The sequence below is a fragment of the Notothenia rossii genome, assembly GCF_949606895.1.
Source record: "Notothenia rossii genome assembly, chromosome: 9".
Taxonomy (NCBI): Eukaryota; Metazoa; Chordata; class Actinopteri; order Perciformes; family Nototheniidae; genus Notothenia; species Notothenia rossii.
In genome coordinates, this window is record NC_136907.1 from 80,418,528 (window position 1) to 80,562,706 (window position 144,179).

Genomic DNA, 144,179 nt, shown 5'->3' on the forward strand with positions numbered 1-144,179 from the left:
GGACGATTCATTTTCAAATATATAAGCAACCTGTCCAATCCAAAGGATCCAGAGTCCCCTTAATCTTCCAAATCGTCCCAAAATTCATCAAAATCAGCCAAAAGAGAGTACAATCATGGCCACTTTCTGGTTAACACTGACATTGTTGATCCTGAAAATGTCAGAAATGGATTCAGCATCCTCAATTACCCCCAAACTGTCCAAATCGGCCAAGTCCATGATGTAACTATTGTCCACATCCAGTAGGCTATAATGCTAATTAACTCAACTTTGGCTAATGGTGCTAATGGCCCAAGAGCTGCAGGTTAGCATCCGGCAGTTTCTATGTACTGGGGACCCTAGTATAGATTGATATCATTACACTTTGGGGTACTCTATAACCTCTGCAAAGCTTATAGTTTATCAGAAACAGTTTGGATTTTAAAAAGTAAGATGTTTTACGCAAATAAAGGAAATGTAAACGTCCTTTTCCTGAGTTCTGTTAGGGTCAGGGAGGAAAAGAGAGACAATCATTTAAAACCAAACTGGTTTTTTTTCAGGTTTCTAACAAATCCCAAAAGAAAACCTGAACGTTCCCAGAGTTATCCATACATTCAGATTCAGAAAGCTTTATTGTCCATTAAATGTACATATAATGGACATGTTGCCACACACAGTACAACAGTTAAGGTTTTATTTATTTAGTGCAATGTGTTATTTTCCCTCCTCTCTCACCCTGCTGTGCACACCAGAGTAATCTAACCCTCAGAGCGCTCACAAAGAACAGCCTACTGTGCCACACATCACCTACTGTTTAACTACCTGGTCACGTGCCAGTACAACAAGATTAAAACCACTGGAGTCATTGTACAAACAAACGCTCAAAATACTGTTCTTTCGCATCACTGCCCAATACTCCAAAAATACAACTTGCTAAGCTGGGGAAGCTCATTAAACATTAAACATGCACATGCTTGCCTTTTTTACAAGATGGTCAACGGCCTTACCTCACCTCCTCTTAGACAGCTTATACACACAACTGCAACTAGGGTAACAAGAGGTGCAGCGAGAGGAGATTGCATTATTCCACTCAGAAAAAGTTCTTTCAGTCAGTCTTCATTTTGTGTTAAAGCTGCTCAGCGATGGAACTCAATCCCACCTCCAATCAGAGACCAGACCACATTCAGGTTATTCAAATCAAAGCTCAAAATATGGTTAGTGAGGAATCAGCTCTGACCCGATCTTCTGCTCCTAGCAACCCACTGCCTGTGTTTTAACATGTTCTTTTGTTTTGTTTCATTTGTTTTGTTTTAATGGTCTGTATTTTAAATTGTTTTATTTAAGTATCCCAGTAATGTCTGTTGCATGTTTTTAATGTATTGTATTTACTTGTTTAAAATGAAATGTGTTTTAGGTTGACTTTTAAAATCAGTCCAGGGACTACAAATGAAAAATAGCCTCTTGGCTCACTGGCACAGTTACAGAAATGATCATTAATGTCCCTGTTAAATACATGAATGAATAAAAATAAATAAATAAAAATGACAGCTCCTCATGGGATCATTTACGTGATCAAAGTGATACTAATTACAAACATGAGCAGAAACACGCAGGTGACGTGTAATGCACGTGTACATTTTCAACTGAGGCATAACATTGTTGAAATTCCACTTATTTTGCAGGTGGTTCATAATGTTTTGTAAAAAGATAGTTCATTAAATGTGAACATTTTCAGAATGTTTGCACTAAAACAAAGGGAAACATGTTGTTGTTATTTACAGGTTATTATGCTGTGATTTCTCTGTCCAGCCTTTAAATCTGCTTCATCTTTTACGGCAGGGGTGGGGAACTTTTTTCGTCTCAAGGGCCATTTCAATTTTTACAATATCCTCCGAGGGTTAACGAGGGTTAACAGGTTAACGACTTCTGCTTAAAAATACTAAAATCACAGCCCATTCATTTCACCTTTCTTTCATGCTGTGTAAAGAAAAAGCAACCTTTTAATCCAGATGCACCACCATGCATTGATATGCACGGTGTGGCATGACCACCAAAACAAAAAAGATATGGACACAAGATGTGTGCAAATGTATTTAGTTTCCTATCCATGTGAACATGATTTGAGTGGTGGGGGTCCTAACCTCCTCTAGGGGGGTCCGGGGGCATGCTTCCCCCGGGAATTTATTTTTAAATGTTGAAGTTAAAAGCATCAATCTGGTGCACTTTGAGAGCAACATTAGGAGATCTATGGATATATCTCTAAACATCCATATGAAACAGAACTGGAAGCAGATTTCTTTTTCTTTATGGATATTTTACAAATCACTCCCCTCTCAAACTGTATTCTTGTTTATTAATAACAACTTTTTTTTACTGTCATATAGTATTTCATACCTGTTTACTTTATTCTGTTATTTTTTTATAACTATAATGATCATATAAAGATGTGCCTTTACCTCACTGGTTGGAGAAAAAGCTTCTTATATTCGTTAGCATAGCTAGCTAACCAGATGCTAATAACAAGTTATTGACTGTATGATCAGTATGACAGATGAACAGATCGCCACTGGGCTTTCAACTAAAGACACAGCCACGCAGAAACTGCGGCATGTGTATGGCTCCTTATGGGTACTGCAATTTCTGGAAGTGCCAGAGTGGGGTTCTGGTGCTCTCCGTCAGAACTGCACCCCTATTAGACGAGACGGACGAGACATATACCTCGTGATGACACGTTAGGCTCGTGATGTGTTCAAGGACCCTGACCTTCGCTAGGAAAAACAGGCACTCACTTGTTTCATTCTTTTGCGGTCTAGATTTTGTGTGTTTATAAATTACCTCGAGTGCCGTACCAAATTGTCTCGCGGGCCGTATGCGGCCTGGGGGCCGGAGGTTCCCCACCCCTGTTTTACGGCCATCAAACATTGAACTAGTCCAGCCAACATTAGCTTTACTGTTAGTTTTAATTCATTGTAAAATTGGATTTATATTGATAACTGTACTGTAATTTATATTTCATACATCTGTATTTTGATCTGTTTGAATTGTTAGTAGATAGGCTTTATGAGGTGTTTTAATGTGTGTTGATGTATTGTGTAGGAACTGCAGATGGAAATGAGCTTTTAATCTGACATCTCTTCTCTTTTTGAGATGAATTTGTATGTATGATTCTTGTTCAATAAAGATATATAACCATAACAATCAACTGTAGAGGTTTCTCAAGACTCAAATCCCCCTCCTCGACTCCTCGGTCCTCCGGTAGTGACCCGGAAATGAATTTCAGCGCGCCATGTTTTCTAGGACATCTCATTTCTCTAAATGAACTTCGAGGACCGAGGATCGAGCGTCGAGGAGGCTCTCTGGAGGAGCTCTAACCGAGGAGACACTGATGGTTCCTCCGCGGATGCATTTCCGGGAACGGTGGAGGCGTGACGCACGGCCGGACTTATCTCAGCCAATCACAGCTCTGCATGCATTCCCTGGATATTATTTTATTAACTGCTTTCATCGTGACGCGAAGTTTCCAGAGAGAACAGCTGAGAGGTCCGTGCAGAAAGCAGAGCAGTGTGTATAATATATATCACTCAGTGTAACAGACCTACTCTCTGTATATCCAGTCTCTGATTGTGTTACGTTATTATGAGAGTGCTCTCATACTTTAAATTATATATATTATTTATATAAATATATTTGTGTGTGTGTGTGTCCGCATCTGAAGCCTTTATTGTCTCATTATACCGCACTGTGAATGAATCAAAGTAAATATATACGCAGTGGCGTTTTCTCCTGGAGGCCAAGGGAAGCCAGGCTTCCCCTGTTTTTTCGGATTGTAGTTATAATTTTAATAAATAAATAAAAACACTTCGTTTAGTTTCGGAAATTCTTTGTTGTGTGTTGCTGCCGGCCCGTCTCTCCCCCTAAAGTACTCATTGAGTACTTTACAAACAGTGAAACAGCGCCCCTCTAGATGTTATGGTGAAACAGTAGATTGCACTCTCTGTTGCGAGAGGAGGCAAGCCGAAATTTGCTTCCCTTGGTGAAAAAAAATGGGGGGATTGACCAATCAGATGAGGCTCACGTCATACCCCTGCCAACCTGTGATTGGTCAGGGCCATGCCAAGGGAAGCCAGAGGCGGCTGGCTTCCCTTGCCTCACAATCCAATCAAATCGCATCAATTTAGTGGTGCAGTGACGCGTCCCAAAAAGCGTAAGTAAGCTGCGCTCGGTTTCCCTCGACAAAATAGCAATGGGATTTCTCCATAGGATTTTGGAAAATAGCTCGAAAAAAGGTCAGTGGAAAACGAACCTGTTAGGTAAATGCACGTTTTGTTCAGTCGGATAATATCCACATGTCTACTCTACTTTTATAATTTTCGAATCATAAATCTAATCGATAGAAGATAGATAGCGTCACTGCACCACTCTCACTGCCGTTAGAAAGTAGCAAGCAACTGAAGCAAGTGCAATTATGGAGGGTGGAGATTTGGAGGATTTAATCAAAAATAATTGTACTAAACTTCCGCTGCAGCAGCAACAACAAATACAATCTGATGACAGGCCAATGCCCAAACTGGAGCTGTGTACAGCGAGGAACAAAGGAGCGAACCGGATGTAAAACGTTAAAGGTCTCCTGATTTAGTTTGTGAATGAATGCTTATTAGAGTTTCGGCTGGAGAGTGCGTGCGGACCTGTCGGTCAGATAACAGGCGTATGTAAGTCCTGCATCTGTATGATACAAATGTGTGTAAAATGATACCGTGCGCTGTAATCACTCATCTGGTTACGTTATTACATTGACCACCACACACCCCCCCCCCCCAAAAGAAAGGACGTATTATTGGCTTCCCCTAATTTTTTCCCCACGCCACGCTACTGTATATACGTGGTCATGAACACATCTGTCCATCAGACAGAGGGCTGCTGTGCCTCCTGTCATCCTTAATGGACGTCTCTTTAAAATGACCGCTCAGAGGAGAGGAGTTCTCATTTCTCTAACCGCCTGCTGCTTCCCCTCCTCTCTCCTCGCTTCCCCTCCTCAGTCCTCCGCTCGCATCTTCTGTGGGCGGGACTAAGTCTCGAGGATAGGAGTCGAGGAGGGGAGATTTAAGAATTGAGAAGCCTCTTGTGTCTCAATGTGTCCCCCGAACTAAAATGTGTTTAGCTCTAAAACCTGACTCTCCCTCGGGTGACATGTTTGAGTCGCTGCCGTCCTGCGAGCAAAGGTCATCAGAGTCACCCAGAGGTGGGAAGTAGCGGAGTACAAATACTTTGTTACTGTACTTAAGTACATGTTTCTGGTATCAGTACTTTACTCCACTACTTGTTTTACTTTGACTTTTTACTTTCTACTTCTTACATTTTGAACACAAATACCTGTACTTTCTACTTCTTACATGTTGAACACAAATACCTGTACTTTCTACTTCTTACATGTTGAACTCAAATACCTGTACTTTCTATTTCTTACATGTTGAACTCAAATACCTGTACTTTCTACTTCTTACATGTTGAACTCAAATACCTGTACTTTCTACTTCTTACATGTTGAACTCAAATACCTGTACTTTCTACTTCTTACATGTTGAACTCAAATACCTGTACTTTCTACTTCTTACATGTTGAACTCAAATACCTGTACTTTCTACTTCTTACATGTTGAACTCAAATACCTGTACTTTCTATTTCTTACATGTTGAACTCAAATACCTGTACTTTCTACTTCTTACATGTTGAACACAAATACCTGTACTTTCTACTTCTCACATGTTGAACTCAAATACCTGTACTTTCTACTTCTCTCATTTTCCAAACAGGCTGGTTCCTTTAGTCTGAATGTGTGTTTGGTGGCGTGATCATTATTATTTAGAGTCATTGCGTGCCTATTGATTTGAACACGATCCGTGTATCCATCATTTCCTGGTCTTCTCTAAAGAAGAGGGACCAATGGAAACGTTGTCACGTTGCCGTTGGTCACCATGGAAACATTCATTAGCTAACAATGACATTATTGTTCTATTAATATAAAGGGAGGTCAGGTACTCTTTAAAACAGCTGCTAGTTATGGGTACTTTTTACTGAAGTACATTTCAAAGCCTCTTTACTTTCACTTGAGTAAAGAAGTTTAGTCAGTACTTCTACTTTCACCAGAGTATTTTTAAACTAGAGTATCTGTACATCTACTTGAGTAAAGGAAGTGTGTACTTTTGTCATCTCTCCTGCGAGCCACGGCTGACCTCAGGTTTCCCGTCAGTTTCATCACAAAGTAAGGAAAAGGTGTTGCTAGGTGTGAAAGATTCAGGTGTGAAACGGATCACCGCTGGCTGTGGAAACCAGGACACTTATTAAGGTTAACTATTCATCTCCTCGTCTCCTTTTGTTCCTCGGCCTCGTTCCTCCTGCTCGGTTTACCTTTGTGTCCTCTCTGTGTTTTGATTTTTCTGAATAAAAGCTTTCCCCCGGGGCACATAAAGGACACGGCTCTGGTTCCAGGGGCGATGCTGCCATGGGGGGGGACAACAAGCGTTTTGGAAAAGGACCGAGGGGGGGGTGAGTTTTATTATGATGGAGGGCCAAGAACTGGCAACCGGAACAATGGTTTTCTGAATGTGTTTTTGGTTGTTAGCCTGAAATCAGGTCTGTGGTTAACACAAGCTGAAGAGATTTTAACGTTGATTTTACCACATAAAATACGCTGACGACTAAACGGCATCATGCCCAACATTAGCCACCTTTAGCTTAGCGGTGGTGACGTGAAGTCATGTGACCGTGCTGTAGTTCCTTTATAGCCCAACATTAGCCTCCTTTAGCTTAGCGGTGGTGACGTGAAGTCATGTGACCGTGCTGTAGTTCCTTTATAGCTCAACATTAGCCTCCTTTAGCTTAGCGGTGGTGACGTGAAGTCATGTGACCGTGCTGTAGTTCCTTTATAGCCCAACATTAGCCTCCTTTAGCTTAGCGGTGGTGACGTGAAGTCATGTGACCGTGCTGTAGTTCCTTTATAGCCCAACATTAGCCACCTTTAGCTTAGCGGTGGTGACGTGAAGTCATGTGACCGTGCTGTAGTTCCTTTATAGCCCAACATTAGCCTCCTTTAGCTTAGCGGTGGTGACGTGAAGTCATGTGACCGTGCTGTAGTTCCTTTATAGCCCAACATTAGCAACCTTTAGCTTAGCGGTGGTGACATGAAGTCACGCTTTACAACATCAGGAGGATACGTCCCCAGCTGACCCAGACATCAGCGCAGATTCTGGTCCAGGCTCTCGTCATCTCACGCCTAGACTACTGCAACTCCCTCCTGGCTGGTCTAACTGCATGTGCCATCCGACCTCTGCAGCTCATCCAGAATGCAGCGGCTCGTCTGGTCTTCAACCTTCCCAAATTCTCCCACACCACACCGCTCCTCCGCTCCCTTCACTGGCTTCCAGTAACTGCTAGAATCCACTTCAAGACACTGGTACTTGCGTACCATGCTGTGAATGGATCTGGCCCTTCCTACATCCAGGACATGGTTAAACCGTACACCCCAGCACGTGCACTCCGCTCTGCATCAGCCAAACAGCTCGCTGCACCCGCACTGCGAGGGGGACCCAAGTTCCCGTCAGCAAAAACACGTGGGTTTGCTATCCTGGCTCCAAAATGGTGGAATGAGCTCCCCATTGAAATCAGGACAGCAGAAAGCTTACACATCTTCTTCAGACTGAAAACTCATCTCTTTGGACTCCACTTCCAGAGATAGAATTACTAACAAAGCACTTATATACTAATAAAGGGCTGGCTTTCTAAATGCCAGTTGAGTAGCACTTGAAATGTTTGGCTCTATGAAACCTGATGTACTTATATGATTCTGTTTTCTTAAAGGTTGTATCTTCCTGGTCGAATGCACTTATTGTAAGTCGCTTTGGATAAAAGCGTCAGCTAAATGCAATGTAATGTAATGTGACCGTGCTGTAGTTCCTTTATAGCCCAACATTAGCCTCCTTTAGCTTAGCGGTGGTGACATGAAGTCATGTGACCGTGCTGCAGTTCCTTTATAGCCCAACATTAGCCACCTTTAGTTTAGCGGTGGTGACGTGAAGTCATGTGACCGTGCTGTAGTTCCTTTATAGCCCAACATTAGCCACCTTTAGCTTAGCGGTGGTGACGTGAAGTCATGTGACCATGCTGTAGTTCCTTTATAGCCCAAGCCAGCTTTTTACTTCAGAAATCATAAAGTGGTGTTCATATGTGGTGATTATCTTGCTGAACTCAATGTGTAAGTATCATAAACGTTTGTTGACACAGATACAAAAATTTAGATTTTTATTGAGGCGTCGAATGTCTGTTGTTTTATGGTATGACATATCACCCTAAATTATATATTCGGTTAGGAACTACAAAACCAATGAATTATTTCTTATGATTTTTGTCTTCTTATTTCAGTTTCAGGTAGTTTGGTGGACATTCGTTGTGTAAAAAAAAAAAAGTTTTGGACTCTTTGATCCCTTGCATAGGTGAGGGGGTGGAGGTTTGTTTGTGTGTGTGCGCGTGTGTGCGTGTGCGTGTGCGTGTGCGTGCGCGTGTGTGTGTGTGTGCGCGTGTGTGTGTGTTGACGGCTGCAGACTGTGGACTCTCAGTAAACAAAGGCAGTTAGTCATTATCACAGAAACGCAACGAACCATCGTCGATGTCCGCAGCGTCTCTTCTTCACTCGTAAGTACAGAAACACTCGTCTCTTCTTCTGCGTCTCGTTGGCGGTGTGAGGTCGTCGTCTCGACTCCGCAACCTCCGTCGTTGTTGTTGTTCAGGTGGTGGGTTGGGGGGGGTCAAAGGTCGCAGAGGGTCAAACAGGGACCCGTTCCTGCTCTCTGTGTGTGGAGGCCTCAGCTGACAGGGATCAATATCACAGGAGTGTTTGACTGACGATAGTTTGTTTTTAATATTTACCAAATTGAATGCAGTAATAGAAATAAACAGCTTTTATTGTGATCGTATGGAATTAAAAAGGTCCTTCTTATCCTTTTTGGGGTTTTTACGCTTTTGGTTCTCAAGAGAACAAGAGAACAAAAATAAATAAATCTATTACTACCCGACATATTAATAATATTTGATGCCATTGTTTGTTTTTCCCTTTGTTCTGACAGCTTGCTGCTCCAGATAGAGAGAAGAGCAAAGAGGAGATAGTCTGTGTGAAATACTTTGAATTGTGGGTAAGGGTAGATAGCCCCCATTGTTCTGTGACCTGTCAATCATCAGACCGGGGGTCATATTTCATTATGTGTTCATTTCTATCTGAAATTGTACCCATGGATGTATAAAGAAGAGTTCTACCGTAAAGTTATTCTCCGTGGGGACTTCGGGCAACACTCTTGATTCTGATTGGCCAGAAGACTCGAAAAAACATCAGCAAAGATGTTTTATTGAGAACATGATCACTACGTGTCAGAAGTTTTAAAAACAGTTTATGGTCTCCGGTACTTCCAGTCCAACGCCTACTGCATGCACAGCGTTAGAACATCGGGCCTTCAAAATAAAAGTTTAACTTCCACCAGTTGAGAACCACTGTTCTATAAGTCTTAGTGCATGTAAATGGTCTGTAGACTAAAATCCCTGTGTTCCCTCCAGAGGGAGTCTCTCTCCCACTGATATACACCTGAACATCACCAGGAGAGGACTCTTTAAAGTAGAGACACTATATACTGATATACACCTGAGCATGAGCAGGAGAGGACTCTTTAAAGTAGAGACACTATATACTGATATACACCTGAACATGAGCAGGAGAGGACTCTTTAAAGTAGAGACACTATATACTGATATACACCTGAACATCAGCAGGAGAGGACTCTTTAAAGTAGAGACACTACATACTGATATACACCTGAACATCAGCAGGAGAGGACTCTTTAAAGTAGAGACAGTACATACTGATATACACCTGAACATCAGCAGGAGAGGACTCTTTAAAGTAGAGACACTACATACTGATATACACCTGAACATCAGCAGGAGAGGACTCTTTAAAGTAGAGACACTACATACTAATATACACCTGAACATCAGCAGGAGAGGACTCTTTAAAGTAGAGACACTACATACTGATATACACCTGAACATCAGCAGGAGAGGACTCTTTAAAGTAGAGACACTACATACTGATATACACCTGAACATCAGCAGGAGAGGACTCTTTAAAGTAGAGACAATACATACTGATATACACCTGAACATCAGCAGGAGAGGACTCTTTAAAGTAGAGACAGTACATACTGATATAAACCTGAACATCAGCAGGAGAGGACTCTTTAAAGTAGAGACACTACATACTGATATACACCTGAACATTAGCAGGAGAGGACTCTTTAAAGTAGAGACACTACATACTAATATACACCTGAACATCAGCAGGAGAGGACTCTTTAAAGTAGAGACACTACATACTGATATACACCTGAACATCAGCAGGAGAGGACTCTTTAAAGTAGAGACAGTACATACTGATATAAACCTGAACATCAGCAGGAGAGGACTCTTTAAAGTAGAGACACTACATACTGATATACACCTGAACATCAGCAGGAGAGGACTCTTTAAAGTAGAGACACTACATACTGGTATACACCTGAACATCAGCAGGAGAGGACTCTTTAAAGTAGAGACACTACATACTGGTATACACCTGAACATCAGCAGGAGAGGACTCTTTAAAGTAGAGACACTACATACTGATATACACCTGAACATCAGCAGGAGAGGACTCTTTAAAGTAGAGACACTACATACTGATATACACCTGAACATCAGCAGGAGAGGACTCTTTAAAGTAGAGACACTACATACTGATATACACCTGAACATCAGCAGGAGAGGACTCTTTAAAGTAGAGACACTACATACTGATATACACCTGAACATCAGCAGGAGAGGACTCTTTAAAGTAGAGACACTACATACTGATATACACCTGAACATCAGCAGGAGAGGACTCTTTAAAGTAGAGACACTACATACTGATATACACCTGAACATCAGCAGAGGAGGACTCTTTAAAGTAGAGACACTACATACTGATATACACCTGAACATCAGCAGGAGAGGACTCTTTAAAGTAGAGACACTACATACTGATATACACCTGAACATCAGCAGGAGAGGACTCTTTAAAGTAGAGACACTACATACTGATATACACCTGAACATCAGCAGGAGAGGACTCTTTAAAGTAGAGACACTACATACTGATATACACCTGAACATCAGCAGGAGAGGACTCTTTAAAGTAGAGACACTACATACTGATATACACCTGAACATCAGCAGGAGAGGACTCTTTAAAGTAGAAACTCTACATACTGATATACACCTGAACATGAGCAGGAGAGGACTCTTTAAAGTAGAAACACTACATACTGATATACACCTGAACATCAGCAGGAGAGGACTCTTTAAAGTAGAGACACTACATATTGATATACACCTGAACATTAGCAGGAGAGGACTCTTTAAAGTAGAGACACTACATACTGATATACACCTGAACATCAGCAGGAGAGGACTCTTTAAAGTAGAGACACTACATACTGATATACACCTGAACATCAGCAGGAGAGGACTCTTTAAAGTAGAGACACTACGTACTGATATACACCTGAACATCAGCAGGAGAGGACTCTTTAAAGTAGAGACACTACATACTGATATACACCTGAACATCAGCAGGAGAGGACTCTTTAAAGTAGAGACACTACATACTGATATACACCTGAACATCAGCAGGAGAGGACTCTTTAAAGTAGAGACACTACATACTGGTATACACCTGAACATCAGCAGGAGAGGACTCTTTAAAGTAGAGACACTACATACTGATATACACCTGAACATCAGCAGGAGAGGACTCTTTAAAGTAGAGACACTACATACTGATATACACCTGAACATCAGCAGGAGAGGACTCTTTAAAGTAGAGACACTACATACTGATATACACCTGAACATCAGCAGGAGAGGACTCTTTAAAGTAGAGACACTACATACTGATATACACCTGAACATCAGCAGGGGAGGACTCTTTAAAGTAGAGACACTACATACTGATATACACCTGAACATCAGCAGGAGAGGACTCTTTAAAGTAGAGACACTACATACTGATATACACCTGAACATGAGCAGGAGAGGACTCTTTAAAGTAGAGACACTACATACTGATATACACCTGAACATCAGCAGGAGAGGACTCTTTAAAGTAGAGACACTATACTGATATACACCTGAACATGAGCAGGAGAGGACTCTTTAAAGTAGAGACACTACATACTGATATACACCTGAACATAAGCAGGAGAGAACTCTTTAAAGTAGAGACACTACATACTGAGTGGTAGTCCTGATCATTGCGATCAAAAGACACCAAAACTAAACTACTTCAATACACAAAGCCGATAAGAGAGGCTGTAAAAGTATAATTTTAAAGTAATAGTTATCCAAATAAATTATTGTAAATATTACACTATACCTGTTTTCTCTGTTATGTGCTGCAGGTTTTTCAGAGGTCATGTCCCGCCTCCTCCTCTGTGTGTCCGTCATCGCCGCCCTGTGGTCGGCGTCGGCTCTCAGTCTGTCAGGTGAGTTTTATTATCATAAACAGTCCAATAATATATACGTTATTAACATTCTCAGGGATAACTGAATTAATGTTGTCAAAAAAAGGTCTTAAAAGTTACTAATTTACAAATGAGTAAATGTACTTAGTTACTTTACACCACTTCCAAAAACAAGAAACCGTACTAATCAGGCTTTCGTCCAAACCACAGCACTGACACTGCTCTTTTAAAGGTCTTCAATGACATCCACTTTAACACAGACGGTGGCAGAACTTCAGTGTTAGTATTATTAGATCTCAGCGCTGCGTTAGACACTGTTGACCACAACATATTACTAGACCGACTAGAAAACTGGGTGGGACTTTCTGAAACAGTTCTACATTGGTTTGAATCCTACTTAAAGGACAGAAACAACTTTGTTTCTATAGGTAAATACACATCCAAGATGACAAATATGACATGTGGGGTACCTCAAGGCTCCATCTTGGGGCCTCTTCTCTTTAACGTCTACATGCTACCACTGGCTCAGATAATGAAAAACAACAAAATAAGTTACCATAGCTATGCGGATGACATACACATTTACGTAACCATTTCACCAGGAGACTATGCTCCAATTCAAACACTGAGTAAGTGCATTGAACAAATCAATGACTGGATGTGTCACAACTTTCTCCAATTAAACAAAGACAAAACTGAGGTAATGGTTTTTGGAGCCAAGGCAGAACGTATAAAAGTTAGCGCTGAGCTTCAGTCTGCAATGTTCAAAACAACAGAGAGAGCCAGAAATCTAGGTGTAGTCATGGACTCTGACCTGAGTTTCAACAGTCACATTAAAACAGTTACTAAATCAGCCTACTATCACCTAAAAAACATGTCTAGGATTAAAAGACTGATGTCACAGCAGGATCTGGAAAAACGTGTCCATGCTTTTATCTTCAGTGACTGGACTACTGCAATGGTGTCTTCACAGGTCTCACTAAAAGATCTATTAGAAAGCTGCAGCTGATTCAGAACGCTGCTGCTCGAGTCCTCACTGACACTAAGAGAGTGGATCACATCACTCCTGTTCTGAAGTCTTTACTCTGGTTCCTCACTGACACTAAGAAAGTGGATCACATCACTCCTGTTCTGAAGTCTTTACTCTGGTTCCTCTCTAACACTAAGAAAGTGGATCACATCACTCCTGTTCTGAAGTCTTTACTCTGGTTCCTCTCTGACACTAAGAAAGTGGATCACATCACTCCTGTTCTGAAGTCTTTACTCTGGTTCCTCACTAACACTAAGAAAGTGAATCACATCACTCCTGTTCTGAAGTCTTTACTCTGGTTCCTCACTGACACTAAGAAAGTGGATCACTCCTGTTCTGAAGTCTTTACTCTGGTTCCTCACTAACACTAAGAAAGTGGATCACATCACTCCTGTTCTGAAGTCTTTACTCTGGTTCCTCACTAACACTAAGAAAGTGAATCACATCACTCCTGTTCTGAAGTCTTTACTCTGGTTCCTCACTGACACTAAGAAAGTGGATCACATCACTCCTGTTCTGAAGTCTTTACTCTGGTTCCTCACTGACACTAAGAAAGTGGATCACTCCTGTTCTGAAGTCTTTACTCTGGTTCCTCACTGACACTAAGAAAGTGGATCACATCACTCCTGTTCTGAAGTCTTTACTCTGGTTCCTCACTGACACTAAGAAAGTGGATCACATCACTCCTGTTCTGAAGTCTTTACTCTAGCTTCCTGTGTGTCAAAGAATAGATTTCAAAATACTGCTGCTGTTTATAAAGCACTGAATGGTTTAGGACCAAAATAGATTTCTGACCTCCTGCTAAATGATGAACCATCCAGATCTCTCAGGTCTTCAGGGACTGGTCAGCTTTCTGTCCCCAGAGTCAGAACTAAACATGGAGAAGTTCAGTTATTCTGCTCCAAATATCTGGAACAAACTCCCAGAAACCTGCAGGTCTGCTGCAACTCTGACTACTTTTAAATCCAGGCTGAAGACTTTTCTTTTTGCCGCTGCTTTTAATTGAACTATTCATATCTTAGACTGCACTGTAACTTTTATCCATGTATTTTTTCTTTTAATGTTTCTTTTATTATCTTTGCTTTTTAATGACTGTTTTTAAATGACTTTTTTTGAATGTCTTTCATTTTTGAATTGCCTTGTGTTGAAAGGTGCTTTATAAATATACACTTGCCTAGCCTTGCCTTACTACCCCCGGTTCTCAGGTAATAATTACAAATAACTTTATAATTGATAAAGGTTGAGGATCTCATTATTTGACCCTAAGGGCTATGCTGTGTATGAGGCCCTAAAGCAACTGCTCCATTAAATGCACACATTGATGCCACCAAATTACACAATCAAAATAGAAAGTACTACAAAGAAACTGGAATTAATTTACATCTTAAATTATTAATATACACAAAAAAAGGTTTGCAAATATCCAACCTACAAATTGCTTTTTTAAATCAACACTTGCTGAAGATCATTTGTGTGGACATCCCAGTTCATTTGTAGGGCTTACTGTAAACGATTTAATCCTCACCAAACTCTGTGTTATTGTGACCGATCATATCTCAGCTTTATGCAGACACATACATTTAGCATGGTGTAAACGGGCTCCGTGTTACAGGAGGGGTTTGGAGGCGTTATGTATGATCTCTTCGTCCCTCAGTGTTCTCGGAGCCCCGCGGCGCCCACATGCTGCTCAGATCCCGCCGGGCGAACTCCTTCATGGAGGAACTGAAGCCGGCCTCCATGGAGCGCGAGTGTGTGGAGGAGAGGTGTGACTTTGAAGAGGCTCGAGAGATTTTCCAGACCAGGGAAGCTACGGTAAGATGCTCCAAATGAATCTTAAAGGTCCCTTATTACACTCTGTTTCATCAAAATAGTATAGGTCTCAGATATATACGGAACATGTCTCTGAAGTGTTTGGCTCCAAACACCAAACAGATCATGCCTCATACCCCTCTGTTTCAGCCCTGTTTCCAAAGTGCTGATTCTGTGTCTGTTACTTTAAATGCTAATGAGCTGCTGCTGGCCACGCCCCTCTGAGAGATTTGGTTACAAAGAAGTCAATGGTGCTCTAGGAGGAGATTCAGGTGATAAGGGGGGGGTACCTTGGTTGCTGATTGGCTAATGGTTACACAAGACAACACATCGTTATGACATCACAAAGTATCCAAAATCTGATCAGCTCATTTTCAGACAGGTTTTTATAGAAATGGATCAAAAAGAGAGAGAATCTTTGTTCCTGAAACTTTCAGAGTCTCTTTCCACAGAGGGGACACATGTTGATGTAGAAGAGACATGAGGAAGAGGGGACACATGTTGATGTAGAAGAGACATGAAGAAGAGGGGACACATGTTGATGTAGAAGAGACATGAAGAAGAGGGGACACATGTTGATGTAGAAGAGACATGGAGAAGAGAGGACACATGTTGATGTAGAAGAGACATGGAGAAGAGAGGACACATGTTGATGTAGAAGAGACATGGAGAAGAGAGGACACATGTTGATGTAGAAGAGACATGAAGAAGAGGGGACACATGTTGATGTAGAAGAGACATGAGGAAGAGGGGACACATGTTGATGTAGAAGAGACATGAAGAAGAGAGGACGCATGTTGATGTAGAAGAGACATGGAGAAGAGAGGACACATGTTGATGTAGAAGAGACATGGAGAAGAGAGGACACATGTTGATGTAGAAGAGACATGAAGAAGAGGGGACACATGTTGATGTAGAAGAGACATGAGGAAGAGGGGACACATGTTGATGTAGAGGAGACATGAAGAAGAGGGGACACATGTTGATGTAGAAGAGACATGAAGAAGAGGGGACACATGTTGATGTAGAAGAGACATGGAGAAGAGAGGACACATGTTGATGTAGAAGAGACATGGAGAAGAGAGGACACATGTTGATGTAGAAGAGACATGGAGAAGAGAGGACACATGTTGATGTAGAAGAGACATGAAGAAGAGGGGACACATGTTGATGTAGAAGAGACATGAGGAAGAGGGGACACATGTTGATGTAGAAGAGACATGAAGAAGAGAGGACGCATGTTGATGTAGAAGAGACATGGAGAAGAGAGGACACATGTTGATGTAGAAGAGACATGGAGAAGAGAGGACACATGTTGATGTAGAAGAGACATTAAGAAGAGGGGACACATGTTGATGTAGAAGAGACATGGAGAAGAGGGGACACATGTTGATGTAGAAGAGACATGAAGAAGAGGGGACACATGTTGATGTAGAAGAGACATGGAGAAGAGAGGACACTTGTTGATGTAGAAGAGACATTAAGAAGAGGGGACACATGTTGATGTAGAAGAGACATGGAGAAGAGGGGACACATGTTGATGTAGAAGAGACATGAAGAAGAGGGGACACATGTTGATGTAGAAGAGACATGGAGAAGAGAGGACACATGTTGATGTAGAAGAGACATGAAGAAGGGGGGACACATGTTGATATAGAAGAGACATGAAGAAGAGGGGACACATGTTGATGTAGGAGACACATGAGGAAGAGGGGACACATGTTGATGTAGAAGAGACATGAAGAAGAGGGGACACATGTTGATGTAGAAGAGACATGAAGAAGAGAGGACACATGTTGATGTAGAAGAGACATGGAGAAGAGAGGACACATGTTGATGAAGAAGAGACATGAAGAAGAGGGGACACATGTTGATGTAGAAGAGACATGAAGAAGAGGGGACACATGTTGATGTAGAAGAGACATGAAGAAGAGGGGACACATGTTGATGTAGAAGAGACATGGAGAAGAGGGGACACATGTTGATGTAGAAGAGACATGAAGAAGAGGGGACACATGTTGATGTAGAAGAGACATGGAGAAGAGGGGACACATGTTGATGTAGAAGAGACATGAAGAAGAGGGGACACGTGTTGATGTAGAAGAGACATGAAGAAGAGGGGACACGTGTTGATGTAGAAGAGACATGAAGAAGAGGGGACACATGTTGATGTAGAAGAGACATGAAGAAGAGGGGACACGTGTTGATGTAGAAGAGACATGAAGAAGAGGGGACACGTGTTGATGTAGAAGAGACATGAAGAAGAGGGGACACGTGTTGATGTAGAAGAGACATGGAGAAGAGGGGACACATGTTGATGTAGAAGAGACATGGAGAAGAGGGGACACATGTTGATGTAGAAGAGACATGAAGAAGAGGGGACACATGTTGATGTAGAAGAGACATGAAGAAGGGGGGACACATGTTGATGTAGAAGAGACATGGAGAAGATAGCCTAAGGGGCGAGACATCTCTAAGCGGTTGACCAATCACAACAGAGACGACCAGCTAACCAATCGTGGATCCTGAGGGGGTCGTATCCTGAATGTGTGATATTGGGCTTTATAAATAAACTTTGATTGATTGATGATTGATCAGTGTGATTAAACAGCTCCTTTACATGTCTTGCCTTAATCTGAGACTTTCTATTTATGTGTTCACAGCTGGAGTTCTGGACAGTGTACTCAGGTAAGAGCCTTTGAACCTGTTTAAACAAGTCTATAATTAGCGGGATTTTTTTTTTTTATATTTAGCTCTTATTAAAGGATATGTAGAAGAAGTAATGTTATGATATGTACAGTTAGCATTGGCTTGGCTACTCTTAAGTTAAGTTCAAACTATGTAATACGTAGTGAAGTGAACAGAAAAAACGTATATGGCTAAACACGTGTTTTGTGTTTTTTAGTCAGAGTTTCTCCTTTGTCTCTGAGCGGCCTGCTGCACGGCATTGTGGGAAATGTATTGACGTGTGTGTGTTTTTAGATGGGAACCAGTGCGAGTCCCACATGTGTGTGAATGGAGTGTGTGTGGACCAGTACCAGGACTACGCCTGCCGCTGTGAGCCCGGATACGAGGGCAAATACTGCAACCAGCGTGAGTCATGGTCTGAAAACATACACCTACAATTAACCTGCAGCTTAACTTCAACCCACCTCTAATTAGACTCACCTGCAATTAGCCTGTAACTCACCTGCAATTAGCCTGTAACTCACCTGCAATTAGCCTGTAACTCACCTGCAATTAGCCTGTAACTCACCTGCAATTAGCCTGTAACTCACCTGCAATTAGCCTGTAACTCACCTGCAATTAGCCTGTAACTCACCTGCAATTAGCCTGTAACTCACATGCAATTAGACTCACCTGCAATTAGCCTGTAACTCACCTGCAATTAGCCTGTAACTCACCTGCAATTAGCCTGTAACTCACCTGCAATTAGACTCACCTGCAATTAGCCTGTAACTCACCTGCAATTAGACTCACCTGCAATTAGCCTGTAACTCACCTGCAATTAGACTCACCTGCAATTAGCCTGTAACTCACCTGCAATTAGCCTGTAACTCACCTGCAATTAGCCTGTAACTCACCTGCAATTAGCCTGTAACTCACCCACAACTCATCAAATCCCTTTACAAAGACACAGAAATAAAAAATATATCAAAATATGATGAATACTGCATTCAAAGTGCAGAGCTGTGCAGATTTGGAACGAGGTCATGTGAAGCAGAAATGGTCAACATGTGCAGGACTTACAGTATTCAAAAAGACAAGATGTTGTTCCCATGATGTGCATGTGAGTGTGTGTACTGAGGTGTGTACTGAGGTGTGTACTGAGGTGTGTACTGAGGTGTGTACTGAGGTGTGTGTACTGAGGTGTGTACTGAGGTGTGTGTACTGAGGTGTGTACTGAGGTCTGTGTACTGAGGTGTGTGTACTGAGGTGTGTACTGAGGTGTGTACTGAGGTATGTGTACTGAGGTGTGTACTGAGGTGTGTACTGAGGTGTGTGTACTGAGGTGTGTACTGAGGTGTGTACTGAGGTGTGTGTACTGAGGTGTGTGTACTGAGGTGTGTGTACTGAGGTCTGTGTACTGAGGTCTGTGTACTGAGGTGTGTGTACTGAGGTGTGTGTACTGAGGTGTGTACTGAGGTATGTGTACTGAGGTGTGTACTGAGGTGTGTACTGAGGTGTGTGTACTGAGGTGTGTACTGAGGTGTGTACTGAGGTGTGTACTGAGGTATGTGTACTGAGGTGTGTGTACTGAGGTGTGTGTACTGAGGTGTGTACTGAGGTATGTGTACTGAGGTGTGTGTACTGAGGTGTGTGTACTGGTGTGTGTACTGAGGTGTGTACTGAGGTGTGTACTGAGGTGTGTGTACTGAGGTGTGTACTGAGGTGTGTACTGAGGTCTGTGTACTGAGGTGTGTGTACTGAGGTGTGTACTGCGGTGTGTGTACTGAGGTGTGTACTGAGGTGTGTGTACTGAGGTGTGTACTGAGGTGTGTACTGAGGTGTGTACTGCGGTGTGTGTACTGAGGTGTGCACTGAGGTGTGTACTGAGGTGTGTGTACTGAGGTGTGTGTACTGAGGTGTGTACTGAGGTGTGTACTGAGGTGTGTGTACTGAGGTGTGTGTACTGGTGTGTGTACTGAGGTGTGTGTACTGAGGTGTGTGTACTGAGGTGTGTACTGAGGTGTGTGTACTGAGGTGTGTGTACTGAGGTGTGTGTACTGAGGTGTGTACTGAGGTGTGTACTGAGGTGTGTGTACTGAGGTGTGTGTACTGAGGTGTGTGTACTGAGGTGTGTGTACTGAGGTGTGTACTGAGGTGTGTACTGAGGTGTGTGTACTGAGGTGTGTGTACTGAGGTGTGTGTACTGAGGTGTGCACTGAGGTGTGTACTGAGGTGTGTGTACTGAGGTGTGTGTACTGAGGTGTGTGTACTGAGGTGTGTGTACTGAGGTGTGTGTACTGAGGTGTGTACTGAGGTGTGTGTACTGAGGTGTGTGTACTGAGGTGTGTGTACTGAGGTGTGTACTGAGGTGTGTGTACTGAGGTGTGTTTCCGTGCAGCTCAGACGGCCACTAACTGCTCCGTGGATAACGGCAAATGTGATCACTTGTGTTCGGAGAGCCAAGACAACCTGAGAAGGAGCTGCAGCTGCGTGAGCGGATACAAACTGCACGACGACTCCAAGAAGTGCAGCCCAATCGGTGAGGAGGACTGATCGTACATTTACACACCTGTTAGAAAAATGTCACTGCTTGAGCTTGAATCTCAGGATCCATGTATCTGTGATGCTCTCCAGAATGGAAGGAGTCATCACATACAGAGCATCAACTAGTTCCTGAACAGTGTCCTTCACATGCTGATATCCAAGAGAGGGAGTTCCTCAGTCACAAGATGGAGGAATAGAAAGCAGTATTCAATGTTTACTTCAGATTAGCTCCACGTCAGAAATGATCATGCTTGTCATATGTCTCTCTCCATAGAGGCTGAATCATCATGTTAATCACATAGCTATCATATGCCTCAAACAGTCCTGATGCTCTTCTAGGTAATCACACATCCTGTCATGTTCACAGCTACAGTTGGGATACCTTTGTTAGCATGTGGCTCTCGTGTTGGAAGAGGACATTCAGGATCTTCCCAACAACACCATGCTCTCACCTTCACTCAGGTGTATCGTCTTTAATCCCCTCTCTCTGAGCAGGTCCCTCCTCCTGCGGTCAGCTGCTGATCAGCAGGTCGTCGTACACCAAGCCGATGGACGGCCTGCTGCCCTGGATGGTGGGGGGGGAGGTGGGGAAGAAGGGGGAGAGTCCCTGGCAGGTAACTCACTTCACCTGTGGTTACTGCTCAACTGCTGACTGGTTGCTGGGCAACTCACCTGCAAGTCACCTGCAGCCCAGCTTCAAATGACCCGCAATGAACCTTCAACCAAACTGCAACTCACCTTCGAATAACCTGCAACTCACCTTTAATTAACTGCAACTCACCTTCACCTCATCTTTAATTAACCTTCACCTCATCTTTAATCAACCTGCAACTCACTTTCAATTAACCTGCAACTCACCTGTAAACAGGGGCGGATCTAGACAAATATTAATGGGGTGGCCAGAGGGTGGCAGGAGATGTTGAGGGGTGGCATCCCCTGGCAGAAGTATATGCTGATTCAATCGCAGTCCTATCAATCAATGTTAACTTGGAAAGCCACAATATGAATATTTTAATTCAATAACATTTGGTGACTTTATTGTGGCACATCAGTGAAGCCTTACATATAAATATATAAGGTGGCAGACATCATTTAATGAATTTTAACTGAACAATAACTGAATGAGTTGGTCTCACTCTTAGACCAGCAGAGGAACCAAATGTATGCAGACTGCTGCAATAAGTACATTAACTGTCTCATCGATGTTTGTCTGAATGAATATGATAATATTAACAATCACATTATTCCTATCAGCTGTCAATCACTGTTATGATTCACATATTCATTCATTATTGAATAAACTCTATTTTCTGGAGGAGTTAATGATGAATGTTCCTCAAGATGCTTGCTCACCCTCCTTCAAATTTGAAAGACAAGTAATTATATCATATATCAAAACTCAAAAGATTCAAAGGAAAAGTTCAGCGCTTTACTACGACTTTACTGCAAACAGTTACAACCTGGACTTTACATCAGAAAGAACAAACATTAAAGAAGTGACTAACTGCATCAGTTCGGGTTAAACAACATGTGTTCAGCTAAAACATATACATCGCTGCAGTTATGATCCAGTGGAGAGTCCTTACCTACTGGCCTAGTTCAATCAGAGAGGTTACTTTCTGTTGACTGGGCAGGGTAGTTTACACACCGTCTGATTTGACTTTCTCAGGACTTAAAACGGTTTTTTGGGGGCAGACCCCCACAAAGAAAAATATATATAGGGTCATCATCTGAACAGTTGTTTACGCTCATTGAGTCCTCCGTGAGCAGAGCATCAAGTTGGCTATAACAGCTGAATGTGGCGATTACCATGTTGTTCAGCAGAACGCCTCACACACTGATTAAGATCTAAAGCTTTAGTTCGTTTTGATTCCATGCTGAGTGCAGCCACACTGACAGGCTCTGCTCTGTCACTGCAGACCGTACCTCATTCCTTCAGTACTTGGGGGGCCCGAATGCTTCTCGTTTTGCGCCGTCCCCCGTTCAAACCATCTTCCCAGTTTCTTTAAAAGGTTTTTAAATGTGAGTTTGTTACAGCAGTGTGTGTGTGTGTGTGTGTTCAGGTGCTGCTGATGAACACTAGGGGGAAATTCGTCTGCGGGGGCGTCCTGATCGCTGAGAGTTGGGTGCTGACGGCGGCACATTGCCTCGACAAAACCATGCGCTTCACAGTGAGACTCGGTGAGAGGATCTAAACGTTATTACTGAATGTGCCTCAGCAGGTATCTGAAGACACCTGCAGGACACACCTGTACACATGCAGGAAACACCTGTACACATGGAGGGCACACCTGTACACCTGCAGGGCACACCTGTACACATGGAGGGCACGCCTGTACACATGCAGGAAACACCTGTACACATGCAGGGCACACCTGTACACATGCAGGACACACCTGTACACATGCAGGAAACACCTGTACACATGCAGGGCACACCTGTACACATGCAGGACACACCTGTACACATGGAGGGCACACCTGTACACATGCAGGAAACACCTGTACACATGCAGGGCACACCTGTACACATGCAGGACACACCTGTACACATGGAGGGCACACCTGTACACATGCAGGGCACACCTGTACACATGGAGGACACACCTGTACACATGGAGGACACACCTGTACACATGGAGGGCACACCTGTACACATGGAGGACACACCTGTACACATGCAGGGCACACCTGTACACATGCAGGACACACCTGTACACATGCAGGACACACCTGTACACATGGAGGACACACCTGTACACATGGAGGGCACACCTGTACACATGCAGGACACACCTGTACACATGGAGGGCACACCTGTACACATGCAGGACACACCTGTACACATGCAGGACACACCTGTACACATGGAGGGCACACCTGTACACATGGAGGACACACCTGTACACATGCAGGGCACACCTGTACACATGCAGGACACACCTGTACACATGGAGGACACACCTGTACACATGCAGGACACACCTGTACACATGGAGGACACACCTGTACACATGCAGGGCACACCTGTACACATGCAGGACATACCTGTACACATGCAGGACACACCTGTACACATGCAGGGCACACCTGTACACATGGAGGGCACACCTGTACACATGCAGGACACACCTGTACACGTGCAGGACACACCTGTACAGGTGCAGGGCACACCTGTACACATGGAGGGCACACCTGTACACATTCAGGGCACACCTGTACACATGCAGGGCACACCTGTACACATTCAGGGCACACCTGTACACATGCAGGACACACCTGTACACGTGCAGGACACACCTGTACAAGCGAGAGGTTTAAGGGAATCACCTTTGGGGCTTGCATCTAGAGAAAACAGGGTTTTTACAGATCCTTTAAAAACCAACTATCTGAGTTTAGCAAGACCAGATTTAACCTTCCAGTGAAAGTAAAAGTAAAATACTGCTGCAACTCACCTTTAATGAACCTGTAACTCCTCCCCTCAGGAGACTACGAGCGCCACAGGTTCGAGGGCACCGAGGTGAACGTGAAGGTGTTGGAGTCCTTCAAACACCTGAACTACAACACCCGCACGTACGACAACGACATCGCCCTTCTGCGCCTCGAAACACCCGCTCCTTTCTCAGATTACATCCTCCCCGCCTGCCTTCCTTCCAGCGAGCAGGCCGAGCGAGTGCTCCACCTGAACGGCACCCCGACCGTAGTGAGCGGCTGGGGGAAGGAGGAGATGAACAGCAGCACCTTCAGCTCCGCGCTCAACGTCATCAATATCCCGTTGGTGGAGCGAGACCTGTGCGTCCGTCACATGACCAATACGATCACGGAGAACGTGCTGTGTGCGGGGGTCCTGGGCCAGAGGCAGGACGCCTGTGAGGGGGACAGCGGGGGTCCCATGGTGACGCTGTACCGGGACACGTGGTTCCTGCTGGGCCTCGTGTCCTGGGGAGAGGGCTGCGGAAGCCTGGACAAACTGGGCATCTACACCAAGGTGTCCAATTATAACCAGTGGATCCAGGGCATCAGGGACGAGTGGGATCGAGTACACTGAGACCCCCAAGCAACAACAACAACGTCCGAGAGCACCCCCAATAACAACAACAACGTCTGAGATGACCCTCAAACCATCAGCAGGTTAAACAAACAGCAATGTAACACAAAGCCATGTAACACACGTTATAAATAAAGCTCCGGCTTCTTTCTTCACCCCAACAATTTCCTGGTGTGTTTTTCTATTGGTGCACGTAACACGAGTTTCCTGTCTCCAAACGTCCATTTGACTCCTTTGTTTACTCAGTTTGAGACCCCCCAACAACAACAACGACGAGATGACCCTCAACCCATCAGTAGGGTAAACAAACAGCGATGTATCACACTTTATAAATGAACTGATTCTGTCTGAAGACGCTTCGGCTTCTTTCTTCTCCACAACAATGTCCTGGTGTCCCCCCTTCCCCCCGTAGTGTTTTCTATTGGTGTTAGTGCATGTAAATGGTCTGCAAAGGCTAAAATCCCTGAGTGTCCTGCCTGAAAAATGTCCATTCAACTTCTTTGTTTACTTCAGGAACATAGTGACATCACTATGTAACACTCACGCTCCTCTTGGCCAGCGCTCCAACACATTGTACGTGACTTTCCTCCTACTGCCTGTGCTGCAGCACCCCTTTTCACCCTCTGTCTGAAACCAGAGCCCAGTCTGCTCTGATTGGTTAGCTGGCCGGCTCTGTTGTGGTCAACCTGCTTAGAGTTGTCCCGCCCCTTAGCCTATCACGTACAATGTGTTGTAGCGGTAGCCAATAGGAGCGCAAGTGTTACAAAGTGATGTCACTACTTCCGGAAGTAAAGAAAAGAGTTCAATGGAGGCGTGTCGGGCGCTGGGAGAAACCCCCTCTGAAGGGATTTTAGCCTTTGAGACCATTTACATGCACTAACATAGAACACACTGCAGGAGAGAGGAAAAGAGCCCCGTTAACTTTGAATGAATCTGAAACTCACAGACGAAGCTGGTCACATCACTTTATTTAAGGACATAGATACAGCCACACACACACACACACACACACACACACACACACACACACACACACACACACACACACACACACACACACACACACACACACACACACACACACACACACACACACACACACACACACACACACACACACACACACACACACACACACACACACACACACACACACACACACACACACACACACACACACACACACACACACACACACACACACAGGTTGATTCCTAATATTTATCTTTTGATCCAAACATCTTTAATCAGAGCTTTAGATGAAATTACTTCTACGATCTGATATTAGTCTCCGAAGCTCTGTGAATATCCTGCAGTGCTAATACTGTCGCTACTTTAATGCTAAAAGGCCACGACTTCACTTTAGAATAATGTGTCTTAACCTGAGCTAACTTCTGACTTATTCACTAAGCACAGTTTAACACATATGATCCTAAGATGTGCAAAATGTGAATTAAATTATTGCAAAACAACGAAATACAGAAGAAGAAAATCACAAGTATAGATACATTTCTAAAAATAATGCACAACTTTGAAAAAGTTGAGGGATGCAAAATAACCAAAAAGTAATGCAAAACGTAAACAAAGAAGTATAAAAGCAACAAGAACAGATGTGAAACAACAAAATACAGAAGCAAAACAAACACAAAGAGAAGTTATATTTCTTATAAGAGATGCAAAACAACCAAAAGGCAGTGGCGAGCCGTCAGGGCCTGAGATATTCGACAAAATAATATTTAAAAACATTAAAAATATATATATATAATTTGTTTTTATATATTTCTTTATATGTATTTTTGGTTTTATTTTTCATTAGTTTTACCAAAGTAACTTGATTTAATTGTATTTAAAATAACATTTCCAAATAAATAAATCCTTTGAATCTGCCTATTCAGTTCCTGTTTGAATGTGAAGGGTTAAGTGAAAGAAGCTCGTCTCTGCGAGGTGAAGACAGCAGCTGCTGGACGTCCTGCTGTGAATTCACAGAGGGCCCAGCTGTAGTAACTGAACGAGAGAGTAATGCCAGATGACAGTACAATTGATCAATCATATGTTCCCTCTAAATGGGTGGGTGTTATTATCGCGGACTTTATGACAAGGTCCGCACGAAACTTTTCTTGTTTCCATAGCAACAACAACTTCCTGTCAACAGCGTTAACTCGCCTTCAAAATAAAAGCATGCCAAATTACACTTAAGACATACACTTCAACGAAAGTAACAAACACAATGCAATATCCTTTTCAATTTCAAAGAACACAAATAGGGTTATTTACAGGTGTTGTTTTGTTTGGTAGAGGGTCGCTGCCATTGATGCGTTTTGCACCCCGGGCCGTTGTTTTGATATTCCACTGAAGTATACGCTGTGACGTAATAACTCGAGGGAAGGGGGGGGACCAGAGGGCCTAGGTATAAAGTCACGGCTCGCCACTGCCAAAAGGTAATGCAACATGTAAACAAACAAACAGATGCAAAACAACCACCAGAAGAAGCTCAAAAAGACGTCTAGAAAATGATGCAAAACTACCAAGAAGTAATCCTAATGTAAACAAATATAAAAACAAGAAAAACATTGCAAAGCAACAAAAAACCGAAGCAAAACAACAACAGGAAGTCTCTGAAGGTTTCTCATTCCTCTAATTTCCCCTCCTCAGCTCCTCGAACCCTCGGTTCCCCTCCTTGATTTCAACTAAGACACAAGGATAGGAGTCGAGGAGGGGAATTAGAGAAATGAGAAACCTTCAGAGACTTCCTGTTGTTGTTTTGCTTCTCTGAGTGGCTCTTGCTGTTGTTTGTTATGTATTGTGCTGCAGCTGATCAATAACTCGTCAACAGTACTGATCACACTGATATACATCCTGCCGGAGTTGGTGTGTGTGCTTCCAGAAGGCGGTAAATACAAATGTTAAAATATGAGGAGGAAAAAATAATGTGTAAGTGTCTCCACCTAGAGGTAGAAGGTGGAACTTCACCCATACTGTTTTAGAGGTACGGCAACTTTTAGGTTTATACAAAAAAGAAATCCTTAAAGAAACTTTTCAGGATGTTTTAACTATAGTAAAATAACGAGGAAACACCTATCTTGACTAATAAGCTGCACTTCTTAATGATTAAAGCCTTTTGCTGCTTTTTGATATTGAAAAAATAAACCTATAGTTGATTAGAATAACAATTAGCCCTTATTAAAAAAAGAGAAAGCTCTTATCACAGGTGTGAGGTCTACCTGTTTGACTAATATCACTCAAACTGTAGAGTAAACTACTTTAAATAACAGGTATAATGTGTATTAATGTTTTGCACAGCCCTAACGTCATAGTCTCTATTTTTATTTATTTATTTCACTCTGGTTTTATTTATTTTATTGTTTGCATAATTCTCTTTTTTTGCTTTTTTTGTTGGTGTGATTGAACTGCAAAACTCTGGACCTTTGTAGCTGCTTTAAATTAAATAAACTGCTTAGACCTTTCCGTCTGTTTTAACATCACATTTGACGACGTGTATTCAGGCCATTGTTGGTAAAAAATGTAATCAAAAATCACAGCATTAGTTAGATTAAAGTTTAAATGTACAGAAAAAAGTAACTCAAGAACTTTCGTACATTAAGAAGGTTCATTTTTGGAAAATCTCTGAAATAAAATTGCCTATTTTTCAAAATAGAACTAAAACAATTTGGAGATTAAACTCAAATATTTTAAGAGATACTGAAATCATAAATTATGGGGGAAATGTGGAAACTCTCTGAGGTTACAGTCTGAAAATTAACAAGAAAAAAAACTCATAAAGTTACAAAATAAAACTTAAATGTTAGTTTTAGTTTTCTGCCTGATAACCAAGTCACTTCATTTTACAAATTTAGATAAAAACTCAGGATTTAATTTGACTTTAATCTAAGAAAATTCAGATTTTTTTCCAGAATGTTAATCTATTTATCCAGCTCTTAATAAAAACATTTTTTTTAAATTTACAATGGCCCAAATACACCATCGTAAAAACCAGAGATTTAATCAGTCAGATTCACAACCGGAGACACAGACAGGAAGTCTCTGTCTCTTTGTTTGTCTGTCAGTCAGTCAATCCGTCTCTCCACCTGTCTGTCTTTCTGTCTCTCTTTCTGTACTCGTCTCATTTTCAGCACATGCTCGTATCTCTGCAGCTGAGACAGGAAGCCGGGGTTCGGATCGATCTCATAACGAGCCGTCTTCACTTTCTGAGGAAAACAGAGACAATGAAATGATCAATAAATGTTCTAAGAGTTCAAGAGTCCTCTCCTGCTGATGTTCAGGTGTATATCAGCATGTAGTGTATCTACTTTAAAGAGTCCTCTCCTGCTGATGTTCAGGTGTATATCAGTATGCAGTGTCTCTACTTTAAAGAGTCCTCTCCTGCTGATGTTCAGGTGTATATCAGTACGTAGTGTCTCTACTTTAAAGAGTCCTCTCCTGCTGATGTTCAGGTGTATATCAGTATGCAGTGTCTCTACTTTAAAGAGTCCTCTCCTGCTGATGTTCAGGTGTATATCAGTATGTAGTGTCTCTACTTTAAAGAGTCCTCTCCTGCTGATGTTCAGGTGTATATCAGTATGCAGTGTCTCTACTTTAAAGAGTCCTCTCCTGCTGATGTTCAGGTGTATATCAGTATGTAGTGTCTCTACTTTAAAGAGTCCTCTCCTGCTGATGTTCAGGTGTATATCAGTATGTAGTGTCTCTACTTTAAAGAGTCCTCTCCTGCTGATGTTCAGGTGTATATCAGTATGTAGTGTCTCTACTTTAAAGAGTCCTCTCCTGCTGATGTTCAGGTGTATATCAGTATGTAGTGTCTCTACTTTAAAGAGTGCTCTCCTGCTGATGTTCAGGTGTATATCAGTATGTAGTGTCTACTTTAAAGAGTCCTCTCCTGCTGATGTTCAGGTGTATATCAGTGTGTAGTGTCTCTACTTTAAAGAGTCCTCTCCTGCTGATGTTCAGGTGTATATCAGTATGTAGTGTCTCTACTTTAAAGAGTCCTCTCCTGCTGATGTTCAGGTGTATATCAGTATGTAGTGTCTCTACTTTAAAGAGTCCTCTCCTGCTGATGTTCAGGTGTATATCAGCATGTAGTGTCTCTACTTTAAAGAGTCCTCTCCTGCTGATGTTCAGGTGTATATCAGTATATAGTGTCTCTACTTTAAAGAGTCCTCTCCTGCTGATGTTCAGGTGTATATCAGTATGTAGTGTCTCTACTTTAAAGAGTCCTCTCCTCTGATGTTCAGGTGTATATCAGTATGTAGTGTCTCTACTTTAAAGAGTCCTCTCCTCTGATGTTCAGGTGTATATCAGTATGTAGTGTCTCTACTTTAAAGAGTTCTCTCCTGCTGATGTTAAGGTGTATATCAGTGTGTAGTGTCTCTACTTTAAAGAGTCCTCTCCTCTGATGTTCAGGTGTATATCAGTATGTAGTGTCTCTACTTTAAAGAGTTCTCTCCTCTGATGTTCAGGTGTATATCAGTATGTAGTGTCTCTACTTTAAAGAGTCCTCTCCTCTGATGTTCAGGTGTATATCAGTATGTAGTGTCTCTACTTTAAAGAGTTCTCTCCTGCTGATGTTCAGCTGTATATCAGTATGTAGTGTCTCTACTTTAAAGAGTCCTCTCCTGCTGATGTTCAGGTGTATATCAGTGTGTAGTGTCTCTACTTTAAAGAGTCCTCTCCTGCTGATGTTCAGCTGTATATCAGTATGTAGTGTCTCTACTTTAAAGAGTCCTCTCCTCTGATGTTCAGGTGTATATCAGTGTGTAGTGTCTCTACTCAAAGCAGAATTAGAGATAGACAAAGCACTTTAAATGAAATGTGCAGCGTCACAGTGTTCAGAGGGCACCCCCGAAACATGAGCGTCAGTGTCTGCTGACTCAGCGTTTCTTCTGCTCTGTCTCTGGTATCCATCTCGACCTCTGTTTTCACTTTACTGCAGGTTTATTTTTAAATGACTTCTATAGCAAGGTTGTCAAAGGTAGGAGATAATAATGAAGTTTGGTTTTAAGACCTCTATTTTTTATGATAATGCAATCATGATAAATCAGTTTTAGTTAATGTGAGGTGTCAAAAATCTAATGGGATTTTTTTTTTTATTGGATTTTGGATTCAAAACTAACGTTGGGCTATAAAGGAACTACAGCACGGTCACATGACTTCACCACCGCTAAGCTAACGGCCCCTACACACGGCGGCGTGCGTTGTCGCTTGCCGGCGGGGGGGGGGGGCTTAAATGCGACCAACAACCAATCACATGAATTTCCTGCCCCAGACACACAAGCACGCGGTTTGATTGGCTAGAGCTTGCTCTGGCATATGATTCGATTGGCTGACTTCTCCGTCAAGGCGTCAAAAGTAGAACATTGCTCTACTTTTGCAGCGAGCACCGCGAGAGAAGCTACGCTTTGCTCCCACAATGCAGTTCGGCGAATCGTGACGTCACCCCATTCAAAGTGAATGGGCGGAAGCGTTGAAGCGGCAACGCACGCCGCCGTGTGTAGGGGCCGTAAAGGTGGCAGCTTGAAAAGTACTATCCCTTCTAAAATCCTGTCCTCTGATTGGCTGGTGTCAGATGTTCCTCACCAGTTTAGCCTCGAACAGCTTCATCTCTCGGTGCTTCATCAGGTAAGCGATGCAGATGGTGGCCGAGCGGCTGCGTCCGTTCTTGCAGTAAACGAGGCTCCGCCCCCCCCGCAGCGCCTCCTGCTGGATGGAGTCTGCGCTGCGGTCGAAGTGAGAGAGCAGGTCCTCGTTCGGGTCGTCGTACACTGGGATCCTCAGCCTGGTGACATAGTGGAGTACAAATACTTTGTTACTTCACTTAAGCACCGTATTGACCCGATATATAAGACGACCTCTTTTTTCAACACTCATTTTTGGAAGAATACCTTTTTTATTCCGGATCGAGGAATGCTTTTCTTTGACATTTTTAAGGCGGTCTTTTTGGGCTCGCCATCTTCTAACGTTATTCTCAGTAACACCATATCTTTTTGCTGCTCGTTAGTTGTTTGATGACTTCGTTGATCACATTATCTTAACATTGGCATCTTAACTTTGCCTCTCTTATTTATTAACTTGCTACTCCTGATCCACTTTGTCGAAGTTGGTTTCTGTGTCTCTCCATCTCTCTCTCTCCTGTTGATGTCACTGTACTTTAAGACGATGTCTCGCTTTTGGGGAACACTCGTTTAGCGCGATCTGACGTTGTGACAGTGTAATTACGTCGAAAAGACAACACCTCTTTTTCAGATTATTTTCTAGGGAAAAAAAAAACGTCTTATATTCGGGTCAATACGGTACATTTTTCTGGTATCAGTACTTTACTCCACTACTTATTTTTCTGACGACTTTTTACTTCTTACATGTTGAACTCAAATACCTGTACTTTCTACTTCTTACATGTTGAACACAAATACCTGTACTTTCTACTTCTTACATGTTGAACTCAAATACCTGTACTTTCTACTTCTTACATGTTGAACACAAATACCTGTACTTTCTACTTCTTACATGTTGAACTCAAATACCTGTACTTTCTACTTCTCACATGTTGAACTCAAATACCTGTACTTTCTACTTCTTACATGTTGAACTCAAATACCTGTACTTTCTACTTCTTACATGTTGAACTCAAATACCTGTACTTTCTACTTCTTACATGTTGAACACAAATACCTGTACTTTCTACTTCTTACATGTTGAACTCAAATACCTGTACTTTCTACTTCTTACATGTTGAACTCAAATACCTGTACTTTCTACTTCTTACATGTTGAACTCAAATACCTGTACTTTCTATTTCTTACATGTTGAACCCAAATACCTGTACTTTCTACTTCTTACATGTTGAACTCAAATACATGTACTTTCTACTTCTTACATGTTGAACCCAAATACCTGTACTTTCTACTTCTCACATGTTGAACTCAAATACCTGTACTTTCTACTTCTTACATGTTGAACTCAAATACCTGTACTTTCTACTTCTCACATGTTGAACACAACTACCTGTACTTTCTACTTCTCACATGTTGAACACAAATACCTGTACTTTCTACTTCTTACATGTTGAACAGAAATACCTGTACTTTCTACTTCTTACATGTTGAATACAAATACCTGTACTTTCTACTTCTTACATGTTGAACACAAATACCTGTACTTTCTACTTCTCACATGTTGAACTCAAATACCTGTACTTTCTACTTCTTACATGTTGAACACAAATACCTGTACTTTCTACTTTTCACATGTTGAACTCAAATACCTGTACTTTCTACTTCTTACATGTTGAACACAAATACCTGTACTTTCTACTTCTTACATGTTGAACACAAATACCTGTACTTTCTACTTCTTACATGTTGAACACAAATACCTGTACTTTCTACTTCTTACATGTTGAATACAAATACCTGTACTTTCTACTTCTTACATGTTGAACTCAAATACCTGTACTTTCTACTTCTCACATGTTGAACACAAATACCTGTACTTTCTACTTCTCACATGTTGAACTCAAATACCTGTACTTTCTACTTCTTACATGTTGAACACAAATACCTGTACTTTCTACTTCTCACATGTTGAACTCAAATACCTGTACTTTCTACTTCTTACATGTTGAACACAAATACCTGTACTTTCTACTTCTTACATGTTGAACACAAATACCTGTACTTTCTACTTCTTACATGTTGAACTCAAATACCTGTACTTTCTACTTCTTACATGTTGAACACAAATACCTGTACTTTCTACTTCTCACATGTTGAACTCAAATACCTGTACTTTCTACTTCTTACATGTTGAACACAAATACCTGTACTTTCTACTTCTTACATGTTGAACTCAAATACCTGTACTTTCTACTTCTTACATGTTGAACACAAATACCTGTACTTTCTACTTCTTACATGTTGAACACAAATACCTGTACTTTCTACTTCTCACATGTTGAACTCAAATACCTGTACTTTCTACTTCTTACATGTTGAACACAAATACCTGTACTTTCTACTTCTTACATGTTGAACTCAAATACCTGTACTTTCTACTTCTTACATGTTGAACCCAAATACCTGTACTTTCTACTTCTTACATGTTGAATACAAATACCTGTACTTTCTACTTCTTACATGTTGAACTCAAATACCTGTACTTTCTACTTCTTACATGTTGAACACAAATACCTGTACTTTCTACTTCTTACATGTTGAACACAAATACCTGTACTTTCTACTTCTTACATGTTGAATACAAATACCTGTACTTTCTACTTCTTACATGTTGAACTCAAATACCTGTACTTTCTACTTCTCACATGTTGAACACAAATACCTGTACTTTCTACTTCTCACATGTTGAACTCAAATACCTGTACTTTCTACTTCTTACATGTTGAACACAAATACCTGTACTTTCTACTTCTCACATGTTGAACTCAAATACCTGTACTTTCTACTTCTTACATGTTGAACACAAATACCTGTACTTTCTACTTCTTACATGTTGAACACAAATACCTGTACTTTCTACTTCTTACATGTTGAACTCAAATACCTGTACTTTCTACTTCTTACATGTTGAACACAAATACCTGTACTTTCTACTTCTCACATGTTGAACTCAAATACCTGTACTTTCTACTTCTTACATGTTGAACACAAATACCTGTACTTTCTACTTCTTACATGTTGAACACAAATACCTGTACTTTCTACTTCTTACATGTTGAACTCAAATACCTGTACTTTCTACTTCTTACATGTTGAACTCAAATACCTGTACTTTCTACTTCTCACATGTTGAACTCAAATACCTGTACTTTCTACTTCTTACATGTTGAACACAAATACCTATACTTTCTACTTCTCTCATTTTCCAAACAGGCTGGTTCCTTTAGTCTGAATGTGTGTTTGGTGGCGTGATCATTATTATTTAGAGTCATTGCGTGCCTATTGATTTGAACACGATCCGTGTATCCATCATTTCCTGGTCTTCTCTAAAGAAGAGGGACCAATGGAAACGTTGTCATGTTGCCGTTGGTCACCATGGAAACATTCATTAGCTAACAATGACATTATTGTTCTATTAATATAAAGGGAGGTCAGGTACTCTTTAAAACAGCTGCTAGTTATGGGTACTTTTTACTGAAGTACATTTCAAAGCCTCTTTACTTTGACTTGAGTAAAGAAGTTTAGTACTTCTACCAGAGTATTTTTAAACACGAGTATCTGCACTTCTACTTGAGTAAAGGATGTGTTTACGTTTTCCATCTCTGGACATCAGGGGGGAACGGCTGCTTCTTGGAGACGTTGATAACTAGCGTGATGTTCTCGCGCTGCAGGAGCTCCTCGCTGCAGGCGGAGCGACAGTTACTGATGAAGAGAGAGCGGGTCACCTGACATAGCTGCAGCATCCTGAGACTGACCCTCGCAGGCTGCCGTACTCACAGACTGACCCTCACAGATACCTGAAAAGTCAGAGAGACAAAATGTTAGGGTGAGTGAAGCAGGCAGGACCCAAATGCAGAATAAACAGAAAAAATACCTGTATTTCAAGGTTTAAGGAACAAACAGAACACTACCTCGTGAACACAGTCAGCGACAAACAATGAACCAACAATGACAGACAGAAAAAACAGAACTTAAATACACACAAGACTAATTACACAAACAAGACACAGATCGGGAGGGAGGAGAAAACACAGGGGCACCAGGTGAACACAATCGGGTAATCAGGTAGGAGGGAAAACAGACAGACAGCAACAGGCAAGACAGGGGGTGAAGACTTTTCAAAATAAAACAGGAAACCAAAGACAGAAAAAGACAAAACACAACACAGACAGATCGTGACACCAAACGTAAATGGACTTTTACCAGGTGTGTGACGAATAGAAAATGCATAATTGGCAACGTGAGAAAATATGAAATGAAATAAATGATGATCTCAGATTAAATGAAACAATATTATGAAATAAAACTAAAATACTTAGAATAAAACAAACTGACCCTCACAGACACCTGAAGACAGACAAAGTGTGGCAAGGTGGGTAAATATAACAATCTAATAAAAGATCATCTCAGATAAAATGATACAAAATAAATTAAAAATGCTGATATGACACAAAGAAAAATGACCTATAATAAAAAATTCAATGAAGAATCAAATATATTTAGACGATAAGATAAAAAATGACAGCTTGCTTAAAAATACAAAGTAAATAAAATCACCTAAAAAAGAAATGACCCTCACAGGCTGCCGTACTCACAGATACCTGAAAAGTCAGACAAACACAAAATGTATAATTGGCAAGAGGGGAAAATATAAAAAATGAAATACATGATTTTCAGAGATAAAATTAAACAAAAATAAACGAAATATACGAAATTACAAAAAAACTTTAAATTAAGTTAAAAATAAGAAATAAACGCTCTTTAAATGAAATAAGAAGAAATGTATAAAAACGGTCAATGAACGCCTCACACAAGGACAGCCTGACTCACCTGTTTCTCTCCAGCTTTCTGCAGGTGTGTTTCAGAGGACAGTCTCTCTTCAGGTAGACTCTGTGTTTCAGAGGACAGTCTCTCAGGTAGACTCTGTGTTTCAGAGGACAGTCTCTCAGGTAGACTCTATGTTTCAGAGGACAGTCTCTCTTCAGGTAGACTCTGTGTTTCAGAGGACAGTCTCTCAGGTAGACTCTGTGTTTCAGAGGACAGTCTCTCTTCAGGTAGACTCTGTGTTTCAGAGGACAGTCTCTCTTCAGGTAGACTCTGTGTTTCAGAGGACAGTCTCTCTTCAGGTAGACTCTGTGTTTCAGAGGACAGTCTCTCAGGTAGACTCTGTGTTTCAGAGGACGGTCTCTCTTCAGGTAGACTCTGTGTTTCAGAGGACAGTCTCTCTTCAGGTAGACTCTGTGTTTCAGAGGACAGTCTCTCAGGTAGACTCTGTGTTTCAGAGGACAGTCTCTCTTCAGGTAGACTCTGTGTTTCAGAGGACAGTCTCTCTTCAGGTAGACTCTGTGTTTCAGAGGACAGTCTCTCAGGTAGACTCTGTGTTTCAGAGGACAGTCTCTCTTCAGGTAGACTCTGTGTTTCAGAGGACAGTCTCTCTTCAGGTAGACTCTGTGTTTCAGAGGACAGTCTCTCTTCAGGTAGACTCTGTGTTTCAGAGGACAGTCTCTCAGGTAGACTCTGTGTTTCAGAGGACGGTCTCTCTTCAGGTAGACTCTGTGTTTCAGAGGACAGTCTCTCAGGTAGACTCTGTGTTTCAGAGGACAGTCTCTCTTCAGGTAGACTCTGTGTTTCAGAGGACAGTCTCTCTTCAGGTAGACTCTGTGTTTCAGAGGACAGTCTCTCAGGTAGACTCTGTGTTTCAGAGGACAGTCTCTCTTCAGGTAGACTCTGTGTTTCAGAGGACAGTCTCTCTTCAGGTAGACTCTGTGTTTCAGAGGACAGTCTCTCTTCAGGTAGACTCTGTGTTTCAGAGGACAGTCTCTCTGTCTCGTTCAGTTTTCTCCCGCTGTGTCCAGGTCTCCTCTGACCCCCAAACTGATCCTCACTGCTGCTTCTATTTTTAAATCTTTCCCACAGAGAGAGACGCTCTGGGTCCTAAAGCTGACCAGGTTCAGGTATACACAACATATTAAATAGTGGTATAATTGTTCTAGAAAATGTATTAATATAGTAAAAAGTAGAAGTACTGAAACCTTGTACTTGAGTAAAAGTAGAAGTACTCAGGTCTTGTACTTGAGAGTAAAAGTAGAAGTACTCAGGTCTTGTACTTGAGAGTAAAAGTAGAAGTACTCAGGTCTTGTACTTGAGAGTAAAAGTAGAAGTACTCAGGTCTTGAGTAAAAAAATGTTTACGTTTAACATCTATTAGTCTTTTGGCGTATTGTAGTTGTTTTGCTTCTGTTTTAGTTGCTTTAACTTTCCTTGTTGTTGTCTAATGTCTGTATTTAATAGATTTGCATCTTTTAAGGTGGTTTTGGTTTGTTTTGGGTCATTTTGCGTCTCCTTGTAGTTTAGTTTCAGTTTAGTTTCAGAAAGTTGTTTAGCCTCCATGTGTTGATGTCAGCGAGGCAGTTGGTGAGCTGGGAGTGGGTGGTTGCAGAAATAGTTTTTGTAGAGAGGTAGAGTTGGGTGTCGTCGGTGTAACAGTGGAACCGGAGGAGGTGTACATTATATTATATAATATTAAAGACAGTTTAATATGACATATTATTCCTTTAAAGGTCTCCTATCATGCAAAAGTCACTTTCTGATGTCTTCTCTACATCACTATCTGCAGAGTTGGGTGTAACGCGTTACTGTAATAATATTACTTTTGTCGGTAACGGAGTAGTGTAACGCTCTACTTTTATAATTCAGTAATCACACTACAGTTACTAACATTGCCCCGACGCGCGTTACTTTGTTACTTATTCAAATCAGTCATAATCACACTGACAGACAAGAGGGGTTTCCGCCGCAGGTTTATATGTACGTAATCTGCGTGTCCACATCTCCGCGTGCAGTGCTGCATAGACATGGCTGAGTCAGCGATAACTCTCGAGGGGTGGAGGCAGGGCCGCCTTAATGCACGGGCTGACCTGGGCTGAAGCCCAGGGGCCTACGGAGATCGGGGGCCTATCATGAGCCAATTAAAAAAAAAAAAAAAAAAAAAAAATATATCTTTTTTTTTTATTTCGGGTGTTTTTTTTTTTTTTTAAATAAACAAATTCTTGGCTTTCAGAATAGGAAACTTTCATTTCCAAAATCACACGATAAATACATTTTTGAATCTTCTTGTAAAGGGAAGACGACAGCTCTCCCTCGCCACTCTGCTGTTCCACAGCGCCGCCCCCCTCCCTCCACTGAAATTATTATTGTAAGACGTAGAGTAATGATAGATAACACAGCAAGGTCCGTTACAGTTTGTTTTCATCTGATTTTAAAAAAACAAAGTCTTGGCTTTCAGAATATTAAACTTGTTTCGGCAAATTCAGAAGATAAATACAACTTTGAAGCTTAACGGCATAATTACAAGCGGAGAACGGAGTAACTTGACGTCACAGCAGGCATAACAACAGCCGGTGTTTCTCGTGAGGGTTTTCCCCGGGAAACAAACACAATACACACAAACGCAAATATACACAAACACCCACACGTCAGAATGAGAATATGTTTCACATGTGACTTATTCAAATTGCGAGTGATTGAGTGAAGAAAAAGTTTGAGTGGCGCTCGGAAAAGGAAATTGTTGAGGGAAAAGGAGTTTCGAGACAAGCAGCTGTTACAAAAAATGCCGAAGCTTACAGGTTATTTTAAACCTGTAGGCCAGGATGAGGAGGAAGGACAGATGAGTTCTGTACCGAGCGGTAGCGGTGCCGGCCGCGGGGCCTCGGAGACAAGTAGGCCGTCTGGTTCTGATAGCGATGGAGTAGCGGGAGAGGAAAAACAGACAGGAGGGACATTATCTGTTGGAGGAGATGGAGAGGACGACGAGGACTTGCTACGTGGAGGGGAGCCAACGGCAACCGGACAAATACATGAGGGAGGCCCGATACGTCACTCATATGGAGGAGAGGACCAGGCGCGTGTAGAGCAGAGTGGAGAAGTGCGATCACAGAGCCTGCCGAGGCTATAAATGACTTTGATTTGTTGTTTAAATAGGGGGCCTACAAAAACTATCAGCCCCAGGGCCTGATGGCAGGTTAAGGCGGGCTTGGGTGGAGGTATGCCCATTATTCTGAGTTCGTCCGAAGAATAGACAGGAATGTGACGGTGAGGTGCAAACTGTGTCCAGGCCAGAAGCTGTTATCTACTGCTGTAAACACCACGTCAAACCTCAACACCTGCAAAGAACACATGCTAAGGTGAAGCTAACGCACACGCTATTTGTTGTTTGTTTATATCACGTAGTCTGTTCTTCTTCTCTGTCTTCCGGTTGTTGCCTGTTTTGAATGACGAATACACACTACCGCCGCCTGCTGGTAAGGAGAGTTATTGCCACTCACGCATGCGCAGTTCGTACGTGCTCTGCGAGTAAAGTAACGAGTAAAGTAACGAGTAAAGTAACGAGTAAAGTAAGTAAAACGAATTACTTTATGTAGAGAGCAACGAAGTAGTGTAATATATTACTTTTTTTTAAAGTAATATGTAATATGTAATATATTACATTTTTTTAGTAACGACCCCATCTCTGACTATGTGTCCCTGGTGTGTCCCCGGTGTGTCCCCCGTGTCCCCGGTGTGTCAGGAGACTCACATAGATAGCGATGTCTTCTCTACATCAACATGTGTCCCTGGTGTGTCCCCCGGTGTGTCCCCGGTGTGTCAGGAGACTCACAAAAGTGTCAGGAAATGAACCCCTCTCTGTTCTCCTCCGTACCCACATCTCTAAAAACGGGGAACAACGGAGCTGATCCAGATTTGCTGCGTCATGACCACATTACTCAAATGTGGGCGGGCTTTACCCCCACGGGCCAATCAGAAACGTTGCTGTCAGAAACAATGAGACGTGTTCTGGAAGTAATATGCTCTGTGTTTACATTAGCATGCTAACACTCAGAGCTAACCTGTGCTGGAGAGAGTGTAAGAAGTCAGGAAATCAAAAGGAACTCACCTTGTGGTAAACCTGAGCAACACGTTCTCACTCCCAGCCCGTCACATGTTGACGGACGGTCAGGGCCCCTCCCCGTCACTCTATTACGCACAGGGTACCCCTTGAGAGCCAGTTCTCAACGGGCAGGGCGTCCCATAGACCTTCATAGACCTCCCATAGCGTTGATAATAGACGCCATGAGAACGCTCCCCGACGGTCGGTTGTTATTGTCAATATCAATATAATAATTATTTATTTTATAATAGTCACACTCGATTTCGCAGATTTTCTTGTTGCCCCAGCTGGTCGACACCTCTTTTAGCAGAAACAAAGGCTACATTAATGCATTAAATCAATGTTAATCCATGTGTGGTTGTGGTTGCCAGGCAACGCAATAATGTACAAACTCTTCAACTACAACCCTAATTATATTTAAAAACATTTTAGAAGGCCTCACGAAATACTTTAATGTAAAAATGTAAATGTGAAGGGATGTGTGTAATGTGGTGATTACATTATTCACCCACGGATATATGGGTATTGTTCCGCACGGACATTTGAGTTAACCGGACTTCCTGTTGATGTGAAATCCCAAAACATTTTTTAAAAATAAAATAATACTTTATTGAGAGTTTGCTTGCTTTTCTCTTTGAAAGTCATCACATAACGGCATTGTAGTACACGGTTCAGTTGCATTAAATATTACATATCTGCCGTAGTTCTCTATTTATAGAGCCCTGATGAGAAGACTTCTAGACAAACAGGAAGAACTGCCGCTGAAACTGAATATGTGACGTGGATCATAAATATATCAGCAATTAAACAAAATCTTCAATTTCTCTTCACACAATACGTCTCCTCGCAGTATCAACACTAATTCGGCTGACTTTTATATTTGATCCAATCGGTATATTGGTGTATGTACACCATAACGGCGCACAGCTGATAGAAAAAGAGACACCTGGTGGTTAAAGCACGTTATTGAAATGTATTATTTGTAATAAGAAAAAAGCTTTGGGGGTATAAACATTAAGCCTGACAAAGTACTAATATTTATTTTAACTGATATTATCCATATTAATTATACTCTTATAAGATGTATGTAGATAGAATAAGTAATGTGCAGAATATGACAGTTTAATGGTGGAGGTATTCACACATATTGATAGATGTCTTGTAATGCACTGTTGAGGAACCTGCGACCTAAGTTTTTCATCTCCGGCCTTGTCAGGTATTGAACAATCAATAAATAAAGAACACAGAATTATTAAATATAAAACACAGAATTTGTGTGATTATACTAAATGATTTACAAATAAACACTACTGCATATTTACAACTGTTACACATGCTGATGTAACGCAAGTGTTTCCAACTTGGGAAAGACACATCATAGACATGTTTTTAATATCTTTGTATTTATCTGAGACCCTTAATATATGCCTAAAAATAGCACGATAGGAGATCTTTAACCAGATGTATTTATTATAATGTGTGTGTTTATGTTTTAGGACCCCTCTAAAATGAGATGATCCATCTCAAGGGGCTACCCTTCAATACATTCTCAGATCTAAAGTGAGGGAACATTTACACTGCAGGGTCAGACACACTATTGGAGGTTAACATTATGTTCTGCTCATTTGAATGACTCTGCAATCAGTCTAGTCATGTTCTTCTTCAGTGATTACATGGAGATTTAGAGATTTTATGAAATCTAACTTGAAGAGGTAACATATAAAGTAACATGGAAATACTCAAGTAAAGTACAAGTACCTCTAAACTGAACTTCAGTATTTGGGTAAATGTTTTAGAGACTTTGAAACGAGGAGATAAAGAAGGCCAGAAACATTTGAGACAAAATGACATTTATTTATTGTTAATGAATGATTTCTCCATCTGTCAGTAAATGATAATCAATACACATCAGTATCAGGTATAATGTTTTAAAACTCAAAGAATATTAAACTAATAGTAAATCAAAATGTTAAAATAAGCAGGAAGCTGATAACCCGGTTAAAACAACAATAGAGTAAACCGATTACAATAGGCGCGTTCACACCGGAGTACTTTTCCCGTTTAGTTCCATTAGTGCCTGGAATTTTGCGTTCACACCAAAAAGAGAACTTAGTTCCGAGAACTTTTACCCCCATGTTTAGTGCCTTCTAGAGAGGTGTTATATCCTGGGGAGAAAAAAGTACTAATTTCTATTGGCAGGGCGAATTGCAAACCACGCCCCGTAAAACTCTGAAAAGTTTTGTGAAGCCGCCATTGTATTTGCTGGCATTAGCATTATTGGCATTAGCCCCGCGCTCCAACGGAGAGAGAATAACTTATGGCAACACAAAAGAAAACATGGGAGTGGTGGAGATGAGGAGGTGTCGGCGTTCTGGCGATTTACTCGGAAGGCTTCAGTAGAAGCTGCTGGGAGTCCCAGCAGCTTCTACTGAAGCCAGTCCCCAACTCCGAGGACTTCTGGCCGGGGACTTTGGGCGGCAGTATACGCCGTGAAGTGGTTTGCGGCCTGCCAGTAAACCCAAAGCAGAAGAGGAAGACGAAGTGACGTCAGGGGCTTCATTTGCCTAATCCACCCTCAGGGGACTCATTCCGGTGTGAACGCGATCTGTACTTGGTGTCATGGGGGTACTAAGTGCTGGCACTAAGTACTGGCACTAAGTGCTGGCACTAAGTACGGCAAAGTACTTGGTGTGAAAGCGTCTAATGGAAATAAATTCAAACTTTATGTGAAAAATACAAGATTTCAAAGTTATACTTTTTCCTTTCAGCTGTTGATAGATCTTCTTTAATCTCCTTATTCTCATATCTGTTGTTCTGATTCAAATAAACTTTCCATTAGTCTGAGTTATTGTTTAACGTTTAGAAACGTCTCCATCATCCAGCAGGAGCCACCGTATCATTTCAGGACACTCAGCGATACAATCCATCATTAACAAAAGTCACGTAGAGTTACAAATCTCAAAGAAAATAACATGAAGAGCAGAAAAAACATTTAGCAATAATCTGATATTTGTAAATGATCGTAATAGAAAATAAACTTTTAATAAACGTGCAGGTTTAATCTTTCCCATTGGTGGTAATGGTGTCAGGACGTTAATGATTTCTGCTCAAAACAATCACACTCTCACATTTCATACACATGGTACATTTGACTTCCTGTCCAACAGAACATGCAGATTGCTCCTGCAGGAAGATGTTTGAGCAGGAGAACAATAAAGCTTTAGAACTCATTGATTAACACTAGAGCTCTCAGTGCGGGTCTATTTGGACTTCATGCTTTGTATCAGTGACGGAAGAAGTATTCAGATACTTTACTTTGGTTAAAGTTATAATACCACATTGTATAGATACTGTTACAAGTAGAAGCCCTGCATTCAAAATGTCCCACAGGTCAAAGTATGTAAAGTATAATCTAAATGAAGCTATAGTAATAAATGTAAAGGTACCCGATGCAGAAGAGTAAAGAGTAGAGTCGTGAAGTAAAGAGTCCAACATTTCACTTTGAACTGCATTCCACCTCAGCGCTGGGTGGACCGGGTTCTCTCATATTCCTACAGAACCGCTGATCCAAACAGCCTCACACGGGGCAGCAGCTCCCCCTGGTCCATAGCAACACACATGCCAAACAGGAAGTAGATGGGTCCCAGGGCTGGTGAGGTCATCTCAGATATGAAAACACAGACGTCTTCCAGTTCGTTGATAGATCTCCTCTTGGTCTTGCTGGCATCTGTTTGGTCTTGGTTTGGTTTTGATCCAAAGGATTTGTGATCACTATGGACTCTGGAGGAGCTTCTCTCGGCTCTCCTTCAGCATTTCTTCAAGGCCAACCATCTTGCTTTGAAAAATATTTGTGTCATCGTCACTTGGTTGTTTTGGCCATCAAGGAGTCTTGATCTGTATCACTCATTATCATTGAGTAATATACAATTATATATTTTTTTATATACACGACTTTTCTTTGAAATAATGTTCAGCTCTTGTCTTGGTCTCAGTTGGAGCTGATCTTGATTTTGCACTAGGTTTGAGATTATTCTTCAGCCATGAGCTCTGCTTCTGCTTTTCCTCTCCTCTCCATTAGGGACTGGACTCCTTCCTTCCAGCCTCCCTTGGCCTCAGCTATCTCTTCCTCAATAAGCATGCCAATGTAGTCCGGAGAATTTGTCCTCAGTGCTATCTTTTCAAGTCTCCATCCACACTCAAGAGACCCCTTCATTATTTTACCAAGAGAGGATTTGTACAAAAGTTCTTTTAACGAATGACCTAATTCGAGATTCTCTTTCACATTTTCAATTGTGATCGCGTGCTGCTTTCTTTCTCTGAGGACTTCCTTTGTCAAACTCAAGCTTTTAGATGTTATCTTATCTAAAGCAACAAAGAACCTCTTCATGCTTTTTGCCCCCATTTTCCAGAACATCTGAGCAAAGCCTCCCTCTTCCTCTTCTCCACTCGAGTCAGCAGCAGCAGATGATTGGTTCTGTGCAAACAAGGCAGAATTGTTGAATTTGAAGTGAACTGGCAGCCCGTCTTCTGTTCGAGGACATGGGACTTCAAAATTATTGATCGCCTCTAGAACTGGTGGGCGTTGGCCGTCTGAGAATGTCACCAGAATCTGGATGTTTTCTTCCACATCTTTGCCAAGGATTGAGAGCACAGAATCAAACACATACTGCTGTGATGGTGTGAGCCGAGCTAAAGAAGCTGGAACTACAAAACACACAGCGTCAATATCACTGACGCCACGCTCTGAAGAGAAGAGATCAAGAAGCTGTTCTGTGATCTCCTTGTATCTTCTTATGCCTCTTGTATCTCCAAAGCCTGGAGTATCAACAATGGTCAGAGAGAAAGGGATTTTAAAGCCCTCTTGGTGGTTGATTTTGTACACAGTGACTTCAGAGGTCTGGCTCTCAGCTTGATATTCAAATTGATCCTCGTTATCTAATATGAATCTGAAATCGTCCTTCCACTCAACACCAACGATGTAGTTGATGAGTCCATTGATCAGAGTGGACTTTCCAGATCCAGTTGCTCCAAGAAGCATTATTGTACGATTTCGTGTCATGCTTTCTTCGCCAAAGTTGTACCTCCGGCATACTTCAACATCCATGTCTTCTTCTGTCAGAGGCAGTTTGTAAACTGAGGGAGATTCAGAGTTGATCCTCTTGCTTTGACTTTTGAGGGATTCTTTGAGACGGTCACGTTTAGTAACAGCGATGCTTTCTTTGCTTCTTCCAGCTGCACCACAATCACACCTGACCCTGACAGCGTATTCTGTCTCTGGCTGAAGTCCTGAAATGATCACCTTCTCAGCCTCCACCGTAATTTGCTCCCAGTGGAGATCTTCCTCTTTCACCTGTTGGTCTTGTTTGGTGTACTCCACGATGTAGTTCAAAACGTGGACATCTTGTCCGAGCTCAGCAGGTTTCTCCCAGCTGACTGATATCTCACTTAAGGCAGATTCAACGTTGGGTTTTCCAGGAGGGCTGCAGGGTAAGGTTTGAATGGATCCACTGACTTCATTGGCTGGCCCGGCACCTACTGGTGTCTCTGCCCTGCATTTGAACATGTACTCTGTGTTAGGACTCAGGCCGCTCACTGTGACTTCTTCAGCTCTGGATGCTGTCTCTTGTTTCCAGCTGTCCTCTCCACTGACACAGTACTCAACAGAGTAGGAGGTGATGTCCTCTGCTCCAAATCTGGGTGGAGAAATCTTCAGCGTCACACTGCTGTGGTTTATATCACTTCCTGTTACTGTTGCAGGCTTTGAAGGCGGCTCAAAGTTCTCATTGACAGAAAAGCCGTCTGTATAAAGGTAGATGCTGGCTCCTTGCTGTGTCTCGTTTGTTAAACCCACTGTCAGAAATGTGATGTTCTTCTTCTCTTTGTTGACCTCTGCAAAATCACTGAAGAGCTTTGCTTTATGCCGCATTGCTTCCATTTCTTCTCTTGAGTTGTACCATTGATCTGGAGGGTGTGGATCTTGAGCATCGTCTGGATTGGGTGTTTGTTTCAGGTAGTTTGATAAAGTTGAGAGGTACGGTTCATCACTTCCCAGCGAGGTGAAGACAAAACACAGTGCATGCTCTGCTTTGAAGCTTTCTTTGTACAGGTCTGTTTGAGATGAGACGATCTTGGTGTTTGTCATCATGTCGGTCAGAGACATCACGGTGTATATTTCTCTCTCCTTACCGTCCATCCACTCGTTCAGGTCCTTGCTGTTGAAAGGAGAAGAACATGTCTTCCTCAGTTCCTCTGCGAGCACAGCTTCTTCTTCTCCTCCTCCTCGGATTGATGGAAGTTTCTTTGCCAGGATTCGTTGGAATTCCAGTTTGAACTCAGAGCACTTCTGTTTAAAGGTTTTGAGTTTGTTTCCAATCTGTGGGAACTGCTGTGCAGTTTGGGTTCTCAGTGCATCGTTGAACCTCATCTCCAGGTCACTGAAGTCCTCCAGGACACTCTGACATTCTTGAACTAATCCTATACTTAGCTGACGGACAAGTTTAGCTGCAGAAGAATCTAAACATGTCAGAGGCAACAGCCAGACCTTCACTGGTACTGCGTTTTCCCCGTTGGCTCCCAGCAGGTTTGGCAGACTTTGGTACACCTCTACTGCCTCCTGAAAGGATGTTGGAGGTTTCTGAACGAAAAAGTCTCCAAAGAATCTGCAGGAGAATTTCTCAACATTTGCTTTGTCCTTGTCTTCCATTTTCAGCTCGCCTTTACCCTCTATTTTAATTATGGGAATTTTATTGATCATCACCTTCAATTTGCCTTGAATGTCTCGATGGTTCTCGTTGACAGACACCTCACGGTCAAAGACAAAGAAGGCTTGTGCGCCATAAAGGATACCTGTGACTACATGTGTTGCTACTCCTTTATCAAACACATATTTATGATCCAAATTGCCTATTCCAAGATGATTCATGGAAAGTTCTTTGAACTTTGTGGTAGCTTGATACTTCAGAGTTACTCTGGCATGATTTTTGGAAGTCTTGCTATTGTTCAGGTATTTGGCTGATCCTTCAACCTCTACCAGTCCACCCAAGAAACTCGCCTTCAGAGATGCTTCAACATTTAGTGCTGAAGATTTGTCCTCAATTGATTCAGATGCAACTATATTACAATCATTATAGCGCTGTGGTCGTTCTCCAATATGATTTTTAAGGTCGTCATGGTCCCACAAAGTCATTCCTGCAAAAGAAGAAGCAAAAATCAAGCTCCCAGAATCAGATTAAATGTGAACACAAACTACATTTAATAAAAAAAATGCCTTCCTGTGCAGCAGTAAAAACCTGGATCCTCTGCCACCTGCAAAGAAACCTGAGTAGAACGCTCTTTTGCAATTAGTTAAAGCTAATATGTCCACTTCTCAACTACTAGTCTACTAGAAGGCCGGTCTCGATGAAATCAATAAATCTACCCTGAGGCCTTCAGAATCAATAGCGCGGGCGCTTGTACCTTTAAACAAATGGCAATGAAACTGTTGCATTGACCAATCCGATTTTGAGTTGGCTAAACCGGGGCTATTGATAGAAATTAAAATCAATGTTGATATGGCGTAATTTGAATTAAATTCTTTTTTTTATTCTGAAAAACCGGAAGTTCAGACTAACTATTAACTTAATACTTTTATTCTGAAAATTCTTCATTTCCGGTTAGCAATAGCATGTGGCGAAATGCTACATTTTCAAACTGTGAATCGAAGGTGAAATTACATGTGATGTTGTACACTGAGCACACTGGGATTAGCACTGATTTATTGCCGCTAAGCAGTCTTGGGCAAGTTACTTTTAAAAAGTAACTAGTGATAGTTATAGTTACTTTATTAGTTACTAAATTATACAAGTAACTAGTAACAAGTTACTTTACTTTAAAAATAATAACAATCAAAATACAAGTTTTTGTGTTGTTCTGTGGCACAGTAAGAGAAAAGACAACTCCCCATCATTGTAGCAATTATCGATTAATTATTATTGTAAATGCGCTGCTGCTCTTGCTGATAATTGCATGTGTGTGTGTGTGTGTGTGTGTGTGTGTGTGTGTGTGTGTGTGTGTGTGTGTGTGTGTGTGTGTGTGTGTGTGTGTGTGTGTGTGTGTGTGTGTGTGTGTGTGTGTGTGTGTGTGTGTGTGTGTTTTGTACAGGGTGCGTGTGACGCGTCTGGTGCGGTAGCGTAGTAGAATAGAGATGTTTGTAGATAGTGGATGTTGCATGCCGTTTTCTGCTTGCTACTCTCTGCTTACAGCTGCCGCCGCCAGCTAGCCCCCTCGGGGGGTGAAAAGAGGAGCCGAGTGTGTAAGTCTCCTCCTGCTGCTACACAGCCTCTCCACCACCAAGACTCCTGCAGTGCCTCCTCGTGGCCACAATTGGTAACTGGGTCCTTGCGGACCCAGGCTAAACTGGAGGGGATCTCGGAGCAGCAGCGTATAGGCCCACCGTCGTGTGGACATGCCCTGACGCCCGTCAACCCCTGCCCCAACTATGGGTAAATAGCCCCGCTGCTTTGTGGGTAAGCCTATTTAGGCAAAGGCTAAGGGAACACACCCTGACAGAAAAGCAATGCGCTGGCGTTGCGCTATAGGCGGGCCTTAAAAAACCAAGGACCCGGCAGCCTCCTGCAGCCAGGATGGGGGACCTGTCGTCATGGGTCACCCACGCCAACGGGTTTATCTCATCGTGGTGAAGATAGTGCTACTGGAAAGTGCGCACCCCCAATGGCACTTAAAAACTTCCTTGCGCAGTTATCCACCTCTGACCATGGTGAAGTACCTGGACCTTACAGCGTGTTGAAGTCTGGCGGCGATGGGGTTCTGGCGATGGGAGCAGGTACGAATGAACTGGAAGCTCTTAGCTAAGAACCCTGCATGGCAGCAGCACAGGGTATAGGTCGCTAACAGCTCGGACTGAGTGGAAGCTGTTTTCGGCAGACCCCTGTGCGTTTGAGCAGTCCTATTTAGGGGCCACACTGCTCACCCCAATTGGGGAAGGGCCTAGAAAAGGTGGCCTAAAAATTGCCCACTCAACCTCGCCTGGATAGGATACCGCACCTATCGGGCCATTCCATTACCGCGGTCGAAATACAAATACAAATTACGGACGGAAATCACGGAAATCATGCAACTTAAGACTTGCAACATGGAATGTAAGGACTCTCCTGGACTCGTATGGCAGCTCTGACAGACCTCATAGGAGAACAGCATTGGTTGCTGCTGAGCTGAGTCGCTCCAACATTGACATTGCTGCTCTGAGTGAGACCAGAATCCTGGATGAAGGCTCTCTAAGAGAGGAAGGGATGGGCTACACGTTCTTCTGGAAAGGTTACCCGTCAGGAGGACAACATCTGCATGGTGTAGGACTAGCCATCAAAAACACTCTACTACCAAGACTCGCTGAAAAACCTGTTGGCATTAGTGAGAGACTAATTAACCTCCGTATTCCCCTGGTTAAGAACCGCTTCGCCACACTTCTCAGTGCATATTCACCGACCCTGCCATCCGAGAGTGAGGCCAAGGACTCTTTCTGGACTAAAAAAGGCACACGAAATCCAGTCTTTTGCCGATAAAAATGACATTCACAACTTTTACAATGCTGTCAAGAAGATCTCAGGCCCAATAAGCCGCTGTACCACTCCCCTGAAAACAGCAGATGGCCTGACAGTCCTGAAGGACAAGCATAGCATTCTGCTGAGATGGGCTGAACATTTTGGTACCCTGCTAAATCAGGACTCTGATGCAGACCCCACCGTCCTTGACGACCTGCCTACACTTCCTCCTATGCACAATCTAGACCAGCCCCCAACCTTCCTGGAGGTCCTATCAGCTATCCGTTCCCTTAAAAACAACAAGTCCCCTGGTAATGACCACATCCCTGCTGAGCTATTGAAACAAGTAGGCTACCTCTGTACAAGAGCATTACACAAGTACATCACCAAGGTCTGGGCTGATGAGAACGTCCCACAACAATGGAGAGACGCCAATGTTGTCACCATTTACAAAAACAAGGGTGACAAGGCTGTCTGTGGCAACAGCAGGGGTATTTCGCTCCTTGCTGTCACTGGTAAGGTCCTGGCAAAGGTTATGCTCCAGAGGCTGATTAAAAACACCACCGAGTCAATACTGCCTGAATCACAATGTGGATTTAGGAAGAGCAGGAGGACGGTGGACATGATTTTCACAGCTCGACAGCTGCAGGAAAAGTGCAGAGAACAACATCAGGACCTGTTCATGGCCTTTGTCGATCTCTCCAAAGCCTTCGACACTTTCCAGAGAGAACTTTTATGGGAAGTCCTTATCAGGTTTGGCTGCCCCAAAAAGTTTGTCAACATCTTCCGCCAATTTCATGATGGAATGACTGCTCGGGTGACTATAGGAGGACAAGAGTCTTCCCTCTTCCCTGTACATACAGGGGTAAGGCAGGGGTGTGTTTTAGCACAGGTACTTTTTAACATCTTCCTGCTATGTGTCACCCAGCTCCTCCACAAGGAGATTGAGGACAGTAGCGGTGTGGCAGTGGACTTTCGTCTAGATGGCAACCTCTTCAACATAGGGAGGCTCCAGGCAACCACCAAACTGCAAAGGGAGAGAGTCATTGAGCTACAGTATGCAGACGACTGTGCTCTTGTATCTCACAGTCCACAAGACCTCCAGTCTGTTCTTACTGCTGCGGTGAGACCGTACAGCAGGATGGGACTGACCGTCAACACCATCAAGACAGAAGTAGCTTGCCAGTGGAGTGCCAACATCCCATCTACACCACCTACCTTCACTGCTGCTGGTGAACAACTGTCTGTTGTACCATCCTTCAGATACCTGGGGAGCATTCTCTCTGAGGACAACACCATCGACAATGAGGTCCAAAACAGGATAAAGCAGGCATCAGCTGCTTTTGGGAGACTCCGGCGTAGTGTCTTTCAAAACAAGAACCTCCATCCCCGCACGAAGGTCTGTTTCTACCAAGCCATCTGCATCACTACCCTCTTTTACAGCTGCGAAGCCTGGGTAACTTACAGCCGCCACATCAGGGCCCTAGAGCAGTTCCACATACGCTGCCTTCAGCGCATCCTGGGAATTACCTGGCGTGATCGTGTGCCTCACTCTGAAGTACTCTCGAAGACCAACTGCAGGAGTATTGAGTCCACAATTACTCAGCACCAGCTACGATGGCTGGGCCATGTAGTAAGGATGCCCTCAAACCGCCTGCCTCGCAGAGTGCTATATGGCCAGCTACACCATGGTTGACGCTCTGCTGGAGGGCAGAAGAAGCGCTATAAAGACCAGCTGAAGACTCTGTTAAAGAAATATAAAATCAGACCTGAGGCCCTGGAGGACGCTGCTGCTGACCGTAACACCTGGCGCCAGCTGTGCCGGGATGGGACCCAAATGCTGGAGGAGGAAAGGACAGCTAGGAGACAGGAGAGGAGACTCAGGAGGAACACGCCTACAGTTGCCGTTGCTACTACCACCACATACACTTGTCCTACCTGCAATAGGATTTGTGGGTCCAGGATAGGGCTATTCAGCCACCAAAGAACTCACCGATAGAAGTGGACGTCATCATCGGATTCGATGGACAACCATAAGCAAGTGTATGTGTGTGTATGTATGTGTGTGTGTGTGTGTGTGTGGGTGTGTGTGTGTGCTGGTGGTGGGTGTTGCCGTGTGTGTGTGTGTGTGTGTGTGTGTGTGTGTGTGTGTGTGTGTGTGTGTGTGTGTGTGTGTGTGTGTGTGTGTGTGTGTGTGTGTGTGTGTGTGTGTGTGTGTGTGTGTGTGTGTGTGTGTGTGTGTGTGTGTGTGTGTGCTGGTGGTGGGTGTTGCCGTGTATGTGTGTGTGTTAGCAAGTGTTTTTGTGTCTGTATTTTCCCCATAAGACAAGACCCGCCCAACTCTGTCTCTGATTGGCTTACCCTGAAATGTTACCCCTTGTTAACCAATCATCACTCCTCTCTGGTCACTTTCACTTTTCCATGGTGCTGTGAGAGGACATCGCTCTATTCGCCTGTAAGTTACATCCACAGGGAGATTCGGTTCAGTTGGATCACATGATGTAACGCAGTAACGCACCCATTTAAATCACAGTAACTATAACGGCGTTACTGAATGGGAATAGGTAACTAGTAACGCTATTAGTTACCGCAAAAGGTAGTTGCGTTACAGTAACGCGTTAGTTTGTAACGCGTTAGTCCCAACACTGCCGCTGAATAGCGTTTATCAGGGAATGTTTAAATAACCACAGACACCAGAATGATGTAATTTAACAACAGAAAAAGGCAGGAATTGCATTGGACCCGCCCCTCGACGATGCCGGCCAATAGGAGAAGACCTCAGATGACAACAGGAAGAGCAAGCTAAGGATTGATCTCTTCTACCCCCTGACCTGGACGGACCGGTCGCATGAGGAGAGCGCCTCCACTCGCACATTTCATTTTGTACACCACCGCATCTTTTGTGTAATTAAATGCTGTTAACTTTTATAAGCTTCCCTTGACTCTTTTCAGTCTCTCCTGCTCTCAGGGTTCAAGAATTGCTAACACTATCTAGCAGGCCTATAATGACGTTGCCATTTTCACATCCTTTTATTGGATTGTCAGCACTAGCAGACACTATCGTGTGTAGCGACATGCTGGCACACAGCATCTTTAGCGTCCTTAGCTACCTCCACAAGATACAATATTTGTGTTTAGATTTTAAAGCTATTTATTTAACCCACAATGGCTGACAGCGGAGGAGAAATTGATTTGCTGAAGCTAGCAAGCCTGTCGCAGCCGGGGAAATGGTTTGTCCGCCACTTCCAATTCACTAACTACAGCAGTACCTTGGCTCTCAGCCTCCGAGGAGTACTGCACACTGTATTCCTGGGAATGCCGGATATTTACGACTGACCGACTTGGTGTTTGGAGCCACAGAGGGTTTGCAAACTTCAGTTGTCTAATAAAGGCAGCTGCGAGACACTAAAGCACGGCTGGACCCTTACAAGCAACGGTGCATTTAAAAGGTTTTGGGGAAACCTGATTAGATCTACATCTTAACAAAAAAAATTATGTTTCTGTATAATATTCATGGTTTCTATAGCTGTGACTTCATAATAATGATATTAAGAGGTGGATTAATGCAGGTAGGAAACTACTTGAAATTAATATTTCAAAAAGTATAAAATATTTTGAAAAGGTTGAAAGTTTCCCATCGATTGCTGAACAGGCTGAATAGTTTGATATTTGAATGGTTTCTGTAGTTGAAAGTATGCTGAAGTTATGGAGAGCTAAAGTATTGGCTGAAATCAGAAGAATAAAGATTTGAAGAACTAGAAATGCATTTTCTAGTTAGTGTGAATGCTATTTAGCATTCGCACTAACTAGAAAATGCATTTCCTGCAGAAAATGCGTACGAAAATGCGTGCGAGGAAGGTTTTCCTACGTTTTTCACGGAAAATTATGTCTCAGGAGTGTAGGGTTTGAGAATGATGGCAAGTTTAAAACGTTTGGGAGAACTTCAAGCTGTCCTGCACTCTGTTTTGAGATCAAAGCACTCTAAGCCTTAACGAGCTGCTCCATACACACTCATGTTAAAATCTGAAGAAAGCCTCTTTACCAAGCTCCAAACTAAGTTAAATATCTCAAAAAGTGTAAAGGATATGAACAATCTGAATAACAAGTGTTATAGCTGAAGGTCTTGTGATCATTTTAAAGTTGGAATGAAGTCACTAGCTGAAAGTATTTGGAAGGAGAAGCATTTGGCGTAAGGTGTAGGTAAAAGAGGATTTGAAAGTTCCTCCCATTGACTTCCATGTTAAAAAAAGAGTTTAAAAAGCTGAATATTTCAAAAAGTATAAAATATTTTTGAAAAGGTTTCCCATCGATTGCTGAACAGGCTGACTAGTTTGATATTTGAATGGTTTCTGTAACTGAAAGTAAGCTGAAGTTATGGAGAGCCAAAGTATTGGCTGAAATCAGAAGAATAAAGATTTGAAGTACTATAGTGGAATGCTGTAAACAGCATTCACACTAACTAGAAAATGCATTTCCTGCAGAAAATGCGTGTGAATGCTGTGAACATTTGTTGCTGAACTTAGCAGAGAAATGCAGAAAAGTGAAATGATTTGAATCAAATTGTTACAGCTCAAATGCATTGCAATGACTTGAAAGTAAAATGTTAAACTGGAAGAGTAGGAAAAATAGTGAAGAAGCTTCATATTTAAAAGAAAAGGTTTAAAAAAAGGTATAGGCAACAACATGTATAGCCTCAATGTCCTGAAATAGCTGAATAAGTTAGTAGTTGAATAGTTTCTGCAGCTGAAAGTAGGCTGAAGGAGTTACATATCAGATGTAAGCATGGGCGCGGGAAGGGGGGTGCTGAGGGCGCTGCAGAACCCCCTAGCGGCAGGCAGGCGGTGCGGAGCTCCCCTGTCTGAATTATTATTTGATGGTTATTGCTGCTCCCGCTGTGCATAATCTGTGTAATATGGAACCAATACATTCCACATTGTTGGTAAAATAACATTTTACATCTTTGTAGTGTGTGTGCTCGCCTGGGCTGCCCCGAATGTTTTTTCTGTAGCCCCGGCAATTCTCCCTCAATAATATAATACATTAACCGTGCTTTACGTGAACCTTATCAAGACACTAGAGAGGACGGCAGAACTGTAATTTCCCGTGTTCAGTGAATGCAACAGAGGCAAGACACCAGACCAACCAGAGAGTTGCATGGAAATAAAAGTGTGCTTGTGTCATTCAAGCTTGGCTCTCTGTGTGTGTGTGTGTGTGTGTGTGTGTGTGTGTGTGTGTGTGTGTGTGTGGAAATAGCGCATTTAGTGAGAGAGAGAGAGCGAGCGAGCGAGCGAGCGAGCGAGCGAGAGAGAGAGAGAGAGAGAGAGAGAGAGAGAGAGACCGGTGCCAGCAGCAGGGACCGTGTTGTTAGCATCTGGTTAGCTAGCTGCACTAACGGACATAAGGAGCTGTTTCCACAACAAGCTGGAGGAGAGCTCTCCTCTCAGACTGAGAGGCTCAGTGAGCTAAAGGACTCTGAGTGTTTAGATAGTTAACTTTAGTCTAAGTTATCTCAGTGGGTCTCAAACGGTTTGGTCACAAATTATTCAAAAGATTATTTCCGCGGCACACCTTCATATGATCATTATAGTTATAAAAAATAAGAGAATAAAGGAAAAACAGTTATGAAATACTATATGGCAGTAAAACAAGAATACAGTTTGAAAGGGGAGTGATTTGTAAAATATCCATAAAGAAAAAGAACATCTGCTTACAGTTGTGTTTCATCTGGGTGTTGAGAGATGTATCCATAGATCTCTTAATGTTGCTCTCAAAGTGCACCAGATTGATGCTTTTAACTTCAATATTTTAAAAAAAATGTCCCGGGGGAGCAACCCCCCGGACTCCCCTAGAGGAGGTGAGGTCCGCTCCCCACTCGTAAAAAAATAGCACTTTACCCCTGCCTATATGCCGGGAGCTGATTATCGAGCCTTCACTGTAGCAGTCGCGGGTTTACTGTGTGTTTGCGTGTGGGGAGTGTTGCAGTAGAACATTCCACTGTAGCGCCCCTGGTGCTTGCGCTTTTGCGTGTGCTCTATAGTGCCCGTAATAGTGTCCACTGGAGTCCAGCACCTCAGCACCCCCACTCAAAATACCTTCCTGCACCTCTGGATGTAAGTAGTAGTGAATGAATGTGTATTAAGAAGATAACATATAGTAAAAAGGCTTGGGGAGGCTGTAGCTCAGTGGACAGTGTGCTGGACTTCGAATCAGGGGGTAGCAAGTTAGAGTCCCACTGCAGTCAACATGTTGTTGTGTCCCCACATTGATCCTGTGGGGATTGTCCACAGTACTGAATAAGTTGCTTTGGATAAAAGCGTCTTATTTATTTAAATTACATCTAATAATAATAATAAAAAGCAGCAGAATATTTTGACTGCAAACTTTTTGACGAAAACCATATGTCACCAATAATGTATAAAATATGTGGAACCTGTTGAAGTCAGTATGAAGTCTCCATCCGACAGAAAAGAATGAGACAGTCTGTTAAAGTCCAGTCTGTCAGTGTTTGTTTCTATGCTGAGCACCTACTCATAACACCTGTGTGAGCCCAGAGATCAAAGCTTTCAATCTGCCCAGCAACACCATGGTTACCAGCTGCAGCACTGAGTGCCATTAAGAATGCATTGAGGATCATATCTGACTATGGTTCCTATAAAAAAATTACCAGACCGTGAGCATCAGGGAACCCCAATGAACTGATATATGGTTTTTTTGGGGTTTTGTGTGTAAAATGTGGAGACGGGAGCAGTTTGTCTAAAGTGTACTTCTCTCTGTTCTGAAGAAAGATCCGGAAATTGTTTACATTGGAGTCTATTTGGAGCTAGGTGGCCTTTTTGACAAGTTGTTGTCTCTTCATGCCCTCAAGAGGCATTTTGTTTAATGTTCTTTCTTAATTTCTTTTTTTTTCAACCTAGTTGAAGTTTTCCTAAGTTTTTCACGGAAAATTATGTCTCAGGAGTGTAGGGTTTGGGAATTATGGCAAGTTTAAAACGTTTTTTTGGGCGAATTTCAAGCTGTCCTCCACTCTGTTTTGATATCAAAGCACTCTAAGCCTTAACGAGCTGCTCAATACACACTCATGTTAAAATCTGAAGAAAGCCTCTTTACCATGCTCCAAACTAAGTTAAATATCTCAAAAAGTGTAAAAGATATGAAAAATCTGAACAAGAAGTTTCTATAGCTGAAGGTCTTGTGATCATTTTAAAGTTGGGATGAAGTCTCTAGCTGAAAGTATGTGGAAGGAGAAGAATTTGGCGCAAAGTTTAGGTAAAAGAGGATTTGAAGGTTCCTCCCATTGACTTCCATGTTAAAAAAAGAGTTTAAAAAGCTGAATATTTCAAAAAGTATTAAATATTTTGAAAAAGTTGAAAGTTTCCCATCGATTGCTGAAAAGGCTGAATAGTTTAATATGTGAATGGTTTCTGTAGCTTAAATTAGGCTGAAGTTATGGAGTGCCAAAGTATTGCCAGAAATAAGATGAAGGGGAAGAATACAAATTCAAAGAACTATAGTGGAATGCTATAAATAGCATTCACACTAATTACGAAGTGTGAAACACTTTAACAAAACTTGAGACAAATTAAAATGTTATAAAACAAAATTACATTTTATAAAAAATTACATGAAATTGTTATGCGATAATATAAATAATATGTATAATATAATAGATAGACAAACTCAGAAGATTGCTAACAAACATCAGGTAGGATTTTCTGTGAAATGGCAAGATGGGTGGGAAGGGGGAGGGATGGGGTGGCATGGGAAAAGGATTCCCTATATATTTTTATTTATTTATTCGTCTTTTCTTTGTCTTTTTGTATTATTGTCTATATTATCTATATCAGTGGTTCCCAAAGTGTGGGGCGCGCGCAAGCGAGAGAGAGAGAGCGCACCGGTACCGGAGATCGTTGTTGTTAGGTTCTGGTGCTAGCGTGCTACGCTAACGGATAAAAGGAGTTTTTTCAACAACTAAGTGGAGGAGAGTCCTCTCCTGTCAGACTGAGAGGCTCAGTGAGCTAAAGGACTCTCAGTGTTATCTCAGTGGGTCTCAAACGTTTTGGTCACCATTAATGTAAACAATTATTTCCGAGGTGCACGGTTATATGATCATTATAGTTATACAAAAATAAGAGAATAAATTAAAAACAGGTATGAAATACTATATGACATTCAAAAAAGAATAAAGTTTAAAAGGGAGTGATTTGTAAAATATCCATAAAGAAAAAGTAAATCTGTTTACAGTTCTGTTTCATCTGGGTGTTGAGAGATGTATCCATAGATCTCTTCATTTTGCTCTCAAAGTGCACCAGATTGATGCTTTCAACTTATTAACAATATTTAAAAATAAATCTTCCCGGGGGAGCTTGCCCCCGGACCCCCCTATGTGAGGTCCACACACCACCTATAAAAAAATAGCACTTTACCCCTGCTTACACCTATATGCCGTGAGCTGATGATCGAGCCTTCATTGTAACAGTCGCGGGTACACTGTGTGTGCGTGGGGAGTGTTGCAGTTGAAAATTCCACTGTAGCGACCGGTACATTAACGGGAAACCCTAAATGTTTGAGCACCCTCAACGTCAAGCTACCCCACAGCAATCTCTGGCGCCGCCATTGAGCCTGACTTGTGTTGAGGGGGCCCGACTTTTTTTTTTCTCCAAAGGGGGGTCCTGACAGAAAAAGTTTGGGAACCACTGGTCTATATCATTTGTATCTGTGTATATAAGTCCCCTTGTGAGGGCAAACAAAAAAAAACAATAAAAAGTTGGCCACAAAAAAAAAAGAAAATTACATTTTATGAAACAAAATGACATTAGTGAAACACATTTACAAGAACTGAGACCAATTTACAAGTCCCGAAACACTTTAACATTTCCCAAAACACTGTGTGTGTGTGTGTGTGTGTGTGTGTGTGTGTGTGTGTGTGTGTGTGTGTGTGTGTGTGTGTGTGTGTGTGTGTGTGCGTGCGTGCGTGCGTGCGTGCGTGCGTGTGTCTGCTTTGATAATATGTTAAATGAACACATCTGTGTCTCCCCATGTTGAGATAAGATAACATAAGACCTTTATTCAAATATGTAAAATACATATTTATTCACAATGTTCTTATTGCATATGCCATATCTCTAAAGTGAAAACTAAATATCACAATATATTTGACCAAAAACGTAATAACTATCATGTGTTTATTTTCCCTTTTTATTATCTTAAGGGCACCTATCATGCAAAATCCACTTGTTGATGTCTTTTATACATCAACAAGTGTCCCCGGTGTGTCGGGGAACTCACACAGCGTCAGGAAATAAAACCCACTTTAACATTTCCCAAAACAGTGTGTGTGTGTGTGTGTGTGTGTGTGTGTGTGTGTGTGTGTGTGTGTGTGTGTGTGTGTGTGTGTGTGTGTGTGTGTGTGTGTGTGTGTGTGTGTGTGTGTGTGTGTGTGTGTGTGTGTGTGTGTGTGTGTGTGTGTGTGTGTGTGGTGTGTGTGTGTATGGGTGTGTGTGTGTGTGGTGTGTGTGGTGTGTGTGTGTATGGGTGTGTGTGTGTGTGTGTGTGTGTGTGTGTGTGTGTGTGTGTGGTGTGTGTGTGTGTGTGTGTGTGTGTGTATGGGTGTGGGGGTGTGTGTGTGTGTGTGTTGAGGTATGTGCTGTTAAAACGAAGCAGCTCGGTAAAGTATATCGTGCTGAGCAAAACCGTGTCACTTGGCCCAGGTGGTTTCCACAGAACGGACAAAACATGTTTAACGACCATAAACACACTCGTGCCGTCCATAGGTACCGGCGGTCTATCCGCCAAAACAAACTTAAGTTTGTGTCAATCACTTGCAAATCACTTCTGGTATGATGGACGTTCCCTTTCCGGTTTGATTCTCTAGATTGTTAAAGTGTTTCGGGACTTGTGAATTTGTCTCAGTTCTCAAAAAAGTGTTTTTATAAAATGTAATTTTGTTTTTATAAAATGTAATTTTGTTTTACATTTTTTAAATTTGTCTCAAGCTTTGTTAAAGTGTTTCTCACTTTGTAATTCTCGTTTGCACTTCTCAGCTACCGTACAGAAGACTCTGGCCACCTCACCATCCTCATCGACTTCAGCGCAGCCTTCAACACAATCAATCATTTCATCCTCCTCTCATGCCGGCATAGCTGGCATTGCACCTCATATCTCCTGGACAGCAATCATTCCCTCTTCCGTCCTCGGTCCCCTCCTTTTTATCTTGTATATCTTTCCCCTCGGACATAGCCTTCACAAACATGGCATCTATTTCCACTGCTATACCGATGATACTCGACTCTTCCTCTCCCCCAGATCCATCACACCCACCACCCACTCCACCCTCACCGCCTGCCTTACAGACCTTAAATTATGGAAGCAACCCGATTTACTCAAAATCAACTGGGATGAATCAGATATACTTGTCATCGAACCAAACTCAATCACCTGCTCTGCCCAGTCACTCTCGTATTGTATTATCGTATCGTATTCTCTCTCTTCTTCATGCCGCACGCCAACCACCTCACCAAAACTGCTTTTTTATATCTTAAGAACATTGCCCAGCTCCGACCTTCTCTCTCTTCTACTTCTGCTGAAACCCTCATCCATGCTCTCATCACTTCCAGACTTGAATACTGCAATAGCATTCTCTACGGTTAACCAAACTAAATCATCAATAAACTCCAGTATGTGCCTCCAGCCGCTGCCGAGACCACATCACTCCGGTTCTTCACACCTCCACTGGCTCCAGATTAAATACAGGATAGACTTCAAAATACTAATCATCACCCCTCCCTATCTCTCTGACCTCCTCCATCATGATAACCCCACCCGTTGCCTCAGGTTCGGAGATGCAAACATCTTAACCTGTTAACCGGTTAAGCCCCAAGCCTATTTTTCAGGCCTCAGGCTCGAAAATGATGTGCCCAGAATGAATGGCTATATTTTCACTTCTAAAAGCGGTATGTGAATAATTGTTTTTTTTAAAGCAAGGATACATCTGTGAGTTGGCTGTAGAAGCGTCAGAATATCGATGTTGCTGTGTCAGAGTAAATTCAGATGGAACATAGTAAAAAAAACTTAAATTATAATCTCCGCCTAAAAAAAACCATTACTTATAGTGAAAATCACCCTTGAATGATGGGATAGTAGACAAACAACTTAAAGGTAGGTTATGTAAGTTTGAGAAACCGGCTCGGGATAGCTAGAATTTGAAAATACACGACCGGAGAAAATCTACCACTTCCTTACAGAGTCCCTCCTCCAACACACATGAACGCACACATGACCAATGAGGGCACGAGATAAGTTTGTGCACAGATGGAAGGCTGACAGGCAGGTATGCCCTCCAGTTACTTCCTCATCCTCTCCTGTTTTTGGTGTTGCTTCTGGAACAATAACCAATAAAGTGCCGTGGTTTTTTAAACCTTTGAGCATCTCTCCTTGTTTTCCTGTTGTGGCCAACGGGCCGGTCATAACACTGAAAAACCAACTACGCTCCGTTTATTGCCGATAAAAGTCATGATGGATTATCAGTAATCATTTCAAAGGGACACAGAGACATTGGATTAACCTTCAGCAGCGTTGTTATGCCCTTGAACACAACTTTTGATCACAAAACAGCAACGGTAAGACGTAATTATTGTTGTGGTTTGAAACCGGAGGTTTTTTTCTTGCTCTTTGCTGGCTGCTAGCTCAGTGAGTCGCACAGTGATGAGAATTATACCAATGGAATCTGTGGAAACTCAGCTTTCATATGATATGTAGTTGGTGCGGATAGCATGACGCAAGTTATGTGCTAACGTTAGCATGTTTCGCTAAGTTGTGATTCAGACGCTCCGTGTTGGACTTCTGTTCCGTTTAGGTCAAATGGTTGATAGGGTTAGGGTTAGGGTAAGCGTCTGAATCAGCACTAAGCGAAAGAGAGCTAACGCACTTAGCACATAACTCACGGTAGCAATATTTTATACTTCATGCAATCTGCACAAACGTTATATCATATTAAAGCTAAGATTCCACAGATTCCAATGGTATACGTTTCATCAAAGTGCGTCCAAAACTCGCGGCAGGCAAGTAAAGACAACACACAACTTCACTTTACGGTGCCAAAACGGCAAATACGTCTTACCTTTGCTGTTCTCTGAACAAAAGATGTGTTCAATGGTATTAAAACCCATATATGCGCTGCTGAAGGTTAATCCAATGTCTCTGTGTCACTTTGAAATGATTACTGATAATCCATCATCATATCTATGGGATTAAATGTATTTGTCTATAGAGTGTAAGAGAGCTTCCGGTTTTGGGCAAAGTGCTTCCGTATCACTCTCAATCCTCAATGGGTAATGTTTAGATGGATTTAGGAACTTCTAACGGTTCAATAGAAGTTTCAATCACCCAAATCGACCAATGGGTTCCACAGATATGGCAAATGCACCCAAATGACACCAGAGGTGGGGTTCTTTTTTCTAAACCTCTCTAAAAAGGTCAAATGTCACTTGTTTTGCATCAATCTTGATACAGGGTACTTATTATATGTTATAGTTTGGATTCCTAAAGGTTTTTGTCTACTATCCCATCATTCAAGGGTGGTGTTCACTATAAGCAATGGATTTTTTTGGAAGGAAACTATCATTTTAAAAGTTTTACTACGTTCAATCTGAGATATATACTTCTATATTGATTCTGACTCTTCGACATCCAACTCACAGGTTTATCATTGCTTTGAGAAAAACGATTATTAATGTAACTTTTAGAAGTGAAGATATAGTCATTTGTTCTGGGCATGTCATTTTCGAGCCTGAGACCTGAAAAACAGGCTCAGGGCTTAACAGGTTAAAGACCACCAGGACTAAGGTCCGGACCTGGGGGTGCAGGCAGGTGTACAGGTAGACCTCAAAGGGGACTCGAGCACCTGCCTTTTTAACCACCTGCTGGAGAAGTGCCCATTTTCGATCAATAACATTATCTACATGGATCAAAAAAGAAACCTGTGTCCAATACAACTTATCTGAGGTGAATGTGTTTCTTTTGAGTATTGTGTGCCTTAGTTTTATATTAATGTGAGATAGCAGTGTCTGAACCGACCCCACAGTTTTTGATCAATTACATATTTTTTTATATCCCTTAAAACTGTCACAACTCTTGCCCCCAACGTCATATATATTTTCTGAAAATTATTTTTAATTGAATCTTGTTTTTCCACTAATGTACTGTATGTATGTTTGTTTTATGCTTGTATGGAATGTTTTTTAAAGTGTCTTTGAATAAAGCGCTACATGAATTAAATGTGCTTTGTTTTTTTAAACCTGTACTGTTGTATTTAAAATGTTTTTTGAGTTTTTAAACAATGACAAAGATCTTAGATGAAAAACCTTAATAACTTGAAATACTGAAAGTGTGGTGGTGATGCATTAGGTTTTTTAAATGAGTCCTCACCAGGGACGAGACAGTCTTTGCGGCAGTCGTACAACATCCCAAGGCTGAAAGGCCGTCCGAGCGCCGCCACCTGCATCGTATCGCTGCCTTCCATCGCTTTGAATGGATGGAAAAGGTTGGAGCTTGTTAGTTACTGATAATCTCTTGTTCATCTACACACACACAATGTATTTTTCTTTACACATTTTTACTTAAAAGGACACAAAAATGTAGACAAATAAAACAACATATTGACATCAAACGTTAACAATAATTCTCAAAACGTCTACAGGTTGGCAGTGACACACAACATCTACGAAGAGACAAAGAACGATTATATTTGAAAACAAAATGATAAAAGGATCCACAAAATCTCACAACAATCAAACAAAAGAGACACAAAATAATGTGAGAGATGTAACATCTTTAAATCTTCAAGACATCTTGCATTGCTTATTGTGTATATTTTCATCATCAACATCTACATTTTCCTCAACACACACAAAAACAACCTACTGTATGTTGTATGTCTTTGTGTTTATGTGTATCAATCTGTTTCATACTACAGAGCGAGCTGCATGCTGTTATCTTTGCTGCCCTCTGGTGGCTGCTAACACAAACTGCTCAGGGCGAACTCCATTTGTACAGTCTGACAATTCTTACTTTATTTTCTGAGTCTTACTCAACACCATATTTGGTAAATTGTTTGTGCAGGGAATAGTTCTAAAATGAGGAAATGACTCAGCATGTCATCCCTTCCTGTCCCGTGGTCTCGAGGTCAGTGGCTCTGCCAAGAGGAAAAATTGTAATGGCCAAAAAGAAAAAGTAATTAATTAGTAGGCTATTATTATTAATAAAATTCTTTTTTTCTGAATTTTGAATTTTTTCTCAAATGTTTTCAAAAAAATGAAAGAATTCTGAATTCTGATTATTTTTCTCAAAATTCCAAAACGTATTATCTGTATTGATAACAAATGATTTACAGGATTCAGTTTTTTACCCAGAATTCTAAAGTTTTTTTCTGAATTCTGATTAAGGTGTGGCGCTTTATTTCTAACTCAACAACACCATATATGGTAATCTGTCTGTGCAGGCACGAATTCTTAAACTAAATGACCCATCATTTCCTCACTTCCTGTGAACAACGGTTTTCTAAATGTGTTTGTGATTTTATCCTGAAATAAGGTCTGAGGTTAACACGAGCTGAAGAGATTTTAACGTTTTGTTCTACGACACAAAGTGCGTCATCAACCACTGTATACAGAGAGAGAGCTATAGAAAGTACTTTTGACATAGTATCAAAGTACTAAAGCAAGTTACAATAAACAAGTATTAATATACAATACATAAGTTAAAAAAAGACAAAGTCAGTGCACTCCATGACGTAAGAACAGATCCCAGTTCAGTGTTTTTCTTAAAGAGTAGTCCTACCTTGAGATTTCTTTAAATCAGATTGTGGTTCTAACAGAAGTATTCAGTGTGTTTGAGATTTGTAGGAAACTCACCAGAGATTCTGCTGTTTGTTGAGAAAAACCTGAGATCGTTGATTCTTCTTCAGAGAGACACAGAGAGACTTGTCTCGACTGCAGCCTGGGAGAATCTTTCTCTTTCAGCTGAGGAAGTGACTTTAAAGTGGCTTTATAGAGTGGTGAAGTCCCTCCCTTTCCGGTGGAACTCCATGGGACCATATTTCGGAAAAAGTATTTATTGAAGTCAATGGGGAGAGAAAAGTTATCTTCCGATCCCGTTTGAATTGTGCCATGAATTACACATATGATGTTTGTCAATCTTAACAAATCATTTCCAAGTAAAAAAAGTCACTGTTTGTTGTAAAACTGTGAAGTTACACTTATTTGTGTGTGAAACCGCTCAATGAACTACATCTCTGGTCTCGCACAACACACGTCACCATCACCAGAATGAGGTGAAAAGTATTAAAGGAGGCGGAAATCAGTACACGTCTGGGCATGTTGAGAGCTGCTATTACTCAAAAGGGGAGTTAGTCCGTTCCGTAAGAGCAAGCAGGCGGGACCGGCTGTACAAGGTTTCTGAGTGTTAAACTAGTGTAATGTGTAAAGTCCCAGATACACCGGCCCAAAATCGGCAGTAAATGGGAGTCGGGCCGAACATGAGCGTGGGCACGCCCTATTCGGAGTGGTGTGCGCCGCACCGTCGGGTCTTTTCTGCCGACCTGACGACTTTCCTTGCCGATTCAACATGTTGAATCGGCGTCGGGAACACCACCGGAAGTCGGACAAAGGGATAACACTGATTGGCTGTTCAGCTAGCGAATCAGTGCATGAGAAACGTTAACGGAAGTGAGGGAGGTAAACAAATGATTTAAAATGGAAGATGGAACACACACGGACGGCTATTTCACCTCATCGGTTTATAGAGCTCCTGTTCGTTCATGTTTTCACTGGACGAGAGTGAAAATGGAAAACGCTATTTGTTGTTTGTTTATATCACGGAGTCTGTTCTTCTTCTCTGTCTTCCGGTTGTTGCCTCTTTTGAATGATGAATACACACTACCGCCGCCTGCTGGTAAGGAGAGTTATTGCCACTCACGCATACGCAGTTCATATGTGCTCGGCTCGGATTTGCGGTGTGTTCCAGTGAGCGAAGTCGGCAAATACTGAGGAGAGTCCGGCGATGCAACAGTCGGTGTCTGCGTCGGCGACTTCAACGGTGACTGGCCGGTGTATCTGGGCCTTTACGTTAATGTCAGCTAGCTAACATTAGCTAACAAGGTAAACTACTGTGTTTTGGTTTTAGCAACTAGTTTTCTGTGTACCTTGTCCTTGCCAACACTAATGTTATCCACAGCATACACAGCGATCACGCATTTCTTAACGAGAGAACTAGTTGCTAAAACAAAACACGGAAGTGTACCGTGTTAGCTAATGTTAGCTACCTGACATTAACGTTACACATTACACTCGTTTGACACTCATTCTGAAAGAAAGAGGTGAAATGAGCTAACGTGATGGCTGTCTTGGTGTTGGTGACGTGTATTGTGAGAGACCAGAGATGTAGTTCATGAAGAGGTTTCACACCAAAAAAAAGTGTAACTTCACAGTTTTACGACAATGTTTTTTTTTACTTGCAAAAATGATTTTTTAAGATTGACAAACATCATATGGCACAATTCAAACGGGATCGAAAGATAACTTTTCTCTTGCCATTGACTTCAATACATAATTTTTCCGGAAATAAGGTCCCATGGAGGTACACCGGAAAGGGAGGAGGGACTTCGGCTCTCTATTCAGCTTTGTGTGGTGTGTCCCCCCCCCCCCTGCAGACACTTTTTCCCATTGACTTACATTGGGAAAGAGTGGTCTGTAAATCGTTGGATAATTTTTTTTAAAGTAAATAAACTACCCAGTATGAACGTTTGTATAGCCCTTATTAAAAACATTCGGTCCTCAAGTTGTAAAATGTGCTAATAACATTATTCTGAGAGTTATTTCCCTCGGCATTATGAACGCGCATCTAACCCACGGGACCGCGCCGCCCGGCACGTTCATGTGACATGTTCAGTACTACACGCGTTTTACCCACCTTTACCCATGGATGCACAATAAGAACGAACCCATATGGCCTTACTGCCAGTGAGCCCACGGAGCTGTAATAATGGATATATTGCACATGTTTGCTGTAATTCATCATTTGTCAAATATTATACTACATGGGCTGTATGATGTAAATCTTGTATTAAATAAAGTTAATATTACCGACGTAGATTAATGTCCCTGTAGCTTCTTAGAAGAAGAAGAAGAAGAAGAAGAAGAAGAAGAAGAAGCTTATTGCACTGTATATATATATATATATATATATATGTATGTATATGTAGGTATATATATATGTATATGTATGTATATGTATATATGTGTATATATATATATATATATGTATGGATATATATTTGTATATGTATATATATATATATATATATATATGTATATACATATACATATATATTTACATACATATAAATATACAAATATATATATATATATATATATATATATATATATATATATACGTACATCTACATATATATAAATAATAATGCTGTCAAAATTATCGCGTTAACGGCGGTAATTACTTTTTTGAATTAATTGCGTTAACATATTTAACGCATTTAACGCATGTGCAGAATGGCCCGCCCCATACATCCCACCATTGGCAGGGACAGCCATAGATATATATAAACACTAGATGGCTCATGGGAGATTTTCCAGCGTAGCTGACCGGCCGCCATCTTGCCACAGTCAACAGTTACTCTGATTCGCGTTATGGTAGCTGTTGTAAGGTGAGTGATCTGCACAAAAATACTCTTCACTCGCTGAAATCTTGACTGATTTACAAACGGTTTGGTTTATTATAAACATTATTAGCATGGCTATGATACAGGATGCTTGGACATGTTGAAATTGCAGCTTTTCTTTGTGTATGTGGTTGTATTTATTAGCTGGCTAATAACAAGAGGCTGTGAGTGAGACCTAGTATTACAAAGTTGACCCAGCAACTTTACACCAGTGGGAGAGGCAGAACTGCTCTTTCTTTTCAACATAACTTAAGTTACACATGATTTCTTCCAAGTGGTTTGGCTTGTTAAAAACATCTTACATTATGATACAGGAATTGGCTGGCTTTGTATTTTTGCTAAATTAACAACTCTTGGCTTACAGAGTGGTAACATGAGACCGATTTTTATACATAAAATATAAATGTATTTTAATTTTATAATTTATTTATAATTTATTTTAAATATTAACAATATAATAAAATAAATGGAAATATATACACCGGCAAATATTTAATATAAATACCTTGTGTGTGCGTGTATAGCTATTGCTTTATCTGATTAATGTTATTTTCATATGAAAGTCCATGATTATAAGTATGCAGTATCATAACTACATCTTTGATGTTTATAAAAAAACAAACCGTTTGAAAATTGGTTGAAAATTGAGCAAGCTATGGTTATTTAAATAGTAAACCATAATGTTATGAATGAGAGAACTGCCTGTGGCAAGATGGCGGCCAAGTGGCAACGTCGGTCTCCATTGGCCAGCAGCGCGGGTGAGTCATCTAGTGTTTATATATATATCTATGGGGCCAGGGTATGGCTGGGGTAGGCTACACCCATACCAAGAAATGGCTTAGCCCCACCATGAAAAATTATGTTAAAGCAAGCAAAATAAAGTCCGCCAACTCGCGCAGAGTAAATTGCACAGACAGCAGTTAGTAAGATTGATTTCAGTAGCCACTTGTCTGGAAATACCGAAGACCAGAAACGGTTTTGAAAACTTTTGTCACGTAGTGATCGTCTTCTCAATAGAACATCTTTGATAATGTCTTCTGGCCAATCAGAATCAAGATAACGGCGTGGTGTTGTTGCAGGAAGTCCCACGGAGAATACTTTTGCTGTAGTACAGGGGTGCACATAACTGGTACGCAGGTTATGTGCGTAATCTGAAATGCGTACCGTCACTTGTGTCACAAAGCGCATTTGCGTACCGACGTACTTGTGAAGCTTTTCCAGAAGGCGGTTGGACAACAGAGTCGGTCTCCGTGTGCACAGACAGGCTGCTGTTAACGTCGGTCTGTACAACGGAATTGTGCCAAAACTACGCCAACCGGGTGCGGAGGGAGACTCCCCCCCTTCACTGGAGAACTGCGCTAAAACAGCTGACCACAACGTTCACAATAGGCTTGTTTGAGACGCGTTGCGGCTCGCCTCGAAAGTAGACGAGAATAGCCCATCGCAGCAGGGGGAGGTCTCAAAAAGCTTGCCTGAAGTCGGACAGCTCCGAGTTGGCTTCTTCTTCTTCTTCTTCTTCTTCTTCTTCTTCTTCTTCTTCTTCTTCTTCTTCTTCTTCTTCTTCTTCGCCTTCTTCTTCTTCTTCTCTCGGTTTTTTGACGGATTGCAAACAGCTTTAAGGTGCATATCGCCACCTCCGGAGTCGGCTTGACTCGGTTTGCATTTATAAAGAATGCACACATGTGTTTAATCGTTAATGTCAGATATGTACTAAGTAAATACATTTGTTCCTGCTCAAGATTAGATTCAACTTTATTGTTAGTGCACTGATTACAGGTACTGAGACAACGAAATGCAGTTTAGCTTCCAACCAGGAGTGCAAAAAGCAGTGAAGTGAAAAGTAATTAATTAATTGAATGATGAATAAACAGTGAGGGGTATGAATACACTAGATACACACAGCAGCCTGAGAGCAGTATGAACAGTGTGTATGAATACACTAGATACACACAGCAGCCTGTGAGCAGTATGAACAGTGTGTATGAATACACTAGATACACACAGCAGCCTGTGAGCAGTATGAACAGTGTGTATGAATACACTAGATACACACAGCAGCCTGAGAGCAGTATGAACAGTGTGTATGAATACACTAGATACACACAGCAGCCTGAGAGCAGTATGAACAGTGTGTATGAATACACTAGATACACACAGCAGCCTGAGAGCAGTATGAACAGTGTGTATGAATACACTAGATACACACAGCAGCCTGAGAGCAGTATGAGCAGTGTGTATGAATACACTAGATACACACAGCAGCCTGAGAGCAGTATGAACAGTGTGTATGAATACACTAGATACACACAGCAGCCTGTGAGCAGTATGAGCAGTGTGTATGAATACACTAGATACACACAGCAGCCTGAGAGCAGTATGAACAGTGTGTGTGAATACACTAGATACACACAGCAGCCTGTGAGCAGTATGAACAGTGTGTATGAATACACTAGATACACACAGCAGCCTGTGAGCAGTATGAACAGTGTGTATGAATACACTAGATACACACAGCAGCCTGAGAGCAGTATGAACAGTGTGTATGAATACACTAGATACACGCAGCAGCCTGAGAGCAGTATGAACAGTGTGTATGAATACACTAGATACACACAGCAGCCTGAGAGCAGTATGAACAGTGTGTATGAATACACTAGATACACACAGCAGCCTGTGAGCAGTATGAACAATGTGTATGAATACACTAGATACACACAGCAGCCTGAGAGCAGTATGAACAGTGGGTATGAATACACTAGATACACACAGCAGCCTGAGAGCAGTATGAACAGTGTGTATGAATACACTAGATACACACAGCAGCCTGTGAGCAGTATGAACAGTGTGTATGAATACACTAGATACACGCAGCAGCCTGTGAGCAGTATGAACAGTGTGTATGAATATGCTAAGATATATAAAGTATGAAAACGGTAAGCAGTGCAAGTATAGTATAACATATATAGATATTAATTTCATGATGATAAACATTGAGGAACGATGATGAAAAATGTGAATGGAAGTGGCGACGTAAAACTGACACCAAACAACAACAACTTTTGCCGAGCCAATTGGAGAGTTTCATCAGCAGCACGGGGTAAAACCCACCAATGAGCGCTCAGCTGGAGATACCAGTGAGTCGTTTCCCATCAAGCATTTCTCTTCCGCAGCCCGTGGACAGGAACTGGGTTATGGCTAGAAAGGATCCGTCTAGTGTAAATATGACGTCACGTTCTCGTTGTAACTCTCGTTATAATCGGAGCGGCTCGGAAACACATCTACAGCAGTAACATGATGCAACATACACATTAATGCTGCAGCAATATTAATAGAGAAACATCAGACTTAATAGTAAAACACTGAAAGGGAACATTTTATTGCACCAGGAGCTATCTTGGGACTTTTACTGCGACAACGTTGACTTGCCTGTGAATAAAAAATAAAGCATAGTGTTGGTGATCTACAGTGTTGTCATTCTTCTTTGAACACCAGCAAGATCGCTAACACCCTATTTCAACAATCACACTCCCTGTAATTGACATAATTAATAGATAGTTTAGCTTCTCATCATCAGTTGCTGTGGCCCACTAACGATCGTAACTGAAAGGCTGCCTGCCAAACGTAAACATTCAGCCATTTCACATTCAGCCAAACTCTCGCGAGAGTTTTACACAAGACGGATCCTTTCTAGCTATAGACAAGTTTACGCGACAAACCACGGGCAGCGCCATAACCCTACACAAATGCACTTCATTTCCGCCGGAAGTCTTTTGCACAGCGTCTGTCGGTGTAAACCGGTGTAAACAGTCAGACGGGCACTGGTGTAAACACAACGATTTCGATGCTAACAGTGATGCTAGCTTGGGAACACGATTCTACTTCTTTGACTGGAGATGGCGTTACTCTCCCCCACCCGAATTCAGTGCAAAACTGGGAGGATAACATGACGACGTGGCCCAGCATAACGTACAGCAAAATTTGCTCCTACTTCGTTCAATCCATGGCAATAGATGGAAAAGCAATGGACAGTCTGAAGGCCTCCGAGGCATATCAATATTTGCACAGCAACAAAGTTGGTTGTGTCATGTCATACAAACATGATCGTTTTGTTTATCTAAAAGCAAAGGTAGAGCCTAGCCAGTGTTTGAACAATGCGTGGCATAATGCTTGGGTGCTGGTAACTGAAGCTGGAGAAGTCAAAACTGCGGGATGTACGTGTGTTGCTGGACCAGGGAGATCTTGTTCCCACTCAGCTGCGATCCTGTGGAAGGTAACTAGATTATTTGACCATTGTAGCCTAGGCCTATGTCTTTTGTTGTTGGTATCCGAACTACATCATAGGCTACTTGGCTAGAGTGCAAAGTGTCTGTATGCCATGATGTATTATATCATATGACATGTTTGCAGTGAACCCATTATAATATCTATGCACTGTTTTTACTCTATCTCTCTAGGTAGAAAATGCTGTGAGACAGGGGAAAACCGGGCTTGCCTGCACAGACAGACAGAACCAGTGGAATGCTGGGTCTAAAAGAAATGCTGGTCAGAGGAAGATGAAGTATGTGCGCTTCAAACGACACAACAGGAAGGATCTCTACCAGCCGCCACCAACTTCACAGCCATCCTCTACCACTCCAGAACCGGCACAGGAGGTGACACTCTTTAGGACTCATGAAGAGTGGAGGAAGAACACACTTGCCTCACCAATGGCAGAACTTTTCAATTGCCCTGGGAATAGCCTCCTGCAGTTCTGCTTTAATGCTGATACCTCTTCCATCACCGAGCCAACACCATGTCCACACCTCCATCTCCTAACCCATGATGAGCACCACATACCACTGGCTTGTGTAAAATGCAGAACCTTCTATGATAAGTACATTAACATGTCCACAGCCCGGCTTGAGGAGATCGAGAAGGTTACAAAAGCACAGAGCAAAGAACAGGTCTGGCATGATGCGCGGAGAGTGCGCATCACAGCGAGCACAGCTAGAAAGGTGCCCATTCGCTCAACCACGGCGCCCGACAAGTTTTTGTCAGAACACTTACACCCATCCTTGTGTGGCAATGCTGCAACCCGTCAAGGAGCGGAGGGGGAGGAACTTGCAAGGGACTATTTGGAAACTCTGGGCAACAGCATTGAAACCAAAGGCTTAGTGGTGTGCGACAAGGATCCGTGGCTTGCAGCATCTCCCGATGGAGTGATAAACAAAGACATTCTGTTGGAGATCAAATCACCTGTGTTGGGAAACAAGTCACTTGCAGAATTTTTGGCAACAAAGAACTGTGAAATCACAACTGTGGCAAACGGAAATAGGACAGATTACCATATTGCCTGCAATGGTCCAAAAGGCTACTATATGCAGTTACAAATTGGGATGCACTGCACAGGGCTTCAGCACTCCAAGTTGGTGATCTGGAACAAAACTGAGCACCTAGAAATCGAAGTACCCTACGACCAAGACTTTGTCCAGGGGCATATCATAAGGCTGCGCACATTCTACTTTGCCCACATGCTCCCGAAAATTGTTGACGATTTTGTTGAGGGAAGGTTACAGTTCTGCAGTAAATATCTCAGCATTTTAAAACCAAAATAAACTGCCTTATTTAGGTCATGCCCACAGGAGCCAACAGTTGTCTGTTGTTTACATAATGCACAATTTACATGATCTCTTTATGCTGTGCAATATATCATATGTGCCTGTACTGTTTGAGTGAAAATAAAGTTTGATGTAATTTAATTTCATTATTGCACTGTTATTGCATTATTGCATTTCATATGTTCCTTAGAGTGCTACAATTTCTTTTAACACAGTTCATCATTCATATTAAGCTCATACTGTACATAAATAACACTGAATGAATTAATTGTTGAGAGGAAACTAAAGAAATGGCTTCAACAAGAAAGATCACATGTTTAATCCTAACAGGTATTACAAATTAAAATATAAAAGCAGCCCACACAATTACATCTGTTAACTGTGTTCGTTATTCTCCCGACCAGGAGAGAAGCTTTAAAATAGGAGACTAAATGGAGTCTCTGTGAAAGTTCAATTGGGTACTTTAATTAAAAAAGGCGCGGTAGTGTTACAGACAAAATATTGTTCAGTCAGACAAACAGCTGTGATCCGCTCCTCGATAGGGAAGCCAAGCGCCTGGATCTCTCCTCTGTGGCTGTTTATATATGGTGTGCTGGCTCCTCCCCGCCAGCCGGCTCGCCTCGTCTCCAATGTCCATTATTGCATTTAAACAGAGGATAGGTTCTTTTCACATTCAATATATGCTTAACACGCCGTTTCTCCTCATATTCTCTTTCATCACTTTTCATTTAACACATTCTAAACGCTGTAATCAATACTCTAAACAATACTTCTCGGCTCGTTTGGTTTCCGGTCATTCCGGATGTTGTCACATGCTACTCTCGTCTGTAAACAATGTATTCAAATAAACTGTACCTTCATTTAATATTCAGCATGGTAGTATCTCGACATCTATAGTTGTAGTGTTAAATCAGTAGGCTTCGGTTTGCACCACTCCATATCATTTCGCTACTAAATTCACCTCTTCAGGAAATCGTATATTAGCCACATGCTAAATGCTAACCGGAGATGAAGGATTTTCAGAATAAAAGCTTAAAAGCTTAACTGCTTGTGCACAAGAATTTCTGGTTTCAGTATAAAAGAGGATTAAAACTGACGGCATGTTTAAACTACATTTCCCCATTAAAACATTGATTTTAATTTCTAACAGTCCCTCCTTACACACCTAAAAGGTGTGTATAATACTGAAATCAATGAGTTCTTCATCTGAACTTTGCATAGTACATATCTCATATTACAAACATACAATCTAAATGGAATGGTTCAATAGGCTTAACTTTACAAAAATACAAAATAAATTCTTGTCTGTGTTCAAACATAAAAGTTTTCCCTTGTGCATAACTTCTAGTGTTTACATTCAATATCATTCTTCAAAATAGCAGCAATGGCTTGGTATCAGAACATTTCTTCCTCCCTCCTTTCACAGAAACCGTTCTCATACCACACTCAGTGTTAAGGCACTTGTTTTTACAAAGTGAAAAGAAACAAACCATTTTAGAATAGCAATGATTTATACAACATGAAATCTACCATATTAGAATAGTATAAAATAATAAAGTCAAATAAAATGGACTATCTTAGAATAGTGTAAAATTAATTGGAATAATAAAAATATTAAAAATATACTATCTTGGAATAGTGTAAAATTAATTGGAATAATAAAAATATTAAAAATATACTATCTTGGAATAGTATGAAGTAAATTGAAATGGATTCACTCCATTTTAATTTTGCTCACTTCTTCACATGATATCATTTAAAGAATCACATCGGCTGGACATTCATTGATCAATCTCATCTCCGAACATCCATATCATTTAAACTAACTCATCATTGTCATCCACATCTGTATACGGGGTGGGTCGTCTTGTTCTGCTAGCATTTGTAACCGTCTCCTCATGAGAAATGTACCCTCCCTCCTTTCATACCATTTAAGGTATGAAAGTAATATGTTCTCTAGAAGGGGCCGTTGTACGTTCTACTCTGGGGTACGGCATTCTAGACAGTCATTTCTGGGAGAAGATTTTGCTCAGTTACAACAGTTGTAGAGTTTCATTACCTTTGGGTGGTCTGTTCTAATGCAGTGATAAAGTCCCTGAAATGGTGTGAGAAGCAGTGGAATGTCAATAACGCATTATACTAATTTATTTTCAATTCTGGTCCACTTAAATAGCTATGCTAACCCCTTTAACAGTGTGTGGAACCTTGGGTGCCCGAGCATGTGATAATTACTCCCTCCTTTAACAAGGACTTTAAAACAGAAGTCATTTTATTTAATGGTTTGTAGTTCAATTCCGGAATTTACACTTATGGCAGATATGTTTCTCCTTTAAATAACATCTCTAAAAGTCAGGTCATCACTGATTGAATGGATGACCTTTAGGAGCTGGTGGCGCTTGAATTTTAAAACTAATACTCTGGTGCCGTGCGCTCCCTCTGAAGCTGCAAGTAAGATTTAAAACATCTGCTGGGTGGGTTGAGCGACCCCTTCTCCCTGAACGATGTTTGTTGTAACAAATATGCACCATCACAATGAGTGCTCCAAGGCCCCGCATGTATTGCTCCCAACTACATTAGTTTTTTTTTAAATTAAACTTTGCTTTCGCTCTTTGCCCAGTGTCATTTTAAAACTCTACATCTTGGACGAAAAACAACTGTTATTTCCACCTTAATCTTCCCTCCTGAGGTAATAACCATGCTACAATGGAGAAATCAATACTCTAGATTGGAACACCATCTTTGGCTTGGTACTAGCTCTACCTTTAACATTTTCCATACAAATAAAGATTTGTCTGCTTTTATAGAGTGGTTACTAAAACCATCCCTTTAAACTGTAGGTCTATACTGTAACAAATTAAATCTTCCCCAAATTCACACATGAATAAAAAAAACTCTTAAAGAATAATTTGTTCATATGATGAAAAGATTGAATAATATGTTCTACCCTCAGTGTGTTTTTAGGGTTATTTAATAGTTTCCTCTTTTTTCTTTATAAATTCACCAATTGATTAATTCATGGCTAATAAATCTTTTTCTTTACGTATTTCTCGTTGGTGAATAAGTGTGTTTATGTGTAAACTCACTCACTCCCGTTTTCCTTCTCTCCCCCTCTGGTTGTCAAGCCACGACCCCCTCACATTCTGCCGGACCATGCCAACTCCTCCGTTCTTTCCTCTCCTCCGTCCACCTTCTCCTCAGTCCATCTGCGCTTGGACCCTTCCGCTGTAACTCTTTTCAGTGTCCCATTTGCTTTGCTTTTCATCTCCTCCTTTAGTCTCTACTTTGTTGCATGGAGGGCGTATTCCGCTCTCATGTCCCACACTCTGCTCTTGTGTCCAAATCTTGTGGCTCAGCTTGGAACTTCATGTCCTGTGGGGGACCGATGAGAATGTGCCTTTTTATGTCACCTGTAGTTCTGGATGCCTCAGGTGGAGATGGTTCAGGATAAAGTCTTGTCATTGTTGGTTCAGCTCTGCTTCTCTGTCTGTTCGATGGAAGAGGAGGAGTCTTCCGTGGTGAGGTCTTTTGTCTGCTTGGAAGTTGGGGTCGTAGCGTTCTGACAGGCGGAGAGATAGAGAGAGAGAGATCTCGGGACGCATTATCTATAGTTAACACACTGAGGTAAAATAAATCCAATCTTTCCCACTCCATTTTCCTAACCATACTATCTTTCTTTGATGTTAAATGTCATCTAAGCCCAGTTAATGTTTTCTAATAATTGTACCATATCCCTAAACATTGTTTTCACCCACTGTAACATGTTTACTCCAATTAACTTTCAGGAAACCACTTTCTTCCATACATTTAAATACCTACATGTTTCAAGCACCACATATTTCACACACTATAAAAGAACGTCTCCATATTTTCTCCATCACTTTAAATCTCACTGTTATTTAGAACATAAGTAACTTTGGTGACTGGACATATCTGCAATGTCGCCACTGTCTGCTGGGAAATTGTGTTCATAGAGTTTGTACGTACAAAGCTGTACTTTTGGGTTAGTAGCCTGTGTACTCTTATCCCTAGGGGACCCCACAATTGGTTTGGCTTTGTTCTCGTCATCATCTCTATTTTATCCCTGGTTGTGTCCGTTACAGAATTTAAATAACGAGTCCAAAAATAACATACAAAAAATTGGACTCTTTTTCAGATGTAAAACAAAAAAAATAGGTTTTCACATTAATGTACAATCTATAAAAATCTATAGACAATTTGTCTTTTGAGCTGTTTCTATCTTTATCTTATTTCTATTTATTGTTTTGTTCCAGCTCTGCCAAATCAGTCCTAACTCCCAATAATGTTCTGGAAGTTGCCAGTGAAGGGTGACAATGTGTGAGGTGGTGTCAATTTGCTCCTTTTTCTTTACCTTTAAACCGGAGCGCGTGTGAAGTTTGTTACAACCTTTCACGCTTCCGTCCACCGGGGATCAGCCCACTGTCTTTTGTGAACTTTCACCCTCACCCAATCACCTGGCCGAACAGGAGTCTCTTCTGGTGTCTCGTCTGGTATCTCTGTAGTTTTCCTAGCCTGCTGTGTAGACAAAACTTGCATAATATTACTCAGAGTTCTGACATATTCATCCACTTCTATTTTTCTAATATCTAAAACTGGACCACTCCCTCCTTGGAGAAGGCCCGAGCTTCGGCATACCTCTTGTTGACTACATGTTATTATTTATTAACTACAACGTCACTGAAATCAACATATCTGTATAATCATGACACTCCCTCCTTTGAGCATAAAATGCTCAATTAATATTGCAATGATTACCCTATTCTGAACAGGACATGTAAAACCCATAACGTTGCATTAAAGAAATATAACTTCTCCGTGTACCCACAAGGGGTACAAAAATATCGTATGATTTATGGTTTTCTGATGGTATAAATGCATATTCACTATAAAAAAAAATCAGCAATTAGCACTTCTAATAGTTTACTTGTTTCAATAATGGCTTTTGTAATGGTATTATGCATCATCATTGCTGCGAAAAACAATACCTCTGGTGTCGCTAATGCGTCTCGATAACTCTAGGATTAGAGGATTGGTTGACACTGCTGAACTACCATATGATAAAATAATATTTCCCCAAACTGGAGGGAAAATATGAACTATTCTCACAGAGAGTGACCTGCATGAAGGGCTGGTGCCCCTCACTCAAATGAGATATTGCCTTACGCACTACACTATAAATCAGTAAAGTTACTCAAGAATAAATAAATAAAGACTGATTCTTGAAACTGTTGTAAAAACCCTACAACTTCTTCATCCAAGCTCTCAATCAGTGTTATGTTATTTAATCTGCGGCTCATGCCTTAAAACAGATACTTCAGACCGATTATAAAATTGTGTTTGAGAAAAATGTAATCTGACTCCATAAATCACATAATTGTTTGATTAAAAACTGCACTTCTGGCTAACAATAAATGAAGTTCCCCTTTAAACACAGCCCCGGTCTTTTGTCGGGGTCCATTTATGTACTGGCTGGAAAATGTTGGGCCAGTCTCCGTCGCTCCGTCACTGTTCTCCCGTTAACAGTCACTCTAGTTCAGCTGGGTTCTTGTTGACTTCTTCACTGGTTTGAGACAAGCGACCCTATCGGACACCTCCCTTTGTCTTTCGGCAATAATGTCATTATGGGCTTCAACTGCCTTTCGTCTCTCTTCAATAATGTCATTGTGGGCTTCATCTGCTTTTCGTCTCTTCCATTCCTCTGTTGAGCTGCTCTTCCATTCTTCTGTTGAGTTCCTTTTCCATTCTTCTGCCGAGTTCTTCTATTCTTCTGTTGGATTCTTCCTCTCTTCTGCAGAGTTCTGCTTCCATTCTTCTGCTGAGTTCTTCCATTCTTCTGTTGGATTCTTCCTCTCTTCTGCTGAGTTCTACCACATGTAAGCTGTTTGTCAATCCTTGGCTGGCATCTTCCAGATGGTATACCAGACTTGCAACCATAGCTTTTCTTTTTTCAGCTCTGTTCATAGCAATGTTTTCAGGTCCATACCAAGAGGGTTGTCCGGCTTTGATCCATGCTTGTTGTTCTCGCAGGTATTCTCCATTTTCATGGTCAATTACTGCTTTTCTATGTTGGTTCAGGCTGATTATCTGCTGGAAGCAGTCCTCTCGTTCGCCACTGTTCCAACAGTTTCTTATATTGGGTCCATGTCTTCCATCTAAGATTGGAACTGTTGTAGCATCTGATCTGATTTTTACCCTTTCCTTAATAACGGCAGTTGTGCATGGTTCTGCGTCTGGTCTCAACTTAGTGTCTTTAAGTGACATGTTCTCTTCTTATTCGAATGAAATTATGAAGTTTATCAAGGATTGAAGCACTAATCCTCCGACTAGCACCTTTGTTCCTGATTTTAATATCCTATGTCATCCGATCTTAACTTTAAATCAGGTTGTTTTTTTTTTTTTTTTAATATTATTAAAGTAAATTAAAATATAAAAATTGTGCAAATTCTAAATTGTTTAAAAAATAAAAAAAATTGCAAATTTTAAATTGTTAAAAATAAAAATTGTACAGTGTACAGTATAGTTTTGAAATATGAATTTGGTTCAAATTCACAATGTTATGGTGTTTCTGCTATTTGGGTAATAATTCTGTACTACCACCAGAGTGCGCTATTTTAAATTCCAGCTTAATCCACTAGGGAATAGCTGTTTCAAAACTGACTCGTTTTTAACAAGGAGAAACTTAGTTTCCTCAAAAATATCTTTAAAATAGGAATTCACACTATGGTTAAACAACACAACACATAACCGCCAAAACACATTTGCAAAGAAGAATATTCACAATGTTATGGTGTTTCCGCTATTTGGGTAATAATTCTGTACTACCACCAGAGTGCGCTATTTTAAATTCCAGCTTAATCCATTAGGGAATAGCTGTTTCAAAACTGACTCGTTTTTAACAAGGAGAAACTTAGTTTCCTCAAAAATATCTTTAAAATAGGAATTTACACTAAGGTTAAACAACACAACACATAACCGCCAAAACACATTTGCAAAGAAGAATATTTCAAAAACCGCCAAAACACATTTGCCAGCAGGAATATTTCAAAAACCGCCAAAACACATTTGCCAGCAGGAATATTTCAAAAACCGCCAAAACACATTTGCCAGCAGCAATACTTCAAATCTTTGGAAATACAACAATCCTTCCCTCTAATATCCAAAAATTGATTCAGCCTTCTAGTTTCAACTGTGACAAGAAGTATTATTCGTTCTTCACAAGATGGAGGTCAGGAAAATGCCTCATTGGAGTGAAACCAGCTGCATAAGAACAAAGAAAGGAGTGCTTTGAATGAGCATTTCACGAAATGGCGATTGCCCTGTCTTTGTTTTTCCACATGTGGGGTGTAAACAAGATGGCACCCGATTATTTCGCACTCTGACCTGTAGACAAAGAGATTTGTCCATGCGGCTCTCAGGTGGGAGTTTAAACAATGGCTAGGTGATCTTTAAACGAACAGTAACAAAGTGAACCACTGGTGTGGTATCATAAACCCTGAAATACAAGCCAAAACAACACTTAGTTTAAAATAACAACATTTCTATCTAGTTTACTATGAAAAAATGGGCTTTATCTTATTGATATCATCACTTAAAGTTAGGAACCCTTACGCACTAGCTATAAACCTGTTCACGTAATATTTGACTTTATGGTCGACTATGGGCTTTATCTTATTGATATCATCACTTAAAGTTAGGAACCCTTACGCACTAGCTATAAACCTGTTCACGTAATATTTGACTTTATAGTCGACTATGGTTAACTGTTGCTATTTGGACACGCCAAACTGGGACTAATATGGAGACCTATCAGCCACTGATAATAGACCGTCGTCTTATTACTGCACTGCTGCTGTAACTCCGATTACCGTAACCCACCCGCAATATCTTTTTTTAAACAGAACAGTTTTAACCACTGATAAAGGCCTAGACCTTAACCAAGCCTTTCTTGAAAAGGACTTTCTTCACTGACTTCGGTCTTAGCCCTTAACTGATTCACTATGCCCCGCTACTTTTCACTTTCTCGGCCCTTAACCGATTCGCTATGTCTCCAGATCTTAACAAAAAGTCGTTAAATGGGCTATATACCCTTACGTCATAGGCTAAATAACTATTAACGTAACAAGAGACACCCATGTGAAAGCAGCAAGGCACCTATCCGAAGTACAATGTCCACACACTATATATTTAAAATTCAACACCCACACGTGGTTAATAGCATGCAGGGTTAATGGAACAAAAGAAAGTGTGAACTCACCCTGCTTGTGACAAAACAACGCCTCGTGGTTTTAGAGTGATTATTTTATGAATTTGGGTTGTTTTAACATTAAAATGCACAGCTATTTTCAGGATCAGCCGGCTGCCATCAAACACACAAATCTAACTTTGCCTAGTTTAACTAGTGAAGAATCTTTGTCATAACAGGCATCTTCTTACCGATTGATTTGAGCTCTTGTGTGTCGAATGGCTGCAAGCGTCTCCAGAAAACAGCCGGTTGGTTTTCTCTCCTCGGTCAGCGAGATCACGTCAGGGAACTCACCAGATTGTTAACTGTGTTCGTTATTCTCCCGACCAGGAGAGAAGCTTTAAAATAGGAGACTAAATGGAGTCTCTGTGAAAGTTCAATTGGGTACTTTAATTAAAAAAGGCGCGGTAGTGTTACAGACAAAATATTGTTCAGTCAGACAAACAGCTGTGATCCGCTCCTCGATAGGGAAGCCAAGAGCCTGGATCTCTCCTCTGTGGCTGTTTATATATGGTGTGCTGGCTCCTCCCCGCCAGCCGGCTCGCCTCGTCTCCAATGTCCATTATTGCATTTAAACAGAGGATAGGTTCTTTTCACATTCAATATATGCTTAACACGCCGTTTCTCCTCATATTCTCTTTCATCACTTTTCATTTAACACATTCTAAACGCTGTAATCAATACTCTAAACAATACTTCTCGGCTCGTTTGGTTTCCGGTCATTCCGGATGTTGTCACATGCTACTCTCGTCTGTAAACAATGTATTCAAATAAACTGTACCTTCATTTAATATTCAGCATGGTAGTATCTCGACATCTATAGTTGTAGTGTTAAATCAGTAGGCTTCGGTTTGCACCACTCCATATCATTTCGCTACTAAATTCACCTCTTCAGGAAATCGTATATTAGCCACATGCTAAATGCTAACCGGAGATGAAGGATTTTCAGAATAAAAGCTTAAAAGCTTAACTGCTTGTGCACAAGAATTTCTGGTTTCAGTATAAAAGAGGATTAAAACTGACGGCATGTTTAAACTACATTTCCCCATTAAAACATTGATTTTAATTTCTAACACATCACTATAAAAATATTCATATATAATATTAAAAAATACAATGCATGCAGTATTTGTTGTGTTTATCTGTATTTAATTAACAACATGGCTGGGTGCTGGGTGCTGGTTTGTGGTCGTAGTACTCTCTATCTAACCACTCGTTCAGGTGCTTTCTCGAGTGATTGCAACCAACTACCGCACACGTAGTTCCCGAACCACTTTTCTTCATGTTGTAATTGTTATATCCTCTTTGTCTCTGCGATATCAGTGCTTTGTCGGCACAACGGAGCTAGCTAGCAAAACAAACCCAGTCCGCCAAAACGGAAGTGCATTGCATCGAAGGGAGGAGTTCAGGATGTAGAGCGGAAACGGCTCAATAACTTGTGTATATACAGTCTATGGACAAACCCTGTGATCAGTCCTCAAGCTCTGTGATTGGTTGACCTACAACTGCATTCCGTATGAAAAAAAACGTTTCTTAAAAGATAAAATCATACTTTATTCAGCAGTGCTTGCTTTACTCTTTGAAAATCATCACATGAATGCATTGTAATAAATAGTTTGGCTGCATTAAATATTACACATCTGTCGTAGTTCTTTATTTATCCACAGAGATCGGGGTCAGAATAGACCGGAAACTATTCTTTTACCGTTCTGTTTTAATTTCGCAATAAAGTTAGTAGTAATATTTTGTTTTGATTTTATTGTTTTTTATTAACTACTAGACGGCTGGGTCATGTTAAGACCATCTTTTCTGTGTTGCTGTGGGTTTTTTCCATCGCTTTTGTGTTACAAATATCAAAACAATAACAACATATATCCGTCGTAAACTAAACCGGAAACAGCAGTATATTTTATTTTGTTAACACTGTAAACTTGACAGCTTTTTAACCCGCACCTCCTACTGGTTAAAACACGTTATTACACGTTTAGAGTAATTGCAATGCAGGAAGATTGTGTTGCTTTTTAATGACTGTTTAAAATGCCTTTTTCTTAATGTCTTTCATTTTTGTAAAGAACTTTTGAATGTGTTATATTTGATGAAAACATTTAAATATGAAGAGTACATACAAAATAGTGGGAAAGTAGAAGGTCAATGATATAAATATAGAATAGAAAATATCAAGAAGATACTGTAAATGATATCTACAATAAAACAGTTTAGTGCCTGATAGGAAGATGTGCTAACTAATAAGGCTTTATATAAACATTAAAGAATACTTTAGGTTAAGGTTGTGGTGACCACCTATTTAACCACTGGGACATAATTCAAACTGGGAACTACAGTTGCGGCTATTGTTCCCAAACGGACATGTTATGTGTTACCTATATTTAGTGTGTGCCCTCTTGGCTCTTTCTCTTGTCGACCCGGGCTGCGACCCGACAACGTGTCCTTTGCAGCTCTTGAATAAATGACCATTTTGCACCTTCCTTGCACCGCCTCTGACTCCCTATCTCTCGGCACTACAAGGTCTTTTTTTAAATAAGAAAAAAGCTTTGGGGGTATCTACAGATAAATATTAAGCCTTACAAAGTCTAATATATTGCATGGTTTGTTTTGGAACTTAACAATCAACTTTCCTGCAAAGGCACGGAGGTAGCTCATTACGGATCCCACCGGTGGAGATCGATTTTATGGCTTTCCAAAATGTCCTTGGATTATTTAGGTTTTCTTTGGTAACTGACAGATAGTACTTTGATTTAGCACTTTTAACATGTGAAGTGAAGCTATTCCTTAGCTGCCTAAAACGCAGCCATTCTACCTCTGAGCCTGATGGCCTAGCCTTTGCCCAGGCCTTGTTTCTCTCATGCAAGTGTAAGAGTTGGTGAGGACCTGATAATTTATTTCGGGAAATTACTCTGACCTACTAATTGACCTAACCAAAGTTATTGAGCCTTTGTAAGTTTACTGCTTGATTGAACCGATCCCGAAGGATTTTGATATCAGTAATGAGGTGTGGCCCTACCTAAGGGTGAGTGTGGCAGGGTGCAATCTTACCTTTGAAGCAGGAGAGGAGGGCGCAGATGTCTTTTAAGTTGTCCCAATCCAAAAGGTGGGATCACTTTATTTGAAGAAAAATAGGTCCAAACTAATACAGGGTTTTTACCTTCTCTCTTTACAACATTATAATCATACTAAACGTATCATGCTGTGATCATGTTCTAATATGAAACTTTAATTCACAGTTTTACATTTATTACCAAAATTGTAATTTCAACGGCCCAATTCAGTTGTGATTTTTAAATCTCCCGATAGAATTTAGAGGCATTTCCTCATAAAAGATCGGTGATAATAAAAAGCACATTCAAACTTTCATTTTCAACCAATCAATTCACATCAATTTCATACCTTTTTTCTGACACAGACGGTGGGAATAACATTCAGAAACCCATTCCTATCCGCATGAATTCAGAGGAAGATTCCTGGGGGGGCCTAATGTTCACAAACACATCTCAATTCATTCCACTCATTTCACAAAGAAATTCACTCAGCATTCAACCAAGACATTTGAGAGATATGTACCAAGTCTGAGAGAACCTTACCGAGAGCTATTAGCCCAGCTCTGAGGGACAGAGCTTTTACCGGGAGAGAGTGTACCAGGGAACCCCCCCCCCCCTCTCTCTCACTCTCTCCCAAAAAGAAAGTTCCTCCCCATCCGCCAGAGTCTTTATGCTCAACAACAGGATATAGAAACCTAAAGACACCTCCTCCACACCCATATTTGTGGAAACTGGGCATGGCCTCTGATGTACAGGACTGGACATGACCAGACATATTCTATGGCTATGACATAACCACCTTTTTGGGGCCTCTTAGTGTTTCTCCTTAAGTCCGGAGCCCCCCTCCCTGTGTACTGCTGTGAGAGGAGAGGGAAGAAACTGCCTTCTCCCTTATCAGTGACACCCATAAATCATTATAGGCCTTACACTCAACTTAACAAACCACTTGGTTTATACTGTAAATATAGAAAAACACAACATATGAAACATTTTCATTGTGAGTTATAAAAGAATATAATTGATTATAATTGATTATAACTAACTTTCGTTTTAATTACTCAACCTGATATGGAGATCTCAACACAGGAGACTGGACAGCTCAGCAGAAAACCAAAGATTGTCTCGTCCCTTCACTCTAAATGTACGCAGGGGTTAGGGTTAGGGTTAGGGGTCTATCAATGATCTCCATAAAACCAAGATAACAATAAGAACATGCAGTTTCTTCATCTGCACACAGATCCATTTTCCCCAATCAAACCCAAACAGGTCATGAACAAAACCCTGCTCCACAAAGTGTTTTATGTCTCTCTTAATGATAATACGAGGTTTAACCTTTAGGACCTTAGTGTCCCTAATGTGGCTACAGCACAGTGATCACTCAGATCATTCACTAATACTCACACAGATCAGTATTTATGGGGAGCATTAGTTAGAATGAGATCAATTAGGGAGGGTTTATTAGGGACTTAATGTTAGGGCGAGTAGGACTGTCTATAATCTGAGTAACATTCAAAGAGATACAAAGGTTTTTAAAATCCTCTGACACTGCAGTTAACCAGTCCCAGTTCAAATCTCCAAGCAGCACTATTTCATTGTAGTCTAGTTGTGATAAAATATTTGCTAGCGAAGACAAGAAGTCTTTGCCAGCTGAGGGGAGTCTGTAGCAGCCCACCACCATGACCTGTTGACCCTTTGCCACTTCTATATTTAAGGCTAAACATTCAAATTGCTTAATGATGGATTTGGAAAGTAATGTGGATACACTGAACTTATTCTTAACATAAATGGCAACGCCACCACCTTCATTAGGCCGTTCGGTACGATCCACATTATAACCATTTGAGGCGATGTCAGAGCACATTATAACCATTTGAGGCGATGTCAGAGCACATTATAACCATTTGAGGCGATGTCAGAGCACATTATAACCATTTGAGGAGATGTCAGAGCACATTATAACCATTTGAGGCGATGTCAGAGCACATTATAACCATTTGAGGCGATGTCAGAGCACATTATAACCATTTGAGGAGATGTCAGAGCACTTTATAACCATTTGAGGTGATGTCAGAGCACATTATAACCATTTGAGGAGATGTCAGAGCACATTATAACCATTTGAGGAGATGTCAGAGCACATTATAACCATTTGAGGTGATGTCAGAGCACATTATAACCATTTGAGGAGATGTCAGAGCACATTATAACCATTTGAGGCGATGTCAGAGCACTTTATAACCATTTGAGGCGATGTCAGAGGCCAACATAGATTCATCTAGCCATGTTTCTGATAAAACAATGACGTCAGCGTCAGTCGAGCTCGCCCAGATGCGGACAAAATCTAGTTTACCTAACAGACTGCGCACATTCAAGTGGATGAAACCCAACCCAGACCTAGCTTTAAAATCAGCAGGAGTAGAGATCTGACTACTACTGCTGCTGGGCGGACCAGGGTTAGGTTGGACATTTCCTGACAGTAATAACAACAAATAAAACAGGCATCTTTTCCTCATATATACATATATATATATATATATACATATACATATATACATATACATATACATATATACATACTGTTACGTCCCCACTAGGGATGAGGAAGAGCAACACACACCAGTTGGAATTGGTAATACTTATAAATGGCTTTATTGTACCAGGGTGAAACAAAATGGCAGGCAGGCAGCCTGAAACAAACAAAAAGGCCAAAAGGGCACAGGTTGACAAATAACCAAACAAAGGGAGGACTCTAAAAAGGAGTCTAAAGACATACAGGGAAAATAAATACTAATACACTAAATAAAGAACGAAACAAAACCTCACTTTAAAAGTGGTACAACTAACACAAGGAGTCTGTACAAAACACAGCTAAACTAAAAAGCAACAGTCACAAAATCCTAACCTATACTCTAAACACTAACTAAGCTACTCTAAACACTACTAATCACACAAGTTTAACCACAGTTCAACAGAATTCACTAAGTAGCGAGAGGCGTCTGTCCCACATCACAGAGCCTCCTGAGTGATCATTGTCCCCAAGCTTTGTAGTAATCTCCAGCAGGTGGGCGCCGGCTGTGCGCTGCGATTGGAGTGCGTCGGGCCCGGCGTGCTCCAGTCGCAATCTTCAGGGGCGGACCAGGAGATGGCAGCCAATGACGGGAGGGCAACCGCACAGCTCATTTAAATACAACACACAGCTGAAAACACTCAGACGACCAGGAAGGCAGCAGCCGTAACACATACATATACATATATATATATTTTATATATTACCAAGTGGTTTCATGTACAACCCACACAAGTATCATGCTAAATTAAGCTCTGTTGCTTGGATATCACTAGATCCTGTTACATCAGCGTGATATAAAAGTACATAAATTAGCATAATTACTAGCTAGCCGCTAGCCGCTAGCTGCTAACTGCTGCGGCCGACTCGTTAATACCAAAATCAATTATATAACAATCCATTACCTTGCTGTCATGAACGCGCGGTGCTGTCACGTGTACAAATTGAAGTGCTTAATGTGAACGAGCATTTTGGGGGGCGTGGTTAAAGTTGCGCATGCTCTATGAGCGCACATACGGGTACTCCTCAGGCATGCTGGGTAATCTGTGACGTTTCGCTCTCTCAAAAGTTGGCCCATTTTATCTTCATGCGCCAATGAGCAGCTCTCATAGGAATGAATGAGGCCCCGCCTCCCACGCTGTATCCAGTTCTTATTATACATCCATGCCTCAAACACACACTATTAGTATTCATGAGTAATAATTAATCATCATTTTATTGTTACTTAAACTATATATGATATATCATTTGAAACGGATAAGTTCTCCAATTGATTAAAATGAGCACCTGTGCTCAAACTGCATTTAAAGATTTCTTTAACCAGAAGAAGAAAAACAACATCAGAAGAGTTAACTCTCCAACAGATCCAACTGGTAACGCTCCACCTCCCACACAAGCTCCGGCTCCTTCCCCCCCAGAGAGGTGACTTGTACTTTAGTAAAAGTAGAAGTACTCAGATCTTGTACTAAAGTAAAAGTAGAAGTACTCAGATCTTGTTCTTGAGTAAAAGTAGAAGTACTCAGATCTTGTACTAAAGTAAAAGTAGAAGTACTCAGATCTTGTTCTTTAGTAAAAGTAGAAGTACTCAGATCTTGTTCTTGAGTAAAAGTACAAGTACTCAGATCTTGTATTTTAGTAACAGTAGAAGTACCTAGATCTTGTACTTGAGTAAAAGTAGAAGTACTCAGATCTTGTAGTAAAAGTAGAAGTACTCCGATCTTGTTCTTGAGTAAAAGTAGAAGTACTCAGATCTTGTAGTAAAAGTAGAAGTACTCAGATCTTATTCTTGAGTAAAAGTAGAAGTACTCAGATCTTGTATTTTAGTAACAGTAGAAGTACTCAGATCTTGTTCTTGAGTAAAAGTAGAAGTACTCAGATCTTGTAGTAAAAGTAGAAGTACTCAGATCTTGTTCTTGAGTAAAAGTAGAAGTACTCAGATCTTGTACTTTAGTAAAAGTAGAAGTACTCAGATATTGTGTTTGAGTAAAAGTAGAAGTCAATTAAATTATTCTTAAACTATGAATTTATTTTATGCTGTGTATGTAATTTATTATATGTAATTTATAATTTGTAATGTCTTGTCTTTTATCTGGACCCTGAGTCTGTAATAAAGTTTCATCATCATCATCATCATCATCATCATCATCATCATCATCATCATCATAATAATAATACATAATATTTATATAGCGCCTTTCACGAAACCCAAGGTCGCTTTACAAGTCGGGTAGGGGGGGAGTAGGGGAAAAGAGGCAGACAGGTTAGGGGGGGGCAAGTAGCGGAAAAATCAAACTAACTATATAGTGGGGAAAATCATCATCAACATCATCATCAACATCATCATCATCATCATCATCATCATCACATCATTCATCCACATCTGTAAAGTAACTAAAGGTATTAAATACATGTAGTGGAGTAGAAGTACACCATGTACCTCTGAACTGTAGAGGAGCCGTGTGCTCTGACTCAGGATCAGATTAAAGTTGATGTTGATGATGCTGCTTTCTGATTGGCTGACATCAGCACAGTCTTGAACTCATGATGCGGTGAGGAGAGCCAATCAGCTCGCAGAAGGAGTTGTGATGAGGTTAATGTGCAGCAGCTCCACTTCCTGTCTCAGTTCCTGCTGTCGTTCTGCTTGTTGTTTGCATCCATTGTTTGTTCTTGTGTTCTCTTCATTCTGACAGTGATTTCCGTTTTCTGTGGAGTTTCTGCATCTATTCTTCTGTCTTGTTGTTATTCTTCTGTCATGTTGTTATTCTTCTGTGTTGTTGTTATTCTTCTGTCTTGTTGTTATTCTTCTGTCCTTTCCTTGTTCCAGCCATGCTGTGTTTTTTCTCTGTGGTGTTTTTCAGTTGTTTTCATCAGTTTGTAGTTATTTAACAGTCGCTTGTGGTCAGTTCAGTTTCCGTCTGCTTTCAGTCTGTTTGCCTCTCAGTACGTGGATGTAAGGCTATTTCTCAGTCTATGTGTTCCTCCTTGTGGTCATGTTGTTGTTTGCTTCTTCTTTTAGGCCTTTGGCATCTATCATCTGTTGTTTTTCTTAAGTAATTTACTTCTCGGATGCTTTTCCTATTATTTTCAAGCTTTTCTTTGTGGTTGTTTACATGTACAGTATTTGTAGTCTTTTGGCATATCGTAGTTGTTTTGCACTTGTTGTAGTTGCTTTAACTCTCCTTGTGGTTCTTTAAAGTCTGAATGCCTAATGTTTTGCTTTGGTTCTTATACGTTTGATTTTAGTCTTTTGCATCTTTATGTATCGTAATTTCCTTTAAATATAACAGATACTTTCTAGCTCTCCCTCTGTAGTGGTCGATGACGCACTTTATCTCTTCAGCTCGTGTTAACCTCAGACCTTATTTCAGGATAAAAATCACAAACACATTCAGAAAACCGTTGTTCACAGGAAGTGAGGAAATGATGGGTCATTTCCTGGTTTAAGAACTCGTGCCTGCACAGACCGATTACCACATATGGTGTTGATTAAGACATAAACCGCCACACCTTAATCAGAATTCAGAAGAAATGTCAGAAATAGGGAAAAATACAACTCATTCTGGGAATTACTTTTGGCTATTGTTATTTCCTTTTGGCAGAGCTGCTTTGATAATATGTGAAAAACAATGAACACGTCTGTATCTCAAGATAACTTAACCTGTTAAGCCTGTTTTTCAGGTCTCAGGCTCGAAAATGACATGTCCAGAACAAATGACCATTCCCTTCTAAAAGGGTTAAATTAATAATCTGTTTTCTCAAAGTAATGATAAACCTGTGAGTTGGATGTAGAAAAGTCAGAATCAATATAGATGTTTTTTTATTTAAAAAAAAATTCAGATTGAACAGAGTAAAAAACTGTAAATTATAGTGTCCGTCCATTCTTTTGTACTTATAGTGAAAACTAGCCTTGGATGATGGGATGGTAGACTAGAAGCTTTAGGAATCCAAAGTACAACATATAATAAGTACCCTGTATCAAGATTGATGCAAAACAAGTGAAATTTGACCTTTTTAGAGAGGTTTAGCAAAAACAAAAAACACTTCTGGGGCCATTTGGATGGATTTTCCATATCTCCGGCCCCCCTTGGTCGATTTTGACGAATGAACTCTCTTTATAACCGCTAGAGCCAATGGAATCGAGGGGAAGTTCTACACACACCAACACATGAACAAATAAGGAGTGAGAATGACGCGTGGCCAAAACCGGAAGCTGCATACACTCTGGTGGCTATTAGCAGCTAACTTTTTTGCTCCGTTTTTTACATAAAAATTGAATTATGGATTATAAACAATTATTTCAAAGCCACAGATACATTATTAACCTATGGATCAACTGATTCAGCTGCGTTTTTTCTCCTTTTAATGCCATTGAACACGTCTTTTCCCCTGTCGCGAGTTCGGATCGCTTAGTGATGATGCTATACTTAAATAATCTGTGGAGTCTCAGCTTTAATGGGATATATTGTATGTGCAGTTTCGAAGTAATAAGGGTATCTTTATTTTGAATTCTGTGCTAAAGTGCGTTAGCATTTTTTCGCTTAGTGCTAATTCAGAGGCTTGGTATTACCCTTGTGTTTTGTTTTGGCAAAAATGGTTCATATCTTCAGTTTGCTGAGATTCTTTCCGTTAATCTGGTGCTATACATTAATAGTTTCATAAATGTTAAGAAGCCCTGAGACACAGTCTCGAAAAAAAACGGGGGGGTTCACTGGGAGGACCTTCGTGCTTAAAAGGTTATTGTGTCACACCCACTTAATGGGATGAAACTCAGCTAAGTAACGATACGAACCATTTTTACCGAAACACGACCTGCAGGCCATCCAACAGGGCACCTAAGTGGACATTACGTATATCAAAATGTTATAGCTAATGGATTTTCAGTTTAATATTTGAAGATATTTGGTGCCAAGATGTTGCCAGACTTATTCTATGTTTTTGGTAAATCTTTGGTTGAAGGCCTCCTTTGTTTGTTAAGATATTGCCTCATCTCCTGGAATAAAAGCTACCTTCCATTGTTTCCCGACACCACACTGATTTTATATAAAAATAATCTCTACTCTAATGTCAAGCATTCCTCAGATCCCAATCAACTCATGGTGTTTGAGTTGATATAGGCAACCTATTTCAAAGTTTACAAAACAATTTCCTGATCTGCCCCTTTACTCTGCGGAGTTCCACAGGGATCAATCCTTGGCCCCAAAACATTTTCTTTATACGCTTTACCTCTAGGCAACCGGCTGAGTCAGTTTCACTCTATCTCTCACCACTAGTGGTAGTAAATCTGTGTGTCGTCGGCGTAACAGCTACGCTGACGACACACAGATTTACTTTAATGTTTGGCAAAATGTGATGGGTAATATTAGTACTCTCCATGACTGCCTTTATGGATGTCACTTAACTTTCTTAATTTAAATTCATACAAAACCGAGGTCTTTCTTATGGTTCCTGGTAACTTTGTCTCTGACATAAATCAACACCCTGCCCCTCTACGTTGAACACAAGAAACCTGGGTGTGATCTTTGACCAGAGTCTGAACTTGAGCCTCACATAAACAAGCTAGTCCAAACCTGCTTCCTCCAACTTCACACAAATCTAATCCAGGCTATCAACAACAAATCTTAAATAACTTATTTATAACTTTTCATCTGTGTGTTTCGTTCCTGGCAAAAAGAAAATGTCTGTTTTTAAAGGTGATGTTTTTTCCTCACCAGGGACGAGAGAGTCGTTGCGACAGTCGTACAACATCCCAAGGCTCAAAGGCCGTCCGAGCGCCGCCATCTCCATCGTCCCGCTGCCTTTAGAGTCCATCGCTTTGAAGGAACAGAAAATAATCGACAACAGCTCGTTAGTTAACTTTGATGATTTGGTAATATCATGTCCAACCATGCTCACATTTTGATTTCAATTAGACCTTTTTACTCATTCTTAGATTGTTATTGCTAAAACCATTGCTCGAAGTGGGCCACTACTCACGGCTACGCAGTACCGGCACTTCCAAAAACGTTTCGTTGGCGTATAGTGCCTTTCATTTGCGTACAGGCACTTCTCACAGGCGGCAGAGACTCTACTCAGCCCTCTAAAATCATGTTCCATTGATCCTTTTGCCTTTAACTGGAACAAATATTGCTTTTCGTAAGGAGACCTATGTTCCCAGCGGGGACTTAAAGACGCATGCGCACCACGTTGGCGGTCAGGTGCTGCCATTAGCAAACCTAAACTATCCTCTGCTATAGTCCGTTTGACGAGAGGGACATCCAACACTTGCATTACAAGGTAGCGCTTTTTGCGCACGACGCAGCGCGAAAATTTGAAAAGCTGCAACACTTTTTTGCTCTAACACGTTATGTGTGTAAACTTTAAAGCAAAGACTGTTTGCTGCATACAGGCCCGTATCCAGGATTTCGTAAATACTGAGGTCCAACACATGCGGGCTCGGGGGCAGACCCGATTCATTATAATAAAAGAAAAGCATTGAAACTTTCATTAAAAGGTCTGATGATTTAAATTAACTTTTGCTCTCTAGCTATTTTAGTCATGGAATTTAAACCAAAGTATAGCTGCAATGTAATCACACACACGCAAACACACGCAGACAGACAGACAGACAGACAGACAGACAGACAGACAGACACACACACGCAGCAGCCCTCTACTTGCTACAAACTTAAATATGAAAAGCTTCAACTACGCACACCACATAACACATCATCTCGGCTCACGCAGCACGCTCACAGGCATAGATTGCGCAATAATTTATTGCGCACCTTGGAGGTACACCTCCAAAAAATTACCTCGGCCCGGACCTCTGTGACCTCAATGGTGGGTACGGCCATGGCTGCATAGACTGTGGCTGCAATGGGGCTTATTTAATTGATACACTTGTTTTTCATGTAGCTTAATACTTAGTGAACTCTGGTTAATTGTAGTTACTCTACTCAGGAATGCATATTTTGATAAGTTATTATCAGGTGTAGGCCCCAGGCCTTCTCAAAATAACCAGATATAAATAAAGTATATGTCCATAGTTCTACTTCCAGATCAGCACCTCATCACAACCCTTGGGCTGAAGTATTTTATATGCTTTTCAACTTTCTCTGTCAATTTATTTGCAAGTCATTTTTCTTGTATAAAATGTATTTATGTACGCTAACTTGTTCTTGAGTAAGATACTCTATTAGATCTAATCTTTATTACACGCTGCACTCTTTGATCCAAGTTCTGAAGGGCTTCATCTCCACCTATAGATATATGTTTGGTATTTCAAATGAAGGGCAGTGTAATTAAACCTGGAGCAGACTGAGGAGGACTTCGCTTGTTATTCACTGTAATAATTGTTTACTGATAAACAAGCTAATATGTGAATAAGGGCGTGGCACTTTGATCCCCACTTCAAGCTCATGCTAAAACTAAACTACAACTGTTGTTCATATGACGATACAACCATTTAGTCTTTGAAGCTTTCATCTTTAATGTCAGTATATTGCCCAGCCCTGATCTGAACGTTGGCAATGTGGGCAATTCACATGGCCCAGCACAACATATTAAGATCAGCTACTGCCATCGCATGATGTCATCCTTTATTGCTGACCTGCTGATGGCAGAAATGATGTCAAACATCAGCTGATGGAGATGTCTGTCCGATGCATCGGGGCTCCCTTACATCAAATAACTACAAACAGACACAAGCGACTATACATACATTCACACATAAACTTGAATAATGGACCCAAGACTACTCCACTACTTCAAAGGGACCTGAAAAGGAATCAAGACATCCCTTCACTAAACAGAGTGCATCCTTTGTGTATATTTCCATCAACACATCAACCTGTACTGTATGTTGTATCTCTTTGTGTTTATGTGTATCAATCTGTTTCATACTACAGAGCGAGCTGCATGCTGTTATCTTTGCTGGGTTTAACATCCCATCAGCCTCCTGTCAGCTGCTGGTTCAAACCTGCACCATGCTGCCCTCTGGTGGCTGTTCACACAAACTGCTCAGGGCAAACTGCACAGCCTGACATCAGAAACAATACCCATGATACACTTTAGGATCCACATCCAAGAACCAGGACTCTCCAACAAGTCCAAAGAGACATCAGCCACTAATAGCTGTTTCATTGAGACACATGTGACCTGATCCTATAAAGCAGTAAACACCTCAGCAGAGACTCAGCGATCCTCCTCCTCAGTTACGCCTCGTCTTGGTGACCTGAACAGGACACACAGGAGAGACAGTATGAACACAACAGAACATTATAAGAACATATTCAATATTCAAATCAGTATTAGATGCATAGACCTTCTCACAGAGGACGATTCCTGCAAGGACCAGCCGAGTCATTTCTAACAACGTTCAGATTGTGGCTGGGCGATACACTGACATAACTCAAAGACTAAAGGTTCAAAGATTCAATGGTTTTGTCTTCAAATGCACAACAGTTCAAGTTCAGTTTTAGCAAACAATTCAAGACCCAGGCTCTTTTTTTTTTTTTCTTGTTTTGTTCGCTCCTCATTGTCTGTTTTGTTTTGTCTGTCCACCATGGACAGCGACCTTGGGTCCCGTGAAAGGCGCTTTATAAATTCCATTTATTATTATTATTATTATTATTATTCTAACAGTGCCATTTGATATATACTTAAGACACAAACGGAAAAAGAAACACATTATCTTTATTACGTTTTTGGTCAAATATATTGTGATATTTAGTTTTCACTTTAGAGATATGGCACTTGGAATAAGAACATTGTGAATAAATACATATTTTAAATATATGAATAAAGGTCTTAAGTTATCTCAACATGGGGAGACACAGATGTGTTCACAAAACATTGCGTACCGGCGAGGAAAGTGCGTACAGCACGTCCTACGCCGGTTTCCCTTTATAAATCACAATCGACTCGAAATGCGGTGCAGCTTTTGCGGGCTTCACGTAACGCCCATATTTGCCTATAAATAGTCAAAGAAACGCCCATTCATTCATTCATTCATTCATTCATTCATTCATTCATTTTGACTGACTGCATGGAGAGGATCGCAGGAAATGACGACAGAACAGCTAAAACAGACATCTCACACCGTGTCAGATTGTGGTTATTTTGGGGAGGTGGAGATAAATCATATTGTTTGGTGGATGCAGTTTGAACCAGAGTAGCAGCATGGAGGTCGGATCGTCACCAAAATAAATAAATAAATGGTCCGAAAAAGGTTCATGACAAAAAGAATACACATAGCCTTCCTCAGGCAGTGTGTTTGTACCGGGGACAGGAGACCCCCCCCCCCCCCCCCCCTTGATGAGAAACTGTAAGAAATGATCGGGGAATCCCTCCGGAGTGGAGTCATGACGACTGGATCTGAATTATGTTTTTGTATTTGGTGGTTTGTGTCCCAGCTTTCGTTCAGCAACTATATATCCATAATCCACCAGTTAAAGGAAATACAACTAACGTGTTGTGTTATATTAGCTGTACAATTGACCACATATGGTGCTCTTAGTTTCCATACCTCCTGTGTTTTACGAGCGACTTATCAAGTAGGCTATTGGCGAATGGCATAAAACACGATTAAACGTGATAGTATATAAAACCATGCTCGTGTCTTCAACCTATAGAAATGCAACACGGCGTCAGTTTCAACGTAATTCTGTCCTCCTGCTTACCGCATCATTTATGAGAAAACATTTCATAACATTAACACAACATATTCGAGGTGGTTTTAAATAACATATCCGTATTTATTTATTTCTCCAGTTATGTGTTTGTGTGCACTGAGGAGTCTCAAACAGGCGTTTGTTAAATCATTTTAAGATTGGCTTTAATCAATGTTTGAAAATGAATTCTTCATATATGATAAATGAGAGCTAACATTTTATTTATGGTATTATTTCCACATATTTCTCTCCACTCTTCCTTCTGCCAACGGGGTCACAGTTTCTCGTCTCTCCCGTTGTTGTGCTTAGTGCGTACGCATGGGTTAGAGTTTGCGTGGAGGACCGCACGTTTTCCCGTCAAGTTAGTATTTTATAAATCGCAAACATTGCGTAGAAACTGGCATACGCCATTTTTTGAGCGTATATCCCTTTATACATGAGGCCCCAGGTCTGGAGGGCAACGGTTCTCTGAATGTGTTTTTGGTTTTTACCCTGAAGGTGTATGGTTAAGACAATCTGAACAAACATTTTAACGTTTTGTTCCACGACATCAAATACACCATGCACTATACGGAGAGAGAGAGCTATAGAAAGTACTTCTGACAGTGTCAAAGTATTAATATACAATACACAAGTTAAAAAAGACAAATTCAGTGCACTCCATGACGTTAGAAGAGATCCTAGTTCTGGTTTTCCTTAAAGAGTAGTCCTACCTTGAGATTTCTTTAAATCAGTTTGTGGTTCTAACAGAAGTATTCAGTGTGTTTGAGATTTGTAGGAAACTCACCAGAGATTCTGCTGTTTGTTGAGAAACACCTGAGATCGTTGATTCTCCTCCAGAGAGACACGGAGAGACTTGTCTCGACTGCAGCCTGGGAGAATGTTTCTCTTTCAGCCGAGGACGTGACTTTAAAGTGGCTGTATTCAGCTTTGTGTGGTTTTGCCTTTCCTGTAGTGTGGGTTTATGTGCACGTAACCCCCCTGCAATTTTGCAATTGCAAATTGGCTGCAGTACTGGGTTTGGACACACGGGGGCAGTGCAGCTGTAAAGGACAGACACACACACACTGCAGGGCCTCACACACACTGCAGAGCCTCAAACACACACTATTAATATGTATGAGTATTTATTCATCATGAATTTATTTGTTACTCTTCTGAGGTAGTTTGGATCTGTTTTTTGTTATCTGCCTCTTTTTGCCATTCGTTTTTAGTTTCCTTGCATCTTGTCTTCTGCTATTTTGCATCTCTCAATATTTTTGTTGTGGTTTTTCTATGGAACATACACTCTCATAATACACACATGCACACAGAAGGATTCACACTTGTGTTTTTCAATGCACACACAAATGTGTTCCGTTTCATATACATGTAAATAAAAACCAAACACAGAACATAGTTTTACATATGTATTTTTGATCCTCACATATTTGTTTTCCGTTGCAAACCTCTGAACCTGCAGACACAAACCGCTTCCTGTGCACGGATCGCTGTGCATTCGTGTGTGGGTCTTTTGAGACTCCCCTGACGGTCACCCGATTCGTACTTGTAATTTCACTCATCTATAGCCAATCAGATGTCTCCTCCAGTCTAAGCCAATCACATGAGCGCGCCCCCACAAGGGTAGGATTTCTTGCGTTCATGACACTTCATATACGCATTTTGCGCTGTCCGGTCAGCTCGCTAAACAGAGGGCGTTTCAAATGATATATTATATATAGTTTAAATAAAGACTTTTGCTTGTAACAGAGTATTCCTACACTCAGATCAGATCTTGTACTTGAGTAACAGTAGAAGTACTCAGATCTTGTCCTCCCAGGCTGGGTCCTGGGAGGACGGGCACTTTTAGGACAATACCTCGCTGTGTCTGTGTTCTTTTGAGCAGTGTGTTCTTGTTTGTGGCATAAAGACCCTGAACTGTTCACCTGACTCCTTCTCCCTCAGTCCCTTCTAACCTGAGTGTGAGCGGAGATACTCAGATCTTGTACTTGAGTAAAGGTAGAAGTACTCAGATCTTCCATCCATCCATCTTCTCCCGCTTATCCATGGTCGGGTCGCGGAGGTGGCATTTCCAGCAGAGAGCCCCAAACGTCCCTTTCCCATCAACCGGCTCTGACTGGGGGATTCAAGGAGCTCCCAGGCCAGAGAAGAGATATCCCCCCTCCACCTGGTCCTGGGTCTACACCTCGGTCTCCTCCCAGCTGGACGTGCCTGGAACACCAGGTGGCATCCTTACTAGGTGGCATCCTCACTAGGTGCCCTAATGGAGACACCAGCCACCCTGTGGAGAAAACCCATCTCGGCCGCTTGTACCCGCGGTCTCGTTCTTTGGGTCATGACCCATCCTTCATGACCATAGGTGAGGGTAGGAACGAAAATGTCCCGGTAGACAGAGAGCTTTGCCTTCTGGCTCAGCTCCCTTTTCGTCACTACGGTGCGGTAAAGGGACTGCAGTACCGCTCCCGCTGCTCCGATTCTCCGACCCATCTCACGCTCCATTGTTCCCTCACTCGAGAACAAGACCCCGAGATACTTGAACTCCTTCACTTGGGGTAAGGACTCATTCCCTACTTGGAGTGGACAGTCCATCGGTTTCCTGCTGAGAACCATGGCCTCAGATTTGGAGGTGCTGATCCTCATCCCAGCCGCTTCACACTCGGTGGTGAACCGATCCAGTGAGTGCTGAAGGTCGCAGACCGATGAAGCCATCAGAACCACATCATCTGCAAAAAGCAGTGGTGCAATCCTTAGTCCACCGAACTGCAGACCCCCTCCCCCACGACTACGCCTCGTATCACTCTAATGAATGAAGTCTCTCTGATTTAATGAAGTCAGCGCAAGCTCTTCAGCAAGAACGTCTCTGACACTCTCATCCACAATGTCTCCAGCTGTCCACTTCGCGCAAACATGAATCCTTACAGCCTAATAGAAGTCAGGGACCTTCTTCTAAAGTCCAGCAGCTACCTTCATCCCCGCCCGCCGTCAGGCTCCTTATCTATATCATCTATATACATTTCTGCCTCACTGCATAAATCTCTGTCTAACTCTCGATTCCTTCATCACGTTTCCTTGCCTTCACGTAGGTCCCACGTTCATTTTAAAAGGCTTGTTCCACTCCCGGTAAGCAACTCGCTCACCTCTACTAATATATGTTCTCTCATCTTATCAACATTCACTATTCAGAGGGGGCTCGCCTTTCCGAGCAATCTCCTCCTCTTGTAGTCATGGAGTCACACGGGGTCTAATCGCACAGTATCAAGAAGAGTGAATATTCCAGAGGAGAGAGGAGAGAGGAGAGAGGAAAGAGGAGAGAGCTGAAGGATCATTCATCGTCTAATAATCAGTGTCTCCTCGGTCCTCCAGAGAGCCTCCTCTCTCCTCTCTCCTCTGTTAGAGCTCCTCCAGAGAGCCTCCTCTCTCCTCTCTCCTCTCTCCTTGGTTATAGCTCCTCCAGAGAGCCTCCTCTCTCCTCTCTCCTCGGTTAGAGCTCCTCCAGAGCCTCCTCTCTCCTCTCTCCTTGGTTATAGCTCCTCCAGAGAGCCTCCTCTCTCCTCTCTCCTTGGTTATAGCCCCTCCAGAGAGCCTCCTCTCTCCTCTCTCCTCGGTTAGAGCTCCTCCAGAGCCTCCTCTCTCCTCTCTCCTTGGTTATAGCTCCTCCAGAGAGCCTCCTCTCTCCTCTCTCCTTGGTTATAGCCCCTCCAGAGAGCCTCCTCTCTCCTCTCCTCTCTCCTCGGTTATAGCTCCTCCAGAGAGCCTCCTCTCTCCTCTCTCCTTGGTTATAGCCCCTCCAGAGAGCCTCCTCTCTCCTCTCCTCTCTCCTCGGTTATAGCCCCTCCAGAGAGCCTTCTCTCTCCTCTCCTCTCTCCTCTCTCCTTGGTTATAGCTCCTCCAGAGAGCCTCCTCTCTCCTCTCTCCTCGGTTAGAGCTCCTCCAGAGCCTCCTCTCTCCTCTCTCCTTGGTTATAGCCCCTCCAGAGAGCCTCCTCTCTCCTCTCCTCTCTCCTCTCTCCTTGGTTATTGCTCCTCCAGAGAGCCTCCTCTCTCCTCTCCTCTCTCCTCTCTCCTCGGTTATAGCCCCTCCAGAGAGCCTCCTCTCTCCTCTCCTCTCTCCTCGGTTAGAGCTCCTCCAGAGAGCCTCCTCTCTCCTCTCTCCTCGGTTAGAGCTCCTCCAGAGCCTCCTCTCTCCTCTCTCCTTGGTTATAGCTCCTCCAGAGAGCCTCCTCTCTCCTCGGTTAGAGCTCCTCCAGAGCCTCCTCTCTCCTTGGTTATAGCTCCTCCAGAGAGCCTCCTCTCTCCTCTCTCCTTGGTTATAGCCCCTCCAGAGAGCCTCCTCTCTCCTCTCCTCTCTCCTCGGTTATAGCTCCTCCAGAGAGCCTCCTCTCTCCTCTCTCCTCGGTTAGAGTTCTTCCAGAGAGCCTCATCTCTCCTCTCTCCTCTCTCCTCGGTTATAGCTCCTCCAGAGAGCCTCCTCTCTCCTCTCTCCTCGGTTATAGCTCCTCCAGAGAGCCTCCTCTCTCCTCTCTCCTCGGTTATAGCTCCTCCAGAGAGCCTCCTCTCTCCTCTCTCCTCGGTTATAGCTCCTCCAGAGAACCTCCTCTCTCCTCTCTCCTCGGTTAGAGCTCCTCCAGAGAGCCTCCTCTCTCCTCTCTCCTCTCTCCTCGGTTATAGCTCCTCCAGAGCCTCCTCTCTCCTCTCTCCTCTCTCTTTGGTTATAGCTCCTCCAGAGAGCCTCCTCTCTCCTCTCTCCTCGGTTATAGCTCCTCCAGAGAGCCTCCTCTCTCCTCTCTCCTCGGTTATAGCTCCTCCAGAGAGCCTCCTCTCTCCTCTCTCCTCGGTTATAGCTCCTCCAGAGAGCCTCCTCTCTCCTCGGTTATAGCTCCTCCAGAGAGCCTCCTCTCTCCTCTCTCCTCGGTTAGAGCTCCTCCAGAGAGCCTCCTCTCTCCTCTCTCCTCTCTCCTCGGTTATAGCTCCTCCAGAGCCACCTCTCTCCTCTCTCTTTGGTTATAGCTCCTCCAGAGAGCCTCCTCTCTCCTCTCTCCTCGGTTATAGCTCCTCCAGAGAGCCTCCTCTCTCCTCTCTCCTCTCTGCTCGGTTAGAGTTCTTCCAGAGAGCCTCCTCGACGCTCGATCCTCGGTCCTCGAAGTGCATTTAGAGAAATGAGATTTCGTTCAACATGGCGCGCTGAAATCCATTTCCGAGTCACTACCGGAGGACCGAGGAGTCGAGGAGTCGAGGAGGGGAAATGAGTGAAATAAGAAACCTTCAAACACTTCTATATATCCTGTGGTTACTGTTTAAAGCAGACGAACAGATCAAATCAGTGACGACGAAACGCAGAAAACAAGTGAAGGAAGTGATTTTATTGTCGGGTTGAAAATGCATCACACATGCAAACAGCCAAGCCGTGTACCGAGGATATTTTATTAGCAAACCAGAGAGAAGTAAACAAAAACAAACACAGGTGAAGGAACTGAATCTGCAGTTTCTGTACAGGTCCCAATATACTACAATATATACTTTTATACAACTGGATTACATTTCATGTCAGTGTACGGCACAAAGAAAAAACTTCAAGTCACAGCAGCGTCGTCATTTTCCCCTTTCCGCCCAACGTCTCTGTCTGTGAGCGTTAGCATGCTACGCTAACGTTCCTCTTTTCCTCGAACAAAAGTGCACAATCTCACCGCAAAACCTCATCGAGCCGAGAGTTAAAGAACCGATTCACATCTTTACATCTGTTTCAAACACAACAGATGAAACTAAAACAGGGTCGAACATGAGATCTCAAACTAAATACGGTGTGAAACGAACAGATTTCCTGAAAAACATTTTGACTTTTAGCCATTTTTTAAGGTTCGTTATTTTAAGAGATACAATTCCTTGTGTTTAATTTGTGTGTTTAGCTTAGCATATATTTTATAACCTGACACAGAACACCTGTACAACCACAACTTTACCGTCACACGGAGCCATGCTAGCAGTTCCCCTCCGTTACCAGTCATTTTGGGGAAGGTCAGGGGGATTAACCAAATATCAGGTGTGTGTGTGTGTGTGTGTGTGTGTGTGTGTGTGTGTGTGTGTGTGTGTGTGTGTGTGTGTGTGTGTGTGTGTGTCAACGTTAACTACTGACAGTGAAGGCCTCCTCACTTTATACACTACCTCCTGCGATTAGATGCTTTTTAAAAGACTCCATTTCCCAGCATCCTTTGGGGCCTTTTCTAAAATACAAAAATCTAAATAAATGAAAACAAGTAGTTTTTTTTTCCTCCATAATAATAATTTCCCGTGTCTTCCGGTCTCTGATCGTCTGGAAACGTTCTCAGGTTGGTTTTGATGAAGGGTTAATATTCTGGGGTTCCATCAGATTAAAGGGTCCTCATTCTAAAGCCAATGGAAGTGTTTTTGGAGGATCTTACGCGCATTAGAAATTCAACTTTAAGGCAAAAAATAGATTTTTTGTTGTGATTTTTCAAACAAATCCGGCTCTGTAGTTTCTCTGCTTCCACAGGCAGGAAACTACAGAGCCGTGCAAACAAGGAGCAGTGCCACCTGCAGGAAACTAGGAGTAACTGCAGTTTGTCTTTATGTTCAAACGTGTGTTTTATACAAACATCCAGTCGATATTAAACTCTGAATCTGAAATATACAACGTACGGCTGCTTGGGAAGAATTGGGACATTCATTCAACATGTTTGTGGAGCTTTTAGAGGCAAATGTGTCGCTCATTTGGAATTTACGTGATCCAGAATTGTCTCAAATATCTGATAACAACATATCAGCCAAAATGTATGATTTTCTTTTTACATTATTTGTTATTTACAGTGTAAAAAATAACCTTTTTTCTCTCTAAATGACCTCACTTTTCTTTGGCATTTCAAGCGTTTACACCCAAACTGATATCCCTGCTTCACGTTTCTGTTTTCAAACGGTAAATAAAACGCTTTCGAGTTTTAAAACTGCGAAGAAATCAAAGTGATAACGTGTTTGACCTGCAGGCGGCACAGAGCTTCAGACGTTAAATATCAAGCGATCGGATCAGTTTCAGATACGATGAAGGCGTCGAGGCGGCGTTTCTTTATAGGAAGCATGTCTGCATGACCCCCACCCCCCCCTAAAAAAAAACAGAATAAGAGTTCTCTATCTACAGGAATGCAGCGTCTCGAGCCTCCGATCTCCCGTTTTGAATTTGGTGCCAAAATATTGGAATGCAGTGAATTACATCGTCACAGCAGACAGAAGGAGAAGCAGGAGCTAAATCTGAACGCCATGTTTTTACTGCAGTTAAAGTGAAGGTTCATGTGTGTGTAGCAAAGTGCATAGAGTCTATTTACACACACACACACACACACACACACACACACACACACACACACACACACACACACACACACACACACACACACACACACACACACACACACACACACACACACACACACACACACACACACACACACACACACACACACACACACACACACACACACACACACACACACACACACACACACACACACACACACACACACACACACAGCGTTAGTGGAGCAGCAGAGTGAGGATGACGCAGCGAAGACGAGGGAAACACAAAGAAGCGGTTGTTCCGAGCGAGAGGCGGGGAAGGAGTGAATGATTTAGTGATCAGGAGTGATCAGGAGTGATCCATTGGCTCGATGGCACCATCAGGCCCCGCCTCCTGGCTCTCCATCTGCTCCGGTTCCTCCTTGGGGTCCGGTTTCCCGTCCGGAGGTTTTTCCACAGACGTTGGTTGTTGTTCTGCAGAATTTGGTTGTTGTTTTACAGACGGTTGTTGTTGATCCGCAGACGTTGGTTTTTCCCCAGACGTTTGTTGTTGTTGTTGTTGTTGTTGGCTAAAATAAAATCAACATGAAATTAAAGAAACAGGTTAGTTCATACCAAACTGTAATCATGAAGACTCTTTAATCCTGCTGCTGCTAAAGAGTCCTGTTAATATGGACGAGAGCAGGTAAGACAAAATGTCTCTTCTACATCAACATGTGTATGGTGATGTAGAAGAGACATGGAGAAGAGGGGACACATGTTGATGTAGAAGAGACATGGAGAAGAGGGGACACATGTTGATGTAGAAGAGACATGGAGAAGAGGGGACACATGGTGATGTAGAAGAGACATGAAGAAGAGGGGACACATGTTGATGTAGAAGAGACATGAAGAAGAGGGGACACATGTTGATGTAGAAGAGACATGAAGAAGAGGGGACACATGTTGATGTAGAAGAGACATGGAGAAGAGGGGACACATGTTGATGTAGAAGAGACATGGAGAAGAGGGGACACATGTTGATGTAGAAGAGACATGAAGAAGAGGGGACACATGTTGATGTAGAAGAGACATGAAGAAGAGGGGACACATGTTGATGTAGAAGAGACATGAAGAAGAGGGGACACATGTTGATGTAGAAGAGACATGAAGAAGAGGGGACACATGTTGATGTAGAAGAGACATGAAGAAGAGGGGACACATGTTGATGTAGAAGAGACATGAAGAAGAGGGGACACATGGTGATATAGAAGAGACATGAAGAAGAGGGGACACATGGTGATATAGAAGAGACATGAAGAAGAGGGGACACATGGTGATATAGAAGAGACATGAAGAAGAGGGGACACATGGTGATATAGAAGAGACATGAAGAAGAGGGGACACATGGTGATATAGAAGAGACATGAAGAAGAGGGGACACATGTTGATGAAGAAGAGACATGAAGAAGAGGGGACACATGTTGATGTAGAAGAGACATGAAGAAGAGGGGACACATGTTGATGAAGAAGAGACATGAAGAAGAGGGGACACATGTTGATGTAGAAGAGACATGAAGAAGAGGGGACACATGTTGATGTAGAAGAGACATGAAGAAGAGTGGACACATGTTGATGTAGAAGAGACATGAAGAAGAGGGGACACATGTTGATGTAGAAGAGACATGAAGAAGAGTGGACACATGTTGATGAAGAAGAGACATGAAGAAGAGGGGACACATGTTGATGTAGAAGAGACATGAAGAAGAGGGGACACATGTTGATGTAGAAGAGACATGAAGAAGAGTGGACACATGTTGATGTAGAAGAGACATGAAGAAGATGGGACACATGTTGATGAAGAAGAGACATGAAGAAGAGAGGACACATGTTGATGTAGAAGAGACATGAAGAAGAGGGGACACATGTTGATGTAGAAGAGACATGGAGAAGAGGGGACACATGTTGATATAGAAGAGACATGAAGAAGAGGGGACACATGTTGATGTAGAAGAGACATGAAGAAGAGGGGACACATGTTGATGTAGAAGAGACATGAAGAAGAGTGGACACATGTTGATGTAGAAGAGACATGAAGAAGAGTGGACACATGTTGATGTAGAAGAGACATGAAGAAGAGGGGACACATGTTGATGTAGAAGAGACATGAAGAAGAGGGGACACATGTTGATGTAGAAGAGACATGGAGAAGAGGGGACACATGTTGATGTAGAAGAGACATGAAGAAGAGGGGACACATGTCGATGTAGAAGAGACATGGAGAAGAGGGGACACATGTTGATGTAGAAGAGACATGAAGAAGAGGGGACACATGTTGATGTAGAAGAGACATGGAGAAGAGGGGACACATGTTGATGTAGAAGAGACATGGAGAAGAGGGGACACATGGTGATGGAGAAGAGATAAATGTAGTTCACCTCCTGACGGCGGTGGTGGTGGTGGTCCCCTCCCTCAGGTGCCGCTCCATGGAGGCCTGGATGCTGGACACCATGTCCTGCAGCTGGCGGCGCTGCTGCTCCATCAGACCCGGGTCGGGGCGCCCGCCCTCCTTCATCCTCACGAAGCCCGGCGCCATGCGCACCAGCTCTGGGATCTGAGACAAATCTGGAGCTCCTCGTGTCACGCTGGAGCTCAGGTCCACGCCACTGCTGTGCTGCCGCGTGATTGGACGGTGCTCCGGAGGGGAGGAGCTTCCTAGATAGAAAGAAAGGAACCAACATAAGAACATAACACATCACACACATCTCAAGAACATCCATTCATCTGTTTGCAACTCAAATATATCAGTGTTCCACTTACTGTACAGACTCTTCTGCACTTTCTTTTATTTTCCATTTGATCTGTTTTCACGGTGCGTCCACACGGCAGCGTCGCGTTGAAGCGTGCCGGTGGGCGTGTCTGGCGTGCGACCAACAACCAATCACATGAATCTCCCACCCCGGAAAACACATGCACGCGCTTTGATTGGCTAGCGCTTGTTCTGGCATATGATTTGATTGGCTGGCGCTTCCGCCGACGCTTGAAAAGTTGAACTTTTGGAAGCGAGCGACGGAGTCAAAGCGAGCAACGGAACCACAATGCAGTTCGGTAAAGCTCGGCGTCACCCCATTCAAAGTGCTTCTCCGTTGAAGCACGCAACGCTGCCGTGTGCACGCACCGTTATTGTGTTGCTCTGTCGGAGGAGCCTGTGACCTCAGATTGTCATAACTACACGGTAGCTCTGACAATGAAAGCCTTAACACTTGAAGCTTGAAAAGTAGAAAGCCAAAGTAGAAAGATGGGTCTTCAGTTGTTTTTAAAAAGCTTCAACAGAGAGTTCCAAAGCGTTGGAGCCACGACTTGAAAGTCACCTTTAAATACATCTTTATTCTCTCGTTATTAAAAACAAGCCAGTCCAAACACTCGTGAATCCTTCAAAACATCTCTCACTCCTTCACTCTAGCTTTCAATAAGATAAGACAAGGTAAGATAAGAAGTACTTTATTGATCCATAAAAAACAAGGCAATAAGAGAAATGAATACATTAGAAATAAACAATCCAAAATATTTTCTGAAATAGAATTAAATAGCATTAAAAAGTAAAAGAATAGACATGTGCAAATACAATACAAACTTCCAGAAACAAAATACAATGCAGGATATTATGAAGTATTATTACATGGCTTAGTTGAATACTCGATTCTGATTGGTCAATTCAAAACACGTGACACGTTGTTAATCCAGTAGTACAGACCGCTGTCAAGGACTTGTTGCCCGTTGCTAAGGACGCTCACATCTGCAGAAAGAAGTCCGGTCGATTGAACTGTATACAGTCCGAAAAGCAAACTGTTTGCTTGTCTTTAGTTTCCCGTTGTCTCCCGTCTGAGAGCAACATGGAGGATTTTAATATACATTTGAATATATTTGGAGAGCACAGTAATTTGGATGAATGGTTTGTGGCCGATGAGTCCCCAGCGAAGAAAAGAAAAAGACAAGATGGACAAGAAAACAGCGGAGAAGTAACGGGGCAGAAACCCTCCTTTGTACGCAGCGGTCCAGACAGAGACATCAAACGGCCACACATATTCAGAGTGCAGTTCCTTTGGCATCAGGGCAGGGGTATCTATACTCTCCAAGGTTTGACATCATGCATCGTGCTACTTTTAAAGCAAGCAACGATGTTTTCAAGTCTGTAATCAAAAAGCAAAGCGCTATCGAAGCAGTTCCTGCCTACGTAGTTCAAACGGTAACAACAGACTATTTCTCTGAGCGGATGCATGTCATTTTAAATCAATAATAGCTAACTATTTTTTAAATCAATAAAAACATTTTCTAAATCTATAAAAGCATTTCAATTAATATTAGGAGTCATATCGTTACTTTGTGCAGCGACTTGGTCATTCTGAAGAACACCTAAAGTCCACTGCACCACAGCCTATCTGTCCCTAACAACACCCATCTGTCCCAACAACAACAACAACACCTATCTGTCCCTAACAACACCCATCTGTCCCAACAACAACAACAACACCTATCTGTCCCTGACAACACCGTTCTGTCCCAACAACAACAACAACACCTATCTGTCCCTAACAACACCCATCTGTCCCAACAACAACAACAACAACACCTATCTGTCCCTGAAAACAACACCTATCTGTCCCTAACAACAACAACAACAACACCTATACATCCCTAACAACAACACCTATACATCCCTAACAATAACACCTATCTGTCCCTAACAACACCCATCTGTCCCAACAACAACAACAACACCTATCTGTCCCTAACAACACCCATCTGTCCCAACAACAACAACAACACCTATCTGTCCCTGACAACACCGTTCTGTCCCAACAACAACAACAACACCTATCTGTCCCTAACAACACCCATCTGTCCCAACAACAACAACAACAACACCTATCTGTCCCTGACAACAACACCTATCTGTCCCTAACAACAACAACAACAACACCTATCTATCCCTAACAACAACACCTATCTATCCCTAACAACAACACCTATCTGTCCCTAACAACAACACCTATCTGTCCCTAACAACAACACCTATCTATCCCTAACAACAACACCTATCTGTCCCTAACAACAACACCTAGCTGTCCCTAACAACAACACCTATCTGTCCCTAACAACAACACCTATCTGTCCCTAACAACAACACCTATCTGTCCCTAACAACAACACCTATCTGTCCCTAACAACAACACCTATCTATCCCTAACAATAACACCTATCTGTCCCTAACAACAACAACACCTATACATCCCTAACAATAACACCTATACATCCCTAACAACAACACCTATCTGTCCCTAACAACAACAACACCTATACATCCCTAACAATAACACCTATACATCCCTAACAATAACACCTATCTGTCCCTAACAACAACAACACCTATACATCCCTAACAATAACACCTATACATCCCTAACAACAACACCTATACATCCCTAACAACAACACCTATACATCCCTAACAATAACACCTATCTGTCCCTAACAACAACACCTATCTGTCCCTAACAACAACACCTATCTATCCCTAACAACAACACCTATCTATCCCTAACAACAACACCTATCTGTCCCTAACAACAACACCTAGCTGTCCCTAACAACAACACCTATCTGTCCCTAACAACAACACCTATCTGTCCCTAACAACAACACCTATCTGTCCCTAACAACAACACCTATCTATCCCTAACAATAACACCTATCTGTCCCTAACAACAACAACACCTATACATCCCTAACAATAACACCTATACATCCCTAACAACAACACCTATCTGTCCCTAACAACAACACCTATCTATCCCTAACAACAACACCTATCTATCCCTAACAACAACACCTATCTGTCCCTAACAACAACACCTAGCTGTCCCTAACAACAACACCTATCTGTCCCTAACAACAACACCTATCTGTCCCTAACAACAACACCTATCTGTCCCTAACAACAACACCTATCTGTCCCTAACAACAACACCTATCTGTCCCTAACAACAACACCTATCTATCCCGAACAACAACACCTATCTGTCCCTAACAACAACACCTATCTGTCCCTAACAACAACACCTATCTGTCCCTAACAACAACACCTATCTGTCCCTAACAACAACACCTATACATCCCTAACAACAACACCTATACATCCCTAGCAACAACACCTATCTATCCCTAACAACAACACCTATCTGTCCCAAACAACAACACCTATCTGTCCCTAACAACAACACCTATACATCCCTAACAACAACACCTATACATCCCTAGCAACAACACCTATCTGTCCCCAACAACAACAACACCTATCTGTCCCTAACAACAACACCTATACATCCCTAACAACAACACCTATACATCCCTAGCAACAACACCTATACATCCCTAACAACAACACCTATCTATCCCTCACAACAACACCTATCCATCCCTCACAACAACACCTATCCATCCCTCACAACAACACCTATCTATCCCTAACAACAACACCTATCCATCCCTAGCAACAACACCTATACATCCCTCACAACAACACCTATCCATCCCTCACAACAACACCTATCCATCCCTCACAACAACACCTATCTATCCCTAACAACAACACCTATCCATCCCTAACAACAACACCTATCTATCCCTCACAACAACACCTATCTGTCCCTAACAATAACACCTATACATCCCTAACAACAACACCTATACATCCCTAACAACAACACCTATCCATCCCTAACAACAACTCCTATCTATCCCTCACAACAACACCTATCTGTCCCTAACAACAACACCTATCTATCCCTAACAACAACACCTATACATCCCTAACAACAACACCTATACATCTCTAGCAACAACACCCATCTGTCCCTAACAACAACACCTATCTGTCCCTAACAATAACACCTATACATCCCTAACAACAACACCTATACATCCCTAACAACAACACCTATACATCCCTAACAACAACACCTATACATCCCTAACAACAACACCTATCTGTCCCTAACAATAACACCTATACATCCCTAACAATAACACCTATACATCCCTAACAATAACACCTATACATCCCTAACAACAACACCTATACATCCCTAACAACAACACCTATCTGTCCCTAACAACAACACCTATACATCCCTAACAACAACACCTATACATCCCTAACAACAACAACACCTATACATCCCTAACAATAACACCTATACATCCCTAACAATAACACCTATACATCCCTAACAACAACACCTATCTGTCCCTAACAACAACACCTATCTGTCCCTAACAACAACACCTATACATCCCTAACAACAACACCTATACATCCCTAACAATAACACCTATCTGTCCCTAACAACAACACCTATACATCCCTAACAACAACACCTATCTGTCCCTAACAACAACACCTATACATCCCTAACAACAACACCTATACATCCCTAACAACAACACCTATCTGTCCCTAACAACAACACCTATCTGTCCCTAACAACAACACCTATACATCCCTAACAACAACACCTATACATCCCTAACAACAACAACACCTATCTGTCCCTAACAACAACACCTATACATCCCTAACAACAACACCTATACATCCCTAACAATAACACCTATACATCCCTAACAACAACACCTATCTGTCCCTAACAACAACACCTATACATCCCTAACAACAACACCTATACATCCCTAACAATAACACCTATACATCCCTAACAACAACAACACCTATCTGTCCCTAACAACAACACCTATACATCCCTAACAACAACACCTATACATCCCTAACAACAACACCTATACATCCCTAACAACAACACCTATACATCCCTAACAATAACACCTATCTGTCCCTAACAACAACACCTATCTGTCCCTAACAACAACACCTATACATCCCTAACAACAACACCTATACATCCCTAACAACAACACCTATACATCCCTAACAACAACACCTATCTGTCCCTAACAATAACACCTATCTGTCCCACCACCACTCTCATCTGTGATGCCAGCTCTTTAAACTCCCTAAATCTCCAGGTGTTCATGGATGATGTGTTAGAAACAGCTGGATCAGGGTCTTTAGCTAGAACTGTATGAACTCAGATTCATGTAGAGATCAAATCAAACTCTTTCACAGAAAATTATCTTAAATTAAGTGATTTTTCTGATTTGACTGCAACAACCCTCGTTACTGTCACCTTTTCTTCCCCTGATACTTCACATTTCTACACTTTTTTTTTCATCTCAGATTTAATTCTGCTGTTCCACATTCACAGAAACCTTCAGAGGTAAAACCCTCAGGTCATCCATAGTCCTAAAGTATGGGAACACCCTCTCAGTGAAAGTGTGAGTGAAGGTGTGTATGAGTGTGTTAGAGTCAAGATCAGAGAACCACAGCTTTCCTCCGTCCCAGTCCAGATTCACTCTGACCCTCTGGAGCCACTTCAGACCTGAGAGATCAGTGTCTGGACCGGATAGAGAGGAGGCTCTGTATCCACATAACCAGTTATGTATTTTCCATAATCCAGACCGTATGTCTCCCTTCCACTGTGCAGACTCTGCTAACACACCCAGTGACCAGCCTGTTCTGCCTCCAACCTGGACGTCCCAGCTGTGAGTCCCTGAGTCAAAGCCCTCAGAGCCCAGGACAGAGCGTAGATCCAGCCTCTCTGGACTATCAGGACGTACCTGCAACCATTCTCCTCGTCTCACACAGGTCAGATCTTCAGACAGGACGATTTTTGGATCAGCAGTGTTTGGGTCCAGGACCACAGGATGGTAGGACACCATGTCCTTCATCTTGCTCCAGATGTTGAAGCTGAGGTTGCCCAGGTGTTTGGCCTGGTCTATCAGAGCTCCTGAGGGCAGCTGTGGAGCCTCCAGCAGGGGGCGCTGCAGCCTCTCCACTGCAGCCTTGCAGCTGAACAGGAAGGAGACGTCTTCAGCTCTCAGCTCCTCCTCTGTGGCTCTGACTGTGTGAGAAAGAGCTGCCATCTCTCTGCTCACAGCCTCCATCTTCTCCTCCATCATCCTCCTCTTCTGCTTCTCTTCCTCCCTCAGTGCAGCCATCCTGGCCTCCTCTTCCTCTTTTAGAAACTGGTGAAGCTTCTCAAACTGCTCCTTAATCAGCGTCTCTGTCTGTCGAGCCTGGACCTTCATGTGTTTAAATGTTTGATCAAACTTCACTTGACCTCGTTTCAAAGTCTCTAACTTCTCCTTCAGAGGCTGCAGAGACTTCTGGAGCTCCTCTCTGAGATCCTGAGCAGCTTCATCCATGGGTCTGAATCTGTGCTCGCTGTGTTTCTCTGAATCTCTGCAGACGAGACACACTGGCTGCTGATGGTCCAGACAGAAGAGTGTGAGTCTCTCAGAGTGCAGACTGCAGAGAGCCTCTGGAGGTCTCTGCTCTCTCTCCAGTAAGAAGCTCTCACACAAGTTCTTTAAGGTAAAGTTAGCAGGAAGTGAGTTCTTTGAATGTCCCGTCTTACAGACCGGACACTCCTTCCCTTCTTTCTCTCTCCACCAGCTCTGCACACAGTCTCTACAGAAGCTGTGGCAGCAGGACAGGATGACGGGATCTTTAAATATTTCATGGCAGACCGGACAGCTGAGGTCTTTCTCTAACCTGGAAGCCATGATTCTCCGGTTGAATCTGAGCACAGAGCAGCAGCCGCTCCCTGTCCCTGGAATTCACTTCCTGTTTGAGTCTTAGTTCCTGAAAGCCTATCCCTTTAAGAGAGAGAGAGGTGCATGTGTAGAGCGAGCGTAGTTTCCGGAAGTAGCAGCAGGATAACAAGTGTGTGTGTGTGTGTGTGTGTGTGTGTGTGTGTGTGTGTGTGTGTGTGTGTGTGTGTGTGTGTGTGTGTGTGTGTGTGTGTGTGTGTGTGTGTGTGTGTGTGTGTGTGTGTGTGTGTGTGTGTGTGTGTGTGTGTGTGTGTGTGTGTGTGTGCTCAAAGACACTTAAAATATGATGCAATTTGAATTAAACAATGAAATAAAATACTTCATAAGTAAAAAGTAGACAGTAGACATACAATAATCAATAAAAACAAATCCAGTGTTTCCCATACATTGATTCATTTGTGGCAGCCCGCCACAAATGAATATCGTCCGCCACAAATAGATTGCATTTTGTTGGTCTAATGCAGGGGTTCCCAGGGGGTCCGAGTGGGGGTCGCGAGATGATTACAAAATAAAAATTGAAAATTAAGAAAATAAAAAAATGTATCAATTTTTGTTTATTATTATTAGTAATAACGTTTGCATAGACATTTTTCAGGGGCGGACTGATTCTGATTCTGATTCAGATGTACAGTGGGAGTTTAAGTCCAGTTATGAAGAGTTACCTAGAAAGCGTTGAGGCTCTGAAATGTCTCTTTTTTGCTGCAATGATCTGTTTGGTGTTTCAGCCAATCAGAGACATGTGTTGTATATATCTGAGACCTGTAATATATTGATGAAAAACAGTATAATAGCAGACTTTTAAGTACATGGTATCAGTACTTTACTCCACTACTTATTTTTCTGACAACTTTTTACTTTGACTTCTTACATTTTGAACACAAATACCTGAACTTTCTACTTCTCACATGTTGAACTCAAATACCTGTACTTTCTACTTCTCACATGTTGAACACAAATACCTGTACTTTCTACTTCTTACATGTTGAACACAAATACCTGTACTTTCTACTTCTTACATGTTGAACACAAATACCTGTACTTTCTACTTCTCACATGTTGAACACAAATACCTGTACTTTCTACTTCTTACATGTTGAACACAAATACCTGTACTTTCTACTTCTTACATGTTGAACTCAAATACCTGTACTTTCTACTTCTCACATGTTGAACTCAAATACCTGTACTTTCTACTTCTTACATGTTGAACTCAAATACCTGTACTTTCTACTTCTTACATGTTGAACTCAAATACCTGTACTTTCTACTTCTTACATGTTGAACTCAAATACCTGTACTTTCTACTTCTCACATGTTGAACACAAATACCTGTACTTTCTACTTCTTACATGTTGAACTCAAATACCTGAACTTTCTACTTCTTACATGTTGAACCCAAATACCTGTACTTTCTACTTCTTACATGTTGAACCCAAATACCTGTACTTTCTACTTCTTACATGTTGAACACAAATACCTGTACTTTCTACTTCTCACATGTTGAACACAAATACCTGTACTTTCTACTTCTCACATGTTGAACTCAAATACCTGTACTTTCTACTTCTTACATGTTGAACACAAATACCTGTACTTTCTACTTCTTACATGTTGAACACAAATACCTGTACTTTCTACTTCTTACATGTTGAACTCAAATACCTGTACTTTCTACTTCTTACATGTTGAACTCAAATACCTGTACTTTCTACTTCTTACATGTTGAACACAAATACCTGTACTTTCTACTTCTCACATGTTGAACTCAAATACCTGTACTTTCTACTTCTCACATGTTGAACTCAAATACCTGTACTTTCTACTTCTTACATGTTGAACACAAATACCTGTACTTTCTACTTCTTACATGTTGAACTCAAATACCTGTACTTTCTACTTCTTACATGTTGAACTCAAATACCTTTACTTTCTACTTCTTACATGTTGAACTCAAATACCTGTACTTTCTACTTCTTACATGTTGAACACAAATACCTGTACTTTCTACTTCTTACATGTTGAACTCAAATACCTGTACTTTCTACTTCTTACATGTTGAACTCAAATACCTGTACTTTCTACTTCTTACATGTTGAACACAAATACCTGTACTTTCTACTTCTTACATGTTGAACACAAATACCTGTACTTTCTACTTCTCACATGTTGAACTCAAATACCTGTACTTTCTACTTCTCACATGTTGAACTCAAATACCTGTACTTTCTACTTCTTACATGTTGAACACAAATACCTGTACTTTCTACTTCTTACATGTTGAACTCAAATACCTGTACTTTCTACTTCTTACATGTTGAACTCAAATACCTTTACTTTCTACTTCTTACATGTTGAACTCAAATACCTGTACTTTCTACTTCTCACATGTTGAACACAAATACCTGTACTTTCTACTTCTTACATTTTGAACCCAAATACCTGTACTTTCTACTTCTTACATGTTGAACTCAAATACCTGTACTTTCTACTTCTTACATGTTGAACACAAATACCTGTACTTTCTACTTCTCACATGTTGAACTCAAATACCTGTACTTTCTACTTCTTACATGTTGAACTCAAATACCTGTACTTTCTACTTCTTACATGTTGAACTCAAATACCTGTACTTTCTACTTCTCACATGTTGAACACAAATACCTGTACTTTCTACTTCTTACATTTTGAACCCAAATACCTGTACTTTCTACTTCTTACATGTTGAACTCAAATACCTGTACTTTCTACTTCTTACATGTTGAACACAAATACCTGTACTTTCTACTTCTCACATGTTGAACTCAAATACCTGTACTTTCTACTTCTTACATGTTGAACTCAAATACCTGAACTTTCTACTTCTTACATGTTGAACACAAATACCTGTACTTTCTACTTCTTACATGTTGAACTCAAATACCTGTACTTTCTACTTCTCACATGTTGAACACAAATACCTGTACTTTCTACTTCTCACATGTTGAACACAAATACCTGTACTTTCTACTTCTTACATGTTGAACCCAAATACCTGTACTTTCTACTTCTCACATGTTGAACACAAATACCTGTACTTTCTACTTCTCACATGTTGAACACAAACAAATACCTGTACTTTCTACTTCTTACATGTTGAACTCAAATACCTGTACTTTCTACTTCTTACATGTTGAACTCAAATACCTGTACTTTCTACTTCTTACATGTTGAACTCAAATACCTGTACTTTCTACTTCTTACATGTTGAACACAAATACCTGTACTTTCTACTTCTTACATGTTGAACTCAAATACCTGTACTTTCTACTTCTTACATGTTGAACTCAAATACCTGTACTTTCTACTTCTTACATGTTGAACACAAATACCTGTACTTTCTACTTCTCTCATTTTCCAAACAGGCTGGTTCCTTTAGTCTGAATGTGTGTTTGGTGGCGTGATCATTATTATTTAGAGTCATTGCGAGCCTATTGATTTGAACACGATCCGTGTATCCATCATTTCCTGGTCTTCTCTAAAGAAGAGGGACCAATGGAAACGTTGTCATGTTGCCGTTGGTCACCATGGAAACATTCATTAGCTAACAATGACATTATTGTTCTATTAACACTAGAACCGCCAACGGGTACATTTTACCCGCAGCTGTTTTTTGATTGTATGTAACTTTTGTTTGATAACATACAGTGCTGACACAGGAACAAAAGAAAAGACTCTGAACCCTTTCTTTGCCATTATATAAAAATAGGGTTGCTACAAAAGTATAAATGAGGCTTACTAATAAGACAACTCAGATCTGGAGCTACAGGAATCTGCTGCAAAGTGCAATAAAAAAGACAACATTTATAAAATCAAACCCTTTTTTTGTTGCATTTTATTAGAGTATAAAAAGAAATGCCTTTAAAATCAGATGCAAGCAACACTAGTTTCTTAACCTGAATTGATAATAGATAGAGATGTCCCGATCCGATCGCGTGATCGGGGCCGATCAAGTGATTTTCAAAAGATCGGAATCGGGAGAAAAAAATCGGGGATCGGGATTTAAAAAATATATATATATATTATTTTTTTAAATACTTTATTTTATTTTTTTAATTCAATGTTACAAAACTAAAATGACCATGTTCAAGTCTTAAAGTCATCCTGAGGCCTTAGTTTTGGTTTCAAATTACAGAACATCATGTATGTGTTGCTTCTTTGGGGCTTGTTTTCATAGACCTGCTTATTTCTCTCAAATCTGGAAACAGAGTGGGCGCAGTGTCTAATTGTAGCAGTAAGCTAACGAGTACTGATAAGCTTTATTTAGTTTTGATCCAATGCTGCACAACTGAACTGATCCAATGCTGCTGTGAAAGAAAGAAGCTATATCCATGTTGGATAGAATATCACATTTAAATAAAAAAATAACCTTAAGGGACAACTTGAATGCTTTTTTTTTTCTCTTAATGCATTGCATAAAGATCGAATCGGGAAAAATTGGTATCGGCAAATTGTCAAAATCAAATGATCGGAATCGGATCGGGAGCAAAAAAAGGTGATCGGGACATCCCTAATAATAGACTATAATCAATTTAAACAGAACAGATCTTAATGTTTGCATTCTTATACCATTTTGTACAATAATTATAATGAATAAGTTCAAACAAACTAAAACTTACAGCTGATTAATAACGGTATCTAACTTTAGTTTTTATTATATCAAAAACCTGTTGAAATGCTTCTGTTATTTTGACTGTCCCCCAAAAAGCGCGCCGGCAGCCTCCATGCTTCTTTCACGACTTCACCGTCTTTGAAAGACTTCATGTGTTTCTCAAGAACGTGACTGACACGATCAGATGCTATAGTATAGGCCTTGCTCTTGTTGTTGGGCCTGGTGGAAATGGACTGCTGTGCATTTAGCTGTCCTCTCAGGCCCCTCCCCTTTTGGGAGCGTAGGGCAGAATTAGGAGGGAATTCCTTCTCGTAGCGTTTGTGCACTGTTTTGAAATGCCGCTCCTAAATGACCCTTCTTCGATGAAGCCACGCTCGCACTGCAGATGAGACAGATGGACTTTGAATTGGAATAGATACAAAAAAAATCATCCTCCCACTCGGAGTGAAAATTATATATTTTGGGCTTTTTTGCTTCTGCCATAATTGCGGTCTTCTGTGTGTGCGGGCTGTCACTCCTGTTGACACGGACAACGTCAGCTAACTAGTTTGGACTGCCCAATGCCCACCAGCCCCGCCCCGACACATGGGGTCACGCCGGCCAATCACAAAGCTTTGATGCGTTGAAGTGCATTATTCTGGCACAGGAAGATTATGTTATAGGACATTAACGATAAAACAGAATATTGTTGTTCTATTTTTAGACACATCTCGCAATCGACTGGGAATCTCCCCGCAATCGACTGGTTGGGGTCCCCTGATGTAGACAATTATATGTCCATAGAACAGAACATTACGGATAGATCGATAGATAGTTATAGATAGATAGATAGAGAGATTTGTACCTAAACAAAACACAAGTCTAACACCAAGCGTTTAAATCAGCACTCTTAGCGATATTTTAAACTTCATGCTATCTGCACAAACTATATCATATGAAAAGCTGAGAGTCCACAGAATCTATTGGTATAAGTTTCATCCCTGTGCGATCAGAACTCACTGTTCTGTCTGATAAATAAAAGAACATTGTACCTTGAAAATCTATAGCGGGTACATTTTACCCGTTGGCGGTTTTAGGTATACAGCGACCTCTGGCGGTTCTAGTGTTAAGATAAAGGGAGGTCAGGTACTCTTTAAAACAGCTGCTAGTTATGGGTACTTTTTACTGAAGTACATTTCAAAGCCTCTTTACTTTGACTTGAGTAAAGAAGTTTAGTCAGTACTTCTACTTTCACCAGAGTATTTTCAAACACAAGTATGTGTACTTCTACTTGAGTAAATGTGGGTACTTTATGTATATATCTGAGACCTGTAATATATTGATGAAGAACAGTATAATAGGGGACCTTTAAGTGCAGTAAAGAAGAGTTACCTAGAGAGTGGCCCCTCCCCTGGAAAGCGTTGAGGCTCTGAAACGTCTCTTTTTTCCGCACCACGCCTCCTCCTCCGAGCCTCAGCACGCCCGACGCCTCGCTGCTCTCCCTGCTCTCTCTGCTGCCCCCGGAGGCCTCGGAGCGCACCTGCAGCTGCAGCAGCGCCTCCTTCACCTGCTCCTCCACCTCCGGGCTCACGGGGAAGTGCCCGGCCGCGTCCACGCAGAGATCCAGACGCTCCGCCGCCGCGTTGAACACGAAGGTCTTCCCCGTCAGGTGAGGCAGCGAGCAGTGCTTCCCGTCCAGCAGGCCTGAGGACACACAGGAGGGGGGTTATCAAGGATCAGAGACAAACAGAGACAGCTCAGTCAGAAGAATCAGCGTGAAGCCAAAATGCAATTCCCTAAAACCGCCTTTCCCTAACGCTCAAAGACGCTTCAAGAGGACATCCATGGAGATGCTTCCTGCACCTGTAGCACATCAGGGTTAATCCTGTCCTCCCTGGACACCAAAAAGACAAACCATTTCTTCATGCTATCGATTTTCTTATTGTGCAAACATTAACACATTATCGCTCCCCCTCCTCAACAAAATGAACGCACAATGCCTGAACCATTACGTGAGTAAGAACCAGTGATTTCTAAAAAGTCAGAATGTTGATATTTTGAGAAAAGTCAAACTTTTGAGAAAAAAAGTCAGGATTTTGAGAAAAAGTCAGATCTTTGAGAAAAAAGTCAGAATTTTGAGATATGGAGAAAAGGTGCTTCTCAAAGACGCTTTTATGGAGGGTTAGATTTTTAATAATAATACACTGGGGTTTTTATAGCGCTTTTCCTAATGCTCAAAGACGCTTTACATAAAATCAGAACAGAAACAAAACAAAGAAAACTAAAAATAAATAAATTATAAACAGCAGTCCTCCTAACCCACGTGAGAGTAAAGGCTAAACGCTTTGTAACGTTACGTGTCTGCGCTCCAGATGTTTCTCTCTCCTTTATAAACGCTTTGTAACGTTACGTGTCAGCGCTCCAGATGTTTCCATCTCCTTTATAAACGCTTTGTAACGTTACGTGTCAGCGCTCCAGATATTTCTCTCTCCTTTATTAACGCTTTGTAACGTTACGTGTCAGCGCTCCAGATGTTTCTCTCTCCTTTATAAACGCTTTGTAACATTACGTGTCAGCGCTCCAGATGTTTCTATCTCCTTTATAAACGCTTTGTAACGTTACGTGTCAGCGCTCCAGATGTTTCTCTCCCCTTTATAAATGCTTTGTAACGTTAGGTGTCAGCGCTCCAGATGTTTCTCTCTCCTTTATAAACGCTTTGTAACGTTACGTGTCAGCGCTCCAGATATTTCTCTCTCCTTTATTAACGCTTTGTAACGTTACGTGTCAGCGCTCCAGATGTTTCTCTCTCCTTTATAAACGCTTTGTAACATTACGTGTCAGCGCTCCAGATGTTTCTATCTCCTTTATAAACGCTTTGTAACATTACGTGTCAGCGTTCCAGATGTTTCTCTCCTTTATAAACGCTTTGTAACGTTACGTGTCAGCGCTCCAGATGTTTCTCTCTCCTTTATAAACGCTTTGTAACATTACGTGTCAGCGCTCCAGATGTTTCTCTCTCCTTTATAAACGCTTTGTAACATTACGTGTCAGCGCTCCAGATGTTTCTCTCTCCTTTATAAACGCTTTGTAACGTTACGTGTCTGCGCTCCAGATGTTTCTATCTCCTTTATAAACGCTTTGTAACGTTACGTGTCAGCGCTCCAGATGTTTCTCTCTCCTTTATAAACGCTTTGTAACATTACGTGTCAGCGCTCCAGATGTTTCTCTCTCCTTTATAAACGCTTTGTAACGTTACGTGTCTGCGCTCCAGATGTTTCTATCTCCTTTATAAACGCTTTGTAACGTTACGTGTCAGCGCTCCAGATGTTTCTCTCTCCTTTATAAACGCTTTGTAACGTTACGTGTCAGCGCTCCAGATGTTTCTCTCTCCTTTATTAACGCTTTGTAACGTTACGTGTCTGCGCTCCAGATGTTTCTCTCTCCTTTATAAACGCTTTGTAACATTACGTGTCAGCGCTCCAGATGTTTCTCTCCTTTATAAACGCTTTGTAACATTACGTGTCAGCGCTCCAGATGTTTCTCTCTCCTTTATAAACGCTTTGTAACATTACGTGTCAGCGCTCCAGATGTTTATCTCCTTTATAAACGCTTTGTAACGTTACGTGTCAGCGCTCCAGATGTTTCTATCTCCTTTATAAACGCTTTGTAACGTTACGTGTCAGCGCTCCAGATGTTTCTCTCTCCTTTATAAACGCTTTGTAACGTTACGTGTCAGCGCTCCAGATGTTTCTATCTCCTTTATAAACGCTTTGTAACGTTACGTGTCAGCGCTCCAGATGTTTCTCTCTCCTTTATAAACGCCTTGTAACGTTACGTGTCAGCGCTCCAGATGTTTCTATCTCCTTTATAAACGCTTTGTAACGTTACGTGTCAGCGCTCCAGATGTTTCTATCTCCTTTATAAACGCTTTGTAACGTTACGTGTCAGCGCTCCAGATGTTTCTATCTCCTTTATAAACGCTTTGTAACGTTACGTGTCAGCGCTCCAGATGTTTCTATCTCCTTTATAAACGCTTTGTAACGTTACGTGTCAGCGCTCCAGATGTTTCTATCTCCTTTATAAACGCTTTGTAACGTTACGTGTCAGCGCTCCAGATGTTTCTATCTCCTTTATAAACGCTTTGTAACGTTACGTGTCTGCGCTCCAGATGTTTCTCTCTCCTTTATAAACGCTTTGTAACCTTACGTGTCAGCGCTCCAGATGTTTCTCTCCCCTTTATAAACGCTTTGTAACGTTACGTGTCAGCGCTCCAGATGTTTCTATCTCCTTTATAAACGCTTTGTAACATTACGTGTCAGCGCTCCAGATGTTTCTCTCCTTTATAAACGCTTTGTAACGTTACGTGTCAGCGCTCCAGATGTTTCCATCTCCTTTATAAACGCTTTGTAACGTTACGTGTCAGCGCTCCAGATGTTTCTCTCTCCTTTATAAACGCTTTGTAACGTTACGTGTCAGCGCTCCAGATGTTTCTCTCTCCTTTATAAACGCTTTGTAACGTTACGTGTCAGCGCTCCAGATGTTTCTCTCTCCTTTATAAACGCTTTGTAACATTACGTGTCAGCGCTCCAGATGTTTCTCTCCTTTATAAACGCTTTGTAACGTTACGTGTCAGCGCTCCAGATGTTTCCATCTCCTTTATAAACGCTTTGTAACGTTACGTGTCAGCGCTCCAGATGTTTCTCTCTCCTTTATAAACGCTTTGTAACGTTACGTGTCAGCGCTCCAGATGTTTCTATCTCCTTTATAAACGCTTTGTAACGTTACGTGTCAGCGCTCCAGATGTTTCTTTCTCCTTTATAAACGCTTTGTAACGTTACGTGTCAGCGCTCCAGATGTTTCTATCTCCTTTATAAACGCTTTGTAACGTTACGTGTCAGCGCTCCAGATGTTTCTATCTCCTTTATAAACGCTTTGTAACGTTACGTGTCAGCGCTCCAGATGTTTCTCTCTCCTTTATAAACGCTTTGTAACGTTACGTGTCAGCGCTCCAGATGTTTCTATCTCCTTTATAAACGCTTTGTAACGTTACGTGTCTGCGCTCCAGATGTTTCTCTCTCCTTTATAAACGCTTTGTAACGTTACGTGTCAGCGCTCCAGATGTTTCTCTCCTTTATAAACGCTTTGTAACGTTACGTGTCAGCGCTCCAGATGTTTCTCTCTCCTTTATAAACGCTTTGTAACGTTACGTGTCAGCGCTCCAGATGTTTCTCTCTCCTTTATAAACGCTTTGCAACGTTACGTGTAAGCGCTCCAGATGTTTGTATCTCCTTTATAAACGCTTTGTAACGTTACGTGTCAGCGCTCCAGATGTTTCTCTCTCCTTTATAAACGCTTTGTAACGTTACGTGTCAGCGCTCCAGATGTTTCTCTCCTTTATAAACGCTTTGTAATGTTACGTGTCAGCGCTCCAGATGTTTCTCTCTCCTTTATAAACGCTTTGTAACGTTACGTGTCAGCGCTCCAGATGTTTCTCTCTCTTTTATAAACGCTTTGTAACGTTACGTGTCAGCGCTCCAGATGTTTCTCTCCTTTATAAACGCTTTGTAACGTTACGTGTCAGCGCTCCAGATGTTTCTCTCCTTTATAAACGCTTTGTAACGTTACGTGTCAGCGCTCCAGATGTTTCAATCTCCTTTATAAACGCTTTGTAACGTTACGTGTCAGCGCTCCAGATGATTCTCTCTCCTTTATAAACGCTTTGTAACGTTACGTGTCAGCGCTCCAGATGTTTCTCTCTCCTTTATAAACGCTTTGTAACGTTACGTGTCAGCGCTCCAGATGTTTCCATCTCCTTTATAAACGCTTTGTAACGTTACGTGTCAGCGCTCCAGATGTTTCTCTCTCCTTTATAAACGCTTTGTAACGTTACGTGTCAGCGCTCCAGATGTTTCTCTCTCCTTTATAAACGCTTTGTAACATTACGTGTCAGCGCTCCAGATGTTTTTCTCTCTTTTATAAACGCTTTGTAACGTTACGTGTCAGCGCTCCAGATGTTTCTCTCTCCTTTATAAACGCTTTTTAACGTTACGTGTCAGCGCTCCAGATGTTTTTCTCTCCTTTATAAACGCTTTGTAACGTTACGTGTCAGCGCTCCAGATGTTTCTCTCCCCTTTATAAACGCTTTGTAACGTTACGTGTCAGCGCTCCAGATGTTTCTCTCCTTTATAAACGCTTTGTAACGTTACGTGTCAGCGCTCCAGATGTTTCTCTCCCCTTTATAAACGCTTTGTAACGTTACGTGTCAGCGCTCCAGATGTTTCTCTCTCCTTTATAAATGCTTTGTAACGTTACGTGTCAGCGCTCCAGATGTTTCTCTCCCCTTTATAAATGCTTTGTAACGTTACGTGTCTGCGCTCCAGATGTTTCTCTCTCCTTTATAAACGCTTTGTAACGTTACGTGTCAGCGCTCCAGATGTTTGTCTCTCCTTTATAAACGCCTTGTAACGTTACGTGTCAGCGCTCCAGATGTTTCTCTCTCCTTTATAAACGCTTTGTAACATTACGTGTCAGCGCTCCAGATGTTTCTCTCTCCTTTATAAACGCTTTGTAACGTTACGTGTCAGCGCTCCAGATGTTTCTCTCCTTTATAAACGCTTTGTAACGTTACGTGTCAGCGCTCCAGATGTTTCTCTCTCTTTTATAAACGCTTTGTAACGTTACGTGTCAGCGCTCCAGATGTTTCCATCTCTTATAAAGTCGGTAGTTATTTGTGCGGACGTACCCATATCCTTCTTCACAATGTTGTAGAAGACGCCGCCCTGCTGGAATAAGTGTGGCAGCTTCTTAGCGTACGACCAGACGTCTTCACCTGAAACGCAGACAGAGAAAGAGTGTGTGAAGATATTAAATAAATAACCCCATGCCCCCTTCACATCTGGCAGTTTGACACATTCAAGACCCTCCTCAAAACCCACCTGTTCAGATCAGCCAACTCACTGTAGTGTAGGGCTGCACGATATTGAAAAAACTGACATTGCGATATTCTTTTCCACTGCGATATATATTGCGTTTTTTTTAAACTATATTTAACCGGATGAAGGATTTGAGTCACGGACGTCTGGATCTTAACTGGTAGACTCATCATACCTTAAGTCATGATCTAACATGTCATGATAATGCAGGTTGCTTAGCCTCAAATAAGGGGGTTCATCTGTGAATGAAGAAGAGAAGAACCTTTTTGTATCCAAAATAGTTCCAGATGTTGCTTTTCTTTTTGGAAGTAAATCTTATTTCTCTCCGGTATTGTCCTCCTGTGCCTCGCTCATTCTTTACCGGTGTTTTGATGGTCTGCAAACTAGCGGGGCGGGGCCTGCTGTGATCTGATCATGATTGTGATTGGTTGTTTGCTGTGCATGCAGAGCCTGCATGTCACTCAAGTACCCCTGACATGAGAGCCGCGCAAGTTTTCCTTTTGTAGCAAGCTGCAAAATAATTGTAACATGACGTGTTTGAGTTCATTTGCCTACTTAATATCGCACGTCCTAAAACATTTTTTTTTAAAAGATTAATTAAAAAATTAATAAAATTGCACGTCCCTGCGATGTGAATATCGCGCATGCGCATATCGCGGTTATCGCCATGACACGATATATCGTTGAGCCCTACTGTGGTGCTCACCATCCTGTTTCCCCTGAATCTCCTGTCTCTATCATTCCTGTCTGATTTGACTGTCTCCTCCATGATCACCTGCTTTTGTTCTTATCATGTTCTGTTGCTTTTAACCTCTGGTAGTATTTAACATATAGTACCGTGTCCTTGGGTCTGCATCTGAAATGTGTTTTTTTATGTAAACACTTCATTTGTTAAGTAGCTTTATTGAAACACTACTACTACTACTTTCCAGTATTTGCTTTCTTTCAAAACACCAAAGCATTCCCATTTTAACAAACGAAAGTATAAAATGTGGTCTTTAATTGGAAAACAAAAAACTGAATTTGGAAATAACCATTAAATTAAGTGGTGCCTAAATGCATAGGGATCAAATCCTCTTTCCCTACACTTTGTGCCAAATGCTTCTCCTTCCACATACTTCCAGCTACTCTCCACTTCATTCCAACTTTAAAACGGTCACAAGACCTTCAGCTATAAAACTTATTTTGATATCTTTTACACGTTGTGAGGTATTTAACTTAGTTTGGAGCTGGGTAGAGAGGCCGTCTTCACATTTTAACAGTAGTGTGTATTGAGCAGCTCGTTAAGTCTAGAGTGCTTTAACTCCCAAACCCTAAACTCCTTGGAAATCATTTCTCATGAAAAACTTAGGAAAACCTCTCCGACAATGAAAAATAAAATAAAATTAAGCAAAGAAATTAAAGAAAGTGCCTCTTGAGGGCATGAAGAGACAAAAACGTTCAACATGTCTCCATTAAGGCCCATTGTAAGTTCAGCCTGATCTTTCCTCACAGCAGCACACCTTTATTAATCTAAGATAAGATGAACCTTTATTAATCCCAGAGGGGAATTTCCGTTATACAAAGCAGCAACAGGGTAAGTGTGAAAAAACAGGACAGCAAAGATTCACACAGAGTAATACAATTTAAAATGATAATAATAATAATAAAAGACTATGAAATAGGAGATCAGTAAAAATAAAAATATATATACATATTTGGACACACACACACACACACACACACACACACACACACACACACACACACACACACACACACACACACACACACACACACACACACACACACACACACACACACACACACACACACACACACACACACACACACACACACACACACACACACACACACACACACACACACACACACACACACACACACACACACACACACACACACACACACACACACACACACACACACACACACACACCTTACCCATCAAGGTGGAGAGGAGGCAGAGGGAGGACATCTCCAGGTCGATGCTCTCCTGCAGCTCCCGGCCGCTCGACGTCTCCTCGTTCCTCTTCTCAGAGTGCAGCACGGAGTGAGAGCTGGGGGGGGTCACCGCGGGGGGTCCCTGCTCCTCCTCCAGCACCTTCAGGATCTCCACCGTGACTCTGTCTCCGTGCTGCAGCGCCACCGGCTCGTTCTCCTCTCCGTCCCGCGGGCGGAGGAGCTCTTTGGGCGGGAAGCCGTACCGGATGCACTGCTGCTGAGACGGAGGCACGTTGAACTGCGTGGAGATCCTCCTCTGCAGCTCGGAGAAGGTGGTGACGGGGAGCAGCGTCAACATCGCCTGCCGGCCGTCGCTCGTCGTCACGCGGATCTTCTTCTCCTTCATCAGATGTTTGAGGGGAAATTAGAGGGAACATAAGAGTAACATTTTGGGTCAAATGAGAGTAACATTTGAGCATTCTTATACTCCAGGTTTATCACCAGGCAGGCTGACACGTACGAGGAATTTGACTTGGAGTCGTGGAGCATGCAGGGCCGTCCCTCCCTACAGGCCGATCATGCAGGCTGCACGGGGCCTCACCTCACGGAGGGGTCCTCAACAAATGCGGCGCGACTATGCAACGGAATTAGTGTAGCGGCACCCCCCCGCCCCGCCCCCCCGCGAAACAGAGGGCTTGATCATATATCTTTGCGTGGGCCCTCAAGTTGGCCAGAGAGAACCCCATCACCTTCACCAGGCGCTGGGTGCAAAACAAACATTAAAATCACTGTTTTCACACATTCACGTAAATATATCTAATATGACCCAAATGTGTCTATACGTTCATTTGAATTCATTTCTTATTTTAGTGTTACTTTAACTGTATATCATTTCATTTGTATCTTTAACTGTATTTAATAAAAGGTCCATCTTATCTGTATCTCTTTTATGCATGGGGGTTTTTATGAATCTGTTATTCCTTTCTGTTGTCTTCTTATTAAGTGTCTATGTTGACGTAAAGCACTTTGAGATACCTGTGTCTGAAAATGTGCTTTATAAATAAACGTACCTTACCATACTTTTCTTTTGCCTTCCTCTTTCTCTCGTGATACACAAAACAACCCTCTTGATTTTTTATACATTTGATGGATTTACTTAGTTTCCACCAAACATGATGAGAGTAACACATGCGTCACTTCCGGGCAAAAATGACGGCCTCGCCCACTTTTTGAGGGAAAACAATTCATCTGTCATCTGAACGGCGGTCAATACACATTCTGAAGTGTTTGCCTATCCGATCAGACCTTTAAGAAAACCGTGGATTCTTGGATCTTCAGAGAGCCCGAATACGATGGCCAAACAATTACATTGAATAATTGGCAATCGACGAGCGGGCTCGATATATGGTTAAATATAGCAGCAGGCGATCGATGTCCACAGATGGGAGTAACCTCTACGTCACTTTACGGCCCCGCCCACTTTTGTAGGAAACAACGCTGTCATTTGAACGGCGATCGAGCCTGAAGCCTCAGAGCTCTTCTTTGTCCTTTCTTCTTAGAGGAAGTCCAGAAACACGTAACTCTGGATTCGTTTTAATGTTTGAGGTGCGATAGACGACACAGCAGCTTGGCTGACACGATACAACTATTATTTCCCGCCTCGCTCATGAGAGTAACAGCTGGTGAAATGACGGCCTCGCCTACTGATTGTAATTTAAGCATATATCGAGCCCGCTTGTCGGTTTCCAATGATTTCATGTGATTGTTTTCCTGTCCGGCCGTCGTACTCGGGCTCTCTGAAGATCCACAAATCCACGGTTTTCAAACATCTCTGATCAGATTGGCAAAAACTTCAGAATGTGTATCGACCGCCGTTCAAACGACAGCTGTGTTTTCCCCCAAAAGTGGGCGGGGCCGTACTTTTCGCCCGAAGTGACGTAGGTGTTACTCTCATGTATTATCCATTCAAGATTTTTTATTTATGGTATAAAATAATTCCTGGTTCAGTTTATCAAGTTTTTAAATGAGACGTATTTTCTTCAACCGTTTTAGATTGAACCTTAATCTGTTGTAAATGAATATACGGTTTGATTAGCGTATCATATATACTATGTTTAGCACTATTTAATTCTCTACATTACCTTAGAGAACTATTTTAATAACATTAAACAATAAAGCAGTACTTACATTGGAGGAGGGGGAGGAGGATGTTTTGGTGGGTGTGGCGGGCGCTGAAGAAGAGGAGGATGTTTCTGGAGATCCAGTAGGTGATGAAGAACGACGGTTCCCCTTCTGCTCCTGCTTCAGTTTGTCTGTCCGGCGCCTCTGCGTGACGAAGGCCTGATCGCTGATGCTCTGCTGGAGGCTGCGCTCCGCTCGGCTCATCGTCAGCTCCTCCTTGTGCAGCGTCTTCGATTTCTGGAGGAAAATAGATTAAAATTAGAAGAAATTTAGATTAAAATAAGATTAAAATTAGGTTAAAATTAGAAGAAAATTAGATGAAAATTAGGTTAAGTGTAGAATAAGAGTAAAACTAGATGCCTGGCCGGTCAGGATGATCTTCGTTGGCGGCTGTTGGTCCATAGCGTCGGTGAGGCGCTGGTCGTGAGCTCCGTCGATGGACACCGGGTTGTACTCGTCCGGGTTCTTCTTGGCGGTGTGATGCAGGATGGTGTTGACCACCTTCTGCACCAATGTCTCGCTGCCAAACTCCCCCGGGAAGTGTTTGGTGACGAGTTTCATGGCCACGTCGTACACGTTGCTGTTCAGCGTCGCCTCGACCTCGTACTGGAACCAGTAAACCGTCTCTCTGACCACACGACCGCCCCACTCCAGCGTGATGGGGAAAGCCTCGGGGAGGTTATCGTACTCTTTGGACTCCCAGAAGTGTTTGAAACCGCATCCGCATTTCCCTCCGTCGGATCGAGTGTTGGTTCGATCCCCGTCCAGATAAACCACCGCCCCGTCGCCGTGGATGTGACGCACCGACGTACCGTGACACCAATTACAAGTATTCAAGGAACTCATTTTATAATCGGGGATGAGCACGTCTTTCTGGGGGTCGTAGGAGCAAACCACGTTGTTGAGCGGGAAGCTGTAATTCTTATCGGGACGCAGTTGACCGTGAGTGGATTTGGCGAGATTGTAAAGTTTCCCGCCTGGAAGAAGCCACTCCGGGGGGACGTGGAGTTCGGACAAGGCGCCGCAGATCAAACATCGATGCAGACGGTTCTCCATCACGGACCTTTTCGCCGCCTCCGTCACCTCCTCGGGTTGGATGCCTATCACGCCCGTGCGCCTGTACACGTATTGGTGAACGTCGGCCACGAGTGACGGGTGGATGCTGTGTTTCTCCATGAACACTTCCTCCATGGCGTTCACCAGGCGCATCAAGTATTTATCTTGAAGACTACGATCTCCTCCGATCACACAGCTGCCGTCCGGCTCCAGTTCGATGTATTTCCTGATGAGATCCTGAGGGACGCCCCACGCTTTGGGAAGCAAACGAGCCGGCAGTCGGGGCAGAACCGTGTTTTTTATCCCCACCAGAGGGATGTAATGGTTTCTCCCGGAGCTGCTCCAGGCGATACAGATGGGTTTGTTGAGCTTCTCGTCTTTCCCCCTGCACTTCTCCTCGGCCATCAACCCGGGTAGAAAGGTGGCAGAATAATCCCCGGAGCTCCTCATCCCACTCAGGGAGTCCAGCAGGATTATGGGTCGGTGCAGAACGTTGGCTAACCCGAAAATGTGGATGTTTCTCAGCCCGAGAGGCACTCCTTCCGGCGGGATGAACATCGGGTCGCACTCGTTGATGATATCTTCCCACTCTGCGGCGTCGATGAAATCCTGAAAAAGCGCCTTGTAGCGGTCCAGGTTCTGCTTGAAGTTCTGCTTCAGGTTCTCCCTCAGAGCGTGCCAGAACAGTTCTCTTCCCACCAGCGCTCGGGACACGGCGTGGACCAGACAGTGCCCGTCTCCATCCACATGGACCGGGATCAAACACTCCATGCTGCCATTGGCCTTCTTCACCTCCTCCAGAGTGTCATGGAGGTAAACTAAACTCCCAGATCTGTCTTTTCCATAACCCATAGTGGACACATGTTCTGGTTCTATGAGAAACGCTCTGTCGCCCAGCAGGGAGCAGTCAAACATCTCGCCTTGGTTCATTTCCTGCAGCAATTTGGCTCTTCCGGTTTGTTTATCCATGCCGTAACGGGTCAACACCGGGGAAAGTAGCTTACAGTGGTAGTTAGAGAGCCCCATCACCTTCACCAGCTCGGAGCCTTTCTTCGGGGCCCCCGTGACCCCCAACAGGGCGTTTCGGAGCAGGTTGTGGAGCACCAGGTCCGGGTCCGTCACCTCTTCCACGCGCAGCAGGTGTTTCTGCTCGTGCCGCTGGCCGCATTCCGTGCATTCGATGCTCGCGGAGCCCGAGGGGAAGAAGAGCCGCGCGCCGCACCTGGGGTCCGGGCACGAGCCGGAGAGGATCCGCCGGTCCTTCTTCTTGTTGCTCTGGAGCAGGGACATGTCGGTAAGGATGGGGACGTGGAGGGGAGAAAAAGCTTCAGTGGATCAGGAGCTTCATGATGAGAGACGAGAGAAACCCAGAACAACACCACAACAACACGGAAGCGGCTGGGTTCTTCCTTTTCCGTTGCTATAACTACGTCATCACACTAGGCTGTGGGAGTTGTAGTTTTGTTACGCAAACACACAGACTATTTTTACAGAATATAAACAGAAGTTAATCAAAATAATCGCTTCTTCCCTTTTGTTGTACTCACTATCATTGAACATTTTTTTTAAACACTTAGAGGCTGATAGAGGATAGAAATCACGAAGGGTAGAGTTTAATTGACTACATTGACCAGAATGCAACACACTGCGGAGACGCTTGGTTGTGTAGGGAAGTCACCAGAAGAGTTGTTTTTTCGTTTTGTTCGTTATTTATGTATTTAATGTATTTTGTATTAATCTATGTCTCTACCCCAGATGTCCACTTGTTTGTATAAGAAACATATGATGTTCTTATGTGTTCTTGAATAAATAAAGGAACAAAAAGTCAACACGGAAGCGGCAGTATTTTTCTTCTCCCTTTACCGGTGCTAACTACGTCATGACGCTAGACTGTGGGAGTTGTAGTTTTGTTACGTAAACACACAGACTATTTTTACAGAATATTTACAGAAGTGAATCAAAATAACCACTCCTTCACTCTTCGCATAGTCACTATCATTGAAAACAAGAGGGAACATCTTTTTAAAACACTTAGAGACTGTTATATGATAGAAATCACCAACGTTCGAGTTTAATTTACTACATTTACCAGAATGCAACACGCTGCGGAGACGCTTGGTTGTGCAGAGAAGTCACCAGAACAGGTTTTTTTCGTTTTGTTCATTATTTATTTATTTAATGCATTTTGTATTAATTTAGGTCTTTACCCCAGATGTCCACTTGTTTGTATATAACACATATGATGTTCTTATGTGTTCTTAAGTAAATAAAGGAACATCACGGAAGCGGCTGTTTTTTTCTTCTCCCTTTTCCGTTGCTATAACCACGTCATGACGCTAGACTGTGGGAGTTGTAGTTCTATTACGTAAACGCTTTAACATATTTACAGACGTGAATCAAATGAAATGCTTTCTCACTTGTATTATAGTCACTCTCACTCAGAAACAAGAGTACATGTATTGTTGTAACAATTATAGATTGTTAAATTATTAGAATCATGAACGATAAAGGTTAATTGACTACATTTACCAGAATGCATTGTATTGAAGTAAATACAGCAGAGTCATGGCAGTTTGGGCAGAATCGACGCTGGGCAGAAAGAAGGGACTTTTTCTCAAATTATTGTATAAATATGGTCTTTAAAATGTATTTAACGTTTTTATTTTTGGACACAGTTGTTTTCAGTTGTGTGGTTTAGTGCCATGTGTATTACTCAGGGAATACACGTATAATGTGTGTCATTGTATCATTATATTACAGCATAATACTGACTAACCAAAGAAAAACATTTAGCCTACTAGAGTATTTAATTTACACCACTATTTCTTTCTGGCAGCTTTAGTATACACATAAAAACAATTACAAATCTACAATCTAAAAGCATCTATACGTTCAATAAATACATTTAATGCAGTGGAAAAGGAGTAGTTATTGATGATGATACATGTTATTTGTGCAATGCAATTTTTTTAATGATTGTATTATTGTTTGTGGTAATTATGAGTATTTAATAAGTGGAAACAACACTAACAGCCGTTATACTTGTCATGTACTCTTGTCTTGTGTTTATATTTAGTTTTATAATCCCTCAATTTCACTGTGTTTTTTGAGCCTGCAAAATAAAGATCTTCATGTCGTCATAGCGACCATAAACCTAAACATCATAACATGCACTTCTTGTAATTGACCACAGGGGGGCGTTGTTTCCCCATGCGCCAGCAGTAACCCGCAACCTATGTCCGCAACACATAATGATAACATAACAGAAACACTAGTGACCCTTGTTTAAATAGGATAGTGTTGTGTGTTGATAACACATGTACAGCCAGAGGGCGGTGTAATGAATAATATCTTTCATTCATTCATTAAATGTTTGAATAAATAATCGTTTGATTATGTTTGAGGTTATTTTATCTCTTTATGTTTTAATTTAAAACAAAAATGTTCTTTAATATTTTTTTATTTTGTTCTTAAAACTATTTTGTGTTTATTATTTTTATGGTCATTATTTATTTTTTTAATTACACTTTCTTAATTGTCTTTTTCTTTCCATTTTTATGAATTTAATTGTATGGTCATTTCATGTTATTTTGATTTGTTTGTGTATTTTAATTCTGGTTTTCTCATTCATTTACATTCATATGTTTCTTTATATTATTTTCTGTATTTTCTATATTTTTTCTAGAATTTAATTTAGTTATTTTATTTACATTTAATTCCTCTAAATGTGTCTTTTTATTTTTTGTATTTAACCATGTTTTTCATGACTTAGCAGAGTTCCCAGAACTTCATGCGATCATTTACTGTTAGCACCGCATCACCCCCTTACATCACTTCACTGCACATCCGCGGAGTAAAACAGACCCTGTTTTAAACGCATGTTTTTGCTGCTTTTAACCTCAAATCTAGCCCAAAAGATTACTCTTGATCACATAGACATTTTTGAATTAAATTATCACGATGCCATTTAACCACTAACTAATCTTTTTGGGGATTGCATCGCTCACAGAAAGTTGCCCATGTGTGCGGATGTAGAAACAAACGGAGTATTAAATGTCTGGAAGCAGCTGTTTGAGTTGATTCACTCTGAGACAACGCAGCGTTAACAAGTGTAGTTTTTAACTTCGTAATTGAGAGAATTATACATATAAACTCTTGCATTGTTGGATAAATAAATCCACAAGGACGATTTAATATTCACTCACTGAAACATCTGGACATCTTTTTTTCACATCTGCACAACTTTATTCCAGGAGTCATAACGGTGAGTTGCTCATGATGACGGGAATAATTAATCACCAGATTCATCTAGAAAGTATGCCGAATTTAACCCTGTTATTAGTTCATATACTGCACATACACTTTATTTTGTTAGCTGATACTTAAAACTGTTTTTTAGAGTATTAAGCTACATTTTCGTGTTTTTACAGCAGATTCTTGCGTCTCGGAACCTGTCATACTTATTGTTATTGTTGACATTTTTTAACAAGTATTTTGTTATTGTTTTTTCAAGCCGAATTGTAGAATGAACTCTATTGATAACTGATCTTTGCATGTGAGTCTTATTTTATAGTTATAACCTTTAATATTAACACAATTAACCCTTAATTTAGTGTTTCTTGAAGGGAGTTTTGTGTCGCTACTGTACTGTCAACTTTAATCTAGAGTTGTATTTCTTTTGACGCTCTGCAATGAGATAATTAATCACCACATCAATCTAAAGAGTATGCCGAATTTAATCTGCTATTAGTTTATACACTAAACATACACTTTATTTAGTTAGCTGTAACTTAAAACTGTAATTTTAGAGTATTAAGTTAGATGTTCAGGTTTTTACAGGAGATTCTTGCGTCTCGGAACCTGTCATACTAAATGTTGTTGTTGACCTATTTTCTAAAAGTGTTTTTTAGTTGTTTTCTAAAGCCGAATTGTAGAATGAACTCTATTTATAATTAATATTTGTATATGAGTCTTATTCTATAGTTTTAACCTTACATTTTTACATAATACACTCTTAATTTGCTGTTTCTTGAAGGGAGTTTTGTGTTGTTAATTTTTGTTACTTATTCTGATTCAAATGCTGTTTTCAGCCCCTCAATGGGTTAATAGGGAGAATATCTCAAAACGTTCTTAAATATACCCACAGATTAACCTTAAAGGACCTCTATGATACTGTTCTTCATCAGTATATCACAGGTCTCAGATATATATCTAGAGCCTGTCTCTGATTGGCTGAAACACCAGACAGATCATTGCAGCATTACCCATAATCCCCTCTGTTTCAGCCCTGTTTCAAAAGTGCTGATTCTGTGTCTGTTACTTTAGATGAAAATAAGGAGAAGAGGGGACACATGTGGATGTAGAAGAGACATGAAGAAGAGGGGACACATGTTGATGTAGAAGAGACATGGAGAAGAGGGGACACATGTTGATGTAGAAGAGACATGGAGAAGAGGGGACACATGTTGATGTAGAAGAGACACGAAGAAGAGGGGACACATGTTGATGTAGAAGAGACATGAAGAAGAGGGGACACATGTTGATGAAGAAGAGACATGGAGAAGAGGGGACACATGTTGATGTAGAAGAGACATGGAGAAGAGGGGACACATGTTGATGTAGAAGAGACATGGAGAAGAGGGGACACATAGTGATGTAGAAGAGACATGGAGAAGAGGAGACACATGTTGATGTAGAAGAGACATGAAGAAGAGGGGACACATGTTGATGTAGAAGAGACATGAAGAAGAAGGGACACATGTTGATGTAGAAGAGACATGAAGAAGAAGGGACACATGTTGATGTAGAAGAGACATGAAGAAGAGGGGACACATGTTGATGTAGAAGAGACATGAAGAAGAGGGGACACATGTTGATGTAGAAGAGACATGGAGAAGAGGGGACACATGTTGATGTAGAAGAGACATGAAGAAGAGGGGACACATGTTGATGTAGAAGAGACATGAAGAAGAGGGGACACATGTTGATGTAGAAGAGACATGAAGAAGAGGGGACACATGTTGATGTAGAGGAGACATGAAGAAGAGGGGACACATGTTGATGTAGAAGAGACATGAAGAAGAGGGGACACATGTTGATGTAGAAGAGACATGAAGAAGAGGGGACACATGTTGATGTAGAAGAGACATGAAGAAGAGGGGACACATGTTGAGACATGAAGAAGAGGGGACACATGTTGATATAGAAGAGACATGAAGAAGAGGGGACACATATTGATGTAGAAGAGACATGGAGAAGAGGGGACACATGTTGAGACATGAAGAAGAGGGGACACATGTTGATGTAGAAGAGACATGAAGAAGAGGGGACACATGTTGATGTAGAAGAGACATGAAGAAGAGGGGACACATGTTGATGTAGAAGAGACATGGAGAAGAGGGGACACATGTTGAGACATGAAGAAGAGGGGACACATGCTGATATAGAAGAGACATGAAGAAGAGGGGACACATGTTGATGTAGAAGAGACATGAAGAAGAGGGGACACATGTTGATGTAGAAGAGACATGAAGAAGAGGGGACACATGTTGAGACATGAAGAAGAGGGGACACATGTTGATGTAGAAGAGACATGAAGAAGAGGGGACACATGTTGAGACATGAAGAAGAGGGGACACATGTTGATATAGAAGAGACATGAAGAAGAGGGAACACATATTGATGTAGAAGAGACATGGAGAAGAGGGGACACATGTTGAGACATGAAGAAGAGGGGACACATGTTGATGTAGAAGAGACATGGAGAAGAGGGGACACATGTTGATGTAGAAGAGACATGAAGAAGAGGGGACACATGTTGATGTAGAAGAGACATGGAGAAGAGGGGACACATGTTGAGACATGAAGAAGAGGGGACACATGTTGATATAGAAGAGACATGAAGAAGTAGATTTTGCATATTTGGTGCACTTCTAAATAATACATTCAATGCAGCTTGTTGAATAAAATACAATAAGTGTGTTAATGTTTGAATTAGAACTCTAACTTCCTGTTTTATGTCCTCTCATGCAGAGGCCATAATGCCGCCGGTGCTGCCGATGTTTCGAGGAAACTACGACTACGACTACGACACGGTGCAGCCCTACTTCCTGGACGGTGAGGAGAAAGAAGTGGAGGACTTTTACGGAGAGGACATATGGAAGAAGTTTGAGTTACTTCCTACTCCTCCACTGTCTCCCAGAAGGAGACCCTCGCTGTCCGACGTCTGTCTGAACGCCGCCGATCACCTGGAGGCCGTCACTGAACTTCTGGATGACGACCGAGACACTTTCCTGCAGTCTTTCATCATCCAGGACTGCATGTGGAGCAGCAGCTTCTCCGCCGCTAACAAGCTGGAGCAGGCGGTGTCCGAGAGGCTGGCGGCGCTCAAGAATCACCGCGAATCCTCTACTACGACCAGCAAGGAGTCTAACAGCAGGGGGTCTGACTCTAACAGCAGGGGGTCTGACTCTAACAGCAGGGGGTCTGACTCTAACAGCAGGGGGTCTGACAGCAGGGGGTCTGACTCTAACAGCAGGGGGTCTGACAGCAGGGGCTCTGACTCTAACATCAATGAGTCTGACATTAGAGGGTCTGACAGCAGGGAGTCTAATAACTGCATCGATCCCTCCGAGGTGTTTCCCTTCAAACCGCTGACAGAGAAGGAGGCTCCATCAGAACCGTGTCTGGAGACCCCGCCTCTCAGCAGCAGCGACAGCGAATCAGGTGAGCAGCATGCTTTTATTTTGAAAGAGTTATACTCAATAGTCAAGGTGTTTTCACGACAGACGCAAAGCACTTTTTTTGCGTGGTGTAATTACATATAAAGTCGATGCAGAGATGCGAATAGACGCGTATTAGCCCCTAATGTTGGGCTATAAAGGAACTACAGCACGGTCACATGACTTCACGTCACCACCGCTAAGCTAAAGGAGGCTAATGTTGGGCTATAAAGGAACTACAGCAGGGTCACATGACTTCACGTCACCACCGCTAAGCTAAAGGTGGCTAATGTTGGGCTATAAAGGAACTACAGCACGGTCACATGACTTCACGTCACCACCGCTAAGCTAAAGGAGGCTAATGTTGGGCTATAAAGGAACTACAGCAGGGTCACATGACTTCACGTCACCACCGCTAAGCTAAAGAAGGCTAATGTTGGGCTATAAAGGAACTACAGCACGGTCACATGACTTCACGTCACCACCGCTAAGCTAAAGGAGGCTAATGTTGGGCTATAAAGGAACTACAGCACGGTCACATGACTTCACGTCACCACTGCTAAGCTAAAGGAGGCTAATGTTAGGCTTGATGGCGTTTAGTCGTCTCACTTAGACGCTTGTTAGCAACCTCAGTTTCTAAATCCACCAGTGATATATTTATTGACGTATTTTATGTCCTAGGATAAAACGTTAAAATCTCTTCAGCTCGTAGTGTTTTATTGCAATGCTCTAACTCCAGAATATTTTCCTTAATTTTTCCCAGAAGACGAAGAAGAGGAGGAGGAAGAGGAGGAAGTGGAGGAGGAAGAGGACGAAGTGGAGGAGGAAGAGATTGACGTGGTGACGGTGGAGAGGCGAAAACCATCACAGCGTTCGAACCCTTCGATCCTGAAACGCTGTAACGTTGACATCCAGCAGCACAACTACGCCGCCCCACAACCCCCCCGACATCCTGTCTCCAAACTGGGTCAGTCAGAGGGTCTGCGGCCCCCCACACTAGTGTTTCTTTATTATTCTGTCATTCGTTTCCCAACTGTAATTAAGATCTTGTTCTGTGGTCTTCTTATTGTCTATTTTCTCTTTTGTTGATTTGCATTTGGAACCGAGGTAATCCCAAAGTAACTGAAAGTAATCCGGTTCCTTTTATCTTCGTCTGTTATCAGCCGACGCCGGCGACGATCTTCACGCCCGGCGACGGACTCACAACGTCCTGGAGAGGAATCGTCGTAACGATCTGAAGAGAAGCTTCTCGGCTCTGAGGGAAGAGACGCCGGCCGTCGCCAACAACGTGAAGGCAGCGAAGGTTTTGATCCTGAAAACAGCGACGGAGTTCATCTGTGAGCTGAGGGAGGAGGAGGGGAGGTTCATGAGAGAGGAGGAGGCGCAGAGGAGGAGGAACAGGAAGCTGAGACACACACTGCAGACACTCAGGACTTCACCGTGACCGAAAACTGGACATTTTATACTTAACACGTTAGCATTTTGCAGCTAAGGGGTGCCTTCATTATGGATTCATCATCACACACACACACACACACACACACACACACACACACACACACACACACACACACACACACACACACACACACACACACACACACACACACACACACACACACACACACACACACACACACACACACACACACACACACACACACACATTCCATTTGTGTGTGTAATAAAATGGAAAGTTATATATCTGTTATCTTAAACCTCAGTCTGACTCATTGTGTGTGTGTGTGTGTGTGTGTGTGTGTGTGTGTGTGTGTGTGTGTGTGTGTGTGTGTGTGTGTGTGTGTGTGTGTGTGTGTGTGTGTGTGTGTGTGTGTGTGTGTGTGTGTGTGTGTGTGTGTGTGTGTGTGTGTGTGTGTGTGTGTGTGTGTGTGTGTGTGTGTGTGTGTGTGTGTGTGTGTGTGTGTGTGTGTGTGTGTGTGTGTGTGTGTGTGTGTGTGTGTCAGATATGCTTCCCGGGAGTCACTAACTTCCAAGGTGTGTGTTATTTGATAACCTTATTTCCTCATCAGTGTTTTTTATTTAAAAGCATGTGACGCAGGTGCTCCCAGCTGATCATGAATATATATATTAGTTATATAATATGTGTCTGTTTATTTAAAGAATAACTCTCCCTGTTGGTGTTGGGGTTGTTGTGTTTTGTATTCACCATTTGTTTAAAAACTGTTTTTATATTTGTGTTCAGCACGAGAGGAAGTGCATTAAAAGCCCTTTCAAAATGGAGGTCCTGTTTCAGTAACACATGTTGTCTTATTTGTTTTTGTCTTTGCATTTATTTTCAGGGTCATAATTATTTTGTGTACCTCTAGTGACATGTTTCCATTCATATACTTCAATATATAACAAAGATAAATACAGTAAGATAAGAAGTACTTTATCGATAGGTGAGAGACAGACAGGTGAGAGACAGACAGGTGAGAGAGAGACAGGTGAGAGAGAGACAGAAGAGAGACAGACAGGTGAGAGACAGACAGGTGAGAGAGAGAGACAGGTGAGAGACAGACAGGTGAGAGACAGACAGGTGAGAGAGAGACAGACAGTTGAGAGATGGACAGGTGAGAGGGAGACAGTTGAGAGACAGACAGGTGAGAGACAGACACGTGAGAGAGAGACAGGTGGGAGACAGACAGGTGAGAGAGAGACAGGTGGGAGACAGACAAGTGAGAAACGGACAGGTGAGAGAGAGATGGGTGAGAGAGAGACATGTGGGAGACAGACAGGTGAGAGAGAGACAGGTGAGAGAGAGACAGGTGGGAGACAGACAGGTGAGAGAGAGACAGGTGAGAGACAGACAGGTGACTGTACAGTATTGTACATTAGAGAAACTAAAAGACTAGAAATAAACAATCCAAAATGTAAACATCTCAAATAGAAATAAAATAGCATTAAAAAAGTAGAAATGTTGAAATACAAATGTACAGTAACTACGCAGTGCAATAATATTAATAAAGATATTGAACACAGTTATTGCTTGGAAAGTACAGTGTCATATAGAAATGGAAAATAATGGGATTGTTTACAACAAGCAGAGATTTACCAGAAACGTGGGTATCACTTCACAATAAGACTTCCCTTATGAAGTATTCATAAAGGGTTCATAAATAGGTTATGGATTAGGTTGTAAACACTTTATTAATCATTAAGAACCATTTATAAACCAGTTCTAACATAGTTTTCACATATCAACACAGGCTCAGTATTTGGCAAGATGACTAAGCCTTATATTGGCTACTTAGCAGGGCCGGCCCTAGACTTTTGAGGGCACTAAGCGAACTGTGGCTTGGGGGCACCCCTCGCTCTAGCGCGTTCTCACTACACACAACACGGAACCAACTTTTGTCTTATGATGTTAGCATAAGCACACATATTGTATAAATAAGCATGTACACACCGTGGACCTAACCTCCTCTAGGGGGGTCCGGGGGCATGCTCCCCCGGGAAGATTAAAAAATATATATATTGACGTTAAAAGCATCAATCTGGTGCACTTTGGGAGCAAAATTAAGAGATCTATGGATACATCTCTCAACACCCATATGAAACAGAACTGTAAGCAGATCACTCCCCTTTTAAACTGTATTCTTGTTTTGTCATATAGTATTTCATAACTATTTTTCATTTATTCTCTCTGGCTGTCCATCTCATAATGTTCACATAGAAACTAGTTGTCAATAGGAATATCATTCAGAAGAATTATAATTTCATGCAAAAATCTGTCGCAAAAGAGGTTGCACATTTAAAGTCAGGTGTTGTTATGGCAACGTCAGTGGCCAAACAGCCACATGTACTGCTGCAAATACGTTCAAACATGCTGTCGACACGTAAAGCAGTGGCGACTATGCCACCATTTCAGCTGACTTTTTCACATAACATCCATATATTTCAGTGCTAGGTTGATGCTTAGCTAAGCTAACTATGAAACACTTTCACTGACAGGACTCAGGATCAACTGTGTACTGTAAGGTAGCTTCTAGCTTCATGTCGAACAGTAAGTCAACATTTCCCAGAGAGCTTTCTATGAAATCACCAGGTAACGCTAAAGAACATTAAATTTAGATTATATGACAAAGTTTTTATTTAATATATCTGGCTAGCTATAGCTACTTGCTAACGGTTTAGCTTACCCCCGCGATTCAAAGTAACGGCAACATAGCTGTAATTTATGCTTTGCTTACATGTTCGCATAACTTGGAAGTTTACTGACATGTACATACCTTGTTTACCTGGCTCAAGTGGTGGCTCTGGGGTTGTTGTGTGAACCACCACTCGAGAAAGACTGACAGTTTATTTTAAACATTGTCACAGCTCACAGGATAGTTACCTGTCAGCCAATAAGACAGATGTTTATTTCCATTCAATTCTCTGGTTGGTCTGGTGTCTTGCCTCTGTTGCATTCACTGAACACGGGAAATTACAATCCTGCCGTCCTCTCTAGTGTCATGATGAGGTTCAGGTAATGCTTATGTCGCTTAATGGGTCGTGCCGGCTCTGCTACTTAGCTTACTTCATCTTCTTCATCAACACAGGCTCACTATTTGGCAAGATGACTAAGCCTTATATTGGCTACTTAGCTTACTTCGTCTTTTTCATCAGCCAGCCTCCTTGGTATCTGTTGTTCACTGAGTTGATTCCCCCCCCCCCCCCCTCCTTCCATCTCGATGTTTCTTGGCATCTCTTTATGACCATTTATTTATGAGTTACTAACATGTATAACTGCCAAAAGGGAGCCTTATTGTAACGTGTACAACACATCACCATTTATTAATGAGTTACTACCATTTATAATTTGTTTAAGTTATATTACGCCTTAAAGTGATGCATAAATTAGGGCGTGGTCACATTGAGTGACAGGTCTGTCCAGTGACTGCTGTTGTTAGCTTCCTGTCTCTCTGCTAGCAGCCCCGTGAAGCTACAGGGGCTCTGCCTGCTCAGCTCATCCGGAGAACATAACTTGAACTCGGCCGTGTTTGTTGTGCTGTTGCCTTGTGGACTATTCTTCATGCTTATATCGGACTATTGTGACTCGCTCCGCATTTAAAACAGACGGTGCATGAATGCGGTTTTGCGGTAAATTAAATATGATTACTTTATTTATGTGTTGCTTATGTTTTTAGTCAGCTAACGTTAATGAATGTTAAGGCTTGGGTTAGCATGTAAGCAAGTTGTAGCTACATCTTTGCTAACAATGCTAATCGTAGCCTCCAAGTTAAAACATAATAGAGAAGTGGGATAATGTAGAACAAACGGCTTCTGTTTGAGGTTGGTAAAATAAGGTCATCCTTGTAAGTTAGAGATATTTTATTAGGTAGGTAACTTTATGCATTGATAAGGTTAATTTAAATTCGCTATGATCGATTATGTAGACAAGCTAACGTCAAAGCAGTGTTGAAGAGCGGTGTAGTGTATGTCAAATCAACCTCACAATAAGATGTGTGTATATTACAAAGATTAATGTCATGTTTCAAGATGATTACTTAGATATTACAATATGGTTTGTTGAGCTGGAGTTCATTAAACGTCAAAGTCATATCTGAAGAACGAACCCAAACCATGTTCTTTTCATTAATTGTATTACCACATTGGTATCAAACAAATAGTAAGCATTGGTAATACCAATGCTGATAAAGTAAACTATTTTATTTGAGTTTTTGTGTCTGGGAGAAGGTACTGTACCCAGTTCCTATGTTCGGCAGTTATAGACTGGGCTTTCTTGTACAAGAGAATACAAATCAATATGGACCAGTACTGTATAATGATCCTTAACTTATGTTACACAATGCACCTAATAAACAAGTATGGCATTTTCAAACATGATGTGCAACCATTGTTACTGTAATTTGTGTGCATTTTCTTGTTAACTAAGATGATGTTATGATTTATTTTTTGTTGGTATGCACGTGGTCGCTTTGGACATAGGAAGGAACAAATGGGTCTTCGGAATGATGGGAGTTAAAGACAAAAGGCGGAGACTAGTGTTGAATCTAGTGGAGACACGATCAAGATGCCACC

The 144,179-nt window shown here is 41.8% G+C and overlaps 7 protein-coding genes and 1 long non-coding RNA gene across 12 annotated transcripts; 3 read left to right on the forward strand and 5 right to left on the reverse strand.

The window, feature by feature from the left end:
• The first annotated feature begins 8,530 nt into the window (after window positions 1-8,530).
• On the forward strand, window positions 8,531-24,821 carry proca (protein C (inactivator of coagulation factors Va and VIIIa), a). The gene is made up of 9 exons (XM_079649001.1): window positions 8,531-8,664; window positions 12,495-12,578; window positions 15,242-15,399; window positions 18,060-18,084; window positions 18,379-18,489; window positions 20,465-20,605; window positions 21,106-21,224; window positions 22,674-22,791; window positions 24,095-24,821. Exons 2-9 carry the CDS (start codon window positions 12,509-12,511, stop codon window positions 24,655-24,657), a joined length of 1,305 nt encoding a protein of 434 aa, XP_079505127.1. The 5' UTR covers window positions 8,531-8,664; window positions 12,495-12,508; the 3' UTR covers window positions 24,658-24,821.
• A 791-nt stretch (window positions 24,822-25,612) lies between these two features.
• On the reverse strand, window positions 25,613-36,289 carry dusp28 (dual specificity phosphatase 28). Of its 3 annotated transcripts, none has more exons than XM_079649029.1 (4): window positions 36,171-36,289; window positions 34,932-35,137; window positions 31,246-31,444; window positions 25,613-28,862 (listed from the first exon to the last, which is right to left on the reverse strand). In XM_079649029.1, the coding sequence occupies exons 2-4, from the start codon at window positions 35,081-35,083 to the stop codon at window positions 28,722-28,724; spliced, it is 492 nt and encodes a 163-aa protein (XP_079505155.1). In that variant the 5' UTR covers window positions 35,084-35,137; window positions 36,171-36,289; the 3' UTR covers window positions 25,613-28,721. The 3 variants fall into 3 exon arrangements, with proteins under 3 accessions (XP_079505155.1, XP_079505156.1, XP_079505157.1); XM_079649030.1 differs by lacking the exon at window positions 36,171-36,289 and adding an exon at window positions 35,898-36,056; XM_079649031.1 differs by lacking the exon at window positions 36,171-36,289 and adding an exon at window positions 35,252-35,281.
• Window positions 36,290-42,098: 5,809 nt separating this feature from the next.
• Window positions 42,099-97,487, reverse strand: LOC307018645 (uncharacterized protein). 2 transcript variants are annotated; one of them, XM_079648980.1, is made up of 3 exons: window positions 97,449-97,487; window positions 63,224-63,319; window positions 42,099-47,453 (listed from the first exon to the last, which is right to left on the reverse strand). In XM_079648980.1, exons 2-3 carry the CDS (start codon window positions 63,315-63,317, stop codon window positions 44,293-44,295), a joined length of 3,255 nt encoding a protein of 1,084 aa, XP_079505106.1. In that variant the 5' UTR covers window positions 63,318-63,319; window positions 97,449-97,487; the 3' UTR covers window positions 42,099-44,292. The 2 variants fall into 2 exon arrangements, with proteins under 2 accessions (XP_079505106.1, XP_079505105.1); XM_079648979.1 differs by lacking the exon at window positions 97,449-97,487 and adding an exon at window positions 64,708-64,870.
• Window positions 71,316-95,032, forward strand: LOC307019993 (uncharacterized protein; the record flags this gene model as incomplete). Its single annotated transcript, XM_079651087.1, has 4 exons — window positions 71,316-71,802; window positions 71,987-72,815; window positions 92,723-92,877; window positions 94,898-95,032. The coding sequence occupies exons 1-4, from the start codon at window positions 71,374-71,376 to the stop codon at window positions 95,030-95,032; spliced, it is 1,548 nt and encodes a 515-aa protein (XP_079507213.1). The 5' UTR covers window positions 71,316-71,373.
• A 4,513-nt stretch (window positions 97,488-102,000) lies between the features above and the next one.
• Window positions 102,001-132,195, reverse strand: vcpip1 (valosin containing protein (p97)/p47 complex interacting protein 1). Of its 2 annotated transcripts, XM_079648977.1 has the most exons (7): window positions 129,736-132,193; window positions 129,382-129,612; window positions 127,195-127,594; window positions 125,061-125,147; window positions 119,711-120,022; window positions 106,380-106,656; window positions 102,001-104,531 (listed from the first exon to the last, which is right to left on the reverse strand). In XM_079648977.1, exons 1-7 carry the CDS (start codon window positions 131,719-131,721, stop codon window positions 104,312-104,314), a joined length of 3,513 nt encoding a protein of 1,170 aa, XP_079505103.1. In that variant the 5' UTR covers window positions 131,722-132,193; the 3' UTR covers window positions 102,001-104,311. The 2 variants fall into 2 exon arrangements, with proteins under 2 accessions (XP_079505103.1, XP_079505104.1); XM_079648978.1 differs by lacking the exons at window positions 102,001-104,531; window positions 106,380-106,656 and adding an exon at window positions 113,815-114,450 and having other exon boundaries at window positions 129,736-132,195.
• Window positions 107,427-109,247, reverse strand: LOC307018682. Its single transcript, XR_013802474.1, has 2 exons — window positions 108,673-109,247; window positions 107,427-108,594 (listed from the first exon to the last, which is right to left on the reverse strand). It is a non-coding gene; the product is annotated as an uncharacterized lncRNA (long non-coding RNA).
• LOC307018656 (nuclear factor 7, ovary-like) lies at window positions 111,950-113,679 on the reverse strand. Its single transcript, XM_079649000.1, has one exon. It carries the CDS (start codon window positions 113,641-113,643, stop codon window positions 112,258-112,260), a length of 1,386 nt encoding a protein of 461 aa, XP_079505126.1. The 5' UTR covers window positions 113,644-113,679; the 3' UTR covers window positions 111,950-112,257.
• A 2,301-nt stretch (window positions 132,196-134,496) lies between the features above and the next one.
• Window positions 134,497-140,393, forward strand: LOC307018663 (transcriptional regulator Myc-1-like). The gene is made up of 4 exons (XM_079649010.1): window positions 134,497-134,695; window positions 137,464-138,156; window positions 138,916-139,119; window positions 139,316-140,393. Exons 2-4 carry the CDS (start codon window positions 137,472-137,474, stop codon window positions 139,594-139,596), a joined length of 1,170 nt encoding a protein of 389 aa, XP_079505136.1. The 5' UTR covers window positions 134,497-134,695; window positions 137,464-137,471; the 3' UTR covers window positions 139,597-140,393.
• Window positions 140,394-144,179: the final 3,786 nt, after the last annotated feature.

Bases quoted from the DNA above. Each gene is read 5' to 3' on its own strand.
- proca (XM_079649001.1), top strand. From the start codon at position 12,509: ATGTCCCGCCTCCTCCTCTGTGTGTCCGTCATCGCCGCCCTGTGGTCG. The intron at 15,400-18,059 runs GTAAGATGCTCC...ATGTGTTCACAG, and splicing joins TCCAGACCAGGGAAGCTACG to CTGGAGTTCTGGACAGTGTA. The intron at 18,490-20,464 runs GTGAGTCATGGT...GTTTCCGTGCAG, and splicing joins GGGCAAATACTGCAACCAGC to CTCAGACGGCCACTAACTGC.
- vcpip1 (XM_079648977.1), bottom strand. From the start codon at position 131,721: ATGTCCCTGCTCCAGAGCAACAAGAAGAAGGACCGGCGGATCCTCTCC. The intron at 127,595-129,381 runs GTAAGTACTGCT...CATCTGATGAAG, and splicing joins CCTCCTCCCCCTCCTCCAAT to GAGAAGAAGATCCGCGTGAC. The intron at 106,657-119,710 runs GTAACTCTTCTT...CTTTCTATCTAG, and splicing joins GGGGAGGGGCCACTCTCTAG to GAAGCTCCTCCCCTCCGGAG.
- LOC307018645 (XM_079648980.1), bottom strand. From the start codon at position 63,317: ATGGAAGGCAGCGATACGATGCAGGTGGCGGCGCTCGGACGGCCTTTC. The intron at 47,454-63,223 runs GTGAGGACTCAT...CTTCTTTTGCAG, and splicing joins CAAAGACTGTCTCGTCCCTG to GAATGACTTTGTGGGACCAT.
- LOC307018663 (XM_079649010.1), top strand. From the start codon at position 137,472: ATGCCGCCGGTGCTGCCGATGTTTCGAGGAAACTACGACTACGACTAC. The intron at 138,157-138,915 runs GTGAGCAGCATG...AATTTTTCCCAG, and splicing joins CAGCAGCGACAGCGAATCAG to AAGACGAAGAAGAGGAGGAG. The intron at 139,120-139,315 runs GTCAGTCAGAGG...GTCTGTTATCAG, and splicing joins ACATCCTGTCTCCAAACTGG to CCGACGCCGGCGACGATCTT.
- dusp28 (XM_079649029.1), bottom strand. From the start codon at position 35,083: ATGCTGCAGCTATGTCAGGTGACCCGCTCTCTCTTCATCAGTAACTGT. The intron at 31,445-34,931 runs GTAAACACATCC...CTATGTCACCAG, and splicing joins GATGTCCAGAGATGGAAAAC to GCTGAGGATCCCAGTGTACG. The intron at 28,863-31,245 runs GTGAGGAACATC...TGTTTTCCTCAG, and splicing joins AGCTGTTCGAGGCTAAACTG to AAAGTGAAGACGGCTCGTTA.
- LOC307018656 (XM_079649000.1), bottom strand. From the start codon at position 113,643: ATGGCTTCCAGGTTAGAGAAAGACCTCAGCTGTCCGGTCTGCCATGAA.